A 144,179-nucleotide genomic window follows, 5' to 3' on the forward strand; every position below is an offset into this window, starting at 1 on the left:
TACTCTTGTGAGGTTTCAAGATGGCGGCCTAGAGGGTGGCTGCATTTCATGTTGCTCCAGGACTCAGGATTCAAAAGAGGAGATATTGAGACACTTGGGACCAACTCAAAGCAGCCGGGTGACTCTCTCTCATTGGGAAGGCGTCCCGGATGGGACGGTGGTCCCGGAACGCAGGGAACTTTGTGAAGTAGAGCTGCCGGCGAGACACCCCTCCCCCCGCTGGAGCAGTGAACTCGGACAACTGGGAGCGCCGTAAAGGAGGCTGCTCGGCACAGCGCTGGGACTCGGAGCAACCACTGGGGCTCCGGTGGCTGCCCAGGGGAGGAGTGGCGAGGAGAGCTGTGTGGACTCAGAACACTGGGGCCTGCCCTGAGGAGGAGGAAGAGGAGCGCGGCCGCTTGGATTCAGAGTGACCACACCAGAGCTACAGGCGGTTGCCAGAGGAGGGGTTGCGTGGCGAGCTGTTTGGACTCAGACCACTTCTGAACCCCGGGGCCTGCCCGGAGGAGTAGGAGGAGGAGGAGGAGGAGCGCGGGGGGTCGTTTGGACTCGCAGTGACTGCATTAGCGCTCCAGGTGGCTGCTCAGAGGAGAAGGCGAGTGGTGAGTTGTTTGGACTTAAAGTGACAGCTCCTGAACACAGGGGGGCTGCCTGGAGGGAAAGCGTGGTGGGTCGCTTGGTCTCGAGTGGCCGCACCAGAGCTCCGGGCGGTTGCCCAGAGGACTCGTGCAGTGGGTCACGTGGATTCAGAGCCACTCAGAGCGACCGCTCCTGAACATCTGGGGGGTTATCTGGAGAAGGAGGAGGAACGGAGAGGGTCACTTCGACTCGGAGTGATTCATTGCCCAGGGCTACGGGTGGTCGGTGGGAGGAGGAGGCACGCAGTGAGTTGCTTGGACTCCTAGTGACCGCACCAGAATACTGGGCGGCTGACTGGAGGAAGAGGCGTGTGGCGGGTCTCTGGGACTCAGAGCGATTGTACGGGGCCCCAGGTGGCTGCTCAGAGGAGGGGCCGCATAGACAGGTGATTAGGTGCAGAGCAGGGTCCCAGGATCTAGGAGGCTTCTTGGTGGAAGAGCCGCACAGAGACAGGCTTAGGGAGGAGCGAAGGTTCCAGGCCTGCGGGCAGATTCTCTGAGGAGGGGCATCCTAAGGAGATTCATCTGCGAAGGGTGAGGCTCCCAGGCCCAGGAGGTAGGGCCGGGCCCCTAGGAACTTTGCAGAGGAAGGCAGCCCAGCCCAGGCAGTAGCTGTAAATTGAGGGGAACCTCTAGGAGGGAACTGACCAGCGAGACCTCCCCACCGGGTGAGTCTTCCCTGCCGGGTGAGGTTTCCCCACAAGGATGGTAAAACCAGAGACTCAGGCCCAAACAGGCCTTCCCTCAGCCCGCAGCCTAGGTCCCCTTTGGATGACCATTGGTCAACAAGTGGAGGCACCTCTGCCCAATAGCAGGGATTATACCCCACCTGAAGGCCACCACTCCTAGAGAGGCAGATTCCTTGTGGAGCACCGCATTATCAACTTCCTCCAAGACTTCAGCCTACTGAAGGCTAAGGGGGGATATATATAGAAATCTTCAGGGACATTGTAAGTCAATAGAGGAAATCTGCAATATCTCAGCGGTCCACTGATACCTGAACAATATGAGAAAACAAGGAAAGAAAATGCTGCAAACAAATCTAGATGTTACATCAATAAAACCCAATGACAGCATGGCAGAAGAAATGACAGAAAAGGAGTTCAGAATGTACATAATTAAAATGATCAGAGAAGCAAATGATGAGATGAAAGAGCAAATGCAAGCATTGAATGATCGCACCAATCGACAATTAAAAGAGCAAATACAGGAAGCAAAAGATCATTTCAATAAAGAGTTAGAGATATTGAAAAAAAAACCAAACAGAAATCCTTGACATGAAGGAAACAATAAACCAAATTAAGAACTCCATAGAAAGCATATCCAATAGGATAGAACACCTGGAAGACAGAACCTCAGACATTGAAGACAAAATATTTAACCTTGAAAACAAAGTTGAACAAACAGAGAAGACGGTAAGAAATCATGAACAGAATCTACAAGAACTATGGGATATCATGAAAAGGCCAAATTTAAGAATTATTGGGATTGAGGAAGGCCTAGAGAAACCAGCCAAAGGAATGAACAATTTATTCAATGAAATATTATCAGAAAATTTCCCAAATCTGAAGAATGAAATGGAAAATCAAGTTCAAGAGGCTTATAGGACTCCAAATACACAAAATTACAACAGACCCACACCAAGGCACATTATAATGAAAATGCCTAACATACAAAATAAAGACACAATTTTAAAGGCTGTGAGAGAAAAGAAGAACCAAATTACATTCAGGGGGAAACCAATACGGATATCAGCAGATTTTTCAATCCAGACCCTAAAAGCTAGAAGGGCCTGGAACAACATTTTTCAAGCCCTGAAAGAAAATGGATGCCAACCAAGAATCTTATACCCAGCAAAACTTACCTTCAAATTTGATGATGAAATAAAATCCTTCCATGATAAACAAAAGCTAAAAGAATTTACAAAAAGAAAGCCAGCATTACAGAACATTCTCAGCAAAATATTCCATGAGGAAGAGATGAAAAACAAAGAAGCAAATCAGCAAAGGGAGGAATTATCCTAAAGGAATTGTCAAATAAAGGAGGAAACAAGTTGTGTCAAACAAATAAATAAATAAAATTTAAAAATGAACCAAATGACCGGGAAACCAAATCATATCTCTATAATAACCCTGAATGTTAATGGTCTGAATTCATCAATCAAAAGACATAGACTGGCAGATTGGATTAAAAAGAAAGATCCAACAATATGTTGCCTGCAAGAGACTCACCTCATAGAAAAAGATACCCATAGACTAAAGGTGAAAGGATGGGGAAAAACATACCATGCACATGGACTCAGCAAAAAAGCTGGAGTATCCATCCTCATTTCCGAAAATGTGGACTTCAAGCCAAAGTTAGTCAGAAGGGATAAAGAAGGTCATTTCATACTGCTTAAGGGAAGCATAAATCAGCAAGATATAACAATCATAAACATCTATGCCCCAAAAAGTGGCTCATCCATGTATATCAAACAAACCCTTCTCAATTTCAGAAACCAATTAGACTATAACACAATAATACTAGGTGATTTTAACACGCCTCTCTCACCACTGGACAGATCTTCCAGACAAAAATTGAACAAAGAAACCATAGATCTCAATAACACAATCAATAATTTAGACTTAACGGACATTTATAGAATATACCATCCAACCAAGAGCGAATACACTTTCTTCTCAGCAGCACATGGATCCTTCTCTAAAATAGACCATATATTATGCCACAAATCTAATATTAGCAAATACAAGAAGATAGAGACACTACCATGTATTCTATCAGATCATAATGGATTGAAGTTAGAAATAAATGAAAGAGTAAAACACAGAAACTATTCCAACATCTGGAGATTAAACAATATGCTATTATATGATGAATGGATAACAGAAGATATTAGGAAGGAAATTAAAAAATTCTTAGAGGTAAATGAGAACAAAGAAACATCATATCAAAATCTCTGGGACACTATGAAAGCAGTAGTGAGAGGGAAATTTATTTCATGGAGCGCATTTAATAAAAGAAGTAAAACTCAACAAATAAACGACCTAACACTACAGCTCAAAGCCCTAGAAAAAGAAGAACAGAACAGCACCAAAAGTAGTAGAAGACAGGAAATAGTTAAACTCAGAGCTGATATCAATGAAATTGAAACAAAAGAAAAAATACAAAAAATTGACAAAATAAATAGTTGGTTCTTCGAAAAAATAAACAAAATTGATAAACCTTTAGCCACACTAACAAAGAGAAGACGAGAGAAAACCCAAATCACTAAAATTCGGAATGAACAAGGAAATATCACAACAGACAGGATTGAGATACAAAACATAATTAGAAGCTATTTTGAAAATCTATACTCCAACAAAATAGAAAATTTCGAAGACATCAACAGGTTTCTAGAGACATATGAATTGCCTAAACTGAACGAGGAGGACATAAACAATTTAAATAGACCAATTTCAAGTACTGAAATAGAAGAAGTCATCAAAAGCCTACCAACAAAGAAAAGCCCAGGACCAGATGGGTTCTCAGCCGAGTTCTACAAAACCTTTAAAGAAGAGCTCATTCCAATACTTCTCAAAGTATTCCATAAAATAGAAGAGGAGGGAACCCTCCCAAACTCATTCTATGAAGCCAATATCACACTGATACCTAAACCAGACAGAGACTCATCAAGGAAAGAAAATTTCAGACCAATATCCTTAATGAACATCGACGCAAAAATTCTCAACAAAATTTTAGCAAATCGCATACAAAAACATATTAAAAAGATAGTGCACCATGATCCAAGTGGGTTTTATCCCAGGGATGCAAGGTTGGTTCAACATCAGGAAATCAATAAACGTAATTCACCATATTAATAGACTTAAAGTCAAGAATCACATGATTATTTCAATAGATGCAGAAAAAGCATTTGATAAAATACAGCACCCCTTCATGCTCAAAACACTAGAAAAAATAGGGATAGTGGGAACATTCCTTAACATTGTAAAGGCCATTTATGCTAAGCCCATGGCTAATATCATTCTAAATGGTGAAAAACTGAAAGCATTCCCCCTAAAAACTGGAACAAGGCAGGGATGCCCTCTTTCACCACTTCTATTCAACATCGTCCTTGAGACTCTGGCCAGAGCAATTAGACAAACCAAAGAAATTAAAGGGATACGAATTGGAAAAGAAGAACTCAAACTATCCCTGTTCGCTGATGACATGATTATATATTTAGAGGAACCTGGAAATTCCACCAGAAAACTCTTAGAACTCATAAGTGAATTCAGTAAAGTAGCAGGTTACAAGATCAATGCCCATAAATCCAACGCATTTTTATACATAAGTGATGTATCTTCAGAAAGAAAAATTAGGAAAACTACCCCATTCACAATAGCCTCGAAAAAAATAAAATACTTGGGAATCGATCTCACAAAAGAGGTGAAAGACCTCTACAATGAGAACTATACAACACTAAAGAAAGAAATTAAAGAACACCTTAGAAGATGGAAAGATCTTCCATGTTCTTGGATAGGAAGAATTAATATTGTCAAAATGGCCATACTACCTAAAGTGCTATACAAATTCAATGCAATTCCAATTAAAATCCCAATGACGTACCTTACAGAAATAGAGCAAGCAATTATGAAATTCATCTGGAAGAATAAGAAACCCAGAATAGCTAAAGCAATCCTTAGCAGGAAGAGTGAAACAGGGGGTATTGCAATACCAGATCTTCAACTCTACTACAAAGCAATAGTAACCAAAACGGCATGGTATTGGTACCAAAATAGAAAGGTAGATCAATGGTACAGATTAGAGGACACGGACACAAACCCAAATAAATACAATTTTCTCATACTAGACAAAGGTGCCAAAAATATGCAATGGAGAAAAGATAGCCTCTTCAACAAATGGTGCTGGGAGAATTGGAAATCCATATGCAACAGAATGAAACTAAACCCATATCTCTCACCATGCATGAAACTAAACTCAAAATGGATTAAGGACCTCAGAATCAGATCAGAGACCCTGCAGATTATAGAAGAAAAAGTAGGTCCAAATCTTCACCTTGTTGGTCTAGGATCAGACTTCCTTAACAGGACTCCCATAGCACAAGAAATAAAAGCAAGAATCAACCACTGGGATAGATTCAAACTAAAAAGCTTTCTCTCAGCAAAGGAAACTATCAGCAATGCGAAGAAAGAGCCTACAGAGTGGGAGAATATCTTTGCCAATCATACTTCAGATAGAGCACTAATCTCCAGAATCTATAAAGAACTCAAAAAACTCTACTCCAAGAATTCAAATAATCCAGTCAACAAATGGGCTAAGGAAATGAATAGACACTTTACAGAAGAAGATCTACAAGCAATCAACAAACATGGAAAAATGTTCAACATCTCTAGTAATCAGAGAAATGCAAATCAAAACCACCCTAAGATTCCATCTCACCCCAATTAGAATGCGATTATCAAGAATACGAGCAACAACAGGTGTTGGCGAGGATGTGGGGAGAAAGGTACACTCATACATTGCTGGTGGGGCTGCAAATTAGTGCAGCCACTCTGGAAAGCAGTGTGGAGATTCCTTAGAAAACTTGTAATGGACCCTCCATTTGACCCAGCTATCCCACTCCTTGGCCTATACCCAAAGGACTTAAAATCAGCATACTACAGAGATACAGCCACATCAGTGTTCATAGCTGCTCAATTCACAATAGCCAGACTGTGGAACCAACCTAGATGTCCTTCAATTGATGAGTGGATAAAGAAACTGTGGTATATATATACAATGGAATATTACTCAGCCATAAAGAATGATAAAATTATGGCATTTGCAGGCAAATGGATGAAATTGGAGAATATCATGCTAAGTGAGATAAGCCAATCTCAAAAAGCCAAAGGACAAATGATACCGCTAATAATTGGAGGATGATACATAATGGGGGGGAGGGAAGGGTTAGTGTTAGGGTTAGAGTTAGGGTTAGGGAGGGGATAAGTATGCAGGAAGGAAGTACTGTATAGAGGGAAAAGAGGGGTTGCAGAGGTGGGGGGAAGGGATAAAATAACAGAATGAATCAAACAACATTACTCTATGTAAATTTATGATTACACAAATGGTATGCCTTTATGCCATGTACAAACAGAGAAACAACATGTATCCCATTTGTTTACAATAAAAAAAAAAAAGAAAAAAAATTAAATAAAATACTCTTGTTTGGAGCACAATTCAGGTAGTAGAACATTTACCTACCATGCATGAGGCCCTAGATTTTATTACCATCATAAAAAAATAAATCTTGTTGACTTTTTACTCCTGAAATTGAAGAAGCGTCAACTCTCCAAATTTGATATTCAAAATTAAATATTACATTTTCAAAACAAGTTTAAAATATAAGTATCTATTAAAACAAGATCAGGGTCATTCTTTTTCTTTTCTTTTTTTTAATGAAGCATACATCTGGCTTCAAATGCAATAGGAAGATCAAGGTGTGAAAATTTCTTATTTTTATTTTTTTGTGGTGCTGGGGATTGATCCCAGGGCCTTGTGCATGTGAGGCAAACACTCTACCAACTGAGCTATATCCCTAGCCCCAAGCTGTGAAAATTTTAAAAATTTAATTGTACTGTTACATGGCTAAGGCCTACAGAAGACTATTATTGAAGAAACATTTCAATAATAAGCACTTCAATTAAGAACTTTTGAAGAATCAAATATCAATCCGTTTGCAACTAATATTGGTGGCAGGCATTTTTAGAAGATATAGCAAATACACTAGACAAATCTAAATTATTACTTTTAACTAAATATGAAGTTTAAAAAGTTCCTTGGGAGTTTGAAAACAGCAAATGACAAAATGCGCCTTCATTGGTGGCACATGGGAAGTGAGATGCTGTATTTTTTAATCCAATTACATAATATTCACAAAAGATTTATATTTTTTGTTTACTTAGTTTATTTCTTTTTGTTTCTTTCTTCAGTAACTGAAAGTAGTTCAAGGGTTTTGGTGCTAAAAGCAACCATACTTTCAAAAACTTCCTTCCTTCTCCATCTGTTTAGTCCTAATATTCTAAGTCAAGATTGATACCTTCTGGAATAGAGAATAATTTTAATGCTGTGAACCTTAAAATTAGGTTTTGAGCTATTTCCTTTGGGGGAGGTACTGGGAATTGAACACAGATGCACTTACCACTGAGCTACATTCCCAGTCCATTTTATTTTTTATTTTAAGACAGGGCCTCACTAAGTTGTTGAGGCTAGCCTAGAACTTGCGATCCTTCTGCCTCAGCCTCTTGAGCTGCTGGGATTACAGGTGTGTGCCACTGTGCCCAGCAGTAAATTACTTCTAAAGTCTAAGAGAAAATGTTAATTACAATTTGTAGCAATCCATATTTCTGCTTTTAAAATTAAATTCTGAAGATAAACCATAGATTCAACTTCTGTTTCCAGAACAATCACTTGTTCTATGCACTTGTTTATAAAACAGGGCAAATATTTTCAGGTATGATTCATTGGACAAAATGAGGCTTTGTTGAGATACTGCATTATAATATTTAACACATTACTCCTGCTATTGTTTAGAAAAAAATTTCAAAATAAAAATTTTCTGTGTAAAATACAGGGATGCAGTAGGAGATAGAAAGAAAGCCCTAAGCATTTTCTCAATAGATGTCATTGCTTTTTTTTAAGAGTTGCTAATGCTATAAAGTTTAATAATAGATATTCACTTAGGACTATCAACATACTTGCATGAGATTTTTTTTTGTAGAAAATAATAAATAATCTAAGAAAAAATAAACATTATTTCCAGATTTTTATATGTTATTTCTAAGAAAACAACTTTGAAAGATATGAATTTTGAGATTCATAAAGAAATATTTTTGTTGTAGAACAAGAAAAGGCAAAAAGGTACACCAAGTAATCACTCAGTGTCATTCCTCCTGCATTTATTTTCTCCCCACCATCAAGTTCATTCATTCATTCATTTATAAATTTACTGAATGTATATTAATGTGCAAAGGTATGCCCAAACATATATGCTTCTCTGAAAAAGACCTTCAGGAAATAAATCAAAAGCAAATTTGCAAATGACTTAATTAGTTTTTAATAACACTAACATATTTTCTTTAAAAAAATCAAGTTATTCTGCATAGCCAAAAATTACAAAAAGAAGAACCAAAAATTCATTAAGCTGGGAGTGGTGGTGCATGCCTGTAATTTCTATGGTTCAGGAGGCTGAGGCAGAAGGATTGCCAGTTCAAAACCGGCCTCAGCAATTTAGCAAGACCCTGTCTCCAAATAATATAAAAATAGGGCTGAGGATGTGGCTAGGATGTGGTTAGGTGCCCCCGGGTTCAATCCCTGGTACCAAATAATGATGATGATGATGATAATGATAATTCATTAGCCAAACAATGACAAACTTTGCAATTATTACCAAAACTCATAGCACTTATGGTAGCTTAAATAATGGCTCCTCCAAGGAGTTTACAATCTAATATTCAGAATTTATTAATATGTTACCTTATGAAACAAAAAGGACTTTGCGGATGTGATTAAGTGAAGCATCTGGAGATAGGAAAGTAGCATGGATTATCCTGGTGGATTGATGTAATCACAAGATAAAGAGGCAGGCAAGGAGGGTTAGAAAGAGATATGAGAACTGAGGTAGAAGCAAAGGAATCCAGGCAGATAGAAAAAGCAAGAGAATGAGTTCTCTCCAAAATTTCCAGAAAGAATGAATTCCAATCAATGCTTTGATTTTCACCCATGAGACCTATTTTGGACTTCTGGATTTCAGGTAATAAATTTGTATTGGCTAAAGTCACTATTTTATGGTAATGTGTTTTATCAGTAATGGGAAAATGATATGACGTATTTCTGAATACTTAAATGTGTACCATTATGTACACATTATCTCATTTCATCATCAAAAAGCCCTATGAAGTAGATACTAATACTCTCATTGTTTCACAAATGGAAGAATGAAGGAAAACTGTTTTAAAAATTTGTTCAAGAGACTGAATTCTCAACCATCACTAGATGTTTCCATAATCAAGCATATTAATATGAAACAATATCAACCTAGTAGCAATTTTATTATTGAAGAGTTCTGCCATAATGCTCCTAATTTACCTTGGATTTTATATTGTACATTGATATAAATTTTATAATTTTACATGATTATAGACTTGAAAAATTTCCTGAAATTGCCATCAAATGCAATTACTTTTTTTTTTTTTTATTTCTGAAGGTTGCATCTCATTTCTGACATTTTCCATTTGTTTTACTTCTGAGAATTTGGTGAGATTTCTGCCATTATCTTGCCCTTTCTCTGAATTGTACCAAAACCACCAGCCATTGCTATACACAAGTGATTTTAAACAACTTAAGGTTAAATGGTTTATTTAACTAAAACTACTTGGGGAATGGCAAACCTGGTACTGTTTAAAAGTAACAAAGAATTGTTGGAACAGAATATACATATCAATTTTGTTATAGCAAAAAACTTCACTGAGTTCTTTTTTAAAAATTACAACTTTTTCTCAGCACCAAGTATAGAAAAATATTTTTTAGTATATAATATTGGCAAGCTCCTGTTTAGACACCATGTGTACTTCTTCAAACATGAAAAACACCCTACATGTTTACGTTCTATTGTCACACAAATGAAGAAAGCACCTGTGTGCATATTAGAACGTCTTACAATTTTTAAGTATCATGCAACAAAATCTACATAATCTTTTATTATTCCTTTCCTTTCAGTATCCATGTAATTAAATAGTATTGTTATATGTTTTAGTTGATTAAACAAAGATGAGCTCTTCTATATTTACTATGTGTAGCATGCCGTCTATTTAGTACTGCCTTCTGCTCAAAACAAAGTCAAAAAAATTATGATGCCCTTTTCTATGTGCCTTTATTTCCAAAAGGTTTATAGACCATTGCGACACCCAAGTTCAGTGCACTTTTTTGCATGCACAACTAAAAGATATATTTTACATTATATTGTTCTATGGAGTATATTTCTCTGGAACTTAAAAGTGAAGCACTGCAGTCTTAAACTTGACAGTAAGATATCTGATTCTAGACAATATGAACGCAACACTTCCTTCTTTATTTTACTAAAAGCTAAATTTTCCAGTTGTTTATTGCCAAAAGAATAATAGCATGATTCTCTAACACTGCAGAATGAGAACTGCCAGCTAAGATCCAATTGTAATGATTGTTACTGGTGAGAATGCAAAAGACAAAAATAGCACTACTTGTTGACAGATTACAGATGGAGCGTGGGTTCCCAGAAGCAACAAAAATCCCATTTCAATTTCAACAGCAAACAAACTTGCTATGGAAATCTCTGAGGAATAAAACCATATTAATCTTTATAATCTTATTCATACAAATCTATACTTTCTGAGCTAAACTGCTGTTTTTATAGTTATACCTGTATGATATTTATCAAACTTCCTAAAAACCTTAAATTCTAAATGAACATTTTCTTGTTAAGAAATCAATGTTACAGATTTTTAATTAGTATGCCAATATTTTGATTTTTGTTTTCTGAAAGAAAAAAAGACATTTATTTATTCATTCAAGTAATTTTATTGATGGACCATCATAAGCCTCGTATCTTGAGGAATTCAGAAATGCATAAGGTGCACTTCATTGTCCTCAAGAAACTTAGTCTGGTTTGCCAGAAGGAACCACAACAAAGTAACAATACAGTGATGTATGTTCAATAATGTAAAACTGCATAGGTCACAGAGAGTGGGTAAGTGATAAGACTTAGTATTAAAGATGAGCCAAGTAAAAAAGAAGGCAGGTTGTCAGGAAATATTTTTAAAGGAGAAAGTGTGCTGAGTTTTATTGGGTGAATAGGTGTCAGATGAAGGGCACAGGGGGAGGGGAAGGAGTGCTGTGAATGTATCAAGTAGAAATACATGAGTAGATATCTCTCCAAGATACTGCACAGTCTCTTTTTCAACAAAATTAGGAGTCAGTCAGCTAGAACCTTGGCAGAATTGGAGAAAAGGCTGACGAAAATTACTGGAGATGAAATAAGGATATATATTCACAAGGAAGAAATAAGAGGGTGCCTTGGCTATAGATCCCAGAAATAAACAAAAAATCCACTTCTCAAGGGGAAAAGACACACTTTGAGGTAAAAACTTAATTCCTTATTCACAGTGGTATAAACCAATACTAACCAATGGTTACAAGGGCTTCTCTGGACTGATCTGGACATGAAAAGTAGAGATATGACTAAGGGAAAGATCATGGAAATAAGTTATAGATGAAGGAAGAAAGCAATGATAGAAGAAAGGAGAAAGAAAAGAGAAACTTTGATAGGAGGGTTAAGGGATGTTCTGGGAAAATTTCTATCTGATAAAGAGAAATAAAATAAAAAAGACACCCCAGCTCCTCACTCCCCCCAAAAAATCCTAGGTCAAAAGGAAAGTTTCAGATAGGTGGAAAATGGTCCTGGCATTCATTTCTCCACATGAATTGTCTTCAATTTTCAAGTTCTGGAGGTGGGTGGAAAATTACTACTTAAAGTATTAAGGAGTACAGAATCTATATGAAAAATAATGACACAGAACTAATAAAAATAGTTAACCACAATCTTAATTAAACAAATTAGCTTCCATGAAACAATAGTACAAAACAAATATAGGTATAAAATCTTAGTGATGAGATGAGGAAATAATAGGAAAAAAAGAAAATATGAAATACCAGGGGTCAGGTGCTAAATGGAAGAAAACTCAGCAAAACGAAATGCTTAAAAGAATTAGATAGACAATAACATGTACAAAAGGTAGGCAGAAGAGAGTCACATAAATAATTGAATGTTTATAAAAAATAATGACTAAAAAGAAAATAAAAATATAATGTAAGATGACAAAAAATAAAACTTGAATCTACCCACATAAGGGTTCACCATGTTCCAGGGTGACTCAGAATCTTCAATACCAAGATACATACTAGTAAGGTTACTGATTTGGAATTAATTAAATTAATTAACTCTTGGGCAGGTTTAAAAAAATAGATTAATTATAAGGGGAAGAAAATCAGACTGATCTCGACTCTTCCGCAAAAGCATACTACATTTTTTAAAAGATTGGGAAACATATTAAAAACCCAGAAGAAAAGAGAAGGTGATCTAATAATGCTATTTCCAGTCAAAATAGTGTTCAAATGTAAAAATTTGAAAAAAAAAATTAAATAAGCAAGAAGTTAAGGACACTGGCTGGGCATGGTGGCGCAGACCTGTGACTTGTGAGACTGAGGTAGGAGGATCACGAGTTCAAAACTAGCTTCAACCTCAGCAACTTAGTGAGGCATTTAGTGACATAGCAAGACCCTGTCTCAACATATAAAAAAAAAGGACTAGGGATGTGGCTCAGTGGTCAGGCACCCCTGGGTTTAATCCCTAGCACAAAAAAAAAAAAAAGAAAGAAAGAAAAAAGAAAAGTTAAGAAAACTTATTCTCAAGAGTCATGAATCATTTCTTGAGGATTCTTATAGAAAAAAATCTCATCTAACCAAAACATGGCTCAAAAAACTATAGCAAAATACTGGTGGTGAACATTGACTATACTTTAGTATAGCACTACTACTAAAGGAGTGATGAGGGGATCAGAAGGGAATGTAAATTATATGCTCTTATACCTTATGAATGACAAATATCAAAACCAGTGCAGAAAGATGGGGAAAGTCTGACAGGATGTTGATTATTTATTTAAAACATTGGAAGGCCAGATTATATCATTTAAAGCAGATAAAGAGAAATCGGGAATAGTAATATAAATATTGGAGGAGCTGTGTAATAACATTATTCTACATTTAGAAAAATAAGGAAGCAGTGTAATAAAATTTATAATTAAGAAATTTAATCTAAATATTCACTTGATATATCAAGGAAATGTCAACTAAAGACAAAGCAAATACTACAAGAAATGCAAGAAGAATGTGGTTTTAAAATTGTTAAGGTAAGAGATTCAACAGTCTCTCTTGTAACAAGATTTTTCTAGCAAACAAAAAATAAGGAATATAGAAAGTATAAATCTAAAATAACAGATTTATGATTTTATATTCCTCCAAATAGATGATTTGTTTTTTTCCTTATGTCAATGTAGCATTTAAGAAATCAATCATACAGTTGGCTGCAAATTGATAAGAGATTTTACAGCATTTTTCCGGTTATAAGAGCTTTTCTAGTTATTCGAGCTTGCCAGTCACCCCTGAGACTGCCATAGGATCATCTGCCATTTGCTGAAGACAAAGAAAAAGCAAGTAGCAATTGGACAAGAGACTAATGGCATTGAAACAAATTTCCAGCAACAAGTTTTTTGGGGAATTTCAGAAAGTATTTGAACATGACAGTGTTGAGCAAAATGAAATTTGCTATCTACGTATCACCAAAGGTAGAAAATGGAAAGTACCCTGCACTGTATTGGTTGTCTAGTTTAACTTGCATAGAACAGAATTTTACATCAAAATCTGGTTATCAACAAGCTACCTCAAACACAGTCTTATCATTGCTCCAGATACCAGCCCTCATGGCTGCAATATTTATGTCTTCTGCTGGGACTTGTCATCTGTGCTAGTTTTTTTGTGACTCCCACTGCAGATACTTGGAAGGCTAACTACAGAATGTACTTTTACATAACAGAAGAGCTTCCCAACTCATAAATGTCTATTTTCCAGTGGAACCCCAAAGGATGTCTGCTTTTTGACTACACTATGGGAGGTCATGGAGTTCTGATCTGTGATTTGAAAAGTCCTGGAAAATATAAATCTGTGTCAGTATTTGCTCCAGTTTGCAGCCCAGTGCTCTGTCCTTGGGGCAACAAAGCCTTTAGCAGATATTTGGGAACAGATCAAAATAAATGGAAGGCATGATGAGACCCATCATGTGAAGTCCTATCCAGATTCTCAGCTGGACATAACTAATTGATCAAGGGAAAGATGACCAGTTTCTTCTAGATGGACAGTTACTCCCTGATAATTTCATAGTTGACTGTACAGAAAAGAAAATCCCTATTGTTTTTAGATTACAGGAGAGTTATAATCACAGCTACTACTTCATTGTGATCTTTATTACTGATCGCATCAGATATCATGCAAAATACTTGAATGCATGAAATAGTTCTGATAAGAGAATCTCTTCAAGATCATAAAAACTATAATAAATAGAATTGCTGAGGGAAAATATTTCAAAACATTTGATTTCATAGTGCTAAAAGAACATCATTCTACAGTTGAATCACCTGAATAAATATATAAAATAAAAAAAGAATATTAGAAAAGTCTTTATTCCATTGAATTTAAGAAATACCAGTACAAGGTTGGGGATATAGTTGGTAGAGCACTTGCTAGCATGTGTGTGACCCTGGGTTCAATGGGAAACAAAACATACCAGAATTTGTGGGATACAGCAAAAGCAGTATGAGGGAAGTTTATAGTAATGAGTGCTTTCACCAAAAAATAAAGAGTTCTCAAACAAATAACCTAATGAAAAGGTCAAGATCTTAGAAAACCAAAAACAAAACAGAACCCAAATCAGTAACAGAAAAGAAATAATAAGAATCAGAAAAAAAAAAAAAAAAAAAAAAACTAACAGAACAATACAAAGGTTCAATGAAACTAAGAGTTGGTGTGTTTTGGAAAAGATAAACAAAATTGACAAGTTTTTAGCTAAACTAATCAAAAGAAAGAGAAATACCTAAATAAATAAAATTAGAGGTGAAAATGGAGACATTATAACAGATGAATTACCACAGAAATTCAAAGGATCATTGTGAAATATTTTGAAAAACATTCTAATACTCTAATTCTAAAATATTCTAATATGCTAATAAATTGGAAAATATATAATAAATAGAAAAATTTCTGGACACATATGATCTATCAAAACTTAAACAAGAGAATATTAAAAATCTAAATACATCCAAAACAAAAAATGAAATTGTAGTAAAATAAAAAGTCTCCCAAAAAAGAAAAACCCAGGACCAGATGAATTCACTGCTGAATTTTACCAGAATTTTAAAGAAGAACTAATAACAATACTACTTAAGCTATTCCATAAAATAGAAAAAGTAGAGCCCTTCCAAACTCATTCAACAAAGTCAGAATAACCCTGCTACCAAAACCTACAAGGACACAACTGAAAAAAGACAACTATAAGCCAATATCCCTGATAAACAGAAATGCCAAATTCCTCAAAAAATACTTGAAAAAAATTTAACGCACTTTAGAAAGATCATATATTATAATCAAGTTGGTTTTATTTCAGGATAGGTCAATATACACAAAATGATAAATGTAATACAGCACATAAAAGGATAAAAATCACATGAGCATTTCAACAGATGTAGAAAAAGTCTAATAAGATTCAATACCTCTTTGTGATAAAAGTTCCGAATAAATTAAGCAAAGGATTATACTTCAACATAATAAACCCTCTATACAACAAACCCATAGCCAATATCATACTGAATGGGAAAAAGTGAAAGCATTTTCTCCAAAATCAAAATTGGGAAAGAGATAAGGATGCTACTCTTACCTCTCTTATTCAATACAGTACTAGGAATTCTAGCCAGAGTAATCAGGCAAGAGAAAGAACTAAAAGACATACAAATAGGACAGGAGGAGGTCAAATGATCCCTCTTGGCAGAGGATATGATTCTATAAATAGAAATCTGAAAGGCTCATCTCCCCCCCCCCAAAAAAAAAGATTTTTAGAACTGATAAATTCAGGAAAGTAGAAAGATACAAAATCAACATACAAAAATCATGAGTTTTTCTAAATACCAATAATGAGCTCAATGAGAAAGAAATTGTGGAAGCAATCCCACTCACTATAGCCACAAAAATAAAACACCTAGGAATAATTCTACAGTGAAAATTACAAAACATTGAAGAAAGAAATTGAAGAAAACACTAGAAGGTGATAAGACCTCACATGTTCATGGACTGGGAGAATTATTAATATTAAAATGGCCATACTGGGTTGGGGTTATGGCTCCGGGTAGCGCTCTTGCACCTTACATGTGAGGCACTGGGTTTGATCCTCAGCACCTCATAACTACAACAACAACAACAACAAATGAATAAATAAAGATACTGTGTCCACCTACAACTAGAAAAATAAAATTTAAAAAAATGGTCATACTACCCAAATCATGGCAATCCCCATCAAAACACCAATGACTTTCTTCATAGAAGTAAAAAAAAAAAAAAAAAAAAAGTCCTAAAATTCATATGGAACTATGGAACCACAAAAAATCCTGACAAGCCAATGCAATCCTGAGCAAAAAGACCAATGCTGAAAGCATCACAATATCTGACTTCAAAACACACTACCGAGCCATAGTAACAAAAACAGCATGATATTCGGGGAAAAGAGTGCAGACATATAGACCAATGGAAGAGAAAAGAAAACCCAGAAATCAAGTTTTTCATCTTCAGTCAACTGATTATCTATAAATGTGCCAAAAACAAACATTGGTAGATAGCCTCTTTAACAAATAATGCTAGGAAAACTAGATAATCACAAGTAGAAGATTGAAACTCTCACCTTATACAAAAATCAACTCAAAATGAACCAAAAACCTTAATGTAAGATCTGAAACTGAAACTACTAGTGGAAAACCTAGTAAACACAAGGGTTAGGCACAGGTAATGATTTCCTGGATATAACTCCCATAGATCAGCAAACAAAAGCAAGAACTGACAAATGTGATTATAACCCATTTTAAAAATCTATACAGCAAAAGAAACAATTAACAGAGCGAAGAATGGGAGAAAATATTTACCAGCTATTCATCTGATAGAGGATTAATAACCAGAATATATTAAAAAAACTCAAAAACAATCTAACAACAAATAATCCAATCAATAAATGGACAAATGATATGAATAGATACTTCTTCAAAGAAATATAAGTCGTCAAAAATGTATGAAAAATACTCAATATTGTTAACTATCAAGGATATGGGAATCAAAACTACATGAGATGCAATCTCACTCCAGCTAGAAAGGCTATTATCAATAATAATAATAATAGCAAATGTAGGTGAGATTGAGGAGAAAAAGAAACACATATGCTGTCGGTAGGATTGTTAATTAGTACTGCCACTAAGGAAATCAATTTGGAGATTCCTTAAAAAAATTAAAAATAGAACTATCATATGATCTAGCTATCCTGCTTTGGGATATATATCAAAAGGAAATGAAGTCTTCATACAAAAGAGATACATACACACCCATGTTTACTGTGACACTATTCACAATATCCAAGATATGGAATCAGCCTAGGTGTCCATCAACAGATGAGTAAATAAAGAAAATATGGTATGAGTATACAATTATTATTTAGCCAAAAAGAAGAATGAAATTCTGCTATTTTCAGGAAAATTTATGGAACTGGAAGAAATCACATTAAGCAAAATAAGCCAGACAGAAAGATAAGTATAGCATATTTTCTCTCATATATGGAAACAGAAAAAAAAGACCTGAAATTAGAATAGAAACCATGAGAAACTGATAGGGACTAAGAAGTAGAGCAGAGAGACTCTAGTAGAGGGGGGGACAGTTAGGAAGAGGATGAACGAAGGGAGGGTGGATATGATCAAAGCACAATATATGCATGTATGGAAATGTACAATTAAAGTATTAAAAATTATAATAAAAATAAGAAATATCTGTCAAGATTATAATATAATATTTATCAAAAAGGTAAAAACAAATCAGTTTTAAATTATTTTGATTGACATAGTATTTGTACATATTTACAAAGTATGTTATGTTTTGATTCATATTCAGTAGTGATCAACTCAAGGAAATCAGTTTTTTGAAAAACAGTAAGTACTTTAATATCAATATCAACAGAAAATAGAATGCTATTAAGAGAAAAAAATCTATTGTTTGAAATGTCCTCATTATTAAAATAGAATTATGAAAAGAAATGTGGATTCATATTTTAAAAAAGTAGGGCTGCATTTGTAGCTGAGGGTAGAGTGCTTGCCTAGTATACATGAGATTCTGGGTTCAATCCCCAGAACTGCAAAATAAGGGAAAAAAGAAAAAAGATATTGAAAATATTCCTGGAAAGAATAAATGATTGAAAAATGAAGAAATGAAAAAAAGAGACTGGAGATATAGATCAATGAGCTACATGACACATTCAATTTCATTTTTAAGCCAGGGACAGAAAATGAAAATGACTTCAGATTAACTTAAATGTTTGAAGCAGTAACACCACGATGGGTACTGTTAAGCCTGTAAAGAAGAGAAAATGCAGTGTCTCACAAAATATTTAATTTGCTGTTTTTTCTAAACTCTTTGTGGGCTGTCAGCTTGAAATGCTAAGTGTTAGGCATTGCAGGTTATCTATCATCTCCATAATTCCTCTCTTCAGAGTGAGGCTGCCAGGAAGACTACTCAAGAAGGGCCCTATACAATGACAACTTATTTAAGGAGGCACAATTGACATCACTGACAATTTTTATTAATTGGGACACCTTTAATCATATTATAAATTTGATTAATTCTAGTGATGGGAAATTTGCATATTTGTTTCCTATCATATTGTATTGAAAGGTTTGGGAAGAAAATGTCTTTTTTAACCGGGTTAGTATGTATTTTCTGATTTCAATTTATGCAAGAGAACTCTTCACAATTACTGAACATCTTTGGCATGACTCCTTTTGAAATGTTACATTATATTTAGCACTAATTTCAAAGAATACTTTTCAAAATATTTAACTTTGCCAACCCTTTTGCCAGTGGAGAAAGTAACTTCTTAAAGTTAAAAATTATAAACTAGTTAAGACCTATAGTCACCTTGACTATTAATTTGACCCCCATGGTTAGCAACAATTTTTGAGGAAAATGAAGAATTAGAGCAAGTAAGCTTTGGCATTCTCAAAAGATCTCCTAGAAAAGAAAATGAGTAACTGTTTTATGACAATTTTATTAAATCCTATTGATTTAAGTATGTATTTATTGTGATTAAAAATTCATATTTTCTATTTTTCAGTATTTTTGATTTGTGTAATTTAAATAAAATTACATTTTATTATTGAGAAGTAAGCAATAAGCTAAATTGTAAAATGTGAGGAAGGAGGAGCTTCTAAACCAGAGGTAGCTCAGTACAGACCAGGAGTTTGGCTTAGGTATGATCCCAGGCTATGTCCTTCAGAAGAATATGTGAGAGTACTAATGAGAAAACCTATCATGGTCTCCTTTCCTAGGAGATGATTTAAGCAATAACACATAGCATAATTCTGACAGTGAGACTGAAGAAGAGTATGATGGCCAGGGGGAGGTAATGTTGTTTCTAGGGCAGGTTTTCTTCACTGTGGAAAAAAAAAGATGTTTTTGGGAAAATAACCCCTTTTCTTTCTCTCAAAATTACCATGCTTCAATTAGCTGTCTCAGAAATGCCCTCAGTCCAAGTTAGGTTTGGATCTACATATTTCTATTCTCACCTCCTCTTGAGATGGGGTTCTTGATAAGATTTTCAAAAGAAAAAGAAAAAAACAATCTCTTAACATACAATGCCTGGGAATCGATAAGTTAATACGAACAAGATAAGGGCTTGAGCGGTCTTACTTAAAGGGACCTGAAGCCCCCATCCTATTTCACTTTCAGAAAACTGGAAATATTGGCCAAGAGCTGGACATAGAGTTTAAAAGATTAAAATCAGTGGGAATCTAAGAACAGGGAGATCAAATAAATAAAGTCCCTGGTATGCAGGAATAGTAGTAGTCAATACTCATTGATCATTTATTGTGGGTCAGACATTATCCTATGCACTTTACTTGTTTTCAATTATCCTTCACAGCTACACTGAAGAAGATATTGTTATGTTTTCCATTTTAAAATTGAGGAATTAGAAGCACAGAAAATAGAATTTACCTAAGATTACAGTTAATCTGAAGTAGAGTTAAAAATGAAGTAATGGCAGCCTCATTCCCGATTTAAGTTATATCTCTAAAATATTCATTTACTTCTATTGACAATCAAATTCTGTATATAAGTTCATGGGGAAAAGTTCACCTTCCGGACTTCATTTCTGTGTGAAAGTTGCTTCCTAAAGGATAATTCCCACATATCATTAACTAACACTCATGTTTTTTCTGTTTTATGAAATACCACCATTTATAATTGCTGAACTGTGGTACAGTGTTCAGCTCTGCCTGGATAGAATTGAACCATGGAGTGCCCTTCCATGGCATCTACACTGCTGGATGAGAATTGATGGGAAGTGGAAATATGCATAGGATTTGTATTAATGGTGTTGGGAATGCTCCCTCCATGCCAAGAAACTAGGTGGAGAGAACTTTGCTCTCAGCTCTACAACCTGAGAGGATTTAAAAAACTGGATGATTTTCAGAAAGATTAGATTTTGCTACAAAATATAAGTCAGGTCAAATTAGGAAGGAAATTCCCTTTAGGGGATGATAATGAAAGATGGTATTTGGTTGGTTCATACATGAGCTTCATCTGAAACTAAATCTTTATTAAAGAAGGTAGGGCTATTTCTGGAGAAGAGGGGCAAATCCATAAGCAATAATAGTGAAACTAGTGAAAGCCAGTCCCAGCTATATCAGGACTGTGAATGAAAGATTAGGTAAAATAATAGAACAAATGACTCAGATGGATGCTATCAAATAACTAAGCCTAGCATTTTTTGCAGGTAATTCAGAGTGGGTTATGGGATACAAAGATGTTAGTGAATACCAGGAGAATATAAGCCCTTATGAGTTACTTATTGTGTTGGAAAAATCTGGAAGATTATCTATACTTTTGATTTTGAAGTTAAAGCAAATCTTTGATGTTTTAGACCTAAAGGTAAAACTGTGAGAAAATTGTACCCAAGGGTCTTGATCACTCAGTATAAAGAGCTTTCTGTATGAATTTGCAGAAGTGTTATATAAGATAATGGAAAACACAGCAGTGAAATGAGGTGTAGAGAACTGGGTGAGAATAAACAATAACTGTCTATGTCCCTTAAGATCAGGTTGTTTACAATGTTAGGGCCTCTGGGGAGGATTCTTCTGTTGTACATTTAATTCTGGTGGGAAGGAAGCTAAGGCCATAGCAATTCAGATGAGTTTTACAAAGACTGGAATGATTTGGTTAAATTAGCATTATAAGATATTTGGATTACTTGAAAATAAAATCAAATTTGGCAAATTTCATACAAATTAAAATAACACTATGACAGCCTGAATAATTGTAAGAATATATTTATCCTTATAAATATCTAATATTTGACTTTCATACAAAAAAGTCAGTTAAGATGAAGTAGATTCAGTATCTGAAGCTAATGCAAAGGCTTAAAACCAAACTACCTAATAACTTAGACAACGAAAAGTATTTGCTTGTATATCATCTGGATTATTGCCTCATTTTTCTCCTTCAGCACTTAGACCTGTGTTATCCAATGTGAAGATTACTGAGAAATTGCAAGGTGGTTGGTCCAAATTGAGATGTACTGTTAAGAGTATAATATCAACTGGATTTGAAACACTTAGTAAAAAATTATATAAACACATCCTATTAATAATTTTTATATTAATGTTATGTTGAAATGATAATATTTTGGCCAAATTGGACTAAACTAGACATACTATTAAAATTAATTTACCTGTTCCTTTTCTTTCTTAATGTGGCTACTAGAAAATTTTTAATTACAAACATGGCTCTCATTTAATTTCTAATGGAAAGTGCTAATTTAGACACTGCCTTAATAACATTTAATAAGGATTTAAAATCTAATGAACACAAAAATAGAAGTAGTTAAGTTCCTTTCTGTAACATAATAACATTTTTGGTGAATTATGTTTTATTTTAATGGAAGCTCTTCAATATAATTCCATTATGTTTTGTCAATTCCTATGTGAGGTCAATAAATCTTATTTTAGCTAACTTCCCCTGAGATGCAAAGTGTTTTAGAAATGCCAATAGCATTCTTCAAGTAGTCACTCCCTTCTCAATGCTTTTAAGATTGCATATTAAATATCAGAAACATGTTTGAATTCTCTACCACTTTGTTATTTACATGGTGAATATATAGTTTTTCCTGAACTTATGTATGTTCTTTCCTAAATAAATATATTTTTATAACATTTACTTCACCAGTATCAATCTCCCTGGTTGTCATGGGAATTACTAGCTTAGACTTTGGTAAAAGAAAAGAATGTGTATGGAAAGAACTTGCTATTTTAACATTAAGGTAATTAGAAGAGGTTTTTAACTTTGACATAATACCTTAGTTTCTGACTTTTCTTTCAAAAATATCGAAGTCTGAATTCCTTTACAAAAGTTGTCTTTAATCAGGACGTAGACCCTTTCAAATCTAAGTTCATACTGACCCCTATGGGTTATCACATCCCAAACTATTATTCTGACAGAAAATTTTGTTAAATATTTAGACATGTTTACATTTAGAATTTAATATTTTAGGATGAAAGTCATAAAATATTTATGTGTCCTCTTTCCTTTTATAATATGAAACAAATTATCCACAAATTTCATCCATTTGACAATTTATTTTGGGAGGCCAAATATTTAAGTCCTTATTAGTTTTCAGTGTTGATTTACTGAGAACAAGGGACTATGCAGTATAATTTCTAATTTCCAGAAAAATATTACTTTATTATTTTCCTCAAAATTTGTCCAGCCTCATAATTTTTCATAACCAGTCCACTGAAAAATTAACTTTGAAGTTTATACATAGATTTGTATAAAGGAAAGATGGATTTCAGGATCAAGATTGAATCTGATTCTAGTCAACCCTGGCAGAGAAAATTTGATTCTGTGTTAAGCTGGAAACCTGTGATATGCAAGATTCTAAACCATTTTCTTATAGGTTTAGATAAGGAATTAAAGGAGGTCATGAAAAGTTAAGACCTTTATTTTCCTTTATGTTGAGAATATTGTTTTATTGCTATGTAGGCAAATTCTGAGATCAAAGTTATTATTTTTGGTAGATGTTCTCCCAACACTTAAATCATTAATAGCCAACAAGTCTATATTTCAGAGTAACTTGGTTATATAAATGTAAATTTTATACCTAAGTCATGTTGGGGATTACACTGGTCAATACTAATTTTTATGAATTTACTATTGAAATTTTTACTATTATCAGAATAAGCTTAAAATGTCTGATTAACACATAATAATTGTGTTTATTTATGAGTTACAGTGTGATATTTTGATACAACTATGCAATGTATAGTGATCAAATCAGAGTAACCCTGTTATACTTTTCTCAGGCCACTCATGCTATAGGTAGGGGCTTCAATTCTTTGTGCAGTGTGAGACTATCTCCTGAGAAAAATCTTGCCTACAGTATTCCAGAATTCTCTCAGACCACTTCTGTGCATCTTTATTCTGACATATATCTTCTTCTTACTATTGGATATCCCTAAAAGACTTATTAATTTTACATTCCAAATTTATTATAATGTTGAATTTTATATCTTCTTCTTAATTGGAAATAGAGAATTCACACTCAGATTCTTGACAAATATGTCTGTGAGTTCTCTGACACTGTACTCAGACCAAAAATATCAAAACAGATATTCTAGGAAGATTCCAGAAGGCTATCTATGCAATCCATGCTTCCTTTCATCAGTATTTCTTAAATTAAATTTCACAGGATAGTAATTCTGGAGTATATTAATATGTATTTTATTAAAAGAAAAAAAAAGGTTTTCCAAGGTCAAGTAACTTTAGAAAACATTAGGAGAGGACAAATTCTTAGATACTTCAAAATGCTAATGTAACTGTCTATCTCAAGAGAAGAATGTGTTATGCAGTACCATCCCAACTTCTTTGAAAATTTTTGGATGGTGGGTTCCTAATAACATTTCAAAAAATTAATATTCTAATTTTTAAAGAAAAAAAAGTATTCATTAGTGATCTTAAGCTGATCTCTGAATCAGGTCAGATCATAAGAAAACTGAGTTAATTACACAGTTTTTTTTTTTTTTTTTTTTTTTTTTTACTTCTAATTTACTTTTACTTATTTATCTTGGAGAATCATGACCTATGCTACAAGAAGTTACCTAGAATAATTGTGCTCCGATAAGGGGTTAGTACTCAGTGAAAAACTAGACTTTGGATTGTTTAAGTTCAAATCTGAAAAAGGCATCTTTTTAATCTTCTTTCACAGGTTGCAAGGAGAAAAAAAAAGACTGTTGTCTATAATTTCTCTAATAAAAGTCTCTATAATTTATATATTGTTGTGTCCAATTAAAATTATGTGTGAATCACCTAACTGAACAAATTAAAATCCATAAAAATACTGAAGATTCAATGAATATAACCTGTTTTATGTACTTCAAGGCTTAGTGTTACTGAGGAGATTGATAAAGACTTTCTGCATTTAATACTAATAAACAGCTAAGGAAAAACATCTCTCTATTATGAAGTACAGGAAAGAACTTAACAAATATCTCAGGAATCTTCTTGAATACAGAGACAAGGCATCCTCTCTTGCCAAACTTAATGGGCAGTGACTGGGCTGTGCCTGTGCTGGACGCAAGAGAGGATGCCTTTTCAGTTACAATGCAGGATCACAGCAAACAGCTGCCACAGAAGCACGATGGTATCACTTCTATCAGTTTAGCCATCTCCAAGGAGACTGACTGCATACTTACACAGAAACTAATTGAGATTCTGAAGCCCTTTTCTTCTTTCCTTTTGAGGAGGAGGAGGGACTGCAGTGTAGGATTTTAATTTTTGAAAAATTAAATAACTTGGTGAAAGAGTGGATAAGAAAAATCAGTGAAAGCAAGAATCTTCCATAACTGAAAATGTTGGAGAAAAAATTTTTACATTTGGATCTTGGGAGTACATACAAAAGGTGCCGATATTGATTCATTGTGTGTTGCACCAAGACATGTTGATCGAAGTGACTTTTTCATCTTGTTCTATGATAAACTGAAATTACAAGGAGATGTAAGAGTATGTAAATGTTTGGGGCTGTCGAAGAGGCAGTTTTACCAGTTATCAAATTCTGTTTCAGTGGAATAAAGATTGATATTTTGTTTGCAAGATTAGCACTGTGGACTATTCCAGAAAATTTGGACCTATGAGATGACAGTTTACTTAAAATTTTAGATAAAAGATGCATAAGAAATCTTAATGGTTGCAAGGTAACCAATGAAATTTTATACCTAGTACCAAACATGGACATCTCCAGTTTAACTCTGAGAGCTATCAAACTGTGGGCCAAATTCCACAACATCTATTTCAATATATCAGGTTTCCTCAGTGGTGTTTCCTGGGCTATGCTAGTAACAAGAACTTGCCAGCTTCATCCAAATGCAGTAGCATCAACTCTTGTACATAAATTTTTCTTGGTATTTTCTAAAAGGGAATGGTATTTTCTAAAACCAGTGCTATTAAAACAGCCTGAAGAATACAATCTTAATTTGCCTGTAAGGGACCCAAGGGTAAACCCCAGTGATAGGTACCATTTTATGTCTATAATTAACACCAGCATACCCACAGCAGAACTCCACACACAATGTGTCCATTTCATCACAGATGATATTTTGCTGAGTAAGGCAGAATGGTCCAAAGTTTCTGAAGATCCAAACTTCTTTCAAAAGTCCAAGTATTGTTAGTGTTAGGGTTAGAGTTAGGGTTAGGGAGGGGGGCAAGAATGGAGGAAGGAAGGACTGTATAGAGGGAAAATAGGGGTGCAAGGGGTGGGAGAAAGGGAAAAATAACAGAATGAATCAAACAACATTACCCTATGTAAATTTATGATTACACAAATGATATGCCTTTATGCCATGTACAAACAGAGAAACAACATGTATTCATTTGTTTACAATAAAAAAAAAGTCCAAGTATTATATTGTATTTCTAGCAAGCACACCAAGGGAAAAACGACGCCAGAATGGGTAGCCTTGGTGGAATCAAAAATTCAAATCTTGGTTGGAAGTTTGGAGAAGAACGAATTTATTACACTGGCTCATGTGAATCCCCAGTTATTTCCAGCACCACAAAAAAATCCTGACAAGGAAGAATTTTGAACAATGTGGTGTCTAGGCTAGTGCTTAAAAAAAAAAAAAAAAAAAAACTCTGAAAGTCTTAGTGTTGATCTTACCTATGACATTCAGTCTGTCACAGATACAGTTTATAGGCAAGCAATAAACAGTAAGACATTTAGGTGGATATAAAAATTGCTGCAATACACATAAAAAGAAAGCAACTCCATCAATTACTATGTAATCATGTGCTTTCAAAAAAGAAAAAGAAAAAGCATTCAACAGGAGGAATTCAGATTAACAGCTGACTTGTCTATGGACAGTGGTAACAACAAGTCTGTGCCTTCACCTACTAGTGCTATGAAGACCAGTTCATTGAACAGTTTTGGCAGCTCTCAGGGCAGAAACAGTCCTGCTCCAGCTGTGAGAGCAGCATCTGTGACCAATGTACAGGCTACTGAAGTTTCTATGTCACAAGTAAATTCCAGTGAAAACTTAGGGGGTACATCAAGTGAAAGCATTCCTCAAACTGCTAAGCAACCAGCCATTTCTCCACCACCAAAGCGTATGGTCTCCAGAGTTGTTTCCTTAACATATCTAGTAAATTCACCACCTACACCTTCAGGAAATGCAACAATAGAAATACTGAACCCTATAGTAGGAGTCAAGAGGACACTGTCACCTCATAAAAAAGAGAGTCCCAAGAAAATCGAAACAGAAGAGGATGAAACAAGCAAAGATGCTGTCTTGCTTTGAGTGAACATGATAAAATAGAAACAAAGGAACAACTTGATACAGAGACAAGTACAACTCAGTCAGACACTACTCAGATAGTGGCTTCTCTGTTGGCCTCTCAGAAAACATGAAGTACAGACCTTTCTGATATCCTTGCTCTCCCTGCGAGTCCTATTCTTGTTATCAAGAAGTCAATAAAACTGATACTGAATTGATAAAAATCACTTCAGGGGTCCATAAACAATATCTGCCAAATCAACCTGATGTTTTCAAATGCCAAAAAAGGAGAATGGAGGGTATAAGACTAACCATGACTGAAAATGGATTTAGGTGTTTTTGGTGACAAAAGTACAAAGTAGGGTTTAATTCACAAAAACCAAAATGCCAGTTCTTTCTTAAGCCATGATGTGAAATCACTGACCCTGTGGCTACATGGTACAGAACACTAAATTTTAGTCCCATGTCTAAAACTTTAGATTGACTAAAAGTAATGCCTGTGAAACATGATATCTATCTTGGATGGCTGATAAATGCAAAAAGGCATTTTCTTTAAGATTTTAACTGATTTTTATTTTTAACTGGTTTATCAAAATTTATCAGTAAATTTTACATGTAGAAACATTTTGAAAATTATTTCCAGCAAGCACTTGACATCTAGTCAGTCAGCTCTGTACTTTTCATTTTGATTTATTCTATCAAAAGATTAACAACTTCCTTCCTTTAAAGAAAATAACTTCTGGGCTGGGGATATAGCTCAATTGGTGGAGTGTTTACTTCACATACACAAGGCCCTAGGTTCACTCCCCAGCACTGCAAGAAAAAAAAATTGCTAATAATTGAGCAGAACATCCATCTTTATAAAGAATGAGGGATGCTGATGATAATAAGCTTATGGTTTCTTAATCTGGACAGAGCAGTCCTAATAGATTTTTCTGATGGTCATGTATCATGAATCCTCCATTATGATCCACCCTATCATGTACATTTTTCAGGTAAAACTACAATTACTTAAACTCTTCCCCTGTCCTTCTAAATTAATTTTCCAAAGTTGGAATGTAGTCTTTGCCTCTTAAGCTATGCATTAATTGAGGCTTTCTTTTCACCATGACTTTATAATGTCTAGTATACAATATTTCTACTTCCCACATTTTTGCTCTGCAGTCACCTTGTCCTTCCATCACCTAAGGAAAAAAGATCGTCAATTACTAAGGTGTGTTTTGTGGAGCTTCAGAGTTAGCCTGATATCGCCAACCACAGACTTAGTCTTGTCATTTTGTTTACACGAGGGAAAAATTTTTAGTTTATTAAACATTTCATGTAACTGCATCCAAGTTTTGCCAGGCCGGAAACCTGGACCTTTACTGTGCAGTGACTTTTTAATTCTAGTTTTTGTAACCTGGAGATCATGTTGCTTTTGCATGATACACGTGGTGTCTCATGACTTGAGTCTATTTTGTTTTTTGTTTTGGGTTTTTTTGTTTGTTTGTTTATTTTGATTTTGGTACTAGGGATTGAACTCAGAGGAATTCAGCCCTACTGTGTATTTTATTTAAAGACAGGATCTCACTGATGTTGCTCAGCACCTCGCCATTGCTGAGGCTGGCTTTGAACTCGAGATCCTCCTGCATCAACCTCCTAAGCCACTGGGATTATAGGCGTGTGCCATCACACCTGGCTTTGCTTTGTTTTATAGTATCTGTACTCCTTGTATTCTTCAAGAGCTATTTTGTAAAGAGATGATGTATTTCTCCATTGAAAACACAATAAAAATTTTAAAAATCAATAAAAAGAATATTTCCTTCAATTGATTATAAATTGCTGATAATGCATAGAAGGAAACAAGAAATTTAAAAAACAAATAAAGAAATAAATAATATGTTTCCTTCAACTGATTTTAAACTGCTGATAATGCAAAGAAGGATGCAAGATTGTCCTTTAGCATTCATCAAAATAAGTGGGAATAAGAAGGTAATTTTGATATTTAGTAAGAAGGATCAAGATGGTAACCAATTTGTCTTGTAAAACATAATCTCACATAATAATGTATAGTCCAGCCAAAAATACAAATAATATCTTTGATGAATAACACTCTAATCACAAAGAAACTAACAGGCAAACTGATGACCTACTTTTAAATTATGAGCAAAGTCTTATGATTAGAGTGAGGATATGATTTATTATTCAAATTTGACAACCCAACTCTAAAATATTTATGGAAAAATAAAAGACCAAAGACAGTACAATCAGGTTGAAGAAAAGAACAAAGAAACTTACCTCTCCACATATCAAAACTTATTTGCAAGAAACTATAATTAAAACTACATATGAGAACCATAAGTACAGACAATTCAATCCATAAAACAAAACAGAAATTTCAGAAACAGACAAATATGATCTATATGGAAACATCACATATAACAGCAATGATATTGCAGATGAGAAAGGATATATTATTCTCTAAATTATTCTAGGGCAATTGATTGTGTGAAAAACTAAAATACAATTGGACCTAGCTCAAACCAGTCAATTGCTAAGTATTCAAGAATATCAAATGTACATTATTAAATCATTGGTAGCTTGAAACCAGCAGCGGTAGGGGTATTTGCAAAATGGAAATTAGCAAATGTTACATATCAGGGGTCCCTTGTCTACTCAGAGCTAGTTTATCAGCACAACACTAATTGCATTTATACCTTAGATCAGACACAAAATCAATTTTATGTTGATTAAAAATCTAAGCGTGAGGAACAAACTTTTATGACTTAGAAGAAGATATATAGAGGAATATATCTTTAAAATATTGGGACTGGAAAGAAGTTCTGAACAACAAACAAAGTTATGTAATTCAAGGAACAAGTATGCTAAATATGACCACATAATAATCCTTAAACTACATTGAGGGGGGTCATTAAAGGATACCAATTAAAAAAGTGAAAAAAAAATCCTGGGTCAGGATAATTACTACATATAAAACAAAGAATTCATATCCAAAATAAATTAAAACCATCTATAAATCAATAAAGAATATATGGATAACTCAACTGAAAAATTGCAGAAGACGTGAAAAGTAACTATATAGAGAAAAGAATATCCTGATGGCCAATAAACAAAGAAAAGTTTTCAATCTTACCAGTTATCAAGGAAATGCGAGTTGATAGTATAGACATTTCACTCAAACAAACTTCTCCCAAGTTAATTAAAGTGTGACAAACTCAAATATGTAGAGCAATTCACATACTGATGAAGGCGTATTTTGGGAAAACCAATTTGAAGAGCAATTTGTGATGTGCAGTCAGTAAACTGTGAGCATCACAGCACAGATTGTTAATTGGTCCCTAACATGCATTCATTATCATTTCCTGCAGGAGGGGGAGGAGCAAGGCAATCAAGAACATTTGTAATGTTTTATGTCTTCAAGACAATGAAAAGTTTCTGGATATGACATTATTCTCATTACCCTGTTATGCTTCTAAAATATTTCAAATTTGAAAAATATTAATTTTTTGGAGTGATACATACCTCACTTTTTGATATGGCACACATAAGTGCCCATTAAACATCCAGATGAATCACCTCATGCAAATGAAAATATGGATCTGAAACTCTTTAAAAATTCTCCAGTATATACATATCACTCCTTCAATTGTTTTGGCAGATTCTTTTTTGAGATTACATAATTTTAGATTCTCCAAAATGTCTTCCCGGGGCTTGTGATAGAAAAAAAAAAAGTGTATAGAAGCAGTGACTTTATAATAAAGTTATCACTCTATTATTAAATATGTATATAAAAAGTGGTGTCTTTATAGGCTTACAGTAATTTATATGACACGTCTCCCAGATCCAAAATTAGAACTGAGTAGGTGATCTATAAACCTTCAATTAAGATTAATTGCTATCTGGGCCTCATCCATAAAAGTACCAGGGATCTGGGAAGGAAACTTCCATGCTATGATTCACAAAATTATACTCCTCTCAAGGATATTGACCAGAAAATGTCAGGGAACCTAGGGAAGTCATCTGAGAAACTGAAGTAGCCCTTTGAATGGAGATTGTCAACCATAGGTTAACAAGTCACAGAACTTCCACATGTTTCAACAGCTAATGACAGTCAATAAAAAGTTCGATTTTTTTAATAATTAGTATGTTCATCTAGGGATTTTAAAAATTAATGTGCAAACTTCCTATAACATCTTACTAGGACAAGAAATTAAAATGTGCATCAGTAGCAGACAGAAGTGGTACCAGAGATCTGAAAGCACCAAATAAATGAATATAAATATCTCAATAAAACTTGTTCCAGGAAGTGAGCTGCAGGAGTAAGTTGAGTATGAAAGTGGAAAAACAGATACAGAAGTGGGGGGAATGAGAAATAAGTGGAGGTGGACGAATAAACACTGAGAAAGAGGAAGCAAGCTATCGCTAAGCAGAAAAAAAAGGGTGAAAATGGAGGAAGGCAAAACGTCAACCACCACCTCAGTTCTGTGTTCTATTAACGCTCGAAATCAACGAAATGGAAAGTAAAGGGCCTTCTCACATTGTTATCTTAATTTGGCAAACTACGTCCAGCCCTGCACGGCCTGAGGTCTTCAAACGGCGCTGTGCGGGACAGCGCCCTGAAAGACATCCAGAGGGAGCCAGCCCCAGGGGTGCGCACGCCCAGTTTCGGCGCAGTGCTCGCGTCAAACCCCAGCAACGCCTCGAAGGAAGTGACGCGCAGGCCGAGGGGCGGGGTAGGCTCTGCGCAGGAAGTGCCTCTCAGATAGTAAATAAGCCCTGAAAAGCAAGAAAGAGGCTGTCTCCATTTTGTCGGCACCCGCAGTTCTTGCGACGCTGTGAAGATGGGCAGCGTCCTGGGGCTGTGCTCCATGGCGAGCTGGGTGAGTTGGTTTCTTTTCGGCGTTCCGCATGCTAGCGTGAGAAACAGGAGAGAGTACCAGGGCGGGGCTGGATGAGGCCCAACGGGAACGTGCTACCCCACCCAACAGGGAGTGCCTTGTGTCCCCATTTTCTTCCCATCCCCTCCGGTCACTCTGATGCGGCTTTTACCTTCGGCCTTGCGAAGCACTTGCCTCGGGGGCCGTGAGGTGCAGTGCAGATGGGAAGATGAGCCAGATGGAAGAGGTGGAGCGAGCTGGTGGTCCCCTCCCCCACCCGTTTCATGAAAACTGCCTCCCTTTCTTTCAGGACCCTTTAGGTAGTCTTTTGTGTCTGCCTAGGCCTTCTCTTCAAAGGCTTCGGCCTGCCTTCTGCCGGGCGCCCCCTCTCCGGGTGTCATCTCTTCCCGGGCAACCTCAGACTGCAGCACTGTCATCCTGGAGGCCTCTTTGTTCTGACCGGCAGAGCACGTTTAAGAAGTGTCCGTTATTTATGACAGCCTGGCACTGATGTAGTGATATCGTTTCTGAAATAAACAGTCTTCGCTCTGCCACTCGGTCTTTGGCCTTAATGGCATTGAGGAATCACTGTGCTTCTCAAATAATGATTTTTCATATCTGGAAAAGATGTCCAGTTTGGTGGACATCTTTTGACATAAAGCATACATGTGCAGTCAGAATTTTGATGTGCGTTTGGGAATGTTTCATTTTCATTAGATAGGGTCGTTATCGTGAAACCATTTTCATTATAATCGCAAGATATCTTAATCCATGTGGTGCACATAACCTGTTTTTAAAAGGTAACCTTTCCCTCCTTCCAGGAAAAAAAAAAGACAACATATTGGCAGTATACTTAATAAAGATCTTGGTAACTTTGGGTGAAGTATTTAGATTCAAATGTTATTTGTGATTTTTAAATTTCATTTCAAACAACTGCTTGTCAGACTTTCCGAGTAATCCCATTATACATTAACCAACACACTGATTATTTTACATATTTCACCTCTTTTCAAAAAGTTTTGTTGTGGGTTGAACTGTAAATGTTAACTTACTTGGAAGTTGTTATTCCAGCCAGTTCTCTTAATTATGCTGTGTTCTTGCAGTTGTGCATGGGAACCTATGTTTATCTCAATAAAATATTGAGTCTAGTTGAGTCTATTGAGTCTTTTATACAAAAGGGATGAATTTAGCGTAATAAGAAGTACTGTAGGTAATAAGTGATTATCATGAGATTGTTTTCCTTGATTTTTTTTTTTTTTGGTAAGATATTATGTAATCTTATTTGAAATGTCAGATATTGTCCAGTTTTCTTTCTTTGTAGATTGTAGAGATTTAAAAAGAGGGATATGTGTTTTGCATTGTATTTTCATTCTTGTGTTCAGTGATGAGCAACCTTTTTTGTCTCCAGGAAAATTGCTGTTTGTATTTTTTAAAGTTTTAAGAAATTTTTTTCTATGTGTATCTTAAGTTGGAAAGAAAATAGCTCTGGAGGATACCTTGAGAACAAATATGTACAACTACTTTTGTTGACTAGAAGAATGCCCTTGTTAAAACTGACACTGCCTTTTAGTCACTTAATTAAATATGCTGAAAAGGTAGTATCACATAAGCAGTTTTCTTACCTTCTGATAATGAGGTCTCCGAAAAATGGAGAAAAAGCTAGGTGACCAATGTTGCATATCATGCTTCTAAGTCATGGCCAACCTAAGAATTTTTAGTGTATAATTTGAGTCAGTTCTTTGCCCTTTCCTATGTTTCCTATGTGCTTCTGTCTCTTTATTTCTGAATTATGCAAGTTTAGGCCATATCTGTAATAATGAAATTTGCCTTGTGATACACAAATCCATCTCTTAAACATTCGTAACAGTTAACATGTTCATTTACTTACAAGTTTTAATGAAATTAAAATTACTCGAATTTTCAAAACTCACATTCACATCATTAAATGAAATCAGGTAATATAGAACTACAAACAGACCACCCTCTTTTTTTTTTAATCGTTTTCTGCAGATTTAATCAAATTTAGTAAAAGTCATTTTCTTATAAGTGTAGAAATATTCTACATTTCTGAACATTTCTGAACTATGGAAAAAGTATGAAAGAGAAAAATTACTTTACCAGCTACTTTTAATTAGGCACTTCCTCCATTCTAATTTTTTCAACATTGGTGTTGGTGAATAGTGACTGGGCCTCGTATACAACAACTATCATTTTTTTTTGAAGAAAGAGCTAGTAATTACCAAGTACCTATCTTGTGCCAGCTTCTGCAAGATTTTTATTTTTTAACCCAGTAACATTTTTTTGTAGAAATGATTCATAGTTGCTGTGAAAAGCTAAGCAATTCAGAGTACACATAAAATTCAAAAATCACAGAAAATCCCACCACCAGTTTCTTCTGTCAATGCATATACACAATGGATGGATGAATAGATAATTTTTAGTAAAGGTAGCATGCTAAACATGTTATGCAAAGCATTAAATTTAGTTTATCTCAATTTAATCAAAGAAAAAGTAATGCTAAAGAATTACTGAATGATTTTTTTTTTTTTTTAATCAGGAGAGTTTCTAAACAGATACCTCTAAGGAGGTGATTCTGTAGCAATGGCTTTGAGTAACGCATGGTTTTGCCTCTACATCCATCCACCACTGGGACGTCCGGCAATGTCTGCATACATTTTTTATTGAGCTTGAGGTGAGGAGTGCCACTTCCATCTCCTGGGTGGAGGCCAGGAGATTGTATTCTACAATGTACAAGGCAGCCCCCAACCATCATTCAGTTCAAAATGTCAGTAGTTCCATAGTTGAGAAATCCGAAGTTTGAGGACAAATGATTGTATGAAATGTTGATGTCAGATATATCTTTAAGGACATTTTAATTTTAAATCCACTGGTACAAGAGGTATAAAAACATAATAGTCACCCATTCTCCTATATCCTAGCTCTTGTTAATGATCTTTTAATATGTGCATATAGTTCTATGTGATTTAGGAAAAAACAATGCACTCACATTTTCACTTTTGAGAGGCAGTGTTTCCTTAAATATTTTTTCTAAGTATTTCTAAATAACATTTATATATTATATGCCTAATTTGGAGGGCCTTTTGGTTTGTTTTATTTTAGACATTGTCATCTAACTGGAAGATGAAGACTTACCACCTGTTCCTTGATTTCAGCTGGCCCTCATTCTGAACCCCTACCAAAGTCATACATACATAATCATTATGTCCCCTTATCTTTCCATAATACTTATAATTTTAGTTAAACATAAATTATGACTATTTAAATTAGTTAATATATGTAAAACTATTGTAAATATTTAAATGTTAGCTTTTATTTTTATTACCTTGTAATGATCTTTGTAGTTCATTCATTTAAAAAATATACAATAACTTTTCCTTTCACCTACAACTTTTTGTATTCATTGAAGTTAGATTGCTTTATTTTCTATGTATTTAGTTAACCCCAGACTTTTACCCAGCTATATGCATGTCTAAGTTTAGATTTGTGTAAAGGTTGATTTTTCCTTAGAAGTTATGTTTCCCAAGAGGTGGACATGCTTGCTGCCTGAGGTTGTGCTGTTAGTCCTGCCAGGCTTCAACCTTCTTAGGTGTGCAGGCAGCTACTTGGGACCATGGCATCTTGGTGTCACCAGGCTGCTGTACTTGGCCCGACCCCCCACAGGCAGTTCTTGCTCCTGCACCATGGGCCGTGTCCCGAGCTGTGACCCCTGTACTCTGAAGTGTCACTCATCATTGATCACTCTTCTAGGCCTCTGACATCCTCCTGTGGTTGAAAAAGGCAATAGGGGTAAATGCTGTTCCTCTTCTTCAATTCCAAATCTCTCATCAAGCAGTTTTGATACTGTTGTCATGGCCTGTATTAATCTTTCATTGAAAATTGAAGCATCTGGAAGAAAAAAAGATGTGATTAATGTATTCTACCACCTCTTCCAGTTAAGAGCAGAAAGGACTGTAAGCCCCTGATCCTTGATCAGAAGAACTACATTAACACCAAAAATCAAGTTTCAAGGCAGAAAGGAGGCTGCAAAAGGAGATGGGATTTTGTGTTCATTTCAAGTATACCCATAAGATCATTATAATCATATTTATAAGTCTTAGAATGTGAAGGTAATTAAATCCTGGTTCATACTGCCTGAAGTTATATGAATAACAGTCTTCGAATCAATGAATCCATGTTTTAGTTGGCTTTCAACTGAGATTGTAACATTTGCTAAATGTGAAGACTGTCAAACCAGAGGATAGACAGTAGGCTTCCAAAAGCTCTTAAAAGATAGCAAGACAAGCAGAAATAAGAGAAGTGTAAGTTGATGTAGGTCAAGGACACAATAGTTTTAGAGCACATACTCTTAAGAAGACACTATAATAATAGGTGGAATTGATCTGGAACATAACAGCTTGAGATGAAGTAGGTCCCACACTCACTGTGAAAAAGCCCTTGAAGACATTATAATCGTTAAGTCCACGTTTAGGCCAAACATCCCAGAGATGATTTTAAAGAGTTCATATAGACATGTTCACAAAAGAAAAAAGAATCCTATTCTTGGTCTCAGAACAAGTCTAAGGATCCCTTGGATACTGCCAAGAAACAGGTATGAAAGGGGACATCATAGGAATTTATTTGCCATCATTATGTCTACTTTGGTTAGGTATCTGTTTAAATGTCTTGTACATTTTTTTAATTGGTTTGTTACTGAGTTTTGAGAGTTCATTTTAAATTCTGGATGAAAATGATTTGTCATATACCTGATTTGCAAATATGAGGTATGTAGCCTTTTATCTTCTTCATACTATCTTAAATTTTAATGAGGCACACATTATCAGTTTTTTTTATTTTGTAGGTGGTTTTGTTATAACTAGAAAATCTTACGTGAATTTTCATAGATGTTTGATAATAACTTAAAGTTCACTTTTTAAAAATATATGGATACCCAGTTATTTCAGCACCATTTATTAAGATATTATCCTTTCCAAATTGATTTGCTTTGGCATCTTTTTCAAAAATCCTTTGACCATAGTTGCAAAAGTCTATTTCTGAACTGTTTGTTCTTTATGTGTTTGTTTCATCTATACAATTCTGTATTGATTTCTGTGCTTTAAAGTTAGTCTTAAAATCAAGAAGAGTGAATTTTCCAAATTTTATACTTTTTTAAAACAGTTTTATATATTATAGATCCTTTGCCTGTCTGTATACATTTTTAAAGTAGCTAGTTTATTTCTATAAAACTGCTGTTGGAATTGTCATTGGACTTGGTTTGAAACTATTGATCAATTTCAAAGAATTGATATTTTCAAAATATTGAATCTTCTCTTCCAAGAAACACAAGATATTTTGCCATTTATTTAGGTCTTTGATATCTTTCACCATTATTTTATGATATTCATAACTTGAATGTTGTACATATTTTGATAGATTTATACTAAAGTATTGCTTTTATTTGCTTAATTTCAATTTCTAATTGTTTGTAACTAGCATATAAAAATGTTTGATATGTGTATGTTAACTTTGTATCCTGTGACCTTACTAAGCTTGCTTATTAGGTATAGTTGCATTTTTATAGTTTCTTTGGGATTTTCTGTGTAGTCAATTATATTTAAATATGAATAGGGCAGTTTTATGTCTTTCATTATGATTTGTGTGTCTTTTTTTTTTTTTTTTTCCTTCCCTCATTGTGCTGGCTAGGATGCTCAGTGTGAAGTTCAGTAAAATGGCAAAAGCAAATACCTTTGCCTTGTTTCAGATCTTATAGGGAAGGCACTTACACTTAAAGCATTAAATATAAGTGAGAGCAACAGATACTTAGAAATGTCCTTTATCAAGTTGAGGATTTTCTGTTCTAGTCCTTGTTTGCTTAGATTTGATCAAAAATGGACATTAAATTTTGCCAAGTATTTTTAAAATTCATTGAGATGAACATCGTGATTTTTCTTTGATGAATTTCATTGGTTGATTTTCCAAAGTTGAAGCAGCATGATTTTCCCAGACTAAACCTGTACTTTTGGCTTGAAGTGTTCATTTGAAGTATGATTTCTTTCTGTTCCTTTGTATAAAATGTGTCTTTATTTCTCATTTGTCATTGTCTTTAAGCAGTTGATTGTGATGTTATTGGTATAGTTTCATCATACTTATTTTGCTAGGGCTTTACTGAATTTGGATCTGTTAGTTTATAATTTTTGTTAAATTGGGAAAGTTTAACAGTTTCTTCTGAGCTTCAGAGACTAGTTTCACTTATCAAGCAGTTTAGTTTTCTGGCAATGGTGTGATGCTTTTTATCAGGTTTTCCTTTTGAATCTTTTCTGTTGCTGTATCTTCAGATCCCCTAATCTTTTCTGCTATGTCTTATAAGTATTTGGGTTAAGATATTTTATTTTATATTATTGATGTTGGTATGGTTCTTTTAAATTATCTTTCATGTCCTTCTTCAGCTTGTTTCTCTCTAATTCCTTGAGCATGTGATGTATAGTTATAATAATATTACAAGGCCCTCTTTTTTTTAGTTAACTCAGTAATCTTTTATTTCCAGGTTGTTTTTTTTTATTTTTTATTTTTATTTTATTTTATTTTTTAATTTTATTGTAAACAAATGGGATACATGTTGTTTCTCTGTTTGTACATGGCGTAAAGGCATACCATTTGTGTAATCATAAATTTACATAGAGTAATGTTGTTTGATTCATTCTGTTATTTTTTCCCTTTCCCCCCCACCCCTCCCACCCCTCTTTTCCCTCTATACAGTGCTTCCTTCCTCCATACTTGTCCCCCTCCCTAACCCTAACTCTAACCCTAACGCTAACCCTTCCCTCCCCCCATTATGTGTCGTCATTCACTTATTAGCGATATCATTTGTCCTTTGGCTTTTTGAGATTGGCTTATCTCACTTAGCATGATATTCTCCAATTTCATCCATTTGCCTGCAAATGCCATAATTTTATCATTCTTTATGGCTGAGTAATATTCCATTGTATATATATACCACAGTTTCTTTATCCACTCATCAATTGAAGGGCATCTAGGTTGGTTCCACAGTCTGGCTATTGTGAATTGAGCAGCTATGAACATTGATGTGGCTGTATCTCTGTAGTATGCTGATTTTAAGTCCTTTGGGTATAGGCCTAGGAGTGGGATAGCTGGGTCAAATGGAGGGTCCATTCCAAGTTTTCTAAGGGATCTCCACACTGCTTTCCAGAGTGGCTGCACGAATTTGCAACCCCACCAGCAATGTATGAGTGTACCTTTCTCCCCACATCCTCGCCAACACCTGTTGTTGCTCGTATTCTTGATAATTGCATTCTAATTGGGGTGAGATGGAATCTTAGGGTGGTTTTGATTTGCATTTCTCTGATTACTAGAGATGTTGAACATTTTTCCATGTGTTTGTTGATAGCTTGTAGATCTTCTTCTGTGAAGTGTCTATTCATTTCCTTAGCCCATTTGTCGACTGGATTATTTGAATTCTTGGAGTAGAGTTTTTTGAGTTCTTTATAGATTCTGGAGATTAGTGCTCTATCTGAAGTATGATTGGCAAAGATATTCTCCCACTCTGTAGGCTCTTTCTTCGCATTGCTGATAGTTTCCTTTGCTGAGAGAAAGCTTTTTAGTTTGAATCTATCCCAGTTATTGATTCTTGCTTTTATTTCTTGTGCTATGGGAGTCCTGTTAAGGAAGTCTGGTCCTAAGCCGACATGTTGAAGATCTGGACCTACTTTTTCTTCTATAATCTGCAGGGTCTCTGGTCTGATTCCGAGATCCTTAATCCATTTTGAGTTTAGTTTCATGCATGGTGAGAGATATGGGTTTAGTTTCATTCTGTTGCATATGGATTTCCAATTCTCCCAGCACCATTTGTTGAAGAGGCTATCTTTTCTCCATTGCATATTTTTGGCACCTTTGTCTAGTATGAGAAAATTGTATTTATTTGGGTTTGTGTCCGTGTCCTCTAGTCTGTACCATTGATCTACCTTTCTATTTTGGTACCAATACCATGCCGTTTTGGTTACTATTGCTTTGTAGTAGAGTTGAAGATCTGGTATTGCAATACCCCCTGTTTCACTCTTCCTGCTAAGGATTGCTTTAGCTATTCTGGGTTTCTTATTCTTCCAGATGAATTTCATAATTGCTTGCTCCATTTCTGTAAGGTTCGTCATTGGGATTTTAATTGGAATTGCATTGAATTTGTATAGCACTTTAGGTAGTATGGCCATTTTGACAATATTAATTCTTCCTATCCAAGAACATGGAAGATCTTTCCATCTTCTAAGGTGTTCTTTAATTTCTTTCTTTAGTGTTGTATAGTTCTCATTGTAGAGGTCTTTCACCTCTTTTGTGAGATTGATTCCCAAGTATTTTATTTTTTTCAATGCTATTGTGAATGGGGTAGTTTTCCTAATTTCTCTTTCTGAAGATTCATCACTTATGTATAAAAATGCATTGGATTTATGAGCATTGATCTTGTAACCTGCTACTTTACTGAATTCACTTATGAGTTCTAAGAGTTTTCTGGTGGAATTTCCAGGTTCCTCTAAATATATAATCATGTCATCAGTGAACAGGGAGTTTGAGTTCTTCTTTTCCAATCCGTATCCCTTTAATTTCTTTGGTTTGTCTAATTGCTCTGGCTAGAGTCTCAAGAACGATGTTGAATAGAAGTGGTGAAAGAGGGCATCCTGCCTTGTTCCAGTTTTTAGGGGGAATGCTTTCAGTTTTTCACCATTTAGAATGATATTAGCCATGGGCTTACCATAAATGGCCTTTACAATGTTAAGGAATGTTCCCGCTATCCCTATTTTTTCTAGTGTTTTGAGCATGAAGGGGTGCTGAATTTTATCAAATGCTTTTTCTGCATCTATTGAAATAATCATGTGATTCTTGACTTTAAGTCTATTGATATGGTGAATTACATTTATTGATTTCCTGATGTTGAACCAACCTTGCATCCCTGGTATGAAACCCACTTGGATCATGGTGCACTATCTTTTTAATATGTTTTTGTATGCGATTTGCTAAAATTTTGTTGAGAATTTTTGTGTCGATGTTCATTAAGGATATTGGTCTGAAATTTTCTTTCCTTGATGTGTCTCTGTCTGATTTAGGTATCAGTGTGATATTGGCTTCATAGAATGAGTTATGGAATACTTTGAGAAGTATTGGAATGAGCTCTTCTTTAAAGGTTTTGTAGAACTCAACTGAGAACCCGTCTGGTCCTGGACTTTTCTTTGTTGGTGGGCTTTTGATGACCTCTTCTATTTCATTACTTGAAATTGGTCTATTTAAATTGTGTATGTCCTCCTCATTCAGTTTAGGCAATTCATATGTCTCTAGAAACCTGTCGATGTCTTCGAAATTTTCTATTTTGTTGGAGTATAGATTTTCAAAATAGCTTCTAATTATGTTTTGTATTTCAATCCTGTCTGTTGTGATATTTCCTTGTTCATTCCGAATTTTAGTGATTTGGGTTTTCTCTCGTCTTCTCTTTTTTAGTATGGCTAAAGGTTTATCAATTTTGTTTATTTTTTCGAAGAACCAACTATTTATTTTGTCAATTTTTTGTATTGTTTCTTTTGTTTCAATTTCATTGATTTCAGCTCTGAGTTTAACTATTTCCTGTCTTCTACTACTTTTGGTGCTGGTCTGTTCTTCTTTTTCTAGGGCTTTGAGCTGTAGTGTCCAGGTTGGTTTTGACTAATTGAATCTCTTTATGGATTGTATTTTCCTACTTCCTTGCATGCCTGCCAGTTTTTTAAATAGGTGTCCCAGAAATTTTAGCTTACTGAGGGCTAGATATACTTAAATATTTAAAAAAAATAAATTATTGGACTTTGTTTTGGACACAGGTGAGTTATTGGGAAAGAATTTGATCTTTTTGTTGTTTGCTTTTAAACTTTGCTAAATGAAACAAGTACAACCTTAAATCAAATGGCAGATTTTTTTTTTTTTTTTTTTTTTTTTTCTCACCAGTATCATTTCTCTATGCAGTGTTTCAAGGATTACAAGATTTTTTTCACTCTGGGTGATAGAACTCTCAAGTACCAGTTACCACTACCCCCTTGAGTAATTTTTTTCAAATGTACATGTCAACCAGTGCTCAGCTAGAGCTTGCTCTCTATGTAGCTTTTTTCCTTTCCAGGATTCTGCCCTAGGAATTTAGTGTCTTCACTTCTCTGAATTCCCAACTGTCTCCTTACATCATGTAGACCATTGGGCTCAGTCTGTATCTCCCTTCCTACATTCTGCCCAAGAAGAGAAATAGGTCAATCATAGGGCTCAAGATACCTCCTCTCAGAAATTACGGCCCTGCATTTATTGTTACTGTCTGAAATACTGTTGTTACACTTTTTTTTTTTCCTTTGTTAAGGCAGGAGGTTGGTCTGAATTTAAGTACTTGTCCAGTCTTATTTTCCTTGAGTTTTGTCTTTTTGTTCCTTAGCACCAAAGTTATTCTTTATTTTTCCACTTCTTATTTCTTAGCTGTGTGATTCCCCTTTCCATCTTCTGTTATTACCTCATTTCATTTTTGAGATTTCCCTTTTCAATTTTAAGCCTTTCCCCTTTTCCCCATAACTCAAATGAAGTACTGATAGGGAATTTTCTTACTGACTTAGTATTTAAAGACCTTTTTTTCTTTCTCTTTATCTGAAGGGAGCTGTTTATTTTTTAATTTTTGGTAAGAGTAGGCTTATAGTTGCTGTGACATTTATTTCTGTCCTCTAGAAGCTTAATAGACAACAGCTCTATTCCTCTGTTTTATTAGTTATAATGGGTCTGTTTTGTATAGTACTTCCTGTGATATGTGTGTATCATTATGATACCTGAGGACTAAAGGACAGAGTCTCTTAAGTGGGCATAGCATCTATGCTACTCATGAATAATTTATTTTTTTTAGCTAAATTTTATTTCTTGATGGTTATTTCGTTCCTTGTGTTATTTTAAGTAATTTTATTCATTTTGCTTGGTATAGAGATCAAGAGCTTTTTATGCTTGACTTTGCTCTTTCTTTACACAAAAGTTATTAAGTTTTTTAGTTTGTAGATAATATGTATGAACCAAATACTTTTTGACCAGTGGTAATTAGTTTTAATTCCCCCTCCTTTGAACAGGTAGAATATAAAATTTCACTAAATAATTTTAAACTGTACTTATTTTTAATAATTTTCTTTTTCCTAGATACCATGTCTGTGTGGTAGTGCCCCATGTTTGCTCTGCCGATGCTGTCCTAGTGGAAACAACTCCACAGTAACCAGATTGATCTATGCACTTTTTTTGCTTGTTGGAGTATGTGTAGCTTGTGTAATGTTGATACCAGGAATGGAAGAACAACTAAATAAGGTTAGTCTTTTTTCTTATTGATTGATTAAGTGAAACTATAGAATATGTATAAAACTGATATTTGGGGTTTAAAAAGAGTATAATGTAAAAATAGATAATGTGTAATCACAATTTTAGTAGATTGTAACTTTTAGGAAAGAGACAATATAAGGTAGCTCATTAAGTTCTGTGATGGTGGTAGAGAAAAGTGGTCTGACAATCCAAGGAAAGAAATAATTTTAAACAGATAACCGAATTTCAGTGAGTGTCATGGAAAAGGAGCCATTCTTTTGCTTCCTCCTACCCCTACCAGCCCTGAAAAGGGAACATTCTAAAAATGAGTAGGAAGCATAATTACTAAAGGTTTTTAAGCAGAGTATCTCTTCTTTAGGAAGATTAATCCGATAATTAGGAAGGATAGAAATCAAGCAGTTGAATATGGAGGCTATTGTTTTTATTAGCAATATTGTATAGAATATTGATTAGCATTTATATTTTAATCAATTAGATTACAATATGACTGAAATGTTATCAGTGTTTTGAGATTCTAAGTTAAAATAAAATTGATGAGAATATTGATTAGCATTATTATACAGAAGTCTTAAACTAGTTTTTAATGAGTATGGAACTGACTGAATCTGGCTGGTATTTAAATATTAGTAGTGATAGAATCATAAATAACAGTCAGGTTCTGAACCTAGAAAATTGGCAGGAAGGTGTTACTGTAAACCAGAAAGAAATATAAAGGTATTTTATTTTTTGTTTGGTTTTCATTTTTTCTAGGGAGTCAGATTGTGGAAGGAGATGGGGAAAATATAATAAATTTAGTTTCTAGCATGTTAATATGAAGATTCTGCATCACACATGTGTATATAACGAAGATATATAAATATAACAAGAATTATAACAAGCTAATATAACAAGAATACCATAGACTTAAACAACAGGAATTTGTCATGCCAGCATGGTTGAATTTTGGTGAAGGTGAAGCAGACTTTCTCCTATCTCTTCTTGTAAAGTCGCTAATCTCATCAAGAGGGCTCGGTCCTCATGATCTAATTAACCTCCCAAAGACCCCCACTTCATAATACTATCCCATTGAGGATTAGGGTTTCAGCATAGGAATTTTAGGCATACATCTATGTAGAATACATAACATCTAGCAAGAAGTAGAAAACATGTTGTATAACTCAAAGAGAAATCAGAGCTAGTAGTTGTCTTGGAGTTAAAGATACAAGTTGAAACCATGGCAGCATGTGCTGAACAAGACCATTCAGAGTGTGCTACCAGAACTTTGCTGAAAGTTCTTAAAGGAGTTGGTAGAGAAAGGAGAACCTCTGAAGGAGCAATAAGAACTGAAGAACCAAGAGATGAACAGGCTTTAGGAAAAGTTTTAATAATAATAGGACAATGTCTATATAGAAAAGATTAAGGAATGTGAGAACTAAGAAGTAGACCTTGGACTTGAGAACTACTACATGACTAGTGTCATAAATCTTTAGAATGCTGGGAGTGAAAGGAGCAGTAAGAAGTAATTCATTCTCCAGATATATGAATAATGTAATTCTGGATAATACTTCTCAGTTATTTCACATAAAAAATCTTTTTTGTACTCTGATTACAATGTGACTTTTCTTTTTGGTGGTGCTGGTAATCAGACCCAAGGCCTTACACATTATGCAAGCTCTGTACTAATGAGCCACATCCCAAGCTCCTTGCAGTATGACTTTGTAAAATGGTTATCAGTCTTTTTCAAGATTCTAAGTTAACATATAAAACTACTGCTAACTTGTTAAATCAAATCCATTCATGGTCAGAAATAACACTTGTAAAATGAGGAACCAAAATTCAAAAAGAACTTAAGTATTCCTGATTCTTTTTAGTTCTTAGGAATAGACTTATTCTATGATTCTTTAAAACTTTGATTGACTTTATTTGTTCTCTTATATATTATCACAATAGAATACGAGTTGTAAAAATTTAGAATAAATCTCCAACTCAAACATCCAGTTTAGGATTAACATTGGTGTTTTATCATTTGATCACATAGAAGTTTACCTCTTTTTTAATTTTTATCTGATTAAAATATACCAGGCTTAATCTTGATTATATATTCATCATAAACTATAAAGAAAACTTATATTTTTCAAACTTTTATATAACTATTTGATTACACAGAACTTTCACTGCTCTTAATGAAAAATATGAATCACAAATTCATTTTTGTTTTTCTAGATTCCTGGATTTTGTGAGAATGAGAAAGGTGTTGTTCCCTGTAATATTTTGGTTGGCTATAAAGCTGTATATCGTTTGTGCTTTGGCTTGGCTATGTTTTATCTTCTCCTTTCTTTGCTCATGATCAAAGTGAAGAGCAGCAGTGATCCTAGAGCTGCAATACACAATGGGTGAGTTTTGAATAAACTTCAACATAAAATTCTGAATAGCTTCTTCTCACTAATTTTGAATCTGTCTAAAGAAATTTCAAAGCAGTTGGGCATGGTGGTGCATGCTCATAATCCCAGCGGCTCAGGAGGCTGAAGCAGGAGAAACGTGAGTTCAAAACCAGCATCAGCAACTTACTGAGGCCCTAAGCAACTCAGTGAGACCCTATCTCTAAATAAAAAAGGGCTAGGGATGTGGTGCAGCAGTTAGGTATCCTCTGGTTCAATGCCTGGTACAAAAAATTAAAAAATAATAAAAAAATTAAAGCAAAATAAATATAATTTACAAAATTATTTTGTCTGTTTATGAATAAGGTAAGAAAACTTTTGCTTATACTTGATTACATCAGATTTGGGTGATAAGTAACAGCTTTGGATTATTTGTTGGTATAACCTGTTATTTATAATGTTTTATAAACATGTATTCTCTTTAAAAAGAGAATATATACATGTTTGACTATTAAGGAAGAGCTGTTCCTTCTCCTTTTAGCCTTTGGTGGATCACTACTCTTAAAGAACTCAGTTTCCTAGACATCCAATGTAGACAAAATGCAAAACTTCATTCCTAAAACAAGGTATTGATTGGTTGTACTGGACAACCAGAAAGAAACTTCTATGTCTTCATTTTTTTAATGTCTTTTAATATAGATGACCACATATAGCACTTTTAATGTTTTGTTTTGATTTGAATGATTTGAATTTTGTCTCCCTCTCCCCTGCATTAATGTTCTAAAAAATATTGCTTTTGCTTTTCTGGTAACATCTAGGAATAAACATGGAATATTCATATTAATGAAAAATATGATTTGATAGTTTTATATTGTTTCATTCTGTCCTTTTACTCCTTGTTTAAAATTATTGTTTTAGATGGAGGCATTTATAATATCTTTATTAAAACTTCATTTTTTATAGTTGTACATAGTGGTTGGGTTCATACCAACAAATTCATACATGCATGGAAACCGATTTCAGTTCGTGATCCTCCCCCTTTCTTTCCCCCTTTTCCATTCTGTCCTCTCTCCCCTCTCCCATTCTCCTTTTTCTACTAGACTCTTCACTCATCTATTAATTTATATTTGAATAGTTCTTTATATTATCCTATCCTTTCCCCTTTCTTTTATTTTACTGTAGCTTCTGGATATGAGCGAGAACATTGGACCTTTGCATTTCTGAGTTTGTCTTCTTTTACTTAGCATTTCCATCCATTTACTGGCAAATATCATAATTTCATTCTTTTTAATGACTGAGTAGAACTCCATTGTATACATATATACCACAGTTTCTTAATCCATTCACATGTTAATGGGCATCTATCTGGGTTGATTCCATAATTTAGCTATTGTGAATTGTCTGCTTTAACATTGAAGTGACTGTCACAATAGTATGCCAATTTTAAATCTTTTGGGAAAAAAAGAGTAGGATAGCAGGGTCATATGGTGGTTTCATTCCTCGTTATTTGAGGAATCTCCATACTCCTTTGCAGAGTGGTTGTGCTGATTTGCAGTCCCACCAGCAGTCTATCAGTGTACCTTTTTCCCACATCCTCCCCGACATTTATTATTATTTGTGTTCTTGACAATTGCCTTTCTGACTGGAGTAAGATGAAATCTTAGTGTAGTTTTGATTTGCATTTCCCTGATTGCTAAGGATGTTGAACATATTTTTTAGATATTTGTTGGCCATTTGTGTTTCTTCTTTTGAAAAATTTCTATTTAGTTTTGCCCATTTATTGATTGGGTTATTATTGTAAAGGTTCTGGTCTAATTCCTAAGTCTTTGACCATTTTGATTTCAATTTTGTGTAGGGTGAGAGATGGAGATCTAGTTTCATTTTTCTACAGAGAGCTGTCCAGTTTTCCCAGCACCATTTGTTAAAAAGGCTGTCTTTTCACCAAGATTTATTTTTGGTGCCTTTGTCAAGTATCAGACAGCTATAGGTATATGAATTTGTCTCTGTGTCTTCTATTATGTTCATTAGTCTTCATGTCTATTTTGATGCCAATACCATGCTGTTTTTGTTACTACAGCTCTGAATTATAATTTCAGTCAGGTATTGTGATGCTTCCTGCCTCACTTTTCTTGCTTAGTATTTCTTTGGCTATTCTTCCAAATAAGTTTAAGAATTGTTTTGTCTAATTCTGTGAAGAACGTCACTGGCATTTTGAGGGGGATTGCATTTAATCTGTATATTGCTTTTGGTAGTATGGCCATTTTGATAATATTGATTCTGCCTGTCCTGGAACATGGGATGTCTTTCCATCTTCTAAGGTCTTCAGTTTCTTTCTTCAGTGTTCTACAATTTTCATTGTAGAGCTCTTTTACCTCTTTGCCTTCTTGGTTAGATTAATTCCCTAGGTTTTGTTTTTGTTTTTGATTTGAGGTTATTGTGAATGGGATGATTTTCCTGATTTCTTCCTCATCTAAATCACTGTTGGAATATAGGAAAGTTGATTTTGGGGTGTTGATCTTGTATCTTGTTACTTTGTTAAACTCATTTATAAACTCTAGAAGTCTTCTGGTGAAGTTTTTTGGGGTCTTCTAGATATAGACTCATGTTGTCAGCAAACAGATAGTTGGGCCTTCTTTTCCTGTTTATATCCCTTTGATGTCCTTCTCTTGCCTGATTGGTCTGGCTAATGTTTTAAGGACTATGTGGAATAAGAGTGGTGAGAATGGACAGCCTTGTCTTTTTCCTGATGTTAGAGGAGATGCCTTTAGTTTTCTCTACTTAATATGATATTGGCTTTGGGTTTGTCATAAATGGCCTTTGTAATGTTCAGGTAAATTCCTTGGATCCCTAGCTTCTCCAGAATTTTTAACATGAATGGGTGTTGGACTTTAAAGACCTTTTCTGCATCTCTTGAGATGATCATTGATTTTTGTCTTTAATTCTGTTTAAGTGGTGAATTACTTTTATTGATTTGCATATGTTGAACCAAATTATTCATTTTTTCAGTGTGCTTTATACTTTGACATAGCACCTCCCACTTCTAATGCAATATTCTCATGAGTTAATGACAAATATACCGTTTTTAAAACTATCTTAAATGCAGTTTTTGTAAGTCTTTTATGATTTTCAGGGTATCCTCAGAAAAAATTTAACAGTTTTATAAAGTGTGAAGTATAGCTGTTTTCTAAGATTCCCTTATAAGATTTCATATATGAAATTATTTGTTGGATGTTTATTAATATTATATTTTTGTTCTAGATTTTGGTTCTTTAAATTTGCAGCAGCACTTGCAATTATTATTGGGGCATTCTTCATTCCAGAAGGAACTTTTACAACTGGTAAGAATTTGTTTTTTAATTGTTTGGTTTGGTGCCTATGTTTTCTGAAGGAAACCAAAATAATAATTGTTACATGGAGCTATATAACTTTTTTTTTCTTTTTTCCCCAGTTGCAAATTCAAGAAATCTGTATTCTATTTTCCCTTTTGTGTACTGAGATTGTGAAAAGGAAATAATAATAATTAAATTCACTTATATGTATGCTATTTTTTCTTTCAGTGTGGTTTTATGTAGGCATGGCAGGGGCCTTTTGTTTCATCCTCATACAGCTAGTCTTACTTATTGATTTTGCCCATTCATGGAACGAATCATGGGTTGAAAAAATGGAAGAAGGGAACTCAAGATGTTGGTATGCAGGTAAGCTTTTATCTCATAGAACATTTTTGATGTAGTTGAACTTTTGTGAAAACAGGTATGAGACTATAGGGAAATCAGTTAAGAATTTTTATGGTCTAATTTCTTTTGAAGAGAGTTTTCATTTTAAGTTTATGAGTGGCATTGTGTTGTGTTGTATCAGCAATTTAATTTGTTGAAGATCTTTTGACAGATTACCTGGGAATATACCTAAGAATCTAGAAAGACCCAAAAGAACCTGAATAGGAATAATAAGTATTTCAAAGCCAATTGCTTATATTATGTACATTTTTAAGCCTAACTTCCTGACCTATAACAGGTTAAAAGTAAAATTTTAAAGGAAAGAGGATGGCTAGAAATAAACATATGGTGATAGAATTTCTAAACAACAGCAAACAGATAAAGTGCAAAAACTTTGGCTAATTCTATAAACATAAGTGTATAGGATTTGTGTAAAGGATTCCATTATGTGTATCAGATAACTAAGGGGTAGTGAAATTAAAATTTATTTATAATAATGAGCTTGGATCTTATGTTTACACTCTGAAAACTTGGGTCAAAATTCAAATGCTTACAAGGATCAAAACAGTAACAAAAATGAAGAGAAGAGAGTTCAGGTGTCTAATAAAGTTTAAGTGTCTCAATTTTTGGGCAAATAGTAGGGACTGTGATGAACAAGAGAGTATGACTGTCCCAGCTAAAGTGCACAGTTACTGCTTAGCTCCATGTATTAATTGTCTTCAGGAAACATGAATTCATCATTGCTTGATTCATTCTTTCTTTCTTTTTTTTTTTGTTTTTTGTTTTTTGGGTTTTTTTTTGTTTTGTTTTGTTTTAAGAAGCCATAAATTTGAGTTTTTGGGTAAAATAATCTGGGTTTTAGCTAACAAAAAATTTAAAACAGTATAAGCCAAATCCAGTGAAATCTTATGACCTAATTTTTCTCTCACACTAGTTTATGGTGTTTGTCTTTTAGTCATTCAGAAACTTCACTTACATACCCTCATTCTTCAGTGACAATTCCAAGGGTTTGTGTCTGTCTGTTCTTTACGGTTTCCCCGGGGCCTGGAATGTTGAATGGATGCCCTGTCGGTGAGGGAAATCTAAACAAATTCTTAAACATCGAGCACATATTCACACAAAGACAAATGCCTGTTTTGTTAATTGAAATTTTAGTAGAAGCAGCTTAGGTTGTCTTACTAAGTAATAATGACTTACCCTTGCATACATATATTTTTCTAAGATTTAAGTTGGTAAGGAAAAGCATCATTGTTTTGTAGGGTAAACATTAACAGTGAAAATATCTGTTTTTTCGTGCCCTTGTTTATAACCAAATAATTATGGTTCTTTTAAACCCTTGAGTAGTATTCCTGTTCTAGTTACCTCTATTCTTAAATGTATATGAACATAGTTGGTAAACTGTTATATTAAAAAATCATGTTACTTATTGTCCTTGAAAATATGTGTAGACTATAGAATTACTCAGTGATAGAATTCAGAATGAATTTTCTTCCTTGCTTTTGTAGCCTGCATTTAGTGACTTAAAATATAATTTCTTGAAAAAGTGATAGTTTAAAAAAAAAACAAGTGCCATGCCTAATTCCTAGTATTTGTGATAAAATCTTATTTAATTGTATTTTTTTCATAGCCTTATTATCAGCTACAGCTCTGAATTATCTGCTATCTTTGGTTGCCATCGTTTTGTTCTTTGTCTACTATACTCATCCAGCCAGTTGTTCAGAAAATAAGGCATTCATCAGTGTCAATATGCTCCTCTGCATTGGTGCTTCTATAATGTCTATTCTGCCAAAAATTCAGGTATGCTTTTCAAACTATTAGTTTTTATGAAACTTATACATTTCTGAGTCTTCATAAATCTTGAATGATGTCAGAATATTTATCTATATGGCTTAATATTTTGTTTGTAGGAATCACAACCAAGATCCGGTTTGTTACAGTCTTCAGTAATTACAATCTATACAATGTATTTGACTTGGTCTGCTATGACCAATGAGCCAGGTATGTTTTGTTTTTATTTATTTAATTTTAATGAGTTCTGCAGTATTTCTTTTTATTCAGAGGTGGTCATTTGGGGAGGTTAAGATACTTAAAAATGAGGCTCTCAGAAGATATGTACACAATGTCATTTCATCTGAGGTATTTACAATTTTTTTTCACTAAATTCTCTTCCTTCATCAACAAAATTATAAGGAAGTTAGGAAAAATAAGTTATATGGGGGAAGAAATAAAATCTCTTTAAATGCTTTTTGACTTGATTATAGGGTAATTTTTTTCACATTATTCTTTTTCTCTGTGACTCTCTTACAATTGAATATAATTGGGTTTTATAACAAAACTTATTGACTAGTTGTATTGCATGCATTCCATAGGATAGCAATCAACATTGTTATTTTCAGAGAGAGAAATTAGTTTTAGAAAAGAAAATGTTCTTTGCCTAAAATAAATAGCTATGTGTGTATTGACATATATACACGTATGTGTGTATATATACACATGCACAAACACATAAAAAGAAAATATGTTCTCTGAATCAAATTGAATTTACAGAACTTTAAATGCTTTGTTACTTGTTAGAGAGAGATTCTTAATTTTTTTCCAAGTAAGTGGTTATGGAAAATTATTAGTCATTTGTGTCAGAGGATAACCTTCTCTCAGTTTTAGTAAGATGATGAAGACTGACAGATCTGGCTTTGTGGGAAGAAAAAAAATATATATTTTGGACACTTTAAAAAACTTTGCCAGTCCTTTATCTTTTACAAGAGCTAGCTAAATAAATACATAAATATTAGGTTGTTATGTCTCCTCTGTCATTTCTACAAATAACTTGCTTTTTGTTTTTATTTGTAACTTAAACTATCTTGGCTTTTATAATGTACTTTGACAAATTGATACTTTATGAAATCAGTATTGTAGTTCCATAACACATGGTAGAAAAGCCATTACATTATGATTTAAAACATTTTATTCCTAACTCTAGAATTTTACTAACATTAGGTCATCTGAATTTATCCATTTCCTGTATATAAACACATTGTATCTTTCAGCTCTCACAAAAGGTTGAAAATAAAATGAACTTTCCCAAGCACTTGTATAAAATGAACAGTAGGAAGCAAAAACAAACTCTTTTAAGGTCTTGTTAATAAATACAAATTATCTTCAAGTATTTTATTGTTGTACTTGTGCCTTTTCCAGCAAAACTATTTGAATTTGCAATGGTAGATAAACAACAGATAAACAACTTTGTTCCTTAAAAAAATAGTTGTTATTCTTAACATTTTGACTTTTCATTTACTTTACAGAAACAGACTGCAACCCTAGTCTACTAAGCATAATTGGCTTTAATATCACAAGCTCTATCCCAAAGGAAGGGCAGTCTGTCCAGTGGTGGCATGCTCAAGGAATTATAGGACTAATCCTCTTTTTATTGTGTGTGTTTTATTCAAGGTAAGAAAAACTGATTAAAAAAAAAAAATAGGAAGTCTAGCTGTTGATTAAGAAATCATTTACTTTTTCTGATCTCTTTCATGCAGCATCCGTACCTCAAACAATAGTCAGGTTAATAAACTGACTCTAACAAGTGATGAATCAACATTAATAGAAGATGGTGGAGCCAGAAGTGATGGATCACTGGAGGATGGTGATGATGTTCACCGAGCTGTAGATAATGAAAGGGATGGTGTCACCTACAGTTATTCCTTCTTTCACTTCATGCTTTTCCTGGCTTCTCTTTATATCATGATGACCCTTACCAATTGGTACAGGTACTTATATTTTATAAAAACTTTGGATATGAGAATTCTGATTTTTTTCTTATAATTCTTTTGTAAAACATGATTGGATACAAAGTACTTTTTATCCTCTAATGTATTTCAAAATTTACAGCTAAGTGAATAGTGAGAGCAGTACTAGAAATGCAGGCTTAACTTCCTTGCTTTAGCAATAATGGAAACATTGAAATAGTTCCAAAGTTTGAAGTGATATTGTAATAGAGAATTTCATTTAAAAACTTTTTTTTTTCCTTAACAAAGCAGCATATTAAGTTGATGTAGCCCAACATAAAATTGATACCTTATTTGTTTTGTTGGTGTGAATACAGTAATGTAGATGGATTTAGAATCCTTTAAAACTATATGCTTTTTAACATTTTAATACTAATTCATAAATCGAATTCTGATAAAAGTTGCAATTCACAGTGTTTCATTTTTTTTTAAGTATGATTTTGTCCAAATGATTAATTAAAGATTCTGTTTAAGATTAAAATTGAACTGTATGGCTTGGGCAGTTCTGTTTAAGATATTTTTTAATGCATAATACCCTTAGATAATTTGTAAGATTACCTTCAGTGTCACCTAAAGATGAAGAAAAAAAGATTATTCTTGCATTTTTTTTAAGATCAGATTTTATTGATATTTAGTACTAAAATATATTTTTAAAAATTTCTATACCATATCATATTAAGCTGCAAGAATCCAAGTAGTTCTCAATAATTCAGTTTGGCTGTTAGATAATAATAAATGTTAAGACTTTTAGATCAGTTTTTTTTTTTGTATATTTCAGTAACCTAAAAATCAGCTCAATTTGGGATATATTTCTTTCCCAGTCTATAAATATAAGAAGCAAGAGAAGTGGAAATCAGTTGGATGGGGTATTCCATATACATTCTGAACAGTCTTCATGTGTAATATGTTTATCCATTCGGTTTCTTTTGTGAGAAAAACATGAAGTACCTCAGAATATCATGCAAAAGAACTACTTAAAAGGGTTATGTTCTTTACTTCATTAAAGGAAATTGTATCATTAAATCTGTGGAAAGCAAAGCAGCAGATTGCTGTATCTAAGGAATGTTTCTGAATAAAGTTAGTACCTTTATGGCTGATGCTCCAACACCCTTTCCCCCTGCCCTTTTTGTTTTCCCTCAAACTTTAGGTATGAGCCCTCTCGTGAGATGAAGAGTCAGTGGACAGCTGTCTGGGTGAAAATATCGTCCAGCTGGATTGGCATCGTGCTATATGTTTGGACACTAGTGGCACCACTTGTTCTTACAAATCGTGATTTTGATTGAATCGACTTTTGGCATGAAAGTCCTACTTTGGTCATCATTTATTTGAAATTAACAGTATTCCCATCTTTTGTAAATTGTATATGTGTGTGCTTCCTGTGTAACTTCTCTGGTGTTGTTCTGGCATGAATTAGATTTTATTGCTTGCCATTCTGTTCATATTTTTGCCAAGTGCATTGATCATGTGAATTAGTATGAGTTGCAAAGGATGAGTTTTATGAATAATGGTGGTGAGTTAATAAAGTCAATATTGGTAGGCTTATTCTCTGCTCTAAGTATGAAATTAAAAGTAAAAACAAAACTGTCAGTTTGCTTTTAAAAAATTGCTAGACCTTCCCTAAGCTGTTTTAGAAAACATATAAGTAAATGTGTATGGCTGCCTTCTGAAATATTTTGTGTTGCCTTATGGGAGACTGGAGACTATGAAGAACATAGCTATTCTAAAATTGTATAAACAAGTTATTTACATGCTAGTTGTCTGAAAAATACAGGTCACTCAAATTCATTTAAGATTTACCATTAATAGGAAAGCAGAGAACTTACCACAAGTAGGGAATGTTCAGTGGACAGTGGTGTAGGTTATGGATGGAGATTGAGGCACAGAGCCTTCAAAGAAAGTCAGAAGGTTGGTAGTGATATTGAATACTTAATGAGATTGTAATCTTCCTTGGGTAGATATTACGGCCTTCTCCAACAAAATGAACTGGTCATTATAAAACCAAATGAAGTGTGGGTTTAAATTGGAATGTTAAAGGATTTAGACTGTTTAAAAACACTGGATTAGAAGGAAGTTGTTGAAACTTGAAAAGTTTTGAAATTCAAATGGGAAACCTGATAGGTAGGGCAGAAACTGCAAAATACTAGGTTTCAGAAGGTACACGGATAAAAAATCTAGTTCAGTTCTCATTTGAAAATTGAAGAAACTGGAAGATTGAAATAGCTCAAATTAATAACGACAAAGCTGAGAAATTCTAAGTCTACCAAAATAGCTTAGCATCCTGACATTAAAAAAATAATTTAAAATACATGCATAATTGATTTTATACCACATTAATGTTGGATAATTTATATAATATGTATTGCTGCTGTCCAGCATGCTTTCTATCCATAAACTAAGGCCAGAATGATGGACTATTATAAACTCCTGCTTACAGTATATACTACACAGCTCAACAGATGTTTAAAAATGCTTTTGTATCTACTGCCATGCAACTGAGATAGATGTTGTTATAATCTTTCAACTTGAAAATCAAGCAATATGAGTTTAGATTAAAAACTTAGAAATTTGTGTGATTTAACAAAGCTTTTAAAAATCTACTTTTGCTTCTATGAAAATATTTATTAATGCAACTGGAGCATAACAATTCAGTTTAATTCCCCGACTTTATTCTGTGTTAATATTGTATTCCACAATTTTGAATGGCTGTGTTCTCCTAAATAAATTGAATTCAAGAGAAAGTGTGAGTGTGTACATTCTTTAGCAGTTCAAATTTAGGGAACTGTAATATGCAGATCTTCCTTTTTTCTGTGTAAAAAAGGAACCTGGCACTGGAGAATTAACTGCTCATTTTCTGGCCTGACAGCTGAATTGTTTTCAAGGTGATTTTTTACCCCTTTGGTTGTCTGTAAATGAGTCCTTCTAAAGTAACCATGACTGTAGCAAACATACTTATCACCCCCTTTTTTTTTCTTCTTACACTTAAGGTTTTAAAATCCTGCATATACCATCTGTTAGGAATATATACCAGAAAGTTTAGCTGTCGGTCACCAGCTCTCTGTCTTGATATCCCCCTAAGGCAAAAGAAAGCTGGAGGAGGGATGAAGGCACTAGTACCCCTTAAACTAACTATCTGCACACTCTCCTCCCCCAGGTAGTATAGAGAGTTATTCTCAAACACAAGTCTGATTATTTTTAAAGAAATCCTATTAATCCTCCATCTTCCCTAAAATTATATGTGTGGAAAAAATGTATCAGAATTATAATTAACAATTATTCTTTCCATACTTAAAGATACACCTCTTACTTGTTCTAAATCTTACCAAGGCACTTTGGGGAAAATCTCTATAGATTTTTTAATGTCCAAAACTGAGTAAAAAAAAAAAAAAACCTTTTTTTTTTTGCTTTTAACAAAATTGAGTCTCCAGGTTATGAAACAAAAAGTGAATTCTGATGGGAGTCCAAAGAATTGAAAGGTTTGTTGCTTTCTCATCTGAAGTCTAAAATGGATTTCAAGAACTAATGGATGACTCTAAAAACAATGGTTCAGGAAGCCAAGTTTCTTTCTTTTTGAATGTACACTTAGAAGCTATGTCCTCCTTAATCAAGCCAGTGGGGAGAGAAGGGATGTGAAGGACTGCATGGGGGAGGTTATCACAACAGACTTGGAAGTACTACACATCATTTCTCTTGTTTTATTTATTGGAACTTATTTACATGACTACTCCATTGCAAAGGTGGAAAAGAATGTAGCTTCATGACAGAAAATTGTTTAGCAATCAGGTAATAGTCTACCAAATACACTATTTTGATAAGTTTGTAAAACTGGAAATAGACTTTTTAAATATCTAGAAATCTTAAAACAATTTCTTAGCTGCAGAGAAGTGTTAATGGGATCATCAGTGTATAACTTTCACACAATAAAAATGGTATTACATTCTTTGGGGGGAAATGAAATTATGAATTTTGAGAGGTAAAATCACTAGTATTCTGATTCCATTTAAAAGAAGCATGTAACTGCTGTTATTTTAAAACAAAAATCCTAAATTCCTTCAAACTATTTAAACTTAAGGTGAAAAATCTTAAATGTCAACTTAAAAAAAGACCAAAGTAATATTTTTCAGTTTTTTTAGAGTGATTTGATGGGGAGACTCCAAAATGCCCCCAAAGACAAGGACCTTGATCATATCCCACAGAGAGAAAGGGAAAGAAAAATCTCTTTAAGTTTCTCTCCTCTGTTCCTAAAATCTTCACTTTAACAAGCTTTAGAAAAGTGACCTCTTTAGTTCATGCTGAAAACTGTTCCAGGGTTTTGAATCACCAAGATCCCACTGTCAGCCAAGTATTCCAGGATCTAAAAAGGGAAGGGTTTTCCTATTCCTCTGTGCTAATCCTTGTTTTTGTTTTGTTTTGAGATGGGATGAAACCCAGGGCCTTTTGCTCACTAGGGTAAGCCTCACTTTCAATCTTAAAAGAAAAATTCTAAGAGCTTGAGAGATATGATATTGTCAATGGAAAAAGGTCTTCCTTGGAATTTCTCATTGAATAGCCCTATATAAAATTCAGGTAGTAACTGTACTGCTTCCAGCACACTGCCTAAAGGTAGAACTCTTCAAGTGATAAAGTGCCCTGGCCTTAAATCTCTTAAGTTCTTGTAAGCCTGTTTGAAAGAGGAAGTGATCTCATTATTTCTCCTATCTTCTCTCAGAGCAAAAATTATAGGCCTTTAGTGTCATCCATTGATAATATTCTTACCTTAGCTACAATAAGAAAAGGCATATAAGATCTCTCAGTTCTTTATTTGAAACATGGAAAGCAAGTCGGTGTTACTTTAAACAAAGCAAAACTTTAAAACATTAAATTTAGATACACTATATTCCTTTGTTACTGCAATATACAACCTACTTCATCAGAGGAGGCAAAAATCTTGGTGTCATTCACATTCGATAATAATGGACAACAGACACAGTTGTTTCATACGGTTATTACCTCCAAAGAAGACACGCAACAAGTACCAGTACTCAACATTCATTATATTTATTTTACTAAATAGTATGGTTCAAAAAACAAAACAAAACAAAACAAAAAAAAAAAAAAAAACAAAACCCACGAAACCAGAAAACTTACTTAAAACTAATCCAACTAAGTGGATGGGACAATCCCAACTCATCCCCACATTCTTTCTATGTATATGGAGCTGGAACCATAACAGACAGTGAGCATTTGTGTACACTTTGCCCTTCCTGTTGAACATGAATGAACTTCAAACATAAATGAACTTCTTTGAACCAAGAGAGACAAATGAAGTTTTACAAGATACAGGCACTTTATGTTCCCAGTTTTAAAAATAAGCCAAGTGAAAAATATTTAATAAAAATAATTGGAACAGAGAAAGCTTTAGAAGTTCTATCATTAGTTCTAGTGACTTACACTCAAACGCAGACAGACACCATCAAACAAGTAAAATGAAAGTAACTGGGGTTAATGGTCATCTGTAAAAATGAAATCCAAATTACTACAATTGGAGAAAAATGGCATCTGAATTCAACTTAAAGATATGCCAATAATGTGCACTGAATTTTGTGTATATCTAGGCAGCTGAATAACATTTGAAAGCTTTGCAAGAGTGCATGGTTAGTGAGAAAAGCAAAAGGTGCTTTTATTCCATGGTATCTGATTAAACAAAACAATGCAATTTACAAAAGAAAAGTACCAAATGATACTTTAAAATAAATAGTTCATCATTTTGATGAATATATACATGTTGAGTCCACTTCTTAGGGATTTAACTATCTAAAAGTGGCATGTCACTATCCAGAGGTGCAGGAGCAAGTTCACATAAATAAAACAGTGTGGCTTCACTAGCTTCAGCTTCAGTCAATGGTTCCAGGCGAACAAGCTTACTTTGGGTTGGTTCTGGGTCCAGGCTGCTATCCAGAAGCTCATCAACTTCTATGGGTTTATCTACAGAGGACATAACTTCTGATGATGCTGTTGTACTCCCCTGTTCAACAGCAGAAGCAGGATTTCCATCGAGGAATGCAAGAAGTGGAAAGGCAGTGTACTGGATAAGTTGCTTATCTAAAAAGATTTAAAAAAACACTCTATAGCTAAACAACATATAACATAATACTTTGTGTAAATTTCGAAATATGCAAGTTAGAAAAGTTAGTCTTATTCAATAATTAAGAAATGAAGTTCTTTCAGGTCTCCTAAAGTTAAAGGAAAAAAAAAAAAAGGCTTAATCTTAAAGAACTGTTATATGCTAGAATCTTCCAGTGTGTTCAATTGTTAAGTACAACAAGACTTCATGGCTAGCATTAGTTTCTACCAGGACTCTTAAAAATACCTACAAACTAAATATCTCTATACCTACCTGGTTTAGACTTAGATTTTCTTCCTTCTTCTGAAACTGGTTGAACTACATTGTTCTTGGTAGCTTCTAATCCTTTATTCTCAGACTAAAAGAAAAAAAGGTAAAAACACTTGTTTCGCATGTTCCTGAAAAGTATCAGATAATAAAATTGATAGAATATGTAAATACCGATATATTATCTGAAATATATGGAAAAGGAGAACATGAGAAAACCAAACTAGAGAGAGAGGGAAAAGGGAAAGATCTGAGTAGAAGTTGCAAGACTGGTTAAGAAACTTCCTGTCATCAAGGGGATAAAAAAGAAAAAAAACCCTGAACTATAATGATAGTTAAGTATAAAAAAGGGGACATTTCAAAAGCATGACAGAATTTGTCAAGTATAAAAGATGGGAATGAATCAAAGACAAGTGGATTCAAATGCTAGTTGAAAGAACTCCTTAAGCAATTAAATTCATTTTAAATGACTGATTAAAATGTATCACATTTCTCTTGACTTATAAACAACATTTAGCACAAATAAACATATTTGGAGCAGTTCATGATGGCATTGTGACATCTTTAAAACTATCCCTATACTTGGAAGCCTCAAAGTTGAGATGGTGTTTTTTCTTGTCCTTTTTGTGCCTTAAGTCTTTAAGTTCTTTTCTGTCATTTCAATCACTTCTTTCAACCACACTGTCTTCTCTTCTTACATATGATTATGATAGAGAATTAAATCCTTAATGTTGTCAAGTTCTTCAGAGATCTTTTCAATGATGTTCAAACTCAGGTGCAGAAGTTTGTAATTTTTTTGTGAGTAGCTGCAAATCTCAGTTATCAGCAAGTCCCAGATTTTTGCATGCTGGCTAATTATATATGGTGTAACAAACATCTGTACAATAATTCCTATAATTTGCCTGATATTCATCATAAAATAAGGCAGAACAAGTTTTCAGGATTCAAAAAAGATAATGGTTCCAAGATAAAAACTAGTAAGCTCTTCTAAGATTTTACATAAAAATATTTCATCAGCATTCACAATACATAAAACATTAATGCAGTAATACATTTTATGCCCTCTAAAATAGGTATTTTTCCAAGGATGTCACTGTTATTCTAAAACATGAGAACCAGGATGATGAATGGGTTTCATGTCCCATGCAAATTCTTACTCATTATAGTATGTGCCACTTAGATTACCAAAGTGAAAGGTACAAGCTATTCTGATTAAGAAAATGTTATAATCCATGTCATATAACCCCTGTCATAACCAGGGCAATGACAAATGATGTTTATTATTTGAAAACAATCTGAATTCAGAAACAAAAGTTACTCTCAAATTTAATATTTTATAATATTATAAAACAATAGGCAATTTGCTGTTTAATGCTATTTCTGAAAACTGTATTCAAGTTATTGGCTTTTGGAATAAAGAGGATGATCAAGAAGAATAACAACTCAAATGTCTAGAAATAAATAGTAAACACACTGACAAACTTAATATATAATATGGGTACATTTAACTTAAGGTCTATGACTCAGTCACATTCAATATGATGATCATATTTACTGAAACAGCTGACCTGGTCAACAGAATATCATACCCATAAGCCCAGGCAAATGATGGGCCAAATGCCAAATTCAGCATGATGCCTATTTTTAAAGTTTTCCTGGAACATAGTCACACGTTCTTTTAAATATTGTGTTTATCTGCTTTTACACTACAACTGCAGTACAGAGTAGTTGTGACAAAGAACTTATAGCTTGCAGAAGTCAAAATATTTACTAGGTGGCCTTTTAAGAAGTATACCAATCCCTGATACAAATCATATGAACACTGAATGTATACTCAACTTCCTAATTCACAAATTCATAATTCCTCAAGCTCTAAATTAAGGAGGTTATAACTGAAAATATTAAAAATCCAATCAGCTACATTCTCACAAGGTAATGGAAAAACTTAACCCAATCACCCTAACCACTAATATTCAAGATGTGCTAATCTTTAGACCTCAAAAACAAAATCAAAATGAAATTCTGCCTTATCTAATTTAAATTTTGAACTTGATTTACCTTTTATTCAATTAAAAGTAAGGATTAAGATAACAATTGGTATAAATATAAGATAAAGGAACTATATACCTAGTCAAAACAATAACCTGTACCAAGAAACAGAATTTGTGAACATCTTCTCTGACAACTTCAAATTGTCCTTACTTATTCATTAAAAACCAGTTCTAAAGACTTTCTTTTCAATAATTGCTAAGCCCAATTAAAATTCCTATTTGTTTCCAAAAAACACAGAATCCTGCCAGCCGTGGTGATGCAGAACTATAATCCCAGCTGCTTCAAGAGACTGAGGCAGGATCACTCAAAATTCAAGTCAGTTTAAAAAAAAAGGGGGGGGGGGTTGGGTCTTGCATACTTCCCTGTTTCAATTTGCCTTTCCTCCAATTAGTTCAAAATTAGTGCAAATCCCTGAGTTTTTAATGTATGCTAATAAAATGAAGGAAGAATTTTAGATACCAATATAGAATATAGAAACCAATAAATTTTCAATAAAAACCTGATAAATTGTTTATAGAAGGAATAAGGATAGGAAATGCAGCTCATAAAATATGAAGAAAACATCTATTAATCACTCTGTCAATGATACACCTGAACAGGCCAAGGTCAGATTATTTCTCAGTATCAAAAGAGGTTGATTTCATAAAGAAGGTTAATCCCACATGTGCCAGTAGAACTAAGCAATGATCCACCCCACAATCAAAAGTTCATCTTTTATCTAGAATTTTACTATCTTGATCACACATATTTGGTTAGATTTTAAAGTGTTTTTCTTTGTAACTGGGAATGATATTGCTCTCTACTTAGGACTTTTATTTTTCAATTTTTATAGCTATGGGTCCTGAGCAACGTGAATTAAAACTTACTTTTGTATTATTGATGTAATCTGTGGGATTCATCTGCACAGAACTAGTGAAAAGCTGAAAGACCAAACAAGAAAGATGATAAGTTTAAAAAATATTAAAAAAGAATTGTGTGTTCAAAATTTTTATACATCCATGTTGAGTGAAGAGATGTAACACCTGAACTAGGAAGTTTCTATACAGTAAACTTAAGTTTGGAAGAGAACAGCAAAAAAGCAGGGGGGAAAAAAAAAAACCCACAAAGAAACAAAAGCAAAGCAAGCTAGCCAAGGCATTAAATGGAAACTCATGTTGTAAGAATTTATTAACACAGTGAGGTAAATCACTTGAGACAAATGATGGTTTTCCTAATTCTTCTCTCCTTCACTATTCTCCATTTACATTCATTTTTTTTCTTCCTAAAGGCCTTTGGCCTTATGTGGTACTCAGGGCTGAGTCTTTTGCCCTGACACTAAGCCTTCACTGCATATCTGTTACTTAGGTAAGAAATTCATAGAATCTGCTCTATGACAGTGGCACTTAAACTACACAAAGTGGAGCACTCTGACAACGTGGCATACCTACCTACTTCTTGATTTTTTTTTCACCTCGCTTAGCAAGGAAAGTTATTAAGTATTGAGACCACTCCTTAGTCCAGCCAGTATATGGATATAATTTTTGTTTAAGCCATCACCTTCAAAGTCAATCATGCCACAGGGATTTACTAAACATCTAAGAAATGATTGAAATCAAGAATACAAGATAAAGACATCATTCCTGCTCCTAGGAGCTTACAATCTAAGACACAAGACCAACACTGAATAGCCAAACATACGTTCAGATACAATCAGTATTGTAACAAAGGATGGTGAGGCTCAAAAGTAATAAGTAGAAAATGAGAAGGGAGGAAAACACACCCAGAGAAACATATGATACAACAAAAAAAGGCCTTGATAAAGCTATGTGATACATGTCAGTCCCTGGAGAATAGCTAGGATGAAAAAGAATGAAGTTAGATAAGTACATAGGTATAGTGTTAACAACCACAATGATAGAGTACATTTGAGAAATGGATAAGAACAGTACAAGTAACACTGAAGTTTTGACCTAAACAGTATTTATATACATAGGTTCAAAAAGTAAAGCCAGTCAATTGATGAGGTTGCATCCTATCAGCAACAGAACTTTGGGAGTAGCATGAGTGATGAAATATAGACATTAAGTTAGCCATTTATGAGACTAAGCATAGCAAATGGTTCACAGAATAAAACGAACGCAGAGAAGTCATAGGAATGTCCTTTCTCCATTCTCTCTAGACTTGATTTCTCTCCTTAAAGTTCCATACAGTTCATGATAGCCCTAAAAATATCCCTGGCTCTTTCTTACTTCCTCCTTCTCTTTTCACGTCACCTATTGAGTCCTGAAGAGAAAAAGAGCTCAGATCCTAGAGAATAGATAGTAACACATGACTACTAATCTCTTCCAGTTAAACCTGTCACTACAACAGAAGCCCAATTATATTTCACTCCTGCTGAGGGTGGCATCCAAAAGGGCCAGCAATATAAGCTCCTATCTTCTCCTCACTGCCCCATGCTCCCTACTCACTGACTCAGGGATCTCTTATACATATTCCCAGCAGATACATGGGATAAAGCATTAAAACAAAACATAACAAAACAAAACAAAAGCCCACTATGATCACATGTGAGAAACTGACACAGCTGATAAAATTCTAAGGTCAAACCCTTCCTGCTGACTCTGGGTCACCCAGTACTAAACACTGGAGAGAAGCCAAGAACTCTACAGTATATATCTTGACTATCTTTGCCACCTCAGAAAACAAGGCAATCATAAGTGGACTTTTTATTTATGATAATACAGCTCCATTCAAGGATAAAATAATACAGGTCTTGGGTGAGATATATTAGAGGGGAAATATAAAGCTGGAATGGCTTGTAAATACTGTTTTGGAAAATAGGACTTAATGAATGATGTGATTAAGAAAAGGAAATCAAGGCCAAGAACTGTGGCACATGCCTATAATCTAGTGGCTTGGGAGGCATGAGGATCCCAAGTTCAAAGTCAGCCTCTGAAACTTAGTGAGACCCCATCTCAAAATAAAAAATAAAAATGGGCTGGGACTATAGCTCAGTGGCTAAGTACCTGTAGGTTCAATCCCTGACTGAGAAAGAAAAAAGGAAATCAAGGTAATTCTGTGACAACTTTCTTGGTTGACTAAATAAAAGTCTGATACTACTACAGGATACAAGAAAGCTGTAAAAGGTTGCTAGTTTAGGGAAGAAAGAAAAGTTTGGTGTTAAACACAATCTGAGCCAAGATATGATGACTCCAAAAGCATAAAATTAGAATTTAAGCCAAGTTTACTTTTAAAAATGTTAAGCACCAGATATACATACTTCAAAGCAATCCTACAAACTAAAACCTTTCCATGTACAAAAAGAAGGGAGGTAGAAAAAAAAAAAAAGGATAAAATATTAGATGTCTTGGAGAATGCTCATAAGTAGAAGACAGCAGGATCTTCCACTAGCCTAATGAAAAGACTGAAAAGTAAAAAGCAAAAAGCACAACCCTATATAGTATAGAAAAACCAAGACAACACCAGGCAGTAGAGTAAATAAATAAGACAATAAAGGGTTTCAAAAAAGATTAAGATGGAGGTAAGAAATGTAGCTCTTTCCTAAAGTTTTATAGTAAAGAAGAAAGAAAAGCAGAAAAGTAAATGAGGAGAGCAAGATGTCAACATGCTTGTTTTTTAAGATGGGGAAGATCTATACCTACTGAAGGCAGATAAGAAAGATCAAGAATAGAGATTGGGGGAAAAAAACAGAGGCAGAGGACAGGAATACAAATTGGCCTTAAAGAGAAAGTACCTAGTCTAAGAAAAATAGGGTAGAAACTGAGCCACAGATTATGAGAGAACCAGGACACAGTGAATTATTCTCTGTGAATAGGGAGAGTTGACAACGAACAATACAGTAATGTTCAAAGCAGAATTAAAGTGACTTAATGAACAGTGCAAGGATTTATAGGAGGCCAGAATTATGGAATTTTATTTTATTATTGGTGATCTAAGGGACAAATATTCTGAAAGGTCCCTGGATTTGCAGAGTGGTGACGATAGCTGAAAGAATTAAAAAGGGCTGTCAGGTTACTTTTAACAAGAAGTAGGTCATCAACATAGAAGCTTAATTCACTTAAAAGGGGAACAGCAGTTAGCATGGAAAGGAAATATTCAAAGAAAGTGAAATACATCCTGTGTGGTAATGACAATTTGGGAAGGGTGCTAAAGCCTTTAAAAAGTGACAAAATTTTAGGGCTGGGGATATAGCTCAGTTGGTACAGTGTGTACCTTGCAAGCACAAGGCCCTGGGTGCGATTCCCAGCACTGCAAAAAAAAAAAAAAAAAAAAAAAAAAAAAACTAAAAGTGACAAAATTCAATGAGAAGTAGAGATGTAAGGTGGTAAATCAATAAACTGGAAATAAGACTGAAGAATGAGAAAGAACTGATTCCTTTTAGCCTCAATAAGAAGGTCTTAGGTAAAACTGTAGAATCTTTTGATATGGAAAGAAAGCTATACTTTTAGCAGGAAACACACACACACACACACACACACACACACACACACACACACACACACACGAGAAAAAAAAAAGTAGTAAGATTTTTGTAAGGAAGAAAAGAATGCACAAAAGAAAAATGGAACTAGAAAACAAGATTCATTTGAACAGGACTAGGCCAGAACATATAGAAAGCTTTGGCCAGGCATGCTGATACACTCCTGTAATCCCAACAGCTTGGGAGGTTGAGGCAGGAGAACTGCGAGTTCAAAGTCAGCCTCAACAAAAGCAAGGTGCTAAGCAACTCACTGAGACCCCGTCTCTAAATAAAATACAAAATAGGGTTGGGGATGTGGCTCAGCAGTCAAGTGCCCCTTAGTTCAAACCCTGGTACAGCCCCATCCTCCAAAGAAAGCTTTGGATAAAGAAGCAGGAGTAGCATGAAATAAGAGGGAAGGAGATGAGAAAGGTGATTAGTGCCAGAAATGGTTGATAGAACTCACAATCCAGACAACACTGAAGTCAAGTTTGGAGACATGGTGATAGGAATTAGAGCAGGAAAAGCTGGGGACTTAAGACTTAAAAATCAGCAAATAAAATAGAGTAGAATATGTTAATTCCCAAAGTATTAAGAAATGTCTCCAAGCTGTCTCCTAGCTAGATACTATTACTAATTTCCACAGATCTCTATTCAGTAACAATTTACTCCATAGTAAAACAGGGCAACAAGTCCAAACAAGACCTGGATTTAACAGTACTGTTGAACAGAACTGATATACTGTTAAAGGAGATTAATTGAACTGCCACTCAAGCAAGTACTGATCATTTTCCTTCAATGTCCCAAATCCATCTGCTCATCCTGTCTCATAAAACCATTCATTTTAAAAAAGAAAAAGCAGAAACTGTGCAGAACACAAAAATAAATATTGACATTTAAATAATATACCCAAATACACAAATTACCAGAACAAAGATTATTCAAAGTACCTACATCAACCAGGAGATCTGGGTCTATGCTAAATTGTCTCCCTGACAGCATAGCTTGGAAGTCCTCTAAACTGCAATCAATACTGTCAAGATAATCCAACAGTTCAACCCTAGGAAAGAAAAGAAAAATAAAACGATTTTAAAAAGTTAAATAAAGTTTTCCTTGTTCTTACATTTAAAATTACCAAAGAAACCTGGCTAGGCAAAATACCCTGAGAAACTGCTGAGTCCTTACTGGTTCTTAAATTTAAGAGATGCTATTTAAGGTTTAGGATTCTAAAAATTTGATTAACTGAGACATAGCCTTTACACAAAACTTCAGTTTATACTGAAAGGAAGTTCTGCAACAACAGTCTGATTTACCTTCTTCTTCAATACTATTACAAAATGTTTAATCTCATTACTACTAGTTACTAATGTTCTTTATGCCATAAGTACCTTAACAGAAACTGTATTAATACATTGTCATGATATGAATACATAATACACAAAATCACAAACACCTTACAGATGCTCAAAACAAGTATTAAAGAAATTATGAGGAAATGCACAGGAATATTCCAACACTACTCTTAAGACAAATCCCTTTCATTAGGAACTACATTTTGACCAACAGAAAAGTAGACTAGTGGGTTTATCATTTAAAATGAAGATCACTCAAAAACTGAATGTGAAGAAAGCAATTAACTTTAGATAACATGTAGATGAGCACTCACTTTCCCAAAAGATTAATGTTATCATTCAAAATGGAATCCATCATGGTCACAGGATCTTCTGTGGTAAGATTGGATGAACTGTTTAGCTGGACGGCACTAGACATGAGAGGGTTGATGCCATCACTGCCTGAACTTAGGGATTCTCTGGCTGGTTCACTCTGATCTCCACTCTGAATGACAGGTGCATACTCATCTTCATTGTCATCTTCAACGATGACAATATCGGGGTACTGGCTACAGCTAGATCAGCAATATAAAAAGAAAGAACCAATTACATTTGCAGACAAATTTAATAAAATTATTCTATCCATTCATTCTTCATAGAAACTCTTCCCAAACCACGTATCAAAAGGCTTAAGTATCTTGGGTATGCAGCTTAATCACAAATATTGACAATGTATAGAACACGAGACCCACAAATAATCAATGGAAAGTACTGAACTCTAAAATTAAGGGGAAAAAAAAAACCCAAGGCGTCAGGTAGGTAGCACATGTCTGTAATCTCAGCAACTCAGAAGGCTGAGGCAGGAAGATCAGAAGTTTGAGTCCGACCTTAGCAATTAAGCAAGACCCTCAGTAATTCAGCAAGAGTTTAAGGGCTGGGTGTGTAGTTCAGTGGTAAAGCTCTCTTGGATTCAACCAAGGAAAAAAAAGAAAAACACAATGGATTCTCATTACTTCTTTCTTTGCTTATTAGGAGGGAAGCAAAGGCTTTATTTGGTTAAATAATCTGGTTTAATTATTCAGCTGAGTATTCCAAATATGAGACAGATGTCAATTCATCAAAGAACAGTGAATTTTTTTAATTTTAGCAATTTAATAATGTTACCAATATTTTCATAAATTTTATCTCAGAAACTCCTTACTTGGAGGGATCAGATATAACATCCTCATTAGTTTCTGGAATAACTGGGATATTTTCTTCATCTGCATTATCATCAGTAACATCATAAATAATGATGTCATCTGAAATCCGCTCTCTTGGCTTTAAACCTTCAGTCCTACTGTGTGGAACCTAAAAAGTCAGGGAAGTAATATATATAAATATTAAAATCATACTGACTAATAGGATATCACTTAAAAACAACTGGAGCATATTATTTACTAAATTCTGGGGATACAGTGATAAGCAAAACAGCTATGTTCCCTACCCTTATGTATCTTATGTACTAACTGGCTTTAATAACCCCACCTCTTCAAGGTTTGACTTTAGAGAGGCATGTATCTATTCAGAAAGGTATACTGTCTGCATTCTACTTAACTACTACTTTTACTTAAAAGACCCTGAAGATGGCATGCCCAAGAATATATCTATGAGAAGACTTCAAATTCTAAACTAGTTTGTATATCTAAGAGGAATAAAGTCTCAGGACTTCATAAATTTCAAGCATAACCAGATGGCCACTGTGTTGATAGGGATTATGTCACTTCAAGCTGCTCTGTTTGACACATTTTATTATTACCCATTAAATGGCTTCACTAAAAGTAAAACAGCACTTCAACTATTCCACAGTTAAATGTCAACTTGGATTTTAAGCAACAATTTTTCATTAAGCCACAGATACATTCAAGCCATACTAATGTTAATTTTAAAAATTAACCAATTCTTTAAAGCAAACTAAAATCACTACTACAATGCAACAATCCATAAATTTCAACACTGGATAACAGTTAAAAGATGTGAAGTACTTTATAATATACAAATCCACTTTAATTAAAAAAAAAAAAGTCTTCATCTACTTCAGTCCTATGAACAAAACAACTGGGAATGCTGATTTTTATACAGTAGGAAGAGGAGGAATCAGATCTGAAATAACTGATTCATCCCAGGAAAAAACAAAGCCCTGTTAGCTCCATTATAAATCTGAAGCAATAGACTAACAAAAAAAGCCCTCAGGGTTTAATCCCTAGCACATCCCAAAAGAAAAAAAAAAAAAAAAAAAAAAAAACTGACTGACAGTGATAATAAAATCACATTGAAAGTCTGGATTCTGGACTAGTCTGATGATAGACTATCTGCAATGGATATAAGTTAAATAATCCATATAACTTGTAGCAAAAATGAAGGTAAACAAAAATATTTTGAAAATCACTACAGAAAAAGCAGTCTTGTCAGTGTACATTTATAAGAAAAGTTAAAATCAAAATAACCAACAGAAAAATTATAGTCGTATTACACTATCATAAGTGTATTATCACAATGTTCAATTTATATTACTGAAACTATGTTTTATAAATCTCAAAAGTAATAGCAAGTTAAAAAAGCAACACAGCAAAGTAATACGTATAGAATATCATTTATACAAAGTTTAAATATATGCAAAATAATATGAAATACTGTTCCTGAATTTAAATATAAAATGGTCATGAAAATGATTCAAGATAGGAGAGAAAAACTTGAAAACAAAACTGAGACAACTATATTTGTAATGATTTATTTCTTAAAATAATCTAAAGTAAATAATGAAAAATGTCAAGACTTAATAAGGCTGGGAAATGAGCACTTGACATTTTTATTCACTAAGCTTCTTGTACTGAATGAAACACTACCATAAAAAATTTTAGTTTGAGACATTCAATAAACACAAAATATACATGAGTTACTTTATGATGATGATTATCAGCTGGTTCTTTAACTATATGCTGAAACAAATTCTTCTTTTGGGCTCCATTAGTATTTAGAAGTAGAGGCCTGGAAATCAGAAAAATATTCATGCAGTTCCATGAGGCAATAATACAGGGAATTTAAAATGTTTTAAGAACTTCTGTAAAAAAACACAAGGAACTCTTAAATACATTTTATGAAAAGAAACTGGGAGATAAGAATATCTAGAACTTATAGTTCTCCCTTCTTTGACGCTACTTTTGCTATAGTAAGTATAATAGACTACTATCTCCAGAAAGACTTCACTGCTTACTGAATTATACAAATGCTTAAAAACTGTCCATATGTAAGAAAAAATAAATAGTATAAGAACGAGTGTTAGCCTTACAGATAATGCTTTTCTCCTTCCAATTATTCCTTTTGTCAATTATTCTTTGATTTATCTGTAACAATGATAGCTGCTGACATTAACAAGTATCACAAACTATGGCTAAAATACAGGTTTAAAAAGACCAAAAAATTTTAATTTTTTTTCAATGAATTGCCTCTTTTTAAGAATTTCTCATGCCTCCTACATGTTCCTTTAAACCATTAAGTAAACGAAAAAGAGATTTTTATTAACAATATGTATGCCTATGCCTGTAAAGTGACCCCTTAGGCTGTCCTCATCTCTCAAAAACACCAGAAGGAAGTTGAATCCCTATTCAAAAAATCCAAAATCCAAAACTTTTGTGTACCAATATGATGCCAAAGGTGAAAATTCCATGCTGACCTCATGTGACAGGTTATAGTCAAACTCAGGCATTCAACACTCAGTTGACCAGTGTCCAAAAGATAAAAGACACTCCCAGCCCCCTTCAGCTACTTGATACATAAACTTTGTTTCATATGCAAAATTATTTTAAAACATTAAATTACCCTCAGACTATATTAATAAGTTGTAAATGAACATAAATCTTTCACATTCAGACTTAGATCCCATCAGAGATATTTCACATTCTGAAATCTGAAAAATATCTGAAATCTGAAACACTTCTGATCCCAAACATTCCAGGTAAGGGACACTCAACCTATCAGATCAATTTTGAGATGTTAAGAACTTATAAAGGGAGGACTATTCTTTGGTTCATTAGGAATATACATGGACCATTCATGGTTAAAAACTAAAATGTCTACTTATGGTTTGAAATGTTTTATCATAAAAACTTACCTTTTACGTTTTAAACTCACAAGTTGGTTATTCTGAACCAATGTAACAATAAACTGGACAATCTGAAAAGAAAACATGAATAAAAATGTTTCTATCAGACAATTTTTTAGTCCACATTACTAAGTCTTAGAAAACTCAATCAGATGATAAATGTCCTCCACCTAAGTCACATAATTTTCTCATATATTATTTGAAATTTAGATGTATCTTACAACTGATATATAAACACACACACCTGCTTTCAGGCAGATATTTCAATCAAGACGTGCTGATTTATCTTTGACATGTTATTAAATTTAAAGGGAACACTTAAAACACATCAAAACATGAGAACAAGCTTTCAAATATATTAGCAGTGTGGTCCAGTCCAGCAGCACTGGCAACTGGAATAGACATGTAAATGATCAGCCCCATTACAGAATTGATGAATCTGAAATTCCAAAGAGTCCCAGTAATATGTGTGGTTAGTAAGCTCTCTAAGTGATACTGATGCATGGGAAAGATTGATTCAGGGTATGTCTTGAAATTACATTGTCAACTTCCTACCTAAAGGTGGTTAAAAAAAGTAAGGATCATAAACTGAACTACAAAAAGCAGTATATCAAAGAGAGTTAGGAATAAGAGCCAGAAGTTTTCATATAACTACTTAAATTCTGCATTAGACTTGCTTACAAGCTTTATGAAATAATTACATGATTAAAATAGAGTATTATGAATTAAAAAATGCCTATGCTGCAGCTTTAACACTGCACATCACCCTCCAAATGAGGCTACTAAATGGTCTGTTTTACAATCAACTTTTCAATGGACAAAAATAAAAAACATTTTAACTGAAGAGTTAAGACAACACTGGAGTATATGACAAAGTCACTAAATAGTTTATTCAAAAGAAAATGCTAACAGCCAGTGAAAATACAACACTGAAAGTTAAAGATATCTATGGAACAATCCAACTTCAATTTTTTAAATTCAAAAAATAAATGTTACAAGAAATTTCTAAAAACATTAGTGACTGAATTTCAGAAAAAATAAATCACTAGCCAGGCATGGTGATGCATGCCTGTAATCCAGTGTCTCAGGAAGTTGAAAAATTAAAAAAACAAACCACTATCTAAAATTTATTCTACACATCTCAGTGTCTCAGTTTTCTTGACACTTTGCATCATGTTGTGCAGGGCTTTTTATCTGAAGGAGATAAGGAACACAACTTTTTTTGTTGTTGTTGTTGTTGAAGTGGTACTGTGGATTGAATCCCTGAATTACCCTCTCGGTCCTTTCTTTAATTTTGAGACAGGGTCTCCCCTAAGTTGCTCAGACTGGCTGCAAACTTTGGGATCCTCTTGCCTCAGCCTCCTGAGTAGCTGGGATTACAGGCATCCACCATCTTGCCCAGCATCTAACATTTTTATCATTTAACTTCAGTACTTGACAACTCATACACAATTACTCTCAGTAAATCAAAAGTCAACATTAAATAGCAAAGTTAAGAACCAATTCCAGGAATACAGTAAAAATTAGTGTTTGTTGTCATAAATTATGTAAACTCCACTCACCAATACACATACATTTAAATACAAATTTGAGGAGATAATATTAGTGTTCATGAAAAACTGAAATGCAATGTAACTATTGTACTGATTCTTGCTTTAAAAAAAAAAAAAAACCTACAGAAGAAGGTGTACTGTAAGTTAACATTTAGTCAAAATTTTGTTTTCTGAAAACTATCAGATTTTTTCCATAATGTACAGATTAAAATACATGTATTGTTTGAAATCAAATATTCTTAACAAGAATTATACATTAGAGACCCCTAAACATCTATTTAAACTAAACACTTAGATTTGAATTCTACTATATTCAACCTTCATTGGCATACAGATATTTTTAAAAAGTATATCTATTTTGACAACAGGCCAAAGGCTGCAATTACTATTTATTTCTGCTCTAAGCGTGCTCCACTAGACCCAGATCCTGTCAGTCATAGCCCTATTTTTAGTTCAAGGGCCTTCCAAGTAGGAATAAGCTGAAGCTTTTCTCCACCTTCCCATTAAAAAAACCCTGCAGCTTAGAGTCCATTTACTCATAAGCAAAAAATAGCTGCCTTAATTACTTTTATGTTTCAACTCTTATTAACAAATGAAAGTTGATATGCAAACATTAAATCAAAAGGACACAATGCCGTACAGGCATTCTGATTTCTCCACTAATTTTCAGTTCAGATATAAAATCTAGGATTCTTTTTATAACATTATATTAATGATTTTATTTTATTATAGTAATCACTATACTACGATTTTATGCATAGGTTAATAATGTCATCCACTGAAAAATCACTTTTGAATTTCTAACTTGGTCAAATTATTTTAAAACAATCTATGCCTAGTATAGTAAAAAGTAAGGGGAAATCCCCCACAAAACACAGTATGATTGTTTCATAATAAAAAATTGATAGGAAATCAGTTAGTATATTAATTAAGCTCCCAAGAATAAAGTATCTCAAAATTGTTATGCCAGGCAAGTTACTGAGATTATATGAGAGTACAGAACAAACATCATTAGCTAATGAGAAATGTTTCTGTTATTGTTAAAAAGGATACATAACACTTGGCTGAATTTGTCTTCAAAATTTTACTTCTGTGTATCCAATACATAAAAAACTAAGAGCATTTACTAACTGCTCAACAGAGGTTTTGGGGGGTTACACTCATTACTCACTAAACAAATTCAGATTATAATCAGACAAAAAAAGAGTTTCTTACCTTTCGAATAACTTGTTGCTGCTGTGCATGCTTTGCCCTTAATTCAGACACCTCCTTCCAAAGGGACTCATTCTCACTTTTATAATTTATTAAAAAACAAAACAAAAAAGATTTAGTCAGAAAACTAAACCTCAATATCTTCAAGAATACTAGAGAACTTAAAAAAAAAAAAAAACCTAGAGAACTTAACTAACTATCCTTTTTTTTTTTTTTTTTTTTTTTTTCTTTAAGAAACTATGCTGTGTATTTTCATGAGACCAGGAAGCTGGTTCAGTTACACAGGAATGACAAGTATCTCAACACAACTCCAGAGTCATTCCTTCTTATTGTATTCCTTCTTATTGTATTATCTGCTATTCATGGCAATATATACACAAAAACTTAAAAGGCACTCCCATATCCATGTAGTAGCAAGCAATTTACTTCTTTTGACAATCTGGTTAATTTTATTTTTCCTTCAACAATAAGCTAACCTTTAAACTGTGACAAACAAGTGAGGTCGGACCTTGTGAATCACCTTAGGAAACAAAGAAAAGTGACATTTACCTAGCACTTGATATGTTCCAGGCACTATGCTAAACATTTCAATTAAGCATTTAAACTTCCCTAAAACCATCAAGAAAGGAATAATTATCTTGAAAGATGAGGACACTGAGGTACAGAGAATTATGGGAATCTGACCAGTGCCATACAGACAATTCTATAATGGTTAAAGTCAAACTAAAATATCAGACTCTAAAACTATCTTAGCAATTGTCTCAAACACAAACATACGCAAACCACTGTTTTATTTTTTAAAAGAAAGTGTATTCAAAAATACGTCAAACCAATAACTTGCCCAATACTGTTTACTTTCCATTATTGTTTTTTTAATTGAAACTGCATGGTAATTAGCAGAGTGATAATGGTGAGAGGATATAAAAGATAATCTACTGATTAAATAAATTTCTGTTAATCCCCATAAAAGCTATTTTTCTCAGTCTGAATTATTTCAAAAAGGAATGTGGATTTAAATACAGAGGTATAACTGCCATATTTTTTCAGATTTATCTTTAAAAATGCCGTTATCTGCCTACTGAAGTAGGAGATCATTGCCTCTAAGACGTAAAGGATGATTTTGGGATCTATTTCCTTAAGGGCTAAACTAAAATCCAAAGAATTAGGTCAAAGGGCAGCTAGCAGACACATCAAAAGTGATTAATTAAAATATACAAAATGCAAAAGTTGATATTTATTCAAAAAGGAACCAAAGTCCAAGGTTACTCTTAATATAGAGTTAGGAATATCCAAATTAATATCTGTATCTGAAATGGGTGAAAGAATACATAAAGTAACTATTCTCAAGCTCCTAGAAACTATTAAGGGAAAAAGCTCAGCTACTTACTAAGAATAGTTAAATACATCTCTCTCCATGTATAAAGTTATTACTGTGTAAGTTAGGAAAATCCTACCAAGTAATGTCATAAAACAAAACATGGCATCTTTTTGAAGAAAAAGGTTTAAATAACATTTCCCCACACCTATGCAGAACAAGTATCAAGTAGGGCAACTCTCTTGGGTTCTTTTTTTCCTACTTTTTGTGTCCTGGTTTTTCCTAAGAGGTAGACCACAAGGAAAAATTTTAAAGAAAGAAAAATAAATAAATAAAAGAAAGGATGGGTAAGATTTTTTATGTGGGCCCTCTTTTGTGTGTGAACACTTAAGTAGAACTGTATTTCTACACTAAAGACCTATTGTTTCTTCAATAAGATTTGTGCGTCAAATTGTTTTGATGGTCTCAAGTTCATATATTATTCTGATCACCATAATTAAAACATTAAAGTTAAGTCTGTGACTACAAATCAAAAATAAAAAGAACCAACACTTGCGGGAAAACATTTAGCCTTTGATCTTGACTTTAACAGAGTGACTACTTAAAATAAAACACCCTACAACTTCCAACCCTCAACATACACATCCAACACCAATATTAGTATTTGGAATAATGACTTACCTTTTTAATTCTGAAAGTCTGGACTCTATTGTTTCCTGTTTTATTTGAACCTTCTGAGCACTACTTATAATTTTTGTTAAATCTTCCTGACGAATTTTATTTTCTTCTGGTTTTGAAGATGAAACCTTCCAAAAAGCAAATTTAGAAAAATCAAATAATTTTTCACACCCATGATTATAATTCAAAGCTTCCCTACTGTAAGAATTTTTTGTGATCTATTCAGAAGTGAGATTTTGTTCTAAAAGCCCAGAATGGAATTCTAGGAAAAGAACATACTTCACAGCTCATTAGGAGAGGAAGCAAGAAATAATCATTAAAAAAAAATTTTTTTTAAGTTTCCATGGGTAGGAATATCTTAGGGCTTTTTAAAAATTTTCTTTCTGCCAAACTCCCTGTAATTTCCTCAAGCCTCTTTATTACCACATTCCACTTTTAATTATATTTATGCAGTAATGGCTACATGGCAGGTCATTTTCTTTCAAGGTTTAAAGCCCTTTCATGAATTTAGTAAAAATATCTTATTTCAGCAAAAGACATTCATTCAAAAATGTAGTAATTAATGCATACCATGTACAAGGACTTATTCTGGACAATGGATATAAAACAGCAAACTACCAAAAAAAAAAAAAAGTCCTACAGTGAGGCAGTATTCTAGCAAAAGCTTACTTTTTTCTTTCATTCAACACAGAAGTGAACCTTCCTATTATAATAGATGACACTTCACTCTCAATCCAGAACGTTGTAAACATTTTCCTTTCATAAAGAAAATGAAGAATGAGCCCTCACTACAGATGAGCACAGGGGAAGAAGGTGGGGGATAGAATAATTAATTAAAGCTTTATTAGTATGATTCATTCCAACAAAGAACACCTGTATATTTTTTGTACATTCTTCATTTCAACAGCTAAAGTAGCTCACTAGGAAATCATACAAATTAATACCCTAGCTAACTACTGTTAACAATAACTTACCTTCCTTTTAATGTTCTCCAACAAGTCATCCTGGCCTTGCTTGAAGTAAGGATGCTGAAATTCAACAGGACCATCTCTTTCCTGCTTTACTATTCCAGAGTCAATATGTACTACTTTACGGAAACCATCTGAAAAAAAATTAAAAATTTACACACTCAGAATTAGAAAATAGTAAAAAAAAAAAAAAAAAAAAAAAAAAATCACAATGCTTGTATGGAATTTTCCTTTATCATCCTAATGAGAAAAAAATGGTTTAATTAGTAGTTGATAAGCAGAACAAATAAACTGCTATCCATACTTACACATATTCAGTTGTCTCACAAAGCTTGCCATGTTATTGTGCTTGAAGTATTTGGGAAGAATTTCTTTTGCAAATCTTTGTTCATCCAACACCAGAAAGCTTTGACCATTCTGAAGAAAACCAGAAAAGGTCAATTAGTTGTCTGTCACAGTCATATATATGAGCCCCAAACCTGTCCTGACCAGTCCTTCCATGACACCTTCAAATCAAAATTCTATTCCTGAAAATGGCACCAAAAAACTTAAAGATTTTTGGCAAATTGCAATTAAGATTTTTGATGTCAATCTGAAACCCAAAACTGCATATTATAGGTGAAATATTATAAGAATTTCCATTAAATAAGAAAAAGTGAAAGCTTCTGCTATCTTGTATAATGATAAATTTTGAAAGGAAACACATTTTATTACCTGAAGTAGACACCATACTAAGATGCACTAATTGCAATCAACTGCAAAACTCTAATAGATGTTTACTACATTAATTAATATTAAAAGTGAATAGTAGGGCTGGGGAGATAGCTCAGTTGGTAGAGTGCTTGCCTTGTAAGCCACAAGGCCCTGGGTTCCATCCCCAGCACCACCAAAAAAAAAAAAAAAAAAAAAAAAAAAAGTGAATAGTGGCCAGGTGCATGCCTGAAACTCCAAGGAGGCTGAAGTAGGAGTACTTTAAGTTCAAAGCCAGCCTCAGTAAGAGAGGCACTGAACAACTCAGTGAGACCCTGTCTCTAAATAAAATACAAAACAGGGCTGGGGAAGTGGCTCAGTGGTTGAGTGCCCCTGAGTTCAATCCCTGGTACCAAAATATTTTTAAAAAGTCAATAATATTTTCCTACGCAAAAAATAAAAAATGATTAGAAACTTACTACAAAAATACAATAATCAAAACAGTATGGAACTAGTACAAAGATAGGCAAACAGACTGATGGGGGGGCAGAAATTAAGACTAACAAAGGACTTTTAAGAGGGTCAAAACTATTCAATTCAATGGAAAAAGGATAGTCTTTTAGTAAATGGTGCTACAAAATTGGATATAAATATGCAAAAGACTAAAGTTGGACCCTTACCTGATACCATACACAGAAATTAACTCAAAATGGATCAAAGATCTAAATCTAAGAGCTAAAATTATAAAAAACTTGGAGGAAAAACTTCATGATATTGGATTTGAAAATGATTTTTCAGACATGACATAAAATATCGGCAATAAAAGCAAAAATAGACAAACAGGACTTTGTCAAATTTTAAAACTTTTGTGCAAGATTCGGGGGTGTGGCTCAGTGAAAACAGGATTTGCTTAGCATGCAGGAGGCCCTGGGTTCAATCCCCAGTACTACAAAAAATAAAATCTTCTGTGCAAAAATCACTATCAATAGTGTTGAAAAGGCAACCTAAAGAATGGAAGAAAAGATTTGTGAATATCTAATAAATACCCATAATACATACAGAACTACAATTCAACAACAAAAACCAAGCAACCTGATTAAAAACAAGCAAAAAAGGACTTGAGTAGACCTTTCCCTTTCTCCAAAAAACATATACAAATATAGTCAATAAGCACATGAAAAGGTGCTAAATAACACTAATCATTAGGGAAATACAAATCAAAACCACAATGAGAGATACCTACCACTTCACAGCCATTAAGATCGTTATTAACAAAAAACACAAAAAATAAGTATTAATGAAGATGTGGAGAAATTTGCGGTGAATTGCCAAGGGAACATAAAACAGCGTGACTACTGTGGAAACAATATAGTAGTTCCTTAAAAATTAAGACAATCACCATATTATCCAGCAATTCCTCTTATAGATATATGTACTCCAAAAAAAAAAAAAAAAAAAGAAAGAAAAAAGCGGGAACTTTGAACAGTATTTGTACCCCAAGCTCACAAGCATTATTCACAATAAGCAAAAAGGTAGAAGCAACCAAAATGTCCAACAGATTAACAGATAAATAAAATGTAGTATATAAAATGAAATAATCAGTCTTAAGGAAGTCATGAAACATGCTGCAACATGGATGAACCTTGAAGACATTATGCTAAATGAAATAAAATGGTCACAAAAGTATAAATGCTGCACAATTACACTTAAATGAAATATCTAGAACAGTCAATTTCATAAAAACAAAGTGGAATGGTGGTTGGGAGGGGCAAAAAGAGTTGGACTTTACTATCTTATGGGCATGAAGTTTTAGCACAGAAAGATGAAAAACATTCTGAAGATAGATGGCAATAAAGGCTACCCAACAATGTGAATGCATTTAATGCCACTGAACTGTATATTTAAAAATGGCAAAAATAGTTAATTTTATGCCATATTTATTTTACTACAATTAAAAAAAATACAAGTGACAACATAGATGATTTGGAAATCAAAAACTGAGCTTTTCAATAAGGTGCTGGGTAACTGAAAATATAAGAAATAGTGAAACCAAATCCCTCAAACCACACACAAAAATTATTTCCACCTGGATTCAAAACATGAAATGTAAACCTTTAAAACTTTCTCTTTTCATATGAAGTACAAACACTTAAAACAAGCTGCAACTGCAATAGAATAAAAAAATCCCATTAACAACAGAACAATGCTAAGTATCTAAAAATAAATTTTAAAAAGATACAGTACCTAAAAAACAACAAATAAAAAAACCTTTAATATTAAAATGAGGACAAATGTGTTGTAAAGTTGTTTATTCTCCCTAAATTAACCAACACATTTAATTCTCTCAATTTAAAAAGATTTTTAAAGATGAAGTAGTGCTATCACAAGCATATTCTACGTACTTAATTTGTAAAAAGAAACAAAAAGCATGAACAACAAAAAGATTGATAAATTACACTAAAATTAAGGACTATTACTCATCAGAAAAGATACATAAGCCACAAACTGGGGGAAAAAAAATAAAGGCAACACAAAGAACCAAAACATGAATATAAAGTATAAGGAATTCCTACAAATAATAAAGACAAAATAGAAAACTGAACAAAACAAACATGTCATAGAAAACATATGGCTAACTAAACATAAAAAGATTTTAGAACTTATTAGTAATCAAGAAAATATAAAAATCTCATCAAGAATACATTTTTAAACTACTGGATTGGTAAAAATTAAGAATTATAATATCCAGTTTTGAAGAAATAATTAATTGAAAAACTCAAGCACAGCTAACAGGAGAGTAAACAGGTTTGGTGTCTTTGGGAAATAATGCACTATCTTAAAGTAAAAATATTCATGTTCTAACTCCCAGTAATTCATATATAGCCATATATCACAGATATCTGATATAAAAATATTTGTAGCAGCATGTGACACAGTAGATCATTTGTTTTCCTAAACCATTTTCTTTCATTAACTTCTATGACCTTACTCCCACATGGTCCTCCTTTTTCACTGTTTGTTCTCAGACTCCTGTGCTGCCTTTTCCTTGTCTTTATAGCCTCTAATGTTAAAATACCCAATCTCTCAGTACCTTTTGTCTTCGTCTTCCCAGATTTCATTCGGACCCATCACTTTACCACTCACAAACTCCAAACTCTGCCCTGAATGCCAAACTCATACCCAATGACCTGTCTCAACATTTCCACCTGGACATCTTAGTGTATGGAAATCCATCAAGCTGTTCAGAGATATTCCTGTTCTTCCTGCATTGCATTTGGCCCACCTTTTGTGGGGCGGAGAGGTACCAGGGATTGAACTCAGGGACACTCAACCACTGAGCCACATCTCCAGTCCTCTCTTTTGTTGAGGCTGGCTTTTGTGTTCCTCCTGCCTCAGCCTCAGGAGCTATTGGGATTAGAGGTGGCACCCTTCGACTGGCCCCCCACCTTTTGATTAGGTATGGTCATATGACTGAATGTGTCAATCAAATGCAAGCACGATGAAACAATTTTCAAGTACAGGTTAGTATCCATTATCCAATTTTTTCCCCCAATTATAAAATATCTGAATAGATTATAGGCTAAGCAGCACTATTTCCAAAGTCCATGAAAGTTTCAGATCTAGAGCATTTCAGGTTTCAGATCATGGATGCTCATCTATACTACCAGTGATTGACTCTTTTTTTATGTTGGGGGGGTACTGGGGATGGAACCATGGGCATTTTAGCCACATCCCCAGCCCCAGTACCCTTTCTGAATTTTTTTTATTTTAAGACAGTCTCGCTAAATTGCTTAGGGCCTCGCTAAGTTGCTGAGGCCGGTTTTGAATCTCCCTCAGCCTCCAGAGCCACTGGGATTACAGGCGTGCACCAGTGCCCTGCGTCCAGGGATTCACTTTTAATCTCAAATTTAAAAAACATTAACTTCAACCAACATTTCTGCTCAGGTCAAATCTGAGTCACTGCTGATTCTTTGTTCCTTCTCTAACTAGAGTCAATTTGCCAGCAAGCCTTGAAGCTCGACCTTTAAAGTAGAAATCAAATCTGGCCTCTTCTCACCACTTCTACAACTAGTCTAGTTTCAGCCACCATTTTCAATACCATACTAGAAAACTGAGTCTTCAAACTGGTTGCCTTGCATCCAATATCCCTATTACAACTCTAAGGCCCTTTGCCATCTGCTTCTGTCTACTTTTCAGACCTCACTCTCCTAGTCTCTAAAGATATAACAACATGGAGCTTTTTACTTTCTTGAACATTCCATATTCAAGAACTTTCCATCTGCTATTCCCCTTTTCTCTGGTCTGCCCTTTCTAATCACATAAGCTTGTGCTCCAATGCCATCTCTCCAGTACAGCTTTCCTCATTCTTCCTAATATCCACAAATTTCACTCAGATTATGTACCAATTACCAATTTATTGCTCCAAACATATTCTTTATTGTCTGTTCTGCAAACAAGGAGCAGGGTCCTTTAAATTCTAATTGCCACAATTAACTGTTTTGTGGTTGGGGATATTTGAGAACTTGCAAACAGGTCTCCAAGCACTGAGCTATTGTAATGCATGAAGATAAGAGGGATACAAAGGATAGCAACTTTCCCTGTCACCCATCTTGGTCTTACCTTACCCTCAGGCAGTTTCAAAAGAGTGTCTCTAGTAAGACCTCTCCCCCAAGAACAACTTTACTCTAAAGCAGGGGCTGAACTTTTTCTTAAAGGGTCAGATAAATATTTTCTGCTTGTTGATAAGGTCATGACTTTCTCTTTGTAACAACAAAAAAAGCAACTATAGGCAATAGGTAAATAAGATCGATCAGGTCATGACTAATAGACTTCCAGTAAGTTTCACCAGTCCAATACCAAGGAACTCTCTGCCATTCAGTGAAATATGGCCATACTTTCTCCAAATGAGGCAGGATCTTAGCCCTGAGGCACTTACTTTGGCACTATCATAGCTATACCAATATTGATTGCTCCTTCAAACTATTCCTATATTCTTTAGAGTTTTCTTTACTCCAATTCCTATGACACAGTAACTCTATTAAACTTCCCCTATTGAAAAACTCTGTGGATTCTGTCTTCTGACTGGATCATAATGGACAGACTGTTACCCTGTTTACTTTATGGTACTTATCCCTGCTCAATTAAATTATTCATACATATTAGCTTACTTTATCAATACCTTCCACTAGAAAGTTAGCTCCACCAAGGAAAGCACTATGGTTCACTACTGAATAGATTCCTAATACCTAGCACACTGGCATTAACAGGTACACAATAAGTATTTATGATTAACTTACTAAATGAATCTTTAGTTCAATGGACTCAATCTTATCTGTAGAATCTCAACTCTGGATAATATCAAATAAAGATGAAAGTCTTATTTAAATCTGCTTTGTCCCTCATTCATTCCTATCATTTTGTCTCTCTACTTATGGTATTCCTTCAATCTCTAATCTGAGATTAGTAAATTACCTCTGAGTGTGCCAAAATTCAATCTTATTGCCATTAACCTATTAGGCTCAAGCAATTCACAGTGAACTCTCCCTTCTCCCTAAACATTTTGTGAGGATCAGAAAGACATTATTGAGTGGAACAGAAGAGATTGGTACCTTCTCCATAAACCTTACAAATAAATGTTGGCAAACTTAACGGAAGAGTAGTTAGCAGTTGCTACTGCCTAAATAAAACTTTTGGTACTCTTAAAGTAGAATGCTCAAAATGTTCTTACAAATAATCTAAACTTTAGCCCAGTGAAAACATTGTTCAGAATATAAATGTGCAACTTAACAAGTCTATAACTTTTTTATGTAAACCAACCATTTCTTTTTAAGTCTTTAGTTCATTCTCTCTTTTACATCTACAAATAAAAACAATTTGCAAATGAGTCTTCCAACTTTTCTGCAGGCCCATTTAAGTTGGATTTTACCCTTATTCTGCCATGTTTGTATTTTCACTTTGGAATACCAAAATAACGCAATGGTTGCTGGGATATTCAAAACAATTACTAGTACACTGGGAACAGACCATCTTACTGCTCAAATTCATTCAAAACAGCTAGAAAACAGTGCAAATTTTCTGGTCTTGCTCCCTCCCCCTTCAACTTCCTTATTCATCTGTGCTGATAAGTGAGTAGTAGAGAATTACCAAAGGGCACAAAAAAGTGGAACAAACAGGTATGAGGTCATTAGTGGAAATCACTTAGTCTTCTCTCAAGAAATCTGAGGAAGAGACAAAGGTAAGAACACTGACAAAGTAAGAACCTTCCAGTACTTTCCTTCTTTAATGCTACTTCAATATATACCAATTATCAACTTTCAACAACAGTAAAAGCTGTTCTTCACTATCAATGGCAAGAACTTTAATTTAACCTCAATAACCTCTTGTCTCTGAATATCAAGTTTCCCCAGTTGCTTCCAAGCTAAACATGTGCCCTCCTCTTTAGGACATAATACATTTAAAAACATACTTTAAGTTGTCTGAAAGTACTACCTCTGCCCTTGATTGTGGAAACAGATTGTTTATTAGAGCAAAGAACTGCTATATGTAGTTTTGAAGTTATGGGAAATGTTTAAAAAAAAGACACACACACAAGAGAGAAAAAAAGACTTTTTGTTTTGGAGGCAATAAAAGACAAACTGAAATATGTACAGTGTGTTTTTCTTAAAGGCCCTGGATCTAATAACCTATTATTTTGAGTCAGTAACAAATTTAGTATAATTTTGATCATTCAGAATATTATATTTGCCTAATGAAGAGGGTATTATTTCACTTTCCAATTTTGCCATAGAACAAATTTCAAGGAAAACTAAAGTTATGTAAGTCTTTAGGAGTGTTAAGCCAAACTTTCCAAAATTCAGCTGGTGAGTTTTCTCTCCTTGCCTTACACTCAAATTAGAGATGATTACTTTCCACCAGTGTGTGCGTGTGTGTGTGTGTGTGGGGGGGGGGTGCCTTAAAGATTGCTTGGTTCCCAAAACATCTGCTTCTTCTAAAAGACTTTAATGTGATTTTTCTCTCAGATAGTATAAATGCTAAATTACCTCAACAGAACTTCAGTACAATTATGAAAAAAAAAAAGTCAGAAACAACTATAAATAGCAACTTTTAAAAGATGTGAGTAACTTATTTTGGTTTTTCCATCTAACATCATTGTTTAAAGTTTTACCTTTCAGTATTAGCACTGCTTTTAGGAAAATCTGTGAGAGAACAAGAGTGAAGATGGGCAGCTGCATTAAATGTCTAGGTTAGTACTAGATAACATTTACCCAGAATTGTCCTCTGACTTATGAAGGACACCATTTTGGTATATAAAACTAAATATGGGGCTAATTTCTATGTTCAATTTAGTACAGTTGGTGAAATATTGATCTTGGAGCTCAGAAATCTGTTAGAAGATTGACCTTGGAGTTCAGAAATCTATGTTAAGAGGCTGATTTCCAATCTTGACTAGTTGTGTAACTATAGCTAAGTAATCTAACCTGTCTAAGCCTAGAATCCTCAATTATGGTGGGTGGGATGGAGCTAAACTAGATATCTCTAAAATTCTTTTCAAATGTAATTCTGTCTTTATCATTCCTACCACTAGCACTAAATTTTACAGGGATTTCACACGTTCATCAAACATTAAACACTTACTGTGTCTCTGGCACACACATCTGAGTTCACTTTCATTTTCCTTATGGTATATTAGAAAATGAGTAGTTAAAATATAAGCTAAACTGGACAGAGTAGCGCACACCTGTAATCCCAGCAGCTCAGGAGGTTAAGGCAGGAGGATTTCAAAGTCAGCCTCAGCAAATTTTGAGACCCTGTCTCAAAAAATAAAAAAGGCTGGAGATATGGCTTAGCAGTTAAATACCTGTGGGTTCAATACCTGGTACAGAAAGAAAAAACAAAGGCTAAGAGTTAATGACAGAATCAACAAAAATTAATAAGTGTCTTGTCTATTGGTCTTTAAATTCATAAAACTAAGCATTTGTGGATTAATATGAAACTCCACATTTGATACTGCACATAAAATGTTATTAAAATATTGGGTCTAATGAGAATTATTGGACCTGCCACTGACATAATGTACTTTTATTAAAACCAATTACCATTTAGGTACCATTTCTAAATAGTAAAATCAAGGCTTTTCCAAGTCTAAAAAAGTATGATAAAGTCAGCTCAGGCAGAAGAGTACCTCATCCAATTTCTAACATGAATACATAGATGAGTAACAGTCTGTGCTGATCCATCCTTGTCAACCTTTAATCCTTCTGACTGATGAAAAGCATGAGACATCTGTTTATTTTAAGTACATCCTAGTGGCTGGCTTTCTTATTTTCACCTTTCTTTGTACAACTGTACAGAATTCATCAAATGCTTAATACAGCTTCACCCAGAAGGGTTTAAAAAGATAACTCATTTGACAGTATAAGAAAATTAAATGCTAAAAAGCTCAAAAATAAATAAATGACACTGATACAAGGTAAAATACAGTCTTGGAATAGTCAAAATTTCATATACTTGATATGGTGTTGTTAAAATAAAATTGAAAATTATTAAAATAGGAAAGAAACAGAAGAAAGGGGAATCAGAGAGGTAACATTTATTTAGTATAACAGGTGGCCAGGCATTATGATGATAGTTTTGACTTGTTCTCAAAATTCCATACATGAAAATACTCCCGAATAAGTGATCATCTACAATAAGATAAACGCCAAACCCCTCATACATTGATTCCAATAATCCAAGTGTCTACTAAAAGCAAATGTACCGTTGATGCGGATCATTCTGTGCTGAATCTGTTTGGAACTAGAAGGGGTCTTGGGTCATAGGGGCAAACCCATCCATCTTGTGCACAGAGAAAATTAGACCAGACTGGATAAGGGGCTTGAGTGGGGTCTTCCTTGTTTGGACGCGGAGTCATGATCAAATAACCTAAGCACCCATATTCCACTTTGCGGGCAACTATTTAGTGAAATTCATCACTTCATCCTTAGCTCCTCACCAAGTTACTGAACACGGTCTATTAGCACTTTCATTATCATAATTATAAAACGCCCGATTACACAAATAGCCCAGTCACCAAAGGATACTTTGCTATTTTCTGTGTAATGTTTTAAAATGCCATTGATAAGCAGTAGCCTGCGTTTGGACATCTGCCTACTCTCCCGACCGCTCTCCTCATAAAAGATCCCAGATGCAAAGCGAGGGGTGTGTGCGTGTGGTCAGGTCGCTAGGGTACAGATTTCCCCAGCAAACCCCCGCGCCGAAGATCCCGGCCTGTGTCTCCGAGCTCCGATCCCTACCCGAGCCCGACGGAGGATGAGTGTGCAATAACGTGGCTCCCGCGCCCTGGGCACGTCTACTGCCCAGGCTGCGCGGGGCCGGTTCCGAACGCCGACCCGGCCGGACCGTTACGGGTCGCCCCTCCCCCAACGCGGCCCGCGGCGAGCGGTGCGGCCGAGCCCGGCTCCCCGCCTGAACAATACCAGGGGTCCCCGAGAGGCTGCGCGCAGAGGCCGCGCGCCGCGCCTCACAGCCACCGCGCGCTGCGGGCCTGGCAGGGAGCGTCGAGCCGCAGGCCGCGAAGGACAACCCGGGGGAGGGAGCGGGAGGAGGCGGTTCGGAGGCCGCGGTGCCCCGGCCGTACCTGGCTCCAGGTGATGAATTCGTTGGTGTGGGTTTCCTCCACAAGCGTCCACAGCTTGCTGAGGAAAGCCGGCACGTTCGAACTCTGCTTCATTGTTAACCAGACGCACGGATTCAGAATTCTACACCCGAACGCAGCGGCTGTGGTGGTGGCGGTGCTGGCGGTGTCGTCGTCGGCGGCGGCGGCGGCGGCAGCTGCTCCCGGAGAACGCCCACCACGCAGGCGCAGCAGCTCTCGGGCCCCGCCCCCTACCCAGCCCCGCCGGGCGCGCAGCTAGGCTGGGAGGTCCGGCGGCCGCACGTGACGGACAAGTCTCTGTACTCCGCCCATGCGCACTGGACTCGCGCCCGTCCTCTTCGGAGCCAGTCCCTGGCGTCGGCCGCACCACCGAGAAAAGTGATTGGATGCTGCGGGCGTGCTGGGCGGGAGCTGAAGGGGGCGCTGCCTTCTCATTCGCCTTTTATACAGGCGGTCTCTCTGTAGCGGACCTTTGGCGTAGGAGAAAGTGCTTACTTGTTTTCACGTGGAAGAGGTACTGAGTTCTCGGTTTGTGCCTGAAAAGGTTACAAAAAGCCGTGAGAGGTCTTTGAGTCATAAATTTAGCAGGCAAAGTGTAATTTGTGCCTATCTAGTTGAAGGGATAAATCACGTGGGACTGAGGGCAGCTTTCAAACTGGATGTGCTAGGCCCCAAGTAGAAACTTAAAATAATGAACATTATTCCTAAATTTTCATTAGAGGAAAGCGACTACTTTAAAATATCTATCAAAAAGAGGAATTTAAACAATAACTATTTTCTGAGTACATGTTACTATAAACCAGGCACTGTAATAGGCAGCTTACATGCTGTCTTTAGTGCTGTAGACATCGAGTGCCTACTCTATGGCAGCCTAAAAAGAATTAGTCTAACGAGGAAAGAGGTATAACGGATTAAACCCAGGACACTTAACCACTGAGCCCCAACCCCAACCCTTCTTTTCATTTTGAGACAGGGTTTCTCTAAGTTGCTTAGAGCCCCTCTAAATTGCTAAGGCTAGGTTTAAACTTGGGATCCTCCTTCCCGAGCTGGTGGGATTACAGGCATGCGCCACCAGGCCCAGCTTGCAGAATAATTCTTTACCTTATTTTAGCCAAATTATTGTTCCTGCAGTTACATTATAGATACATGTTTTTTTATTTGCCTGAAATAGTTTGGCATATGGAAAAAAATGTTGGGCAAGGAGAAAGTAGATCTGAGTTTGGGTTCAGTTTTGTGGACTCGAATGTTTGTTAAATTACTGTCTTTTGAAATAGTTCTTTAGTATATCTGCAATTTTTTTTCCCATTTCTTCCTTGGAGATAAGAATATATTTTCACCCATAGTACCTTTCATAATATAACTGTAAAAATTCTTTGTGAGGAATTGTACAAAATTAAACTTTTAGTTTTTACAGAAGTAAAATTGTACAAAATTAAACTTTTAGTTTTTACAGAAGTCAACAAAAAATAAGATTTGCAAACAAAGATAACACTAAAAAAATTCACCATAGAATTAATTTACTTCCTAGGTATATGTAAAATAATCTATTTTTAAAAATATGCACAATATTCAGTGAGCATCTATTTATTGAATACTGACGTTGTGTTCAGCACTGGCTTATTTAATGAAACAAAATCAGATATATGAAGAGATACAAGTAATAAAAGAAATGCTATTTGATGAGCTCTTATATATGATGGCTTTACATATCTTATTGAATCCCCACAACCATCCAGGGATGAAGCTTTAAAGTATCTGATTCAGATTCTGATCCGATTAAGCAAAAAAGCTGGAATCAACAGTGTAACCAGACTTAGCAATTAATAATTATTTTCAAGGACAGGAAGACTGAATCCAAACATGAACTACAGAGGTTTCTACCTATATTTCTTCCTGGACAATGTGTTGATTTTGGAATGAGATTTATCAGACCTCTTACATAAAATGTGAGTGAAAATACCTGCTATACTTATTTCAGAGAGTGAAGCTCAAAGAAATGGCTTCTTTCTCCAGTTCACCTCCACAATCTTATAGACACCTATCTAAAACACAAATCTGAGAAGATTACTGTTCGAAACCATTCAGTGGCTTCCCTTTACTTCCAGAATTATGTCTCAATTTTTAAGGTGGCATAAAAGACTGTCAGTGCTCTGATACTATATACTATTCCAGTCATGGTCTACCACTCTTCACATCTTAGTCTTAGCCACCCGATTGCTTCACTGTTGTTAATTTTACAAGTCACATTTTTTTCACACCTGTTTATTTCCACCACTGTTACATTTCCTAGAGAGCCCTTCCCCTTCCCCATTATCCGCTAAGTTCCTCCTTAACCTTCAAGGTCAGTTTCTTGTGGACCTCATCTCTTTGGTGAAATCCTTGGTGATCTTTATTGTAGCACTTATTACATATTATTGAAATGTACGTGCCTTTTTATACTGGAGTAGGAAAACTTCCTTAATATAAAGATTATATAATATTTACATCCATTCATCTACAAAGCTATCAGTGTTTTGTATGCATTAACCTCAATATATATTATTTGAATAAATCAATGAATACACAGATATGTGCTAACCATCCATTTAGTCTTCTGTGACCCCCATGTAAATATCAGTTGTTCCTTCCATCTGCTCCCATGACTTGTGGGACTTGACCTTCCTAGTATGTATCACATTGCAGTTATTCATTTCCCCTCAGTTAACCCTTATTAGGCTCTCAGACTATGCTTACCCGGTTTACCTTTGTATTCTTAGATTAAACACAGTGCTAATAACATAAAACTGCTTTATAAATATTCATTGAATGAATAATTTCATCTTTTTTAAAATCTTTTGAATAAAATGTACTCCATGTTATAATAAGGAATTTCCTTTCAATTTATTAAGCCTGAGTCAGTATAAACCTTTTTGTTTACCAAAGAAGAAATTGAAAAGGAGAGCTTAAGGCACTCTCAACTGAGAGACATATACCTGAGGAACTATTAATACTGAGCAAAATATCAGAGTCCTAGAAATGTCAGATGGTAATGGAGTGTCTTCATAGACCCAGGTTTGAGGGTCATTTTTGCCTTCCAAACTAATGACCGTCACAAAATGTTTAAGTCCCTTTGGGTAGGCTTTCAAGTAAGTAGAGAGCTGGTTAGAAAACTGAGAGTTAATTTCTTAAGTCGTTCAAAAAAGTTAAAGAAGAACCTTCCTTTTTCTAAAACAACAAGTTGCAAGCAACAGGCACTGGCCAGAGGAGCTTATGTGGGAAATGTGTTAGTACCACTTGTACCAGGCCTGGGCTGAAACTGTACTACATTAAACCTTGATTCTGGGTCAGATTTGCTAGAATTCAACTAGTCAACCAATTAGGGTGATGAACTAAAACTCAGGGTTAGAAAATGTAAAGGCAAAAAAAAAAAAGAAAATGTAAAGGCCCTGGAAGCATTAGAAAAATGTAGTGGATTAGTGAAATGGCCTGTAATAGAAGACTTCTGTTATTTCCACTAAAATAGAATCATATTAAGGGTCCAGTTTCCATTTCCCTGGGACTGATTTTTGTTCCAAGTGAAATAGGTAGTCAAGACTGAAGATGTTTATAGTTCATCTTTGTCAATGATAGGGTTTAAATGATCTTTTTTATTCAAATCATTTGGTAATAGAGATTTTTGCACCACTTCAAAAATTACATGAGCTGAGCCTATCTTGAATATTAGATTAAACTGAAGAAATTAGCTTCAAGGAAAGGGTATTCACTGTCACAGAGTGTGCTGTGATCTCAAAGACATGTAGGGACACAGGGACAGGTGTCCATGATAGGAACACTTCTAACTTCTTTAAAGTTTGCCAAGTACTATGAACAGTATCCAAGTATCAGCTACGGAGATGTCCTTCCTGGTCTGTGTGCTCTCACTGTGATGTGGTACAGTTGAGATCAAAAGACTCAAGCTGCCTTTTCCTTGAGAAGAAAGGATAGAACTGAATGACTTCTGACCTTCTAGATCAAAGGGCTTGCTAGACACATTAAAAACTTGCTAATTAATGACAGAACTCTTGCTTTATAAAGCCTATATATGTGGTGCTTGTTACATTTGCTATAATTTACTCTAAAATACTCCTACTTAAACAGTAATATGTAGTGTGACCCTTAATTGTAATTTGCCCCCTGGGGATAGTTAATAGTTGAAATACCCTAATTAAGAATGAATACTCCAGAGGCAGTTAGTTAGCATTTGAAAGACTTATGGAATGCCTACTTTCTGAAAGCATTATATTTTCTTTTCTTTTTTTTTTTTAATCAGCATCAAAGTTTTGTTAATTAGAATAATGGGTGTGAAATGAATTTTTGTGTGTGCATGAAATGAGTAAAGCTCAGGATACTACGAGGAGATAAGAGGGTTAAAAACAGTGTACACTTCCACTTTTGACTAACCTGAGAATCTTGGTACCTTGAGAAATAACACCCTTCTTCTGAAGGTGCCCTTGTCCCTGACTTTAGGGTTCTTATCCTCTTATTCAAAGGATTTGGGTGACCCTGGGTGACTCTGAAACAGCCTCAGTCTCTGACTTGGACAAACAACCTAAAAACCTCATATTTCAAAGGCATAGGGGGTGGAGGGGTGTTGAGAACTGCAGGATGCCAACAATGAGTTCTAGGTCCCATCTAATAGAGGTGCCCATTTCTTCCTTAATAAGCATATGTTCTTGTGTGTGTTATGATATTCAAGACCCTCAAAAGTCCTGGGCTCTAAGCAGAGACCTGTTCTAGTCTGAAGATAATATATCTAGATTTTGCCAACTGTCTTGAAAGTTTGCTGAGACCTGATGTTGGAACACCATAATGTCATGTCCTTCATCAGGTTTATAGAACAAGGGGACTAGCTTTTTGTACCATTTGGTAACTGTGGCAGAATTCCAACTGATTCTTAGTTCTTCGACCTGGTGGTAAGGTTGTGGAAGGCAAACGACTGAACTTCTACTAATTCTGACTCTTTGGGACTGCAAAAATAATCCAATCACTGGAATAGTAAGATTGGCTTAGGTTAGTTGTCAAGAGTAAATCGGACAAAATTCTCCGGATCAATGCAACAAACCAGATCCTTACATTGAACTATGAGTTCAGTTAGATGAAAACTAAGTCTTAGTGCTAGGTTTTAGGTTTTATTGCATGGCACCTTTCAGATTTTAGTGGTTAAGGATATGTTCCAAGATATATTACCAACCACTTATGGCTGATAAAGACCTCTTAACATCACTGTGTGAAGAACTCCCATTTCCTCCATATAGGTTCTATACCATTTATTTTGTTGATCTTCTTGAACAGCCTACCAAATACTTATACAAATTAACTCATTTGACACCTGATGGCATCCTTTCAAATTTTGGCATAATTGGTAATCTAATACCAGATTATACATGTATTCACATACATGTAGAGGGTTTTTGGGATTATTTTTATATACAGCTATTTAAAAAAAATTTCTGAGGTAGAGTCTTACTATGTTGCCTAGGCTGGTCTAAGTGATCTTCCTGTCTTCGCCTCCAGAGTAGCTAGGACCACAGATGTGCATCACTGCATCTGGTAAAAAAATTTAAATTTACTCCTTTTTTTTTTTGGTACCAGGGATTGAACTCAGGCACTTGACCACTGAGCCACATCCACAGTCCTATTTTGTATTTTATTTAGAGACAGGGTCTCAGTGAGTTGCTTAGCACCTCACTGTTGCTGAGGCTGGCTTTGAACTCGAGATCCTCCTGCCCCAACGTCCCAAGCTGCTGGGATTACAAAGGTGTGCCACTGCACCTGGCTAAATTTACTTTTAATTGTGATAAAATATATATTGTATAAAATTCTTTATGCTAACTTTTTTTTGGTACTGTGGGTTGAACCCAGAGATACTTAACCACTGAGCCACATTCCCAGCTCTTTTTATTGTTTTTTATTTTGAGAGAGGGTCTTAAGTTGCTTAGGACCTCACTAAATTGCTGGGCCTGGCCTTAAATTTATGATCATTCTACCTCAGCCTTCCAAATCACTGGAATTACAGACTTGAGCCACCAGGCCTGAGCCACTGGGATTATAGGCATGGGCCACCATGCCAGCTCCTTTATTTTTTGTTTTGAAACAGTGTCTTGCCTCAGCCTCTGGATCCGCTAGGATTATAGGTGTACACCACTATGCCCAGGCTTTTATTTACACTTAAAGATCCTGGAGAAAGAAGAAGAGGGGAGGAGAGGGGAAGGAGGGGAGAGGAGAGGAGGGCGAATGAGAGAAGACAGGAGAGGAAAGGAGATAAGAGGATAGGGAAAGAAAGAAAGAGGGAAATCTTAAGCTTAAATCCTTAAATATTGGTGCTTTTATTGCTTTGGATTAGTGAATTCAGATTTTCATGTATGATTTACATAGCAAATCCATTTTTACCAGCATACAAAAAGAAAGTAATACTGATTAAAAAAAAAAAAAAAAACTCCCATATTTGAGCCAAAAGAAAGCTATTGTATATGCATCTAAGGCTATGACCCTCCTAGCAACCAGAAATGTCAACATCATGCTTCTATGGCAATAACAAATATTTAAGCTTGACAAAAGAATCTAATAATTTGGTGCTCAGGGGAGATTTCACCATTGGATAGAAATGAAGGAAATACCTTTACTCTTTGGTATTTTCATAACCATCAATTCAACATCAGGAAACGAAATCTTACTTGTGACTTTTTGGGCATTGGTGGCTAAAGATATATTCTATGTCTGTTTTGGACCAATTTATTTCTGTTTTATTTTTCACTAGATTAATTTAATAATTGAGATAGAAACTGTCTCCTCTAGTTTTACTCAGCTACAAGAAGAGAAAAGGAGCTGATATTTATGAAGATATTTATGGACATTGACACCCAAACAATTTTGATCACATTCTCACAGGTTCACAAATCAGTATGTTTACAAAGAGATATATGTATGTACATATGAGAGGATACTGGGAGTGCTCAGACTTTTCCACTTTGAAGCCTATGCCTTTCCCCTGTGTTGTTTAGGATTTATCCTATGATGAACCTATCCTATTGTGGATGAAACCTGGTGGCCCAAGTTTCCTGTATCTGATGTACATGGAGTAAGTGCTTGCCATCCTCAGTCCAAAGCGGTAGCCTTCCCTTTACTACTTTCAACGCTAAAACTGGGCTGCAGTTTTCTTATTTGCACTTTAATTCCCATGCTAGGTGCAGAGTTGGGCTCCCAGTGACTACCACTTGGCTGGGCTGCTCTCTTAGCGCTTACACATGGTTTGCCACAGACAGACTAAGACTTTAGGGGCCAGTTGAAAATTAAGACTATTGTTATAAATGCAGAAAAGTACAACAAAATGTTGCTTTTTCCAGGAAAACTGCTTTGAAGTTTTTTAGATTATCAAAATCTGTAATAACAAATATACTACACCCACACACAAACAAAAACATGTTTTGGGTCTCCTGCTTTACCTAGAGCTTAGTTAGGTAACTGAGTATTCCAGCCTCGAGTCTTGTTTCAACCAGACAAATCATTTAGATCTTGATGAAAGGGATTATGGGCTGATTCACTCCCATGAAAATTCCTATGTTGAAATCTTAACCCCCTGGCACTTCAAAATGTGACCGTACTTGAGACAAGGTCCTTTAAGATATAATCATGTAAAATGAGGACATGTGGATGGATTGAATCCAGTATGACTGGTGTCCTTATAAGAAGAGCACACAGTACAGATGACACACAGACCAAGGGGTGATTATGTGAGGACATGGGGAGAAGGCAGCTAGTTGTGAGCCAAGAAGAGATGCCTCAGAGGAAACCAGACTTGCCAACACCTTGATGTTGGATTTTAATCTCTAAAACTGTGAGAACATAAATTTCTGTTGTTTAATCCACCTCTTTTGTGGTAATTCTAGCACACTAATGTAGTAGATGAACAAAGTAGTAGCCTGTTTGGCTTCCCTGCCTTGGGTTATCAGTGGTAGCCTAGGTAGAGAAGTTCACCATACCCACTGAACACCATATCCACTGATTGAATCCTCCAACATCCACTCCTATCTGATCTGAAGCCAGTTTCAGCCCTGCTTCTTCCTGTTCTCTTTCTCTACCTTGCACATTATCATTACTGGAAACTTCTGCAGTTAAGATTGCTCATGTATGCTCTGTAGGATGTTCATGATTTCAAAACTATACCAAATCCCCCAGTCATCCCAAAAGCCCAACTATTCTGCATATTAGAACAAGTTTAACCAAAATATTTTTTAAATAAAATTTTATTTATTTATTTATTTTCATTAACTTTATTTGACTGATAAATTTTTAAAAAAAAATTCTTTTCATACATGTATATAGAGTAATAATGTCTGTCTCACAATCCTTTCCCTTCCCACCCACTCCACCCCTCCCCTCACTCCCCTCTGTACAATCCATAGTTCCTTTATTCTTCCCTACCTGCCCCCTACTATGGATCAGCATCTGCTTATCAGAGAACACATTCATCCTTCGATATTTTGGGATTGGTTTATTTTACATAGCATGATGGTCTCCGGTTCCATTCATTTACCTGCAAATGCCATAATTTCATTCTTCTTTAAGGCTGAGTTAATATTCCATTGTGGATATGTATATTTTCTTTATCCATTCATTTGTTGAAGGGCATCTAGGTTGGTTCCATAGTTTTGCTATTATAAATTGAGCTGCTATAAACATAGATGTGGCTGCGTTACTGTAGTATGCTGATTTTAAGTCCTTTGGTATAAACCCAGGATTGGAAGGACTGGGTCAAATGGTGGGTCTATTCCAAGTTTTCTGAGGAGTCTCTATACTGCTTTCCAAAGTGGTTTCATTAATCTGTAATCCTACCAAAAACGTATGAGTGTACCTTTATCTCACATCCGTATACAACACTTATTATTGCTTGTATTTTTGCTTGTATTCTTGATAATTGCCATTCTGACTGGAGTGAGATGAAATCTTAGAGCAGTTTTGATTTGCATCTTTCCAATTGTAAGAGATGATGAACATTTTTTCATGTTTGTTGATTGATTGTATTTATTCACCTTCTGTGAAGTGTCCAGTTCCTTAGCCTATTTATTGATTGGGCTTTTTTTTTCTTTTATTTTTTTTGCTGTTGAGTTTTTTGAGTTCTTTATACATCTTGAAGATTAGTGCTCTATCTGAGGTGTGTGTAGTAAAGATTTTTTCCCATTCTGTAGGCTCTCTCTTCACATTATTGATTATTTCCTTTGCTGAGAAGAAGCTTTCTAGTTTGAATTCATCCCATTTATTGATTCTTAATTTTCCTTCTTGTACTTTAGGAGTCTTGTTAAGGAAGTCAGGTCCTAAGCCCACATGAAGATGATTTGAGCCTACTTTTCTTCTATTAGGTGAGGGCCTCTGTTTTAGTGCCACTTTGAGTTGATTGTTGTGCAGGATGAGAGATAGAGGTTGAATTTCATTTTGTTACATATGGATTTTTGGTTTTCCCAGCACCATTTGTTGAATAAGCTTTTTCTCCAACGTATATTTTTGGCACCTTTGGTATGAGATAACTGTATTTATGTGGGTTTGTCTCTGTGTCTTCTATTTTGTACCATTGGGCTACATATCTAGTTTTAACCAAAATATTTTACTATTATAGTTGATTAATAATGACTAGGTAAATTCATACATTTTTAATTGATTATCAATATTTTTATTTAATAACCAAAAATTAATGATTAGACACTAAGGCATTATTCTTAACCTAGGTGAGCCAAGAATTATGTCCTATATTAAAATTAGAATTATCTGTGTGATATTTGCCATTAATTACAAAAGAGGTTAATGAATACACAATATGTCCTTGATACCTAAGAAAAATAAATTAACCTGGATGTTTTGGAAGTTAAATCAATATTTCCTCTTTGCTTGCTTCCTGCTTTTGAATTATTCTTTAATAAATAATTGCATGACTTTATGTTATTTATTTTTAACTTCTCACATCAGAAGATGTCATTCCTATGCTAACTCTGCAAAGGGTCCTCATCTGCCTCCAAGCAAGAGCCAAAGTCCTTTAATGCCTAGAAGAGCCTACCTGTTTTGTTTCCCCATGACCTGCACTCTTGCCCCCTCCAACTTTTCTCTCACTATTCTCATTTCTGTTCAGATATAGTAGACTTCTTATGGTTCCTTAAACATGTCAAGATCACGTTTCCATGGAACTTTTTTAATGATAGCTTCCTCTGCCTGGAATACTGTTTGCCTAGATTTCCTTAGAGATAAAAATCTCCTTAGACTTTGCTCAAATGTAGTATTTTCCATAAGGCCTATGTTGACCAACCTATTCAAGACTGCAACTATCTCAATATCCTCCTACCCCACATACTGCTAATCCCTTTTTATTTTTTATTTTTTTTTTAAGGTCAGGGATCTTTCGTTTTTTTCACAGATGTAGTCCCAAATTCTAGAAGTGTGCTTGGAACAGTTTGTTGGAAAATGAATAAAGAAGAAGAGCAGATTTTTATATAACACTCTTCACTATCTTAATAACAAGAGCTGGCTAAAGGATTTGGCATAAAGGTAGGCTTCATTCATTTATTTAACTCCAAGTCAGCAAAGAAATGGCATAAGGAACAAGAAAGGATGTAGGCTTATGCTTAAAAACGTGAACTAAAAATCAAATACTTTGTTGCTGTTAGGAACTTTGATTCTCTTAATAATAAACATGCATCCAAATTTCCATACCACCAGTGATTTGTTTCACCAATAGAAAATGTCAACGTCAATATTAATATAGTGTTGGGACTTTCAACCAATCTGGAGAATTCTGACCTTTTAAATCAGTTAATTTTGGGGGGGTGTTTTTTAAGAAGCTAAGGATTGGGTGCATGCCTATAATCCCAGAAGCTTCTAAACCTGAGGTAGGAGGAACATAAGTTCAAAGCCCGTCTCAGAAGTAAGCAAGGCCCTAAACAAGTTGACTAGACCCTGCTCAGTGGTTAAGCGCCTCTGGGTTCAATCCCTGGTACAGAAATATAAATATATAAATAAATAAATAATAAAAATACAAACAAGAAGTTAAGAATTTATTAACGCCAAGGGTCTCACATATGCTGGGTAATTTCTCTACCACTGAGCCACATCCCCAGCCCTAAATCCAGCTCTTGCTAGATTTCCATGACTAACTCTGAAAGTATACATTTTTAAATTTATCAACTCATATTAATTGTACAAATTAATGGGTTTCACTGTGACATTTCCATAAATACATATACATGTTTTGATCATATCTACCCTTCCTACTTCATTTTTATTTTTCTTATTTTTACTTGTTCACTCTATAATTATATACCAGCTTAGTCCAAAAAATGAAAATTATTTCTCCAATTTATTTATATCAGTGGAAGATGTAATAGAAAAAAGAGTACATAGTTGAAGTTCAGTAAACATGGATTTAAATCTTAGCTCTATCACTATTAACAAAAATGTACTCTATGAACCCCACTTACTTACAAATCCCTGTAAGATGTTGTAAAATTCTAAATGGCAAGTTTATTGTGAGTAAATATGTATGAAATTGTAGATGTTAAATAAATGTTCCCTTAAACTACTGACTAATGTTGAAGTAGTAAAATACTGCGTTATTTGAGCATGTTTGCTTAGATGTTTTCTGAGCTTATTTATAATTTTCACTTTCCATTAGCTAATGGGCAGGCTTACCTCTCATGCTACTCACGTCTTCATTTCTAAGATATGAACTACATGATTAGTTTAGTTAACATTCTGAGTGTCCATTAGATGACCTCAATCATATTAGTTCCACAGGCATGTCAAATGAGTATACAGTATTGATGGTCCCTACCAAGAGAAATATGAGCTAATGAAGATACAAAATGAAGACATACAAAATACTTAGAGAAAAATTAAATATTATCTAGGTAACATTGAATAGAAGTACAGTGAAATAAAAGATCGGAGTGAACTGGAGATTGGAAAACTTCATGGAAAGAACACAGAGTATTTGAATTGATATCAAATAACCAACAATAGCATCAAAAACAAGAAGCATCTTTACAGCATATAATATGCTCTAAGAACTGTTTTAAATTCTTTGCCTTTATTAACTTGCTTAATTTTCATTAGATCTCTATGAATTAGTACTATTTTTAATGTTTTTTTTAATGAATGAAGAAAGAAGTGAAGAGTGAAGATTGGTAATTGCAATATTCCATCTTTCCCATCAATCTACAGAAGGATAAAAGAGGTTTACCAAAAGACAGAGTCTGTTATAAATATTGTAGGGAAGGAATCTTTATCATCTAACAATGTACACAATTCCCAGATAGTCTTTCACATGTAACTGTTGCTTCATTGCAATTCTTTCTGCCTTGCCTTAGTGTTATTCATCTTGAGCTCTCTGTTTATACTTACTGATACACACACACACACACACACACACACACACGTGTGTGTGTGTGTATATATATATATATATATATATATATATACTGATAGTATTACTTACCCATCCTCTAAGATCCCTTACAAAGCTTGCCTCCTTATAAACATTTTTCAAGCCATATCTCAATGAAAAACTTGCATTTTTCTTATGGTGCTCATATTATAATACATTTATGAATATTTATTCTTATTTCTTATTATATTGTGAACTATAGAAAAAATAACGTCTTTTTTATTTTGATCGTCCTCATTCTTTTCTTGTAGCTACACCCCAGCCATGGTTGCTGACATTTACTGGCTGGCCTGTGTCTCTGGCTCCCTCTAGTGTTCATGCTTTCTTACTTCTGTGACCTGTAAATACCTGAAGAAAAAGACCACCTCTAAGACAAATGTCTACTAGAAACCTAAATCTGATTTTCAGAAGCCCCAAATGGCATTTAATGTGATTAAGTTCCTTGTTTCCACTTTCTCTAGGCCCCTTGTGGCATTTAATATGATTCATTTCTTAATTTCCATTAGAATTTCTCATTATTAGAAAAACTGTGTTATTGACTGTACTTTAGAGTGTTGTCGTATTTCCTAAGATCAGATTTTCTTCCCTTCTTTAATATTAATTTTTAAAAATTATGGATAATGAAATTTACCAAATAATTTTAAGTTCAGGTATGAATACATCACAATGAATTCCACTATTATTTATAATTATAATAAGCTCATAAAACTTTTTAAAAAGAATCTGTGATATATCCTTACAAAGAATATTATTCTACAATAAAACTGGAATGAAATACTAAAAAAATGATAAAATACGAATGCAGAGCAAGTGCTTCTCTTGGCAGGTATGGTTTTACAAAAAAGTATATAGATGATGTTAAAGGTGAATGATTTGTACTATTGATTTAAATGATTCATTAAGATAGTAGAAGTTCAGAATATTTCTATATTATGGTTTGCATATCATTAAATACTTTTAAAAGTTATTCTCTTAAAAAGGTGGTCACTTCTGAGATCTTAGGAAATAAGTACAGCACATTATAATGTAATATTTAATGTTTTATTTGCATTAATAACTTATAGAAATCAATAAAATGTCTGAAATTCTATTTTCATAGTCATCAATCCATTGAGTATTAAACGTACACTGATAGGCAAAAATACTTTAAGGCAGACCACTAACAAACTAAAACTTAGGTAGAGCAAGCAGTATAGAGTGAAGGAAGACATTGAAAGAGAAAAAGGGACAGGAGGAGAATAAAAGAAGGTGAAGGAGAAAAAGGAGCATGATTAAGAAGAGTGGAGGACCCATAGTTTTTTGCCTGGAAGATCATAAATGTATAAGGATTTGTAAACATCATCACTGATGACTTGTTAACTGCAAAGACTCTGCTATAATGACATGATGAGATGAAACATTCTTTTCATTATGTATAAACCTAGTCTAATCATGAGCGAAACATTGGACAAAGCAAATTTCAAAGACTCCCTAGAAATGATAAGATCAGTCCTCCCCAAACCTGCCAAGATCAAGAAAAAAACTAAGGGAAACAGAAAAGGAGAAACTGGCACATAGTGAGGGAGACTGGAGAAACAAGGTTAATATCTATAGTGTGATATTCTGACTTGGATTGTAGAGTAGAATAAGTCCTATTGAAGTTAGAAAACATAAAATGTGAATGAAGGCTGTAGTTTATTTAATAGTAATGAACAAATGTTGGTCTTTTGGTATTGACAAATATATCTTGACACTGTAAAAAGTCAAAATAAGGGAAAATAGGAACACTTTTTGTTATCTTTGGAACTCTAGCAAATGAAATTTTATTCCAAAATAAAAATGTGTATTAAAAGTTGCAAGTTCAATTAAATTTAACAATTTAGTTGAAGAAATTTATGATAAATTAAAATTTTTGGTTTAATAGCACTCATGTTTAATGCTTTAATTCAATTTGACTTTATATAGATTTTTAAATTAGTTCTATAGCAGAGCTTAAAAACTCAGGGGAAGGGGCTGGGGGTGTAGCTCCGTGGTAGAGTACTTCCCCAGTAGTGTGATGTGTAGAACTTGGGTGAGGCTGGGAAACAGCAAAAAGAAAAATGTGTGGGTAAATGTAAATTTGGCATATCTAGGTTTTGGAATTGAATGATTTTAAAATTTATTTTAGATAAATTTTTTTTGTTTTTTGCAATCAAAGCAACATACCTCTTGTTGGAACAAAAAATAATAAGAAATGTGAATTATGAAAATTAAGAGCCCTGTAACTGCTTTTCCACCATATCACTCATCAAGAAACATCAATATATATTTATATTTATTATTTGCATGCGGTACTCATAATGTACTAGGCAACATTACAGGTGACTTTCATTTATTGACTTAATGCTCCCAACAAACACCATGAAGCATGTACTACTATTATTCTCATTTTACAGATGAAGTAAATGATGCACAGTGGGTTTATCTTAGCTGTCACATAACTAGTGCTAAGATATTTTCAAAATGTTCTTATCTATGTATTACTAGATTTACCAATTGTGAATGTTCGTTATTGGCTTCTTGCAATGATAGATGAAGATTTAGCTCATTTTTACCAATCTCTCCTATATTCCCAACTTGTAATACATTTTAATAAAAAACTCTGTCTTCTATAGAATAACTTTAGTACCTGCCATTTTAAGTTTTATGCTCTTGACTTCTCATTTCTCCAACTGTGAAGAGTGTCCTTTGATTCCACTCTGTACCACAGGAGCAGCCTCCCTGCTTATTGATTCAGTTCTACTTTCCCTTCTTTCCCTTCCACCTCCAGACAACAAAGCCACATCCCCAGTCTTCTTCACCTTTCACTTTTAATGAGGTCAACACCACTTGCATTCTTCTCCAGAGCCACAAGACTTTCATACTTTCTCCATGAGTTGATTCTAAAATACAAAATTCAACGGACAGTGTTAACACTATTACAATCATAGAAGTATTGTTCAAACCTAATGTAAGGAGTGCATTTTATTTGTTTTTCCTTTCTTTTATATCTGTTTCTTTCTTGTAGTTTCTAATTTTTTCTCTTGCATCACCTATCTTTCATGGATTTTAAATTTTGTTAGAACTTTCTGTCACAAGTCCTTAGTATTGTGGGCCTTTTTGCCACTTGGTTACTGCTTGGATCCTTCCAATTTCCTGGTCTACCCTGCTGTCATCCTGGGACTCACCTTCACTGCTCTTGTGAAGAGGACTAATTCTTTTCTTGAACTTTCATCTTTCTTAGTTTATTCCTCCTTTTGATGTAACATATTCTAAAGGAATTTCATCAGCAAGCACTATAATAGCTGAACTTTCTGATTACCTACATGTCAGAAGATATTGATTTTTTTCAGCTCTCATATTTGGTGAATGGCTTTGCTGACTAGAGATTTCTGGGTGAAAAATCATTTTCCCTTAAAATTTTGAAAACATCCTTTCATGGTTTTCCCTCATCTAGTACTGCTGGTAATTCTGATGATAGTCTGTTTCTTTTTTAGGGAATTTATTTTTATCTCCACACTGGACAATTTATAAAACATATTTATATTTTTATATTTATTGTTTTGACATTTTATAATGATATATCTCAGCATATCTTTCTTTTATTAATTGAACCAGAAACATCAAGGATGCTTTCAATCTGCAGACTCCATGGAAAAAGCATTTCAGCTGTGGGAGATTTCTTCTATTGTTATTTATTATTATCATCTTTTTCTGTTTATTCTGTGCTCTCTAATGTTTGACATCTGGGAGTAATCCATGTCTCATTTTCTTATATTTTCTATTGCATATTTAATTCTATTATTCTGGAAGATTTTTAAATATTCATAATACTTTTTTGTGGGAGTACTGGGACTTGAACCCAGGGATGTTTCACACCTGAGCTACATCCTGAGCCCTTTTTATTTTGAGATAAGTCTCCCTAAGTTTCTGATTGAGGCTGACCTTCAACTTGTGATCCTCCTGCCTCAACCCTCTGAGTCCCTGTGATTACAGGCCTGTGCCACTAAGCATGACTTTCTTATTTCTAATTTCTAATAGCATCTTGTACTTATTTTTGTTTGTTTTGTAGATAAGAAAGATATCTTCCCAAATATCTTTGAAGGTACCATCAGAAGACTTTCCTTCCCTCCCTCCCTTCCTTCTTGTCTTACTTTCTTTTCTTCTTTTACCTGTGTTGATGAATTATCTATTTTTCCTGGAGTCACTTCTGCTTATTTTGAGTTTTCTCATTCATGTTGCATTTTTCCCCTCCACATTTTTGGCGGTTCTTGCCGTCCATTTGCACTATGAAAGCAGTAACAGAAAAACCATCTGAAACCAACTGAGTTTCTGTCAGGTACAGTTATTGCACTGGCAAGCTTTGTTCTAAAATACATGGGTGGGATCTAAATATTATAATTTTGGACTCCTGAATGTCAGAGTTCCAACACCCACACAAGCTGTCCTACTTCTTCCAAAGAACCATGTTAGATTATATAGAGAAGAATGACAGGTTTTACTCCTTCCTTCCTTCTTCCTTCTTCTTTTCTTCCTGTTTCTCTCTCTCTCTCTCTCTCTTTCTCTCTCTCTCTCTCTCTCTCTCTCTCTCTCACCCTCTCTCGCTCTCTCGGGTTTTGATGGGGTAAATCTGAGGCAGCAGCTGAACCATCTGAGAAAGAATTTGGGTGAGGGAGGTGGGTGTTGGGGAAGGTGACATGTTTTGTTTGAAATCTTTCAATTACTCTCTCCATTTTTAGCCTATGCCTCAGTTCTATTGTTCTATTCTCCAAGCTGATCAGTGCTTAAAGTCATCAGTTCCCTGGATTCTGTGGGGGCAGAACATCTTGCTACTTTTGCCCTTTATGTGTGAGCACTTGATAGCACTTTCCATTGCTTGATTTATCAGGCATTGGTTTATTGTGTGCTTTCATTCTTCCCAATATTTCTCCCCCCCCCCCCCCAATATTTTCTTGAAATTACTTCTCAAATGCCCTGTTTTCCATTTTCTTTCTCATTGCTGGCCCAAACCATTTTTTGTGTATACCTTTACTACCATTTTTGTTGGTTTGTGGCAAAGACAGAAGATAACTTAGGTACTTGGTCCTTCCATCTTTCTTTTTTTTCCCCTGGAATGAAGAAAAAAATTACCATTCTTATTCATGCATTTATTTGTTTGTTCATTAGAAAAATATTTGTTAAGTGCTTACTATCTCTATGTCTTCTACTCAGAATTAATGATGAGCAATACCAGAGTTTTTACACTCATGGCAACACCAAGGGGAGCAGATAAGAGAGAGTTCCTGACCTCATCTCAGAGAGTGGGTTCCGAGATATAGTGAATTTATATTGACATATAAAGAATAACTGAAAGTGTGATAATTATATTAAAATGGGATGAGAGAAAGAGCACTTCAACAAAAATCAATAGCATTTACCAGGTCCATGGCTTGGAAAAAAGAACGGTGCTTAGAAGAAATGAGTTAATTCTGGTGGCTACAGCATGGAGCAAAAAGACCATGAGACCATTAGAGCAGGCACTGGACAGATGGCGCAAGGGCTCCTTGGACAGATTGAGGACTGGGCTCTTGGTCCCTAGGAGCCACTGAAGGATTATAAGAAGCAATGTCAGGGGTGGAAGCAATGTGAAGAGAACAGTTTGGCTGCTGTGTGGTATACTGGGCATGGGCAATGGTATTGAAGGGAGGTGAATTTGGAAGTTAAGGCAATTGCTTGGGTCAGGAGTGTTAATAATTTGTGCTAGATTTGCAAAAGTGTAGATGGAATGGAATGAATAGATTAGGGGATGACTTTAAAGTAAACTGGTGATCTGGATGATGGATTAAATAAGGAAATAGAGTTTTCCAAGGATGACTTCAATAATGTCACAGAATAAAGAGGAGCTACAGTTGAAGTTTAGAGGACAAAACATAATGGCCTTAAACATGTTGAGTTGAAATGCCTTTCAGACATTCACAAAAAAATTCTGAGTTGTCATTTGGATAATTCAGAGGTGAGATCTATGTTATAGATATTAATTTTGAATCATTGGAATATGACTGAAAATTTAAATGAGATTTATTAGGGAGAGGGCAATACTGAGAACAAATGAAGACATGGATTTAGTCCTGATTGAATGCTTTCATTATAGTATGATAACAATACTTCCTCATTTAAAAACACGTTCATAATAAATATTGTTAGAAAATAATAATGCCACAAATACAGAGTTTCATATTAAAAATGTTTACTCATAGGAGGTGGTTCAACCATAAAGTAACTCACTTTGTTACAGGGATGCTATGAGGCCTAGAAAGATAATTTCTAAAAACATTTGGTGACAAATCCAATTCTGCTTTTTATTTTTTTATAACAAAATGTTCAGATTTGGAAGTTTTTCTAATCTATGCTTCAGTTTCTTTGTTTAGATAGAAAAAAAAGAAATATAGGTTTTTCCTTGTGTAAACTATTTATTGATAGCACAAATATACATTTAATTAAAAATAATAGACTTGAATGTTAGAGGAAAATCTAGTTGTGGAATCTCCTATTTACTAAGGGTAAGTAGAAAATTTTAAGTATATTTGAGTAATAAGTTTAAGTAATTGCAAATATGCTAGATTCTAATTGATATATGACTTCATGTATATGATATTGGAAGTCATATTCCAGCAGGACTATATGAAAATCATCTAAAGCAGATGAAATTGTTTCTATTTTAAAAATCTCATGATATTCTTCTATTTGTTTCTACAACCCATACAAGCGTTTATGTTCAGTACAAGTTTTACATATTTCCTGTAGATGGTGCACAAAGCACAGTTATGCTGAAAAATCTCTAGACCATTCCTAAGGCCTTTCTATATTTTATTCTGAATCTGAATAAAACCAAATCCCTTTCTATCTATCCATTAAATTTAGTAATTGAGATGATATTATGTCATATATTTGAGATTTTGGAGTGTATACAATAATTTTTTGTAGTTGATTGCAGGTATAATATTTTCTTGATATTATAAAATTAATTCTTTGTTTTTGATAAAGAAGAATCTGATATGCATTAGATCCATTTCCTTCAGTTCTGTCAAGTGAATGACAAATATCTAAAAATCAAGACCACCATAACTAAACAGCTATCAGTGCAGAATGGAAGATAGATCTGAGTACAAGTACTTCAGATGAGTTCTTCAAAGTACAACTACTTTGTCTTCATATACATTAAACAATCCTTATCTTTTCCCTGACACTAATGATAGGTACAGGAAGTCTGAATGCATGGCGTATGCATTTTGGATTATCTTCCCTTTACTATAAACACTGTTGAGGATGTTTGCTGCATAGGACAGAAACCACCATAAAAGTGCAGGGCAGCTCTTTGTATGACATGATACAAAAGTGTATTAATGCGCATTGGACTAGATGTTTGGACAGAGTCCATTTTTAAGTATTAATATGAAAAGTTTAATAATTAGAAAAGTATCCTGTTTTTATAGCTATGTTGCATTAATATTATCATTATGAACATTTCTTAAGAATCTACTATTTTAAGGTATAGAATCAGGAAAGACTCTCCTAAATTCCAAATACATAGTGTTAAACAACAAGTCAAATACCTCTAATGTTCAGAGTTCTGTTGAGATCTCACACAGGAAGTCATCAAACAGGTCTTGAAGAATTATGATGGGCAAAGGTTCAGAGGAGAATTTCCTTTTCCTTTCATTTATTTTCCCTTCAGTTTCTTCCTCCTCATTTTCCTGATCAATTTTAAATTACTAAAGAAATATATACCTATACAAACTAAAGTTAAATAGTACAGAAATGTATAACGTAAAAAATAAAATTTCACACTCCTTGTTTCTAGTTCTCCCTGTCGCATTCCCTAGAAGTAAACATTATTAATAAGTAGGTGTGCACATATTCCTTGCTATTTTAATCCATAATTTTTTACATATTTAAAATGAGATATAATTATATACATCTATTCTACAACTGTTCTTTTTATTCTTACATATTTATGAGAAGAATTAAGAGGTTATAAAATTATGCCAACATGTATTAACACTTCTAACCTATATATGATACCCTTACCCTCTTCAAGTATTACCAATATTCAGCTTCTATTCTAGTAAGAACTTCACTAAAATATGGCCTTTGTTGTAAACACAGAGAGAGTTCCCTATGCATTTCTAAAAATGCTTTTATTTTGAAATAATCATATGTTCATAGGAAATGGCAAAGATATGTACAGGGAGGTCCCATGCACCGTTCATCTATTCTCTCCCATCTATGGTATACTATCAAAACCAGAAAATTGGCATTGATATAATCTATAGAGTTTGAGTTTATTCAAATTTTACCAACTATATATGCACCCACTTTTTAATGTGTGGTGCAACTTTATCTTATATGTAGCTTCCTGTAATTACCACCACAATTGAGATAGGGAACCCTGTCATTGCCACAGGCTCCCTTTTAGCTACCAATCCCTCACTCCTGGCAGTCACAAATTTGTTCTTCATTTCCATAGTTTTGTTATTTTATGAATGTTCTATAAGTGGAATTATATAGTATAAAACTATTTTTGAGGGGTTGTCTTTTTTTCTAACTTGGTATAATTTTCTTGCAAATTCATTGATTTTGCTGAGGGATACTCATAAGTACCTTTCCATTAGCACATAAAGACCAAATATATATATATATATATATATATATATATATATATATAAAATACATGTATATATTTTGCACTTATATACTTTTTAAAACAAAGTGAAGTATGCACCATAATTTGTTTCACTGGTTGCTTATTTCTTTTCTTTTTCTTTTTTTGTAGTTCTGAGGATTGAACCTACAACCACATGCCTGCTAGGTAAGCACTTTACCACTGAGCTACTTTTCCAGCCCTGCTTATTTCTTACTTGGCATGTGATTTGTTTCCTAGGTGGTAGTTTTTAAATTGACATGTAGAAGTCATTAATATTTATTGGTTAAAATAAAATGTTTTGATATATGTAGACACATACATTCCTTCATTATCATTTCTGATGAAAACATTCAAAATGATTTCATATAACTTTTTTTACTTATAACTTTTTTTAACTTATAACTTTTTTTTTACACAGTATATTATTGTGATCTATAGTCATCCTACTTGCTATAGAACAGAACTGGTAGTATTTTTCATAGCATATTGTTTAGTAAATAAGTTTGAATTTATTTTTAATTGTTTAAAATATCTATAGAACAAATCCTTAGAGTTACAGGTTTGCCTTTTTGATAGAAATACTGCTCTCCAAATACTAAAGTAATTTTTGTTGCCAATAAGAATGCCTCTTTTCTTATATTCTTAACATTGAATGTTATATATATCTTTTAGTTTTATCTTTGCCTATCTTATTGAATTAAAAATTATAATTCATGGTATTAGTTAATACATCTTTAATTATAAATATAATTAGTAAGTGAAAATGAGCTCATTTTTATATATTATTTGTTCACATTTCACTAAGGAAATATAAATATATATTCAGGGGAGAATGAGTAAGGTAGTTAGAAACTGAATGTTTGATTAGGGAGTTGGAGTTTAGAGATACAGGGGCCAGATTATAACCAAAGAGCTTGGACTGAAGTCTGAAGACAATGGATTCATTGAAGAGTTTGTATAAAGGTAATATATAGTTTGTCAGATCTATTGTGATTTAGAAATCAGATGAACCTTAGGCTATGTATGGTCGTAGTCATGTAATGAAAAGATTTATTGTAGGAACTATCTCAAAGAAGAATTAACAAGAGATCTGAGTGAACAGACTATGTAAAAAACAGTAGATTCTAAGGTGATGTGGTTTTGGCTGAGGGTAGTGGTAGATGATATTCTTAACAAGAGCATGAAAACTTAGAGCAACTGATTTGGAGGATAAAGCTGGATGGAGGTACACGATTCTGTTTTAGGTATTATAAATCTAATGAGTGACTATTACTTGAGTGACAATGTATTGGCACCATGTGCATGCTTTTATAAATCATGATGTTCTAAGTGCTTTACAATTCCTGATCTGTAGTATAAGAAAAGGTTGAAATAATTGGTGTCCTTTTTTTGGAGGGTGATAAGAAGAAGGGGGCAAATATGTTGTCATGTACTAAAAACAATGGAAAGAATTTAAGGATTTTTAGGTCAGGTACACACAGTTCTAGTTCTAGTTTTATTTCCTTTTAGTGTGGCCTTGGATAATGTTTGACCCCTAAATCTCAGTTCCTTTTCATCTACAATAGAAACAATAACACTTATTATCCCAAAGAACTATTGTAACAAATGGAATAGTCTATGGAAGAATGCTCACTATAGGGCCTTGCACACAGTAAACATTCAAGATTTTAATTATTGTTTTTATTAGTAAACTGTGATTGGGCAAAATTGTTTAAACATTCTCTGTTCTCCCCTCTAGTTTCCCCTGAAAAGGATTCTGACTCTGCTCACTTGACTTCATTCCTTCACTACCTTACAAAGAGTTCTGACATTTCCAGAAAGCATTTTAGGTTGTTTGTGATGCCAAGTCAGGAGACCAAGTACAGATATGAACAGAATCAGGCCAGTAGGCTAGTTCTCAATAGGAAATCTATGGATGTCAAGATGGCATCTCTTGGGAAAGTAAAAAGGCTCAGAAGTATTAGACACAGAAATGAAAAGTGAGGAAGAACCAGGAGGAAGACGAAGAGTTTAAAAAGAAACCACAAACTCTGGGTTGAGAAATTGGGACTAAGTGTTTTTAGAGATATGAAAGGAGAAAGAGAATCACATATAAAGTTATTCTGCTATGTTGTGGGCTGTGCGTTTGGATTTCCTTTTCATGTGTTTTTTTTTTTTTTTTTTTTTTTTTTTTGGTACTGAGACTTGAACCCAAGGATGCTTAACCGATGAGCCACATCCCCAGTTATTTTTAATGTTTTATTTAGAGACAGGGTTTTGCTGAGTTGTTGTGAGCCTTGCTAAATTGCTGAGGATGGCTTGGAACTTGAGATCCTCCTGCTTCAACCTCCAGAGCAGCTGGGATTATAGGCATGCTTCACCTTGCCCAGGCTTTTCATGGTCTTGGATGAATGTAAAGTAAAGGATATGATTCATAGAGCTTATATTTCATTGTGTGTTGTGTGTTCCTGTTCTTGCTGCTGGTATAGCCTGGCAGGAGCAATGGTAATTGGCAAGGTACCCTTTTGATCTCCTTTTGTCTGTATACCATTAACTAACAACCCAGTGCCCAGCACATGGCATATATCAAGTAGATGTCTGTAAAACTGAAAGAGGAGTGATACCAGGTTGAGCTCTGTTTTCTCTTCTTATTTCTCTTACTGGCAGCACCATCATTTTTCTGATTCCTCCCCTGTGCTCCCAAATGAAACATTTGGTGTCATCTATGATCCAGTAATACTGTACTAATATATCCATCCAGGCTTATTTAGTAAACTTTTCTTCACTCCAACTGTGATTCTCTGGATCAAGGGCCACTTTCAGAAGTTGCTTGGGTAGGTAGCAGGGCTCTCTGCTGTGGGGCTATGGGGTGTGGTTGACTTCGAGAACTGGGGAGATCTAGGGTTTGAGAGGACAGTATTTAACATCCCTCTAAACTCCTTGTCTTAATTCTGCTTAAATTGAGATGGACAAGGAAGTCGTCTAGCTGTGGAGGATCTGAATGTTAGTATTCTTTTTTTTTTTTTAACTGCTGGAGCTGTTGGGACGCTTGTCTGGGTGTGTGGTAAAGATATCAAACCTTATAAATCCTGAACCCATAAACAGGTCATTTTTCCCACTCACATGCTTGTCTGGACTATGGCAGGTCACTTACCAAAAGGCACAGTTGTAAAATTTTAGTTGTGTTAAGAATAGAGAATAATGTGTGCTCCTTAGGTGGATTGCTCCCAAAAGAGGAAGAAGGGAAATGGAGGGATTTCAACTTAGCTTTAAAAAAATATATTCAAAGAGTTAGTAGAACAAAATATTATCAATCCTACATTCATGCAATTTGGAAAATAGGCCAGTTCCCATCTCCTAGAGTAGTTATCCCAAGTAGTGTATTCCCAGACCCCTAAATTTAGTGTTGCTAAGGTGTTAATAGTATTTTTAGAGAAGGAAGTTAGATGGAAATTATTATTCTTGTTATTATTATTATTATTGGTTCACACTTGCAGTGATTCCCAGACATAATTTTAGTTCTTTCAAATTTGTGACTAATGCTATAGTTTGGATTTGAAGTGTTCCCTGCAGGTCCATGTATTAAAGATTTGTTTCCAGCCTATGGGAGATGGGTGGAATCCTTAAAAAATGAGGCCTAGTGGGAGAAACTTAGGTCACTGGGGGTGTGTACTCAAGGGGACTATTGAAACTCCCACCCCTGTCTGTCTCTCTGCTTCCTGAGTGCTGTGATGTGGACACTTTCCTCTACCACATGCTTCCACCATGATGTGCTACCTCACCACAGGCCCCAAAACAAAGGCCAACTATAAGCCTTTCCTCCTTTTTAGTTGATTATCTTAGGTGTTTTGTCATCATAACACACAGCTCAATGAACTTGAAAAGTCTGCAATATATTCTAGAAGGAGTTCATTTTGGCATTATCTCATGATCAAAATTAGGGATCCAGGTCTTTTGAACCTTTTTCCAAATTTAGAAATTATAATGGTGGTGACTTTGGCCCATGGGTCCCATTACAGATGCTTTCTCTTCCTTTTGCATATTTAAACCTTTTTAATTTCTATTTTCCCCTTTGAATCTTGTACATCCAGCACCCTAGATCTTAGTGAGAATGATTCTACCTATAGATACAGAGTTCCAATATCTTTTGAGCAGGCATTTTCTCATCTTGTATCTTTTCATTCCTATTTGATATAAATTATATGAGCCCAGAAACCTGCTAAGAAGGAAATTTTCCACTGGCACCTATTTAAGAATTACTCTTAATAGATTTCAGAACTGAACTTCCTTTTGACTATTCTGAAAGCTCTGCCCCTTAGGGGCCTGCACTTTGAAACATTATACTTAGTTTTTTAAAAAAATTATTTCTTATGCTCAGTTTTTCAAATGTTCCGGGTCTTGAGTAACAATATTTTCTCCCACATCTTGTTCTGTACCTGTGGGGTGTTTGTCTTTAGTTTCATCTCCCTTTCTTGTAGTCCACCTTCAGAGGGCCCCTGTTGAATTTTTAAATTTTAACTCCATCATAAATTATTTCCTTTCATTTTCTGACACTGTCTCATGTAATTAGCTTTTTCATTGAGATTATTTTTGTTGAATAATCCAAATTTTTCCTTCAGAGTTTTGTAGATGCTGATAGTGATATCATCTGGACTTGCCAAAACATCTGCTTGTTATATAAATATTGTTCAAGTTAATCTCTTTGATAATCCTGCCCAGGAGATATTCTCCCATCACACCAACATCTAATGCCGACTCCTGCTTTTTCCTGGCTCTGCTTCCATATGCCCCACCTTGCTTTGACATCCTTCTGAATCCTAAGTCCACTCATGTCTCTGGCTTTTGTTTTCATGGCACTCTGAAACTCACCTAATAATTCTTGGAATAATTCATTGTGATGATGTAGAATTTTTGCCCTCCAAGCTATGCAGATTTTTATTTTCTTTAGCAACTTAATATTTCTATCTTGACTCTAAGGGGTTGTTCCCCAATTACTTTTGCAAAAGTTCTGTAGTTACAAAAACTACATATTAAGAAGTCACTTCTTTTTCACCACATCCTGGCCAACAGCATTTACTGTTGCTTGTATTCTTGATAATTGCCATTCTGAATGGAGTGAGATGAAATATGATATAGTTTTAATTTGTGTTTCTTTAAATGCTAGAGATGTTGAACATCTTTTCATATATTTGTTGACCAGTTGTATTTCTTCTTCTACAAAGTGTCTGTTCAGTTCCTTTGCCCATTTATTTGTCTTTTTGGTGTTAAGATTTTTGAGTTCTTTATATATACTGGAGATTAATGCTCTATTTGTGTGTAGGTGACAAAGATTTTCTCCCATTCTGTAGGTCCTCTCTTCACATTCTTGATTGTTGCCTTTGCTGTGAAGCTTTTTAGTTTGATTCCATTCCATTTATTGATTCTTGATTTTATTTCATGCACTTTAGGAGTCTTGTTAAGGAAGTCAGTTCCTAACCTGACATGACACAGATTTGGTCCTACTTTTTCTTCTGTTAGGCACAGGGTCTCTGTTCTAATGCTTAAGTGCTTGAATCACTTAGAGTTGAGATTTGTGCAGGGTGAGAAATAGGGTTTTAATTTCAGTTTACTATTTATGGATTTCCAGTTTTTCCCAGCACCACTTGTTGAAGAGGCTATCTTTTCTCCAATGTATGTTTCTGCATCGTTCTCTAGTATGAGATAACTGTATTTACGTGGGTTTGTCTCTGTGTATTCTATTCTGTACCATTGGTCTACTTGTCTGTTTTGGTGCCAATACCATGCCATTTTTGTTACTATAGCTCTGTAGTATAGTTTAAGGTCTGGTATTGTGATGCCTCCTGCTTCATATCTTTTGCTAGGGAAGGTGTACTCATACATTGTTGGACAGCAAGTTGTTACAAACACTTATGAAAAGCAGTATGGAGATTCTTCAGAAAATTGGAATGGAACCACCATTTGATCCAGTTATATCTTTCTATCTTTCTATTCTGGCCTTCAGAATATATCTGAGTGTGTGTGTGTGTGTGTGTGTGTGTGTGTGTGTGTGTGTGTCTCCCCCTCTTTTTGCATTTTACCTGTGTATTCTGTCTTCTGTATTTCAATTTTCTTTTGTGAACATGTCTCTTCTTCTCTCTTAGTTGGTCTTTTTCTTCATTTCTTTGCATTTTCCTACCTGGATGAGTTTGAAAAAAAAAAAAAAACAACTTCAAGTAAGAGTTTAGAGGGCTTTCAATGTAAACTCTATCTTGTGGATTGCTTTGTTGTATCTGCACATTAGATTCATCTGGTATCTTTAAAAATACCTAACACTCATTTTCAGAGACTCAGAGTTATTTGATATGGATGGAATTGGACATTTGTGTCTTAAAATGTCCATCTAGGTGATTGTAATTCTCAAGCACTAAGAAGGATCTGAAATTTTAGCCTATTTTCTAGCCAAAAAAATTACTGTGCCACAGTTTCAAGGACTCTGGTATAAAACTTGAAACTCCTGAGTAAGAGATGACCAATTCATTATAGGAATACTGGTGACCAAAGATCAGCATATTTTGGGAGGGTATGGTTTCCCCTAGTCCTAATTCCTTTATGGTGACAACTGCACATACAGTAAGTCTTATTATAGGAAAGAAACCTTAAGTTTAGGGGTCCTGAACATTTTATCATAGAAAGTAACGTGAATAGCCTCTATTTCAGAGAGAGGCAGTACTTTATCTTGACCAAAGCTTTAAGCAAACTGGACATTTGCTCTGAAAAGACAGCCTGTTTCAATCTTTTTAAATAAGCATCCTCAAATAGGCAATCTGAAACAAAGGGCAGTTTCACAAAAGGAGTGAAATGGGAGAGACCTATAGAAAACTGATTCCTAATGGTTGAGACTGTTGTGCAGAAAAAGAGGAATTTAAAAATTGTTCTTGGCAAATGAACAAAAAAAAATAGTATACTTTAAATAACAGAGATTTTATCAAGAAAGAAAGAAAGCAGAGTAACAACTTAAAAGCTATTGTACTAACTGTGGCAAAACTTAAAAAAAAAAAAGGCTTTGGTCAAGTGTGGTTGAAGGTGGGGAAAGTTTTAAACAAATGGATAGGTATGAGTTATTGATTAGATGTGAATGGAGAAGACAGTGATGGTAGCCAATGTTCTGTGTGGGACATTAATTTATTTAATAGATAAAAATATTCAGTAAATCTATTTCTTCTTCATTGACCTTTGGTTGTTTACATCTTTCAATGAATTTATCCACTTCATCTAAGTGGAATGTACATAACATTAATACTATGTACTGTCTGTAGAATCTGTAGGGATGTTACTTCTCTTGTTTCTGATATTGATATTCATGTTTTCTCTCCCTTTTTTCCCCTTATCAGTCTCACTTGAGATTTTTTATTCTTATTGATTTTAAAAAAGCAATAACAGGGGCATTTGGTTCCATTGTTTCTTTTTTTTCATTCATTTTCTACTTTTATAATTCCTTCCTTTTGCTTACTTTATGTTTAATTTGCTCTTCTTCTTTTATTTTCTTAAGGTGGAAATTAGGCCAATAATTTGATATCTTTCTTTTGTAATGTGTGTGTCTAGGCTAGAAATTTTTCTTTAAATACTGCTTTAGATACATCATGCAAATTTCAATGTGTTACATTTTCATTTTTGTTTAATTAAAATACTTTAAAGTTTCTTTTTTTGTTATTGTTTTTGGCCCATGGGTTACTTAGAAATGTATTATTTAAGTTGCTAAATATTTGGCAGAGCTTCTGGATATTTTTCTATCATTGGTTTTTAATTTTATTCTATTCTGCTCTAAAAGCATATTTTGTGTGATTTGAAATTCTAAAAAAATTATTGAGATTTGCATTATGACCCAGAATATATTCTGTTGCAGTAAATGTTCTGTGTTTAGAGGAAAAGAACAAAATTCAGCTATTATTGATCTTAGTATTCTATAAATGTTATTTATTCAAATTGATTGAAAGTCAGTTTTAAATATCCTTCTGATATGTATAATTTTTGCAGTATTGGGTATCAAACCCAGTACCTTTCACATGCTAGACAATCACTATATCACCTTGCTACCTCCTCATGCCTTTTTAAAATTTTTATTATGATAAAGGGTCTCACTAAGTTACTAGGTTATCCTTGAACTTGTGATCCCCCTGGATCAATTTTCTGAGGGGCTGGGATTACAGGCACTTTATGGACTTAGAAGTGATTATATATTTGACTCTTTACTGATTTTCTGTACTGATTTTTTGTCTTATCAAGAGAGTGAGGTTGAAATCTCTAAATATAATTGTGAATTTTTGTATTTCTTCCTATAGGACTTTCAGTTTTTGCTCTATTTAATTTGATATACAGTTGCATACAAAACTTAGAATTTTATATTTGCTTAATGAGTTTATCCCTGTCATTGTGAAATGAATCTTTGAATTGTTGATAATGTACTTTTCTTTGAAAACTACTGCATTATTTAGTGTTTTATAACTATAATGCAGTGTCAGAGGCAGCTAATTTATAAAGAGAAAAAGTTTATCTTAGAATTTTAGATGTAAGGATCTAATATTGCCTGGACTCCATTGATTTGGCCTGTAGTGAAGGCAGTAGATGGTGGTGCATTCTGGTGGGAGCCTGTGTAGGAACAAGTATAACATTTTAATAGGAGCAGAAAGAAAGAGGATAGAGGGACCAGACTTACTCCTTTTATGACATTCCTCTATGGAGAACTCAAAGGGTCACATGAGAACTACTGAGTGATCACACATAAACTACTTCATGCCCTCAGTGATCTAAGGAGATCTCACTGGGTTCTACCTCCCAAATATTCCACCACCTCCCAATAGGACCACCCTGGGAACCAAGCATTTAATTACAGTAGGACTTCAGGGGGCCCAAGTTATATTCAAACCATAACATCTACTTCATCTAATATTAATAAAGACTTGCCAGCTTTCTTTTGATTACCATCATCATGATATATATTTTTTGCATCATTTACTTTTAACTTGTTTGATTCTTTAATATTTAAACCAGTTTTCTTTTTGGTAACTGATACTTGGGTTTTGCTTCCTTATCAAATTTATAATCTTTGTCTTTAGAATATTTATACTGTTTACATTTAATGTGATTATTGATGTGATTGGGCTTAAATATTTCTTTTTAATTTTTTCTTTTTTTATTTGCACGGTGCTGGGGATTGAACCCAGGGCCTTGTGCTTGTGAGGCAAATGCTCTACCAACTGAGCTATATCCCCAGCCCAAATATTTCTTATTTATTTTCTGTTTGCTACACTTTTAAAATCTCATTTCTTTAGCTTTATTAAGACTTTTTATGATTCCTTTTTTATGACAGTTGTTTCAATGTTCTTGATAGTTAATTCTATCATTTATGTTATTTCCAGATTGTTTTTTTCTTAAAGCAGATTTTAGAATATTTGATTTGGTGAAATTTTTACATATTATAATCAAGTGATAAATATATCTAAAACAATGAACACTTACAAAGAATGTAAAAGAAAATTGATTCTATTTAATCATGGCAGGAAACATATAGTAAAACCTGAATTCTGAAATAAAATACTTATTTGTATAATTTATCATAAAGTAACATATCATTTTTGTAAAACAAAAAAAATATTTTTTGTCAGGATTTGAAAATGACTCATGTTCATACAAGTATTCTTCACCTCTTAAAAATTGATCAGATTTGTGCTGTGGCAGGATTAAAAATAGGAGTATATAGTTTCTGTTCCTACCTCTATCTTTAGGTAAACAGCAAGCAATTTAGTTTAAACAATTTCTTTACCTTCTAGAAAATATTTTTGTACTTATGAATCTTGTTAACCATTAAATATATGAAATTTTAGTACAGAAAATTATGTCTATTTTCACAGGCTCTCAAGGATTAATGTTTAATTAACAATAGCAGTGAAAGTAATAAATGATGTAAAACCTGTAATCAAAGGCTTGTCCTCTTATGACTAGCCATATCTAGATTGGTTTTTGATATCTTGAATGAACCCGTATCTGAGATAAGATCTTACCAGAGATTGCTGTGTTCTAAGCTCTTTTGTCTTCACATGAGAGGATTTTAAGCAAGACATGAGACTTCATAAAAGTATAGCAGTCTATTACAAGAGGAAGAGAAAGAGGGGGAAAGCACCCTCAAGGGAGAAAGTGGTTCCTCCTTCCTCAGAGAGAAGAGCAACAACTCATTTATTTGTGTCCCAGCTTTTATTGAGGTGGGAGGGAGATTATTAGAAGGTCCCACTTAAGTATTCCATTTCAGCTTTGGATTAATAGACTACATCAGATAACAACCTAAGAACAACACTGGTCATCTTGGCCTATGCTGACAGGTCCTAATTGGAACAGTTTTTTTTCAGAATTTATGGTCAGTGGGCTCCAATCTTAATCATCCTGCCTTCTTAAGCATGATGATTAATCTGAATTGTTAAATTGGATTAAGAGATACCTAAGATTAAGAGGCTTCTGGTTGTGTCAGTAAGGGTGTTTCTAGGAATGATTGCCATGTGGGATAGCAAACTGAGGCAGAGACTACGCTGAGTGTGGTCAGCATAGTCCAATAAGTTGGGGGCCTGGGTGGAATGAAACCTGGAAGAACAAGGAAGCAGCAGCAAATAAAATCTCAATTCTTCTTGAGTGGATTCTTTGATGGCTGCTGTGATTACCTGAGATCATCAGTTTCCAGATCCTTCAAAATGTGGCCTCTAACCAGTGGATTCTTCAGGGAGTTTCCAGGCCTTCAGTTCTGGACTGTCGCCACATCATTGATCCCTCTTGTTCTGGGTCTCAGTTTCTTAGACTGAACAGCTATTCGTTCCTCCTGCTCTCTAGATTGCAGATGTCAGTTATAGAAATATGCAGCTTCTGGTTGTGTAAGCCAATCTGATAAATCCCCTTTTTCGTAAAAAAAAAAAAAAAAAAAAGAAAGAAAGAATGTATATATTCTCATTGGTTCTATTCTTCTATGGAACCCTTAGTAATATACTAGGTCTGGGAATCTCTGATCTGTGTTGTTGGTATCGGGTCTTGCTTGAGATGTCTTAGCAATTAGGTCCTTCTGAGCAAACATATCTTTGTCTTCCCCTGAATTTACCTATCTTCCTCCTGATGTAAGAAGAATAGTTTATAGGGCTGAGATCAAGCAAGGGTCCTAAAATAGCTACCTTGTTAGACCTTGCGATGCCCTGAGGCTAGGCTATTGATTAATCAATCTGCTCTGTACTGAGTTTTCATAAACTCCTGACCCACTGCTCATGTATAACTGCTATCTAACAGTTTTGATTGATTTTTCCTTTGTATTGATTATATTTTCCTTTCTTCTTTACATGGTTTGTGATTTTTTTTGGTTGGTTGTCAGACATCATGAATTTAACCTTGTAGGTTTTTGGACATTTTTTTTTTTTTTTTTTTTTTTAATATTCTTGAGCTTTTCTTCAGGACAATGGTTAAGTTACTTGGAAACATATTAATACCTTCATGTCTTCAATGTAAAATCTGATAGATAGAACCCGAACAGCCTTTTCTTTAGGACTTATTTTGCCCCACTTCTCAGGCAAGACTCTTCTGAGTACTCTCCTCAGTAACTAATGAACTAACCGGGGGAATAGTAACTGTCTCAGTCTCTTAATAAACTCACAAAATATTCCCTCTATTTCTTTCTGATGGTTCTTTCTCTAGCCATAGGTAGTATTCTCAATCCATATGATAATGAATACTTGTTTGGAGACTGTAGAAGGACTCTGCTGAGCTCTAGAGCACTTGCTATGTGAAGTTCCATCCTCTCTAGTACTCTACTTAGCAAACTTCAGTCACCTTTGCCTCCCTGGAAATTCATCTGCCTTTCTGCAGTATGGCTCCTTTCTTCCTTCCCTTGGCCATGACTGGAAATTTCTCTCCAGGCTAGAGTTGGACAATGATAAGGCTGATCTCGTTTGTTTTTCATCCCTCTGGATCACTTTCCTTCATTGCTTGGTGCCTAGTGTCACAAAAATCATCATTATATCCCATATTTTATCTAATGATTTAGTTGTTTCAGGTAGAACATTAAATCAGTCCCCTCTTATTCCACCTTGGTTGGATGTGAAAGTTTTAGCATAGATTAAACTTTTCTTTGTTTCTCCTCCTTTTTTATTTTGCAATTATGTGGCAAGACTTTTTTGTGCTGCTGTGAACATGGATATGCATGTATTGCTGTACTGTGCTGACTTTAAATTTTTTTTGATAAATACTGAGGAGGTACATGTCTCTTGATGAACATTTCCTTTTTTTTTCTTTTTTTGTACCAAGGATTGAATTTAGGGCTGTTTAACCACTGAATCACATCTCTAGCCATTTTTTATATTTCATTTAGAGACAGGGTTTCCCTGAGTTGCTTAGGCCTTGCTAAGTTGCTGAGGCTGGCTTTGTACCCTTGATCCTCCTGCCTCAGCCTCTTGAATCTCTGTGATTACAGGTGTGCACCACCACGCCCAGCCTTAAATGCATTTCTCATGGGAATAAAAATGGTAATTGGATTGTTGGGTAACAGAGTATATGTATATTTAACTTTAACAGAAATTGCTGTTCAGTTTTCCTAAGGTTTTATACCAATTTTGACTCTTAAAAGCAATGTATGAGTTTCTGATGTTTCACATTATTGTCATACTTCCATATTTTCTATATATTAAATTTTACCTATTTAATTTTATCTATACTAGTGTATATGTAGTCATATTTTACTGTAGTTTTAATTTTTTTTTGGTACTGGGGATTAAACCCAAGTGCACTTTACTGCTGAGTCACATCCCCAGTCCTTTTATTTAGTATTTTGAGACAGGTTCTCACTAAGTTGCTTAAGGCCTTGCTTAGTTGCTGAGGCTGACCTTAAACTAGTGATATTCTTGTCTCAGCCTTTCAAGTTGCTGAGATTACAGGACATGCACCACCATACCTGGCAATTTTCTTTCTTTTCTTTTCTTTTTTGCTGAGAAAAAGGAAAAAGAAGGTTACATTTATTGCTTTGCTACAAAGAAGAAACAGAGAGGTCTCCTTCCCAAAGGCTTTGATTCTCTCTATCATCAGGAACAGGGGACTTTTAAAGAGGTGATTCAGCAATTTTCATTTTTAATAACGAATAAAATTAAGCATCTTTCATATGTGTATTAGGCATTTGGCTATCCTTGTTTGTGAATGTTTTCTATTGAAATATCTTCAATTTTATATTAATTTGTGTGTTCTTTGAATGTTCCGAATACAATAATTTTGTAATACGTTTTGTGAATATCTCCTGTAACTCTGATAGTTCCATTACAGAAGCTGAAAAGTACCATTATCAGCAGGGAGAACCAGGAAAGTGATACCATAAATCAATCAAAATTCCAAAGCCTGTGTGAAGGCCTAAAACCCAGGAGAGGCAATGATGTTAAGTCCTGGTCCCCTGAAGGTCTGAGAACAGGAGACCAATGTCAGAGGCAGGAGAAGACAAATGTTCCAGCTCAAACAGAGAGGGTGAATTCACTCTTCTTTTTCCCCTGGCTGCCTTTTCTGTTCAGGGCCTCAGTGGATTGAATGATAACTGCTCACATTGGTGAGGATCATGAGGATCCACTTCTTTACTCAGTGTTCTGATTCAAATGCTAAACTCTTCTTGAAAAACCTTCCCAGACATATCCATAAATAATGCTTTGCCAACTCAGTCCAGTCAAATTGACACATAAAACTATACATCACCCTCTTAATTATCTTTTAATGCACAGAAATTCTTAATTGTGTTGTAGTCTGGTTTATGATTATTTCTTCATCATTAGTAGATTTTGTGTCTGGATTAAAGTTTTCTTGCCCATTTTAAGGTCATAAAGATACTCTTTTATGTTTTTGATTCTTTTTGGTTCTAATATATGTTTTATATTCATTGCTTAGTTACTTTAGAGTATTACTCACAGACCTATAAACTTGAGGCAGGCACAGTACTGCACTTACATATAAATCTCCAACACTTAGAACACCGTGTAGTACATAATCTTATAAAAAATGAACAGATGACCCCAGCTCTGCTATTTCTATGGTGATCTTGAGCAAGTCATCTAACTTTGCCTTAACTTGTGCTTCATTAAAAAATTTGAAGCACTTCTTTTTTAAGTTCCAAAAATATATAAAAAGGATTTGACAGTGCTCAGTAACTACAGTTTGATTACAACTACATTGACCAGATAGGGCTAGGATAAAAAGTAATTGCCCAAAAGTTCTAAACAGTTAAAAGTATGGAAGGTTCTTTTTTTTTTTTTTTTTCCTTTTGCTCACTAAAGAGATGATACTCTCTCTCTCTCTCTCTCTCTCTCTCTCTCTCTCTCTCCCTCTTTCTCTCCTTTCTTTCCTTCTCATATCTCTAGAAAATTAGCACATCACAGAGAAAAATATCTTCAGTTTAGGAATTGATCAATCCAACAACAATTATATTTTAAACATATACTGTATGCCTAATGTTGTTTTAGTAGCTCATCAGTGAATTAAACTGTGCTCATGTTGATAATATTTAAGTGAATGAATACATTAATTGATCTCTCCTGCTCCCTCATCTCTAAAATGGAGCTGTGTTAAAATAGGGCTACTGAAAATGAGGTAATGAGTGCCAAGTTCCTAGAACATAATATATGCTTATGAAGTTATCAACAAATTATTTTTGGTATATAACTAAATTTTTCTATTTGTTTTGGAAGTATACTACACTTCAGATAAGTTGAGAAGTTCCTTCAACAATCGATACAGTTTTATGCTACTCATTAGTAAGTCTTTTGAGCTACAGAAGAAGGTATTTATATTACCTGTTGCAAATGGTTATTAGCCTTCTCTGTCTTTGAGGCTGACACTTTTCTTCTGAATGTATAAGAAAAGCTTTTTTGTTCTATACCTCCCTGAACACAAGTCCCTTTTGCTTCACTAGTCACATAGGTAACTGACAATTTTCCTGGTGTCTATTAATAACTTACTCTATAGAGTAACCACAGCAGAATGTCCTTATAAAGCTAGAAAATTTTATACAAGTCTGCAGTCCGTAGTACTTTACAAACCAGAGTCTGTCATGAACATGAGGAAAAGGCAAAGGAAGAGTTCAGCCTGCAGCAGATTTTTCTTTATTAGTCTGTATTAGTTCCATTTTATAATAGCAATGTGAGAGCCAAGCAAAATGATTTCTAGTTGATTTATGCAGTACTTGTGAATCATTTTGCTTTTGGCCTGGCGCCTTATAATAGTCACCTGAGGTATGGTTTGTGATAACCACTCAGAAAAGTGCTGCCCAGCAGGCTGTCATGCTAAATAATCTAGTTTTGTTATTTCACTCACCAGTAATGTGGCTTTGAGGGAGATGAACTTAATGTCAAACACTCTTTTCTTAAGTGAAGTTCAGAGTTTTAAAGAGGTAGTTTCTCATTTTAAGAGGTTTCTGATCATCGAATATTGTGTGGATATCTGCTGTTTCAGTATGATTAAGGACCCAACAATAATTTCATTTTCTTACAAAGCAGAATGTGGTTCAGAATTGGAAGTGAATTTTAAAGATTTTCTCAACATTTTCATGTTTGTCAACTGAGGTTTTTGGTAACTGAATATATTACTCTGTTTAGAACTAATACATATAGCTAACATGTAGGGTTTTAGAGTGGTGGCAGGAGTTCATAGATTATCTGAGCCAGACACTTTCCTTGATGATAGATTGATTTCAATGAGGTCAACATGACTAGTTCTCTGTAGGTGCCAGTTAGTGTCACAAAGAAACACAAACTGTTCCTTGGCAAATGCTTCCTTCAAATCTCTGGTTAGCTACTCCTTACATACTTATTCAAAATTGAAGGTTGGAACAAATATCTGTTATTAGAAATCAACTCAAAGTTGCATCTTGTGACAATTCTGTGGAATTTTATCTATGAAATCATCTTACCACTAATTATCCCTTCTAGTAGGGAAATATGGGGGAAATGATAAAACAATTAAATACATATTCAGAAAAATGGTGCATTGAGTAATTCGGGGATTTTTTTTTCTAAATTACTTAGAAGAAATTATTAGTTATTTACTAAGATACCAGTGATATCTTAATAAAACATCATGGTGCTTTCATAGCATACCCTGTTAAAATCATCATCTAATTGACATTTTTAGTTGACTACCTGCAATTGCTAGAGGCAGTAGAGGGCTGTGCCTTGGTACAGTCTTTGGTATCAGAAGGTCAATAACATATACTTCGTAAAGTTGCTGTAAAAATTGTGCTTAATACCTTAGCATCAGTAGAGGAACACAGTAATTGTTTAATCAATTAGGTTACTTTTCCTGTTAAGATTTTCAGAAGTCTAGCAAGGAGAATTGATTTATGCCCAGGTATTTTGTCATTGCTGTGAACACTGCAAATTTTATAACTATAAGAGAAAAAGATCATCCATGCCAAGATTACTTAGTAATGAAGAAACCATACAACAGAAAAACAGCAATTCTAATGTTAGTCATAAATGCAAAATACATTCTTATCTTTTCACTAACTCAGAAGTCTGTATCCAGGCTCACAGCAACAAAACAGAAAACTAATAAGCTTTCTGATTGAATTTATTTTATTAATTTTGTAAAAGTACTTAATCAGAAACTTTGTTGTTAATATCCCTATTTACTTTATTTAAAAATGCACACACAAAAAGCTCAAAGCAAAAAGTCAGCCTTCCTGTGTACATGAGAAGCCAAGCATGGCTCAGTTTTTATTTCTCATTTTTATCAATATATTTCTATTGAGGGCTTGGGGAGTCAAATGTTCCAATTTTTATTCTTCCTGTTTTATTATTTGTGCCTATTCTCCTCTGGGACTTGTGGAAAACAGAAAAGGTAGAGGAGGGATACATTGACCTGGACTCTAAATCCTTGTTCTTTTGTGTAAAACATTTTTCTTACCATCTCTTGATTTATTTCCATGTCAAGCATCCAATAAATGCTTTACACAAAGACATGTTAGTTTTAAAGCACTTAAATTAATGTTTTGATTTTTTTGGTGGGGAAGGATGAAATCCATGTGGGTTGTTGCTGGAACGAGCTGTGCATTTGAGACTCTGAAATTCTCCTGTGATTTTTATCCCTCTTTCCTGGGCCTCTCAGGGTTGGGATGTGCTTGTGTCATTGTTGATGTTTGTTTAACTTAGCTTTAAAAGGAATTGAAATCCAAAGACAAAATGAGTTTCCAGCTTGTTAGACCATCCTTCCCATTGGCAATTTGGGATGTGGAATTATACTTTTGAAATAGTACTGAATCATGATTATACAAACTAATTAGTTCTGTGCTCCTGGAAAGTCTTAAAGTTCTAATTTCTTATAAAAACCTGTGAAACTTCTTCTTGATTGGTAGTAGTTATCCAGGAGCATTACTAAGGTGACAATATATTTGAGCTGTATCCAATTTTTAATTTTTATAGCTACTCAACATCATTTAGAATTACCACATCATTTCAAATTGATAATACTACTTATCTGTTGCTTGAATTTGTTTCCAGTGAATAGCTTTAGTAGCTATTATATTTCATCCCAGAATGATCTCAGTTTTACAGGTGAAAATGAATTATCTATACCTTGTAAATGAAGTTTAGTAAGATGCTAAGAATGATAGAATGATGTATATACAAATGATTACCATACAATTTTATTGTTAAATTTGGTCTTAGCACTGGGATCATAGGTAAGGAATAAAGAAACTTTTGTGGTAAACAAAACGTTGAAGTAGAAGATATGACATTTGATTCCTAGGCTTAAAACTGCCACAAATTTGCTCTACAAACCTGCTTAATTAATAGATCTATCTGTGCTAAGTTATGTCATCTATGAAATTATTGCATTCCACATTTCCCTCACTACTTTAACACTATGATTTAGGCTGAATGTAAAGATCATCAAATTTCCTGCTGGTAAGGAGCCCAGAAGCATCTCTGGTACAAAAGATTTAGTATGAAAAGATGTTAGAAACAAGAGTCAAAGCATCCTTGAATATGGCAGTTAGGTACATTGGTTATAACTTGGGAGAAAATGTACCTAAGAGATCAGAGGGTTTAAAGTCTGAGCTGTCTTTGCTTAAGACACTGATAAGAGCCTTAAGTGCAGGGCAAGTGAATGAATAAAAGGACAAATTTAAGGCAGTAGCTTCAAGAAAATTTCAATAGCTGGGGTAACAGTGTCTAACCAGTCCTTTATAAGCTTATAGTTCAGGCATAACAAACCCCAATTGTTTCTGGTTTTAAATAAAGCAGGAATATAGCTCATATAAATTGAGTCTGGGAAACTAAAGTGGCAGATTCATCTTTACATATGTACATCAAATCAATTTTCTTTTTCATTTACAATTTTAAATGAAGATTGATTTTTAACATACCATTGAGTTTGGGCACAGATTGATATCTAAGGTCCCATAGTATAAACATAAATTGGTAATTGTCCTGTTGATGATCTCTTAATTCACAAAAAGTACTGTCAATGATGTCAGTGTTTTGAATGTCCACGAATCTGAAGTTGAAAGCATAAGCTAGAAATTTGATTTATTTACAAAAAGAAAAGGATAAATTCTCACTGAGGTTTTTCCCCCCTCCTCTGGATTTACAGATACATAAGAGATAACAGAGAATACTGACGTGACTTCTATAAATGAAAAATGAAAGGGAAGAATGCAGCTACTAGGCAAAGTGATTAATTGAGGTACCTACTGGGTATGCTCACTTGAAGATAATGCCATCAATCTGTCTGCCAAACCCTCTCTCCTGATCTGCAGTCCCTCTTGCATTTCTTATCTCTTTCAGGCATCCAAGGTTAAAATTCAAAATCCATCCTTCACTTCTTCCTTCCTCTGTCCTTGTAGCTAGGCAGGTTCTAAGTCCCATTGATTCCCCATCTAAAATGCATCTGGCATCTGACTTATTTTTCCATGACTGTTGCCATCTTAACTAGCTCCCTATCTGTTCTCCCCACACTGCCATGGCCTTCTTCATTCCCTTGTTAATTTTCTACAAATCCCTTCGTCAACTCCGAACTTTGTTTTGAAAAGTTCTAGTGATATAACAAACTGCATTTATAAGCTTATATGATAATTAGCTAATTTATCTATTTTTATAAGTCTAAGATCTATAAGTGTACATATAATAAGATTTGACCCACAGGTACTACTCAGCATCACCCAGTAAACATGCTTTTGTAGCAGCCTGTTCAGTCCTCCCTTTGTGATCCAGACATCTTGGGATTATAGACTCCATTTGAGTAAAAATGCCATTTCTGTATATTTAGAGAGACCACACAGTTTATTGTTCAAACTGAATCACTTCGAACAGTGAAAGGTTGGTATTAAAATTATTGTAATTATATCTGGGTAGTAGTATAAATTGGAACTCTCCCAGGTAAAGTTGGATGTAGACCACCTCAGTCATCATACTCTCTCCTATTATCTCAGGGCCTTCAACCCCCCACTAATAGAAGTAATTTTTTTTTGTTTGTTTTTATCTTGGCATTCAGGAGTTTTGTTTTAATTCCTTGCCTGTCTTTAGTGGGTGTTCTTACTGATATCTTCACATCCTTTGCTAAAACTTTTCTACCCTTGTACTTTTATTTATGTTAGTCCCTCTCCCTAGAATGGCATCCCCATACTTCACCTATTTAATTCCCACACAGCTTTTAGAGTTTATACTTCTTGTTTCTTACTAAGTTTTCCAGCTTAGAATTAATTGCTGTGATTAATTGCTCTTCTCTTTGAATTCCTAAGTCCTGGTTGATTACTTGGCCCATATGTGATATCTTGAATTCCTAATAGGTTTTTAATATTAATTATATGATCTCTCTTAAATAGATTTCAGGTTCCCAAAGGCTATGTGTGTCAGAATAATATCATTACTATCTTATACTGCACTTCTGCTTTCACCCTTTCTCTGTACTCTTATTACCCAAATGTTGGTTCATTTATGAGGAGCTCTGGAGGACATCAAATGAAGAAGGAATTCCAGAGACCAGAAACTAGAAGAGGAAATCTTCATTTGAGATAAGAAACATACAGACTGAACACATAGACAAAGCTAGACAAAGCTACACACCCCATGGAAACACACATCAATATAAAATAGAAGAGGAGTTGGGGTAAGGTGTCACGAAAGATGGGTCATGGAGAAGGGGAGAAGGGAAGAAGAAGGCTGAGGCAAAATCATGGGAGAAGCTGGGGGCAATGGTTGCAGTAGAATTTTGAACATCAGCTATCCCCGGGAACTTATTTTTCAGAAATGGCCCTTCATCCAGCAGCATGGACATCATTTGGGAACTTATTAGAAATACAGATCCTGAAGCTGCACTCCTCCTAGTGACAAGATTTCTAGGTGATTTGTTTGAAAAGTATTGGCCTAGAAGATTCACTTATCTTTGAACATCTCTGAATTGAGTATTCAGGGGTAACATTGAAAGATATACAATAATAAATTTGAGTTGATTAAACAGTAGGTGGAGTATTTTACTTTTATTTCCCCATTGTTTCTTAGTGCTTCAAAAAACAAAGTAGTTCTTGTATAGACTTTCACAAAGATAGGAATGGAGGTGATTTGAGCTCAATGTGTGTTAGAATAATATTTTTCAGATAGCAAACTGTGCCTTACTAAGAGTTGGGTGGAGAATAAATGAAATAATCTAATTATGTTGAATCAGAGTTTTCAAGAGTGTTCACGTTGTTAGAATCTGTAACTTTTTTGACCTTAAATCTATTCTTCCCAGTTTTTAGTGCCTCGGGACATGAAAACATTTGCCCATCTGGTTTTACTAAACACTTTCTCACGTATGAGGACAAGATGTATTACTTGGAGCTGCTAGGAAATGCGCTGTGGAAGAATTTAGGACACTTCTCTATACAAACCATTTTTCAGGGACAAAGAACTTGGCCTATATCAAAAATTAAAGGAATTTCTGTTGGGAGAGCTTCTGATTCTTTCTTTGTGTGCCTTAGGTATCTATAGATGGTATATAAATAAGTATTTAATTAACTACAGAAGGTTTCTCACAATTTGAGCTATACTTGACCATTCACCCACCCTTCTCTTAATAGAATTAAAAGTTTGCTATCCAAATTTCTGTTCCGTGAGTCTGGTTTTATTTTTCTTGTTATTTTATCATTAAATTAGAGACGATACACGGCTAGATAAAACTATGTTACTTACTAAGAAAAGAATTAAATCACATATTGAAAAAGATTAACCATAAATTTCTAATAAAACATTAACTATGTTGTTCAATTGAAAAAGGGAAACATGAACTTACAGAAAGTAACAAAAGTCATTGTATTGTGCTAAATGTGTTGCTTTCACTGTAGTGACAACAAACATAAAAACATTTGGACATTGTTAACTTTATACTTAAAAGAACTGTTTCCTTTTCTCCTCCCCATGATTTGATCTTTCTAGTCTCTAGCAGACATTATTTTTCCTGAAGATCACTTTAAAATTTGTTATAGGATGCTTTGATCACAGTTAATAGCAGAATAGAACTGTAAGGTCAAACTACCCATTTATATCTAGGAGGATAGATTGAAACAGATGTCAGCTGGCAAATATATTTGTCCAGCCACAGGCAAGATTACTCAGCAAATACTAAGTAGATTGTGTTTCTTGATTTTTTGTATTTTATCCAATACTTTGTTTAACTGGTAATTTGCTTTTGAGGCAGCATCATACAGGCATTGTTAAAACATTGACCATTGCAAGCTTTAGCCAGTTGCTAAATTTTAATGTAATTTAACAAAAGGAACAGATATTTAAACTGAGGATCAAGAGAGTTGGGGAAAACAGCACATAATGTCCTCAAGATCACCAAGACCCGAGTAGATGTATGTATAGAGAATTTGTGACTTTTAGGACTCCTTACACATGTAATTCTCTTTAGAGAGTTTAAGTTGGAGATAATGACATAGATGAAGCAACAACAAGGGAAAAAATTTATAAAAGCAAACAACTAGTAGCAGGGTGGGCTTGCAGACTTCACCCTGTACTTCCCCATCCTCACCATAGGCACCCAGTGTAGCCAACCCAACTCCTAATTATGCATTGAACAGTCTTCAAGGATTCTGAGACCCTTATGCAATGTTAGTGCTCCCTTCCTATTCTCTCTTGGGTTGGTCTTATGTCTGTGGAATATAGGATTCACATTCCCATGTAAATGGGAACATTCTTCTTGTTTCACCCATAGGTCCCTTCCCTGTCTTTCATGGTGAGGTGGTATGAGGAGGGCACAATGAAATCAACATTATTGTAAGATGTGTTATTCTGCATTTATGTTGTAAGATTCTGAATAGTAAATTTAATGTGACCAATAAGTGAAGTATTGTTCACATTTCCTTCATACTTTGCATAAGACAATATTTGTAGTCATCATTATTTTTTGAGAAGAAAATAAGCAGTTGGATGTAAACATCCATGGGCAGCATGAGAGATAGTTCAGCATCATCAGTAATGATGTAACCAGCATTCAGCAAATGATATTAGGGAGCTGTGGAGGCAAGAAGATTTGCATTGTTTCAACACAAACAGGTTCTGATGAGCCATGGCATTGGATAATAGCACAGTCTCACAGTAGGAGATAATGAAATTAGCACAGTTGACAACAAAGAACATAAGAGGTACCTCTACCTCTGAACAGGAAGAGGTGACATCTGGACACTGTTGTCTTCACATGACTTCAACAAACAAGTACCTCTTTTCTACCCATTATCATAATCTTCATCAATAATTTGCTAATCTAGCAAGGACCCATTAGTTCTGTAATTTATTTCAAGCTAAATTATTTAGATAGGGGTTCTACAAAAATATTTGCCAAGGTTTCAAACACCTCACAGGTGTTTACAGTTGTGTAAGTACTTTCAGTTGCAATTTCAGGTTTTTTTCTTTTCTAAAGTTTTGATGTTATTAATTTTAGCACTTCGGAGAGAATAATGAATAAACCAAAATGGGAAAGATAACCTTGCTGGACTTCCTCTACAGCATGCTTTAATAAGTGCTGGGCTTTGGAATTAGGAGTTGGAACTTGAAAGAAAAAAAAAAAGATAATTGGGTGAGTACTTAGTTCTGCTATGTTTGTGTAATCCTCAGCAAGTCTTTAATTGCAACAAGTCTGTTCCATTTTCCTCATAAAGTTGTTTATTGAGATGAAATAAAATAATTTATAAGCAATTAATAGTTTTAGTACATAGTCAGGATTCAATTCTGGTTTGATACTTTCATAAACCATTAAATGGAGAGGTCAATGTGCCAAGATTGAATGCTAAAGGTACTGTTATAATTAATTTATAATCTCTTTTTTGTTATCTCCCACCATAAAGCTAGATAATAAAATTTTTATTTGTGCCCTTAAAAATAAAGTGTTGTACTAATCTTCAGTAAGTACATAATTGTTATCATACTTAATTTTTTACTCAGAATCATCACTGAGGTTGACACATTGGTATAATATCCAAAGGTACTAACTGATGTACTTCAGGTAGTGAGTCTAAGACTGAGTTAGTGGAAAAGTAGAAGAAAGCTTTCCATCTTCTCTTACTTCAAAAGTTTGAAGCTAATTTGAAGGAAATCAACACTAACTGAATTTTACACTTCCTTTCATTTAATTCAGATTGCTTGCAATGGATAATACCTTTTTTGAGGATCTAGGGTTGACCAACATCTTAAGTCCCTTTTATATTTCTGCGATTCCACCCATAATTACAGTAGGCCCCCCATATCTTACTGTAGGCCTTCCACATCTGTGGATTCAACCAACTGCAGACAGAAAATATTTGGAAAAAGAAATATTATATCTATACTAAACATATAATGACATTTTTCCTTGTCATTATTTGCCATACAATACAGAATTCCAACTACTTTCATAGCATTTTCATTGCATTAAGTACTATGAATAATTTAAAGATGATTTTAAGTATCCAGGAGGATATGCATAGGTTATATGCAAATATTATGTCATTTTATATAAGGGTCTTGAGCATCTATAAATTTTGGGCTCCACAGGGGGGCTTGAAGGTGGGATTGTGTGTGTAGGGCTGTACTAGAAAAATCCCTGTGGGTAACAAGGGGTAACTATAGTCTTGGTGAGAGGTAGAGCCTGTCTTAAATAATAGAGGCTGAGAAATACTTGATATTTGTATCCCCAGGGTACTTTTGATATATGATATGAGCACATAACCTTTATTCTACCAACCAGACAAATACACAGCCTCTTCTAACTTTTTAAATGTTGCATATTAATTATACAGAATGTTGGGTTTCATAATGCTTATAACATAGTTTGATCAGATTAATTTCCTACTTCCTGCCTTTACTCTGCCTCCCCTTTCTCTACAGTAAGTTCCCTTTTACATTTATTATGTACCCCTTCCCCTTCCTTTAGATTCCTCATATGAGAGAAAATATGCAATACTTGTTTTTCTGAGTCTGACATTTTGCTTAGCACTATAGTCTCCAGCTCCATCCATTTTCCGTAAATGACAGAATTTCATTCTTCTTTACAGGTGAATAAAACACCATTGTGTATATAGACCATAGTTTCTTTATCCATTCATTTTTTGATGGTACCCAGACTAATTTCATAACTTGGTTATTCTGAATTGTGCCACTATAAACATGGGTATGCATGAATCTCTAAAGTACGCAGAATTTAATTCTTTTGGGTAAATGCCCAGGAGTGGTATAGTTGGATCATATGGTAGTTCTATTTTTAGTTTTTTGAGGAACCTCCATACTGATTTCCATAGTGGCTGTTCCAATTTGTATTCCTATCAACTATGTATAAGAGTTCGTTCCCACCCCATCCGCATCAGCATTAATTGTTATTTGTGTTCTTGATGATTGCCAGCCTGATTAGAAGGAGATCCTCGTCTAACTTTGAATAAGAAGTTATTAGTTCAAAGAAGTAAACTTTGGAGAAAATCCATTTTGATTATGAATAGTGTCAGCAGAAGTGGCAGTAATGTTTCCAGCAGCAGCTATGACTTTCAATGTTCAGTGCCTGCAGCTATGGCAGAGCAATCCCTGTCTCCAATATTTAGTGACAGAAGCAGTGATGACTTGTATGGACTGGTTCTGGAACTCAGTCTTGCTTTCTTGCCTTCATTTCCTCCTGTTCTCCAAATCAAAGAACTGTGAAAAACCTTGTAAGCTCTCAAATCATTCCCTTATTCCTACAGTCAGTGTTGGTTTCTGTTGTTTGCAATTTTAAATCTCTAATGATAAAAGCTCCGTGCTGCTCTAACTATTGTTTTATTGTGATACTGGAACTCTTCCCTTATTTTCTTTCTACACTTAGGCATTCACTGAGGCTCTTCTCATTCTGATCTCACATTTCCCCTGATCTCCACTCCTACTGGAGATGGAAACAGATAGTGTGATATTCCTTATTGTTGCACATCTTACATTGAAAATTAGTCCTTCTGCTGCCTGGAGTCAACTTTCTAGCACAGAGGTTGTTGAATGATGTATAAAGAAGAGGCTACTATATCTGACTAGATTAAGCTCATCCACAAGTTTTTAATATATTTTTATATTCTTTAATATATTGTTACATCCTCAACTTCATTCCTGAGATGTAGAGATTTTGCCATCAAATTATATGCACTTATTTTTAGGTAATTTCCTTTTTGTTGTGTGATGAAGTTTCCATTATTTAGAAAGATAAAATCTCAGAGTACTTTTATTGACATCCCTTCCTGCATCTCTAGGAGGTTAAAAACTGTGCATGTATGGGGCCTAATTCTGATGTTTTCCATTTCAGTACTTGTACTGATTCCTTCAAACCAAGATTATAACTAATTTAGAGTTTGTTGAAAAATTATTATTCTGACATTTAAACTTATTTGGTGGCAAATGTGCCAGAACTTTCTTTAAATACCACAAGGAGGAAAATTCTAACAAAAATTATTTTATGGGTTTTCAATTAGTTTTTTTTTAGCACTAATGGTGACACATTTTAAATACTTAAAAAACAAAGTAGCACACTTAAAAATCAGACTCTACTCAGTTTAAGAAGTAAATCTTATTCTAAAACCAAAATAAAAACCACCAATTTTGAGTGCTTTTTAAAAAAAATCTAGATGCTCACTTAGTCCAAGTAAGTATACTGTCATACACATACACCACTGACTTTTACATAAAATGAGTTCTTTATAGTGTCCACACAGTTTTGAAGCTTGAAAATGAAGTAGCAATTCAGAGGACGAATGTTTCACTCAAATATTATCTATTTTTTAAAAAGAGAAAGCCATGATATTATGTAGACAATTAGAGTTGGCTCTTTATTCAGTGAAACATATGTTTTGGAGAATATATTAGTTTCTATTGCTCCTATAACAAATTACCACATATTTACTAGGTTATAACAACTCAAATATATTATTTTATAGTTCTGTAGGTTAGAAGTTATGACATGAGTCTCACTGTACTAAAATCAAGATATCAGTAAGACTGCATTCCTTTCTGTAGACTGGGGAAGAAAACTGGGTCCTGCCTGTAATTCTAGCAGCTCAGGAGCCTGAAGCAGGAGGATCGAAGATTCCAGGCCAGCCTTAGCAACTTAGTGAGGTCCTAAGCAACTTAGAGAGACCCTGTCTCTAAATAAAATATAAGAAAAAAGGACTGGGAATGTGGCTCAGTGGTTAAGCACCTCTAGGTTCAAATCAAACTGGGTCCTTGCCTTTTCCAACTTTGAGAATCTGTTCATATCCCAAACCTATCCCTTGTGTTGTTCATGGGTGAAAACATTGACATCAACCTAGGAGCTCATTGGAAAGGTAGACTCTTGGGCTTATCACACATCCACTGATCTGGTATCTGCAGTTTAAACAGGATCCTCAGGTGAGATTCATACACATGTTAAAAATGTGTAGAAAAGCTGTATTCCCCTTCCTCCCTCCCTCCCGCCCTCCCTCTCTTCCTTCCTTCTTTTCTTTCTTTTTTTCCCAGGGATTGAAGCCAGGTATACTTACCCACTGAGTCACATTCCCAGCCCTTTTTATTTTTATTTTAAGACAGGTCTTACTTAGGGCCTTGCTAAGTTTCAGAGGCTGACTCGAACTTGTGAGCCTCCTGCCTCAGGCTCCTAAGCTTCTGAGATTATAGGCATGCCACCACCATGCTGGGTTATATTCCTTTTTTTCAACCAGAGAAACTTCAGTTGTGTCTTCTTCAGTCACTGGACTACCATTATGTAGCAGTAAGTAGTTTTTGTTTAAAGAATTATAAGGGAACTGAAAGAAGATGCAGAAGCATCTCCTCTCAGCAATTTCTGCTCTCACTGCGAGCCTGTCTTCATTTAGTATTAGTGAGTGCCTAGTTCTATAGGAAGAATCATTATTTTCTTGCTAGTTGGGAGAAAGGGGAAGGATGGGGGATGAAAAGTGACAGAAAACTGTAGAGAGTCAATTGCTTGATTTCCAGAAGATGAAACGAGGGAACTTGGAAATGATAGACCTGAAAATATGATCTCAGTTCCTGGAAAAATTATACAGTGGAGTAATAAAAAAATTGTATTTAGAAGATCTCTGGAGAATTTTGACATTATAGTATGAGTTTACTGAGAACAAGACATAAGAAACCTCATATTCATTCATAATGGAATCTTTAATGTGGTAAATCAGGAAAATATGCACACAGTGTATTTGAGTAGAGCTCTAGGTATGCTTGGTGAAGCGCTTGATATGATTTATGAATCAATTGATAAAATGTAGGGTGAGTGACAGAAGTGATGAGTTCTGTCTGGTTATAATCATTGTGTCCACCATGGTTGCATGATGACTTAAGGAGAGCAGAAAGGTGGAAGGCGCCCCATTGGTGTCTGTCCTTGACTCCGTACTACTCATATTTCTTTGCAAAGGCCATTTAAGAAAAAAACTACAATTTTTTTTTTCTCATTCTCATACAAGTTGAAAGGGATAACAAACAGAATGTATACTTTGGAAAAGGAGAATAAAAATTTCCCATTCTTAAAAAAGGAACGTGCAGATTAAAGTCAGTGAACTTCACCAGTGTTGGAGGTAAATTTCTCTACATATCAATAGATAGAGGTGGTGGTCAGCTTGTAGAAATGTAAGTGCAGAAGAGCTGGAGTTTTAACTAATTATAACCCTCACGAGTTAAGTGTAATGTAGCTGTAGGAGGGAAGGGAGTAAGCTTTCTTTGATTTTCAATCCCCAAGGCCTAGCTAAACTTAGCATTTAGTAGGCATTTGGTGAATTTTTTTTTTTTTTTCATACTGGGGATTGAACCCAGGGGGTTTATAACTATGGAGCTACGCCACAGCCCTTTTAATTTTTAATTTTGAGACAGAGTCTTGTTAAGTTGCTTAGGGCCTTGCTGAGTTGCTGAGGCTGGCCTTAAACTTGTGATCCTCCTACCTCAGTCTCTCGAGTTGCTGGGATTATAGGCATGCACCATTATGCCCAGTAGTAAATAATTGCTAAATGAACAATCCTTGAATTATACAAAAGTTAGAATTGTGTTTGGTTGCAGTAATAGAAATGTAAAGTCTATGGTATATAAGATGGCTAACATCCAAAACATTTCATCTGCTTCTGAGTACCATATTTTTAGAGTTACACTGACAAAATGCTATGCAGTAGGAAAACCTGGAAACCTCTTCTGGAGAAAAACTGGAAACTATGTCCTATGGAAAATGTTTTAATAGAATAAAAAAGTAAATGGGATATTTTATATATTTTTTGCAGTGCTGGGGATCATATTCAGGGCCTTGCACATGCTAAGCAAATGCTTTACCACTGCACTGTATCCCTATCCCCTAAGGGAATGTTTTAAACAGGCATTTTTTTTTTTTTTAAATCCTCAATTAAACCTAAGGATGGCCTTGTTGTTCTAATAGACATACACAGAGCAAATGTAGGAAAGCAACAAAGTGGTAAATTGAAATCTACCATAATTTTCTAACCAGTAGGCCTGGCTAATGATGGAATAGGGCTTCCTTGGTGGTCATGTATTTTATATTTTTGAAGACTAAATGATCACTGGTTACAGAGATGCTGGAGATAGGAGTCTTCGTGACAGAATTTCTTAAAGAAAATCCTGATTCTCAAGCATGTTAGAGCACGGGATTCAGATTTTTGTTTTTCATCTTACTATATTATTCAGGAAACATTTATTGACGTGCTATTTGTTAACTTGAATTAATATCTTCACTTCTGTTAATTTGAGACAAAGTGAGAGAAGGTGAGGGGATCAGGACATTTAGATATTTCTATTTAACTCATACTTGCTAGATTTCTTTGCAATTCTTGTGTTGATTTCTTTCCTACAGTGAATAAATAAATAATTTAGAGATGTTAATAAAGTAGAAATTTCTCCAATTTCTTTTAATTCCTACAGCAGATTTGTATTGTTGGAAAATATTTTGCTCAGCTATTCACTGATTTTAGGAAGAGAAAAATCTCCAGATATAGCCCAAAGAATGTGAGGACACAAACTTACATTTATAATAGAAAAATGGATATTTAAAATTCATAGATGCAAGAATCATTGTCATTAAAATTGTTACACCATCAAAAACATAGCTTTGATTTTCACATGATATGATAGTGAAATGTTGTTGTTGAGTGATTTCCTAAGGGAGACAGATGGATATAGAAAGAGAGCCTGGAAGGTATGATGGCTCACGTGCGAGGACTCTCTAGGAGGGTGAATTAGATGGACCTTAGAGCTTAGGGACAAAGTCTCCTGAAAGGAGATGAGAAATAAAGGGCTCAATATCTAGGTCAATAGCTTCTGCTGATCATATTGAGTCAAAGAGCAAAGGATTTGTGTCATAATCAGATCACATATAGTTCTAGAAAAGATCCTTGTAACAAAATTGCTACAAAAACAGAAAGAAAAAAAGATTGCTGCAAAATTACATAGAAAAACTAAACAAAAACACTTGGATTGGTATTTGTCACAAACCACCTCCTCCATTTGTCCCTGGTAAATTTGAGGATGAAGCTAGTATTCTGGTTAAACAAAGAGATTGTTCTGGGCATGACAATGTGTAATAAAAGATTTTCTGTCTAATTCTTCCCATATGTTGGACAAACTAAGTTTATTGTTCAGAGTACTTTGATGAGGAAAAAAAGTTAATGAATTAAAAACAAGAAATGAATCCAGCAAAGTCATTATAATCTTGAATCTTCCACTGTCATATGATGCTGTTAGTTGTTATTAACATTGCCATTTCTCTAGGGTAGGACCTACAAATGATGTCCATGTATGTACTCAGTGTTTCTTTTTATTTCCTTAAAATGTTATTTGTAGTCTGTCTTTTTTTAAACATGTTTGCTTTATAATCATTAAAAAATAGTACTTGATACATAAGGTGTAACATATATGTAAGTTCTAAAACATAATCACATAATATACCCCATAAACACATTGCAGTAGGCCAAACTGTTTTTCAAAGTGGTCATTTTGATTTACTCTTTCTATCATATACACATTGCAGCTGATTCTTATCCTCTCCAATATTTGATATTATTAGTCTTCTCAATTTTTGATATTTGAGTTCAATTTTATTATAAATGTCAGCATTTATACTTAAATGAGATATTAATAAAACGATAAATCATTGAAAAATTGACATTGTTCATTTATTCACCAAATATTTATTTTGTGCCTAGTAGGTACTTATCACTAAGAAAACCATGGAAACATATAAAGAATATTTTTTAAAAAGCATATAAAAATGTTTTTACTTTAGGACATTATCATATATGTAAAACTGAAGCATTCACATTCAAAATGACAGTATTATCATTTTTCACTTTTTGGTTTTCCTTCTCCTTTCCCTTCATAGTCTTTTTTTCTATACCTTTGGACTTTCCAAAATAGAAACCTCAAAATGACCTGAGTCTATTTTGTTTTATTCCTGCCATTCATCCTGTTAGCTCATACTTTGCCAGTGGTGTTAGCTTTCAGTCATTATACAAATACCTGAGAAAATAACTTTATAAAAAGTAAAGTAAAGGTTTATTTTGGAATACAGTTTTGGAGGTTCCAGTTCATGATTTGTTGGCTCAGTTGCTCTTGGTGAGGCTGCACATCATGGTGGGGTACATGTGGCAAAGCAAAGCTACTCACCTCTCTGAAGGTTGTGGTGCATTCCTATAATCCCAGTAATGCGGGAGGCCAAGGCAAGAGGATTGCAAGTTCTAGGCTAGTCTCAGCAATTTAGTAAGGCCCTAAGCAACTTTCCAAGAACTTGAGTCAAAGTTAAAATAATAGTTCAGTGGTAAAATATCCCTAGGTTCAATCCCCAGTGAAGGGGGGGAAGGCTGCTCATCTCTTGATCAGGAACTGAAAGAGAGAGAGAGAGAGAGAGAGAGAGAGAGAGAGAGAGAGAGAGAGAGAGAGAGAGAGAGAGAAGAAGTGTCCCACAGTCCCCTTCAAGGTCCTTTAAGAACAAGTCCCCAAAGACCAGAAAACCTCACACTAGACTCCACTTCTTAAAGTTTGTACCACCTCCCAGTAATGCCAAGCTGCAGATCAAGCCTTCAACACATATGCCTTTGGGGGACATCCCAGATCCAAATTATAGTACTATTATAATATCCTGATGAAGGATGACCCAGATCTGAATGGGCAGGAGGGATTGAAGAATGAGGGAGGCTTTTCTATGTACCTGAAAAGATGTCCGAAATTGGAGGAAGGTTTAATTCCAAGTGTGTGACCTTAAATGTCAGGCTGAAAGGGTATGGACATTACTCTGTAGTCAACAGGGAACAGCTGAACCCCTGAAAAACTAATTTTCTTAGTTTCTGATTTATTTAGAAAGTTTTATACTTGTAAGAGATTTACTAAAGCTAAATGTACAAACAAACAAAAAAGACATATATATGTCCCAAGAATACATATTTTTTCCATAGAGAAAATAAGAGTGAAATAGTTTGTGGTAATGAAGTCTGTATCTAAGAAAAATCTCAAAACTGGTATATTCCACAGATATAGCAAATTATCCAGACTGTAATGTAATGGGGAAGAAAGAAGAATAAAATTGACATTCTTTGTTTCTTACCTGGCATAAATTATTCTGGATAAATTTAATGCTTACCCTAAAGTTGTATTATGTTTCCAAATAGTTTATTGCTTTATTTTTAAACTTCTGTTTTGTATTATATTAATGTCAAACATGATTAGTTACTTTCCTAATTTGTATATAACACAAATTCCTACCAAACCCTGTAGCTCAATATTCACTGATTTGGACTTTTAGTTTACATTAGTCATACATGTTTTTGGAATGACTGTGAAGATCAGCTTAAAGACCCCAGAGTCCAAATGAAGTAGAATAAAAGAAATTCAAACTCACAGTTTCTCTTAGTAGTTCTTTACAGCATTTTTTTTTAATGTGACTGTTCTCTTATGTGAATATTTTCTAGTGAGTTGTGAGAAAAAGTGTTACTAATAATGAAAAAGAGAATTGTAAATTCTGGGACACATATATAATTTGTCTTTAGTTCTGATGAAATTTAAAGTCTTCAGGGTGTTCTAATGATCATTGGTCCTACCACTAAGTTAGTAACTAAATTTGGGACTGTCAAACCAACTGTCAGAAAGAGCTTTTTATTACTTACAAGATGATGATGATGATGATGATGATGATGATGATGATTATTTTGGTACAGGGGATTGAACCCAGGGGCACTTAACTACTGAGTTACATCCCTAGCCCTTTTTTATATTTTATTTAGAGACAGGTTCTCACCAAGTTGTTTAAGGGCCTCGCTAAGTTGCTGAGATTGGCTTTGAACTTGTGATCCTCCTGTCTCAGCCTCCCAAGCTACTGAGATTATGGGCGTGTGCCACCATGCTTGGCTCATTAATTACTCAACAGGGGCCAGCTGAAAGCTAATTATATCTAAGAAGAAAAAAAGTAAGAGAATGTTAAAACAACAATAACAAGACAACAGATTCTCTTAAAATGAAAGGATACTTACTTTCACTCAGTCCATACAGACCAAATTAACCCTCAATATTTTGAAATAATTTCTATAGGTATATTTCTGTAAATTTAGTGTTGATAGAACTTTAAAATTTTATGATAACTCTATAGACAAACTAATGACAGTATTTTTCATCAGTTTTTGATTATTTTGTTGAGATGTCCCCATATTTTGCTGAGCTGCATGAGCAGATCCTCTGTCATTCACGGCTGTCAATGGAGAGAAGGGGAAGAAAATATCATGGCAGAAATTGGTCTTGAAACTCTTTCAAACTGTAAATGAAGAATGGCATTGGTTTTGCTTTATGACGTATAGTTTACAAACTTAATTTTAAAGAGTAGGTGATGAGACCAGAATACCAACAATCTTAAAATTACATTTTTTCTTTCAATCCTGGGTGAAGCATATTTGCTCATGATTGAAGAAAGGCATCTTATGACTTTATTAGAAGTTTATTTTTGAATTTTATTTATTCATATGTCTATTCTTTTTCTTCCTACTCCTCCACCCCATCTTCACATAATCAATAACTCTAATGTGTTTTATGTTTGTCCTTTGCATTGTATGTTTAAAATATACATCTTTTACTATTGTAAAAAGTAAACTATTTTACTATTTTACTATTGTAAAAAGATGTATGTTTTATACATCTTTTACTATTAAAACAGAATTCTAAATCCAAACCAAGCCAAATATATACCTTAATCTTTTCAATGATATTATCCTTTTATTTATTTTTTGGTACCAGGGATTAAATCCAGGGATGCTTAACCACTGATATTATCCTTGATCTTATAAAAAATAAAAACATTTTCCCTTATTGGGGGTGTATCCGCATGTTCTGTTTTTGCTGTTGTTTATATTTTTTAATGAAACAATGTGGAACGTACTAATTAGGATAATGAATCAGAGAAAAATGAACAACATATTATCCCACTGCTTAAGGATGGCCAGTTAACACATTGGCTTATATTTTTTCAACTTTAAACAATTTTTTTTGGACTGGGGTTGTAGCTCAGTGGTAGAGTGCTTCTCTCACACATGCAAGGCACTGGGTTTGATCCTCAGCACCACATAAAAATAAATAAAAAAAGATGTGTCCATCTACAACTAAAAAATATTTTTTAAATGTTTTTTAAAAAATAAAGTTGAGTTCTTATTTACAAGCAGTTTGTGATTTTCCACCCTGAACATTGTAATATAAGCATTTCATTTAAGTTCTTTTAAATATAATTTTCCTCATGGTTCTAGTTTATTAATGCAAAAAGATACAGATTAAACTCAGAAAAGGAAAAAGATGCAGAGGGCAGAGTCTGGGTGAGACCAGGTGCAGCAAGCATCAGCTGATCCTTCTCAGGGGAGTTGTATCACCAACACTTAATTCTCCCAGCAATGAGAAACACTGTATTCACAATATTGCCAACCAAGAAATTCAATCAAGTTTTGGGGTGCAGGGTTTGTACTTGTATTCAGCCACGTAGGCCGGGAGTGCCTTGTAACTTACCTTAGCTATTGAGATCCCAGGGTTCCTTAGATGTCAAACAGGTAACACATGGCCCAAGGAATCTACCTAAATCCCATGTTAGCATTAACTATCTCTGTCTCAAGGTCCCAGGAAAACAAAGACACTCTTATCAGGCTGGATAGTCTAAAGGTCAAGGGTCATTTCCCAGATAATCAGTGTCAATCTTTTCTTTGGAAAGTACAGGATTTGAACTGAGTTAACCCTTTTCTCACAATAGATTCCATAATTTTATTAGTTATTTAATATCTCACTATATAGATACATCATAATTTAATCATCCTCTTGTTTGACTTTTTGTTGTTTTCATTTTTGTTATTATGAACAATATTGTCCTAACTTTTTTGTACATAATATTGGTTTTATATTTTATATATTTCTTATAATACATTTTTATATGTGGAAATACTGTTTTTTAAAATACTTTGCCAGATTATTTTCAGAAAGTCTCTACCAATTACCATTCCCATGAGAAGTTTAGGTTGAGTGCCCATATTATTGAGTTCTTAAAATTTTTGTTGTTTATTTGGTGGGTTAAAATAAAGTAGCATCACATTTTTACTTTAGAAAACTCCCTTCCAGAGTTTAAATAAGTGTGTATTTATTTATTAAATCTAACCTTTAATCTACATGTAATTTGTACTTAGTAAGTAAACTGGATTCCTACACTCAAGTATGTTAGATCTGAT

General features: G+C 34.5%; 2 protein-coding genes and 2 pseudogenes across 5 annotated transcripts; 3 read left to right on the forward strand and 1 right to left on the reverse strand.

Moving 5' to 3' along the window:
- Positions 1 to 13,941: 13,941 nt before the first annotated feature.
- Positions 13,942 to 14,770, forward strand: LOC306666819 (S-formylglutathione hydrolase-like; annotated as a pseudogene). The gene has a single exon. The product of its transcript is annotated as an S-formylglutathione hydrolase-like (transcript).
- Positions 14,771 to 25,158: 10,388 nt separating this feature from the next.
- On the forward strand, positions 25,159 to 27,913 carry LOC306665710 (poly(A) polymerase alpha-like; annotated as a pseudogene). The gene is made up of 2 exons: positions 25,159 to 26,265; positions 26,495 to 27,913. The product of its transcript is annotated as a poly(A) polymerase alpha-like (transcript).
- A 4,193-nt stretch (positions 27,914 to 32,106) lies between these two features.
- On the forward strand, positions 32,107 to 56,185 carry SERINC1 (serine incorporator 1). The gene is made up of 10 exons (XM_079146268.1): positions 32,107 to 32,256; positions 43,432 to 43,593; positions 45,808 to 45,977; positions 49,221 to 49,300; positions 49,520 to 49,657; positions 51,303 to 51,472; positions 51,583 to 51,673; positions 52,975 to 53,119; positions 53,206 to 53,436; positions 54,602 to 56,185. The coding sequence occupies exons 1-10, from the start codon at positions 32,218 to 32,220 to the stop codon at positions 54,735 to 54,737; spliced, it is 1,362 nt and encodes a 453-aa protein (XP_079002394.1). The 5' UTR covers positions 32,107 to 32,217; the 3' UTR covers positions 54,738 to 56,185.
- Positions 54,911 to 88,072, reverse strand: HSF2 (heat shock transcription factor 2). 2 transcript variants are annotated; one of them, XM_079146267.1, is made up of 13 exons: positions 87,858 to 88,072; positions 77,839 to 77,947; positions 77,537 to 77,664; positions 76,566 to 76,690; positions 74,573 to 74,648; positions 71,814 to 71,875; positions 70,603 to 70,690; positions 68,865 to 69,013; positions 67,999 to 68,238; positions 67,287 to 67,392; positions 62,740 to 62,793; positions 59,828 to 59,912; positions 54,911 to 59,532 (listed from the first exon to the last, which is right to left on the reverse strand). In XM_079146267.1, exons 1-13 carry the CDS (start codon positions 87,948 to 87,950, stop codon positions 59,237 to 59,239), a joined length of 1,611 nt encoding a protein of 536 aa, XP_079002393.1. In that variant the 5' UTR covers positions 87,951 to 88,072; the 3' UTR covers positions 54,911 to 59,236. The 2 variants fall into 2 exon arrangements, with proteins under 2 accessions (XP_079002393.1, XP_079002392.1); XM_079146266.1 differs by lacking the exon at positions 62,740 to 62,793 and having other exon boundaries at positions 87,858 to 88,070.
- Positions 88,073 to 144,179: the final 56,107 nt, after the last annotated feature.

The sequence above is a fragment of the Sciurus vulgaris genome, assembly GCF_902686455.1.
Source record: "Sciurus vulgaris genome assembly, chromosome: 7".
Lineage (NCBI taxonomy): Eukaryota > Metazoa > Chordata > Mammalia > Rodentia > Sciuridae > Sciurus > Sciurus vulgaris.

Bases quoted from the DNA above. Each gene is read 5' to 3' on its own strand.
- SERINC1 (XM_079146268.1), top strand. From the start codon at position 32,218: ATGGGCAGCGTCCTGGGGCTGTGCTCCATGGCGAGCTGG. The intron at 43,594-45,807 runs GTTAGTCTTTTT...TTGTTTTTCTAG, and splicing joins TGGAAGAACAACTAAATAAG to ATTCCTGGATTTTGTGAGAA. The intron at 49,301-49,519 runs GTAAGAATTTGT...TTTTTCTTTCAG, and splicing joins AGAAGGAACTTTTACAACTG to TGTGGTTTTATGTAGGCATG.
- HSF2 (XM_079146267.1), bottom strand. From the start codon at position 87,950: ATGAAGCAGAGTTCGAACGTGCCGGCTTTCCTCAGCAAGCTGTGGACG. The intron at 76,691-77,536 runs GTAAGTTATTGT...GCTTTTTGGAAG, and splicing joins TGGAGAACATTAAAAGGAAG to GTTTCATCTTCAAAACCAGA. The intron at 68,239-68,864 runs GTAAGGAGTTTC...TTGCTGATCTAG, and splicing joins GTTATATCTGATCCCTCCAA to CTGTAGCCAGTACCCCGATA.